Genomic DNA, 122,407 nt, shown 5'->3' with positions numbered 1-122,407 from the left:
GCAAGATAAGTAAAAAATTATCAACGTGATATTCGTTTTGGGCAGCTATTGGTTATGCTACATTTGAGAATCCACAGGTATGGGAACCTGGATATTAATCGTGGATCTCAGCAGTGGTGGCTTGGTGCTTCTGAGCCCCAAGTCACCAGGCCACCTCTCTGAGAAAACGAGTTTTTAGTCACTGTTAACAATTATCAATTTCATAGGAGGATACATTTCAACATTCTCCAACTACGCAGTCATCTTGGAATGTAATATTGTGCAAAGTGCGCTGTCAAAAATAACAGCACCAAATATCCTCAAACCTGCTATCGCAATAACCTTTTCAGCTGCACAAGCACATTTTTCAAAGCGAGGTGAAGAGTATTCAATATTGGATGTGTTTTGTCCTCCAAAGCATTGCTTTCAAGTTCACAATTGTATTCAATAAATACAGCTTACCCATAGCAAAGCCATCATCGGTGAAGGCAGCACCCACTTTATTTTTCTTGTTCAGCTTGTCCTTGCAGCTGATGGAATGCTCCACAAAGTTCAGTGTCTAAAAAAGACAATGGCATAACATCAAAAGATCAATAATACAGCAGTCTTGAACCAACAATGCAACGTTTACTATGGTCAGCACTGTTGATAGAAAAGGTACCAGCTCAAATCCCCGGTTGGTAGCCAAGGCAAGCCCATCATGTCTCCAAAGTGCTGAGAATGTGTACCACTTTGTGAGAAGTCAACAACGGTTGTCTTGCCAACAAACCGGTCCCCACTATTTCAGTGATGGAATTTTCCTTGCTGGCTCAGGATCTCCCACAGCCAACAAAAATATATGCGTGTTACATATGTTTTTAATTAAGAAGAGATACACCTTAATTTGACTTTTAATTATATTCATGGGGAGATGCACATGCTTAGGGCAATGTATAAAAGTTTGATGGTTATGAAAGATAGACATTCTTGATAATATCTCTTCGAAAGTTCAATTTTGCTCATTTTGGCAAAAAATGACTGAACTTCATGAAAATAACTACTTGATTCAAGTGATCTTTGTTATTGGCCCTTTGCCTAAAATGCTAATTCCACATTCCTATGGTGGAGACCAATATCTCTGTAGGATGATCATTGTTGACTTCCCACGAAGTTGTATTGATTTTAACAACATTTTGCTCAGTCACCATCCAACCAGGATTTGAATGCACAAGCTACAGATTACATTGTAAAGCAAGCAAGCACTTATAGGGGACTGTAAATCTGATATTTGAGCCAGCTATGAATGAAAGTTAGGCATCCACATACCGAATAGCGCCATTTAAAACTTTTCCAGATTACATCTTAATCTCTCACCACTTGTCCAAATAAACTGCCTACAATGCAAAATATATCAATCCCTGTACTTCAGACAAACGCATAAGAGGTAAGCCCAGCAAGTAATATGTGGGAGCCAACAATTTATATTCAGCGTAGTGTTTGGGGCAAATCCACAGAGGGCATAACACCGTACCATGAAACACGGTAATCACTGGAACAGAAAGAGCACCAATTATTTCAATTTTGGCAGAACTTAAACTCAAGAGCAACATACAAAATGTTCCGATGGAAGCAATTGCAACTTACGCCAAACCTTCTTGATAAAACCTCAGGAAGTTTCACGAATTAAAATGTCAAGTGAGACATTAAAACCTTAATGCGTGGTTGCAATTAGTGAAAAAAATGCCAGCTACTGCCTTACTCAAGTACTCTGGATGCAAGATGTGTGGGGATCCACACAATCATATTCTGCTAAACATTCCCAACCCAATGGCCTGCTGACGATGACACCTCACAGCACATGGGTTCATGAACCAGTTGATCGAAATTTCTCAGTGCTATTTCCTTACTTGTAAAAAAAATGGCCAAACATCTTAAGCAGGAATGTTCAGACAAAGAGTGTTATATTGAACTCATTTCTTTTGGAAAAAAATAAATGTTATTGTTAGATGTGCATTCTGAGAGCCGACATGTTTATTCCCTTTACCAGTGGAGGGACGATGATATAGAAATTTCGGAGATGCATATTCTTGGAGCTGCGGAACTCGGGAGCAAAGACATCCACCAACATCTTAAAGTACTCAGTTCCCTCTGCAAAGTTCCTTGTCAGGGTTCCAAGGACTGCATCTAGGTGCCTGCCCAGGAACATTTCAAAGGGACACACACAGAGACCATGTTGACAATGGGGTGAAAATGTATTTTAATTCAAGCTTCATATTTCACTTATTATCTCTCAAGCAAATAAGATGGAACATTTTTCGAACCTATAACCAGCCTGGCAAATTCCATTTCATTTTTACCGACCAGAGCTGAGCTGGGCTCCAAAAAACACTAGATTCAAATTATAGTTTGTTTAAACAGGTTGAGAACATCAACTCACTCCAATAAAAAATGTGATTTTAATACGAGTGACTGCCTGAATTCAAAACCTAGCATTTCATGTGCCAATTAAGTGGGAAGTTCCCGTCGGAGGCATTTGACCAGGACAAATGAATAGTTTTCCATTGTCAATTTGTCCTCTAAATCTCTTTCAGTCGTTATAATCTTCTTATGATTTATATTTTGCATAATTATATCTGAGCAATTAATTATTGAAGTGAAATCACAATGCTCTGCAGAGCTAAAACCTGAACAAAACGCTAAACTCACTGGCAGCTGCTATGGCCTCCGCTGAAAGGCCATCTTCTTTCACCAATTCCTCAAAGTTCACGATGTCCTCAAGGTCAGGAACAAATCTGTGGGAGTTTACAAACAGTGAGTGATCCACAGTGCCAATGGGAGTCAAACTGACATCCACCCCTAATGTGAGAAATAGATTATATCACTTGACTTAAAGCTTTCGTGACTGCAGGACTTCATATTCTTTGGGTCTTTCGGTAAAGCCACATAGATAAAAATATAATAACAATATCACGATGTAGATGACACGTTCGTTATCTGGCCACATGGCCTACCAGCTCTGGACTAATTCTTCAACCACATCAATTCTATACACCCAGCCATTAAATTCACTATGGAGGTGGAAAAGAATGGCATTACCATTCTTGGATGTTTTAATTGAAAAAACCTGATGGCTCAATGGGACACTGTCTACAGGAAAGCCACCCCATACGGATGCCTACCTAAAACCTGACTCCCACCACCATCCATGCCAGAAGAATTCCTTCATCAAAACTCTACACCATAGAGCTCATTGTATTTCCGACCATCACCATCTAGCCAGTGAACTGGAGCATGTACACAAAGCCCTCAAGATGAATTCAGACTACACAACCTGGAAAGCTATCACCCCAACCACTGGAAATAACCAGCAAAAACGAGCGCTCTGAACTCGCTAAATTGAAAAAGAGAGATGACAGTCATTCTTCAGCCGACAAGGGCAATGCTACTGTCATCATGGATAAAACCACATACAACAACAAAATCCAGGACCTTCTTATGATGGCAGTTACACAATATCAAGAAAGATCCTACCAACCGCCTCGCTACAAAAACCAACAATATCATCACAAATTCGACTTCTCTAATCCAACGAAACAAGCAGCTCTCCCTTAAACCTTCTGCTGCTAGACCACCCAGATTCTATGGTCTTCCAAAATCCATAAGAAGGTACTCCACTCCATCCCATCGTTTCCACCATCAACTCACCTACCTATAAACTAGCCCGATTTCTGTCTGAGACCTTGCTTCCATTCACGGGCAAGACTTTCTCAGCAGTACTTCATTCAGCTCACTTGGTCTCTCTAATCAAGGACATCTCACTGTCTCCAGACGATTTGCTTGTCAGCTTTGATGTAGTCACTCTGTTCACCAAGGTTCCTGTACTTGACACCTTAGCAATCATTGAAGACTTGGTCCAACATGGATTGATCCGGATGTACCAACTTTGGTGAGGCACTGCTTTACCAATACTTACTTCACCTGAAATGGCACTAATGTCCTGCACTTTGCGAGTGAAAGCCCACTTATATGCATTCCCTATTTTGCAGGAGACATGGTACTCCAGCATTTTTGTCGGGCAAGTTTACAGTGTTTACACTCAATATTGCAAATTAACCATGGTGTTGTAAAAAAAAAACCCAGCACACTTGTGTACCATTCTCATTGGACGATGTTGATGTCACAGGGTCTTTTAATTGCCATGTGAGAGAAGCAGCGTGCTTGGTAATTCAATGCGTAATTTTACTGGATGGCTGATTGAGAGGCTATTCACAAGCACAAAAAACCTCATCACGCTGTCATTACCACTACAGTATAAAAGAACAATCTATATTAGCCTCTTCTTCGGGCAGTTGATGTTCTTCAAAGGACAGAGATGACAGCCTGATTGAATGGTGCAAGAGTTGCGGACGATGCTTTACACTTGCTGCTCGAAAAAGTAGAGCGCAAAACCAGCAATGAATGAAAAGCCATTCCAATCAAAGGCATCATCCTGATAGGATGAAGGAGTATATTAATTCATTATATATCATATGGCAATTGAGCCAAATAGATTTTTTCGTGTAATTTTCACCGTCTCATTGCGATGCTTATAATGTTTTTCCCACCGTTTCGTTTGTATAATTCTGTTCATTGAATTAATCTAAATGCAATATAATCACATACTATCTTAACATGCATAATGGAACTGAAAAATGGGCAAACCTGATCGCATTGCTGCAGCAGTGGAGTCCTCCAGACCGGAATCATACGCACGTAGCCCATGGCATTCCCTGCATATCCGTGTAGAAAAGACATACATTTCATACGTGTTAATTTTATCAAGAAAAAAAACCTCATTGAGCCCCAAGCAGCTTCAGGAGGGTCTTGGCTTGGGAGGCTTTGCCAAAGAGGCAGTGGCATGGCCCAAGTGTTTGTGGTTCAAATCCAGCAGGCCGACCTGGTTATTACTGCGAGTGTATTACGTGTACAAAATACATGCCATTGGTTCAAAGCAAGTACTGTGGCCACCTGTATTTTGCATAATTTCAAGCAATAACGGCACATCCAGGCATATGGATGAGTAATTGAAAATGCCTAAATAAAGTGAATTAACTTGAATGTTGCTGGATCGTTTACATGTGTGTAATTAAACATATTTGCAATTCTTTTTTTTGCAACAAAAACATGCCAGCAGTGATTTCCTGTCCAAGAATATGTGATGGTGCCGATCTCCATTAAACAGTGACCAAGAGTAAGTGAATCCATATTCCTATGCGTCAGTGGAAGTCTCTTCCATAGGTCAACGCTGTTGACGTCCCATTAATTGGGTTACCCAGTGTGATTGAAACAGCAATCTGCTAATTACAAGCTTCCATATTTAACCAATGCGTCATAGTGGGATTTGTCCAACAATACATTACTCAATTAGAATGACACAAACTATAAATACTTTTTCAAGAATTGTTTTTTTTCTTTTCACAATAGTATCGAGTGTGCTATCGGCATCATGTCATGAGAAAATCCAACTGCATGTTGGCGAACGGTCTGTGGAAGTAGATAACACAAACCTACTTCTGAGATCCCTTCAAAAGACCTCTTATCCACACAAGGGGGCAGCAATTTCTCATCTGCTTTGCTGCAACAAGAACGTTCTTCACATGATAAACTGATATTTTAATTCTCGCTGCTGTAATTTAGCCAAATATGATTTAGAAATGTAATGGTGCTTTTTATGTCATTGATGACCAGGCTGAAACATCAACCTACTCCACTTGACACCTGGTGCAATGCGCTTTGCCAATTTTTTCCTACACGATGGAATAATACAGTGAAATAGTGTAATATTCTTTGGTTGTTTCGGTAAAGTCACGTATAAAGATCAAATAATAAATTAAATTAAATAATAGCATACGACGTTTCGATTGCAACACAAGCAATCATCATCAGGTATAATGAAATAGCGACATAGAATCTAACCATAAAACTATAGACAGACATATAAGCAGACAGATATCACCAAGATACATAGAGAGGATTTTTTTTTTTAAGATAGTGTAATATTTTACAGGGCATTATAACAATTGATTAAATCCATGATTCAGGGAATTAAATTTTCGGCTAGAAAAGTCACGAATTACACACGATGTTTCTCATACTCTGCTTCTCTCTCTCCCACGCCAACTACAACTCTGATGATTCATATCTCTCTATACAGGTTTCTCACTTCATTACCTCTCTCATGCCATCTGCTTATCTCTCAATATATTTCCACGTCATGTCTCTGCTCTTTGCACTCCATAACCTGTCATGTCTCTCTGTTTCTCTCTCATTGCATTCATCTCTTCGACTGTACCACACTCTGCCTCTCTTGCTCCATGCATCTCCAGTCTCTCATCCTGCACACCTCCTTCCTGCCTCTGCTTATAACCAAATTGCCCTGACTTTAGAAATGTGCCACTATTTCATCTGCCAATCTCCAGGCGGAGATAACAGTTGTTAAGCGGCAGGTCGACAGCGTCCATAGAGGTTCGCCTTTTGGCTATTTCTGACTTTCACGACCGTGTGCTCGAAGTCCCGGTGGGTTCTTCGTCAGTGCTGTCTCGGCTCCTGAGAGCCTCGGCTCTGGGGAGCCCTACTAGGCGGCCAGCGTCGGTGGCCCCTTGAGGTTTAAGTTGGATACTCTCTTGTGCCCCCCCCCCTCCCCCGTTTGAACCGATGGCTACGGTTTCAGAGTGATTAGTGACCTTAACCCTTTCCCATTCTGAGACGTCTGTAAGTTGCAGGGTGGGTCCCATTCACTGCTGAATCTCGGAATGTGTAAGTGGTTAGCGTTAATTTTAGAGAGGCATAGTGCCGCTGTTTTCAAAGACATTGTACTCACCGCAGAGAATTGTAGTGACATGACCGCACCCTATGATAGCTGGTGCCAAACTGTGCAACACGCCCTCCAACGTGGCCTTTTACTTCCGATTCCATTTCGAATGAAGTACGTCATCGGAATGGGAAAGGGTTAAAAAACATCTTTTTGGTGGCCATCGTGAATGGCCAGTAGGGCGGGAGAACTGCAGGCATTGTCGGCCCATACCGCTTCGTGCACTTCCAGTTGGACAAGGTTGCGTTGACGATTTCTCCTCAGTTTTTGCCTAAGGTAGCCTCGACCTTTCATTTGCAGCAGAAGCTGCATTTTACAATGTGTCCTGTGCCGTTCACTTTGGACAAAAGAGCGCTCCACACTTTAGATGCGGTGAGAGCATTCAAATTCTATCTCCAGAGGACAGCGGGCTGGCGGAAATCGCAATAGCTGTTCCTCCTGTAATTCCGTGTGGCCAAAGGAGTGCATTAGGAACTGCTCTACTCGCCAGCTGAGAAGGATCCCCCAGTGGGGTTGATAGCCCATTCCACTAGGCTAGTGGTGATTTCATGGGCCAGGGCATTCAACATGTCGTGTCAGTGGATGTCATTTGCAAGGCGGCTACTTGGAGGTCACCAAACACACGGTTGATATTCTTGGTTCTTTCGGTAAAGTCACGTAGAAGGGAAATAATAAAATAATAAATAGATATTTCCCTTCTACGTGACTTTACCGAAAGAACCAAGAATATGAATCCCTGCAGTCACGAAGATTTAAATCAAAATTTAAACACGCGGTTGTCCAGTATGACAGACTGGACACCTTGGCTTCGCAAGGCGCCTTCTTCGGAAGAGCAGGTTGACTGCTGCTATATAATGAGTAGCCTCTCCTCCTCCAGGTACCAGCTCTGCTATGGTTGCTGAATGTTACAATAACATTGGACCGGTGGCCGGCTGTATACGATAATGAGAAAAAGAGGCATGGTACCTTGGAAACACTCATTTCGCTCGTACATACAGCTGGCCACCAGTTCCCCACCCATGCGTCCCCACAAACGGCTACTTCTCGCGATCATTGGGTGAGTCTGCCAGGGTTCATCTTTCGATGAAGAGGTAAATGGCACATATTAGTTCTGCCTGTGTCCATAGCCTCCTTTCAATATACTTACACTTCCAATATGAGGAGTGACCACTCCTTGTGCTCTGTTCAATGTCAGACTTCTCACTTCTCCCCCTCTTCTCTACATGGCCTAAGTTGTGTCCATGGATGATGTTTGGAGCAGGGGCACACCCCCACAGCTACCCCTCCCCCCCAAACTTGCCACCATTATTAATCTATTTTCAGTAGTCCACAATTAAGATTAAAAGACATTAATTATATGCACTGGCGGTTCCTAATTTGAGAAAAAGTCCGTGGAAAGAGAGTGTTTAATTTATTTGTGTGTCCACCTACTGGGAGTGTGCTTTGCTACCAATAGTGAGGCTAATGGGTTAGGCCAGGGGTCGGCAACCAAAATAACAAGAAGAGCCATTTCTTTCCAATTCGGTACAAAATTCAGTATTTCAAGAGCCGCAATGCATCTGAGTACATACGTACTCATCGTCAAGAAGCAGCCCGTAAAGAGCCGCATGCGGCTCCGGAGCCGTAGGTTGCCGACCCCTGGGTTAGGCGATGGGAAGTGCGAATATGGTTGTAGAGGGCACTTAGTGCCTGCTTTTAAAAACCTCATCCGCAACGCGTTTCATGGTCTGAGAGAAATTTCTGAATGTTTTGATAACACTGGACCGGTGTGGCCAGCAGTATGGGACAAGAGAAACACGTTTTTACCAGGGTACAAAACCTAATTTTCAATGTATTATTTTAATTAAATATTCAACCTTTTCCTCCCTCCAGCAAGAGGTGAAAAGGTCAGACAAATACGTCATTGTGCCTATTCGAGGTAACACCACAGACGTACAAAGAACACAACCTTACCGATCTGACTGATGAGCTGACGGAACTGGTCCAGGTAGCTCTGTCCATCCGAGCTCACCCCCAGCTTGCGAATGCCGCGGTTGAACTTGTCTGCACGTTCAAACGGGTACTGCCAACACCAGCAAGCAGAATTATAAATAATAGAACCACGACCATCACACAAGCTGGAAGGGTGTGAACATTGATACTAATCTCTCCTAATCAATTCATTTTGTGATTTAAAATGTGTAATTGCACATTTTACTAAACTACCAATACGATATTCACTTTTACGCAATTTTCATACAACATAATGCAAATTTGATAGTATTTGCAAATTACATTAATCAACACCCTCATAGATAATTTGTATTATGACCACAAAACAATCATTTTTCCATAGCACTTGTCAGGCATTTTCTTAAAAGCCCTTATATGCTGTGAATGTTATGCAGGCGTGATTAAATTGTACAGTTTTATTTAATTATTTGCACGCAGATATGCGCGAATCAATATCCATGATGCATAGGCACTATATTTATGTTTTAGAAAGAGTTTATGCTAGACTATTTTCCACTATGTGAATAGTTAATCATACATTTGCTGAAATGAGCAATATTGAGGTTTTCAACTCGTGCGTAATGTTTGCAATGCCATTTGTAAATTGCAGTGAAACCTACGGTGGAAATTATACATTCCTATGTTGGGAGTTTCACAATAAAAATATTTTGTCACAGGAATTCTCACAAAAATCCTTAAAGTGCTCTTAACCCTTGACACAATAGGGGACACACCTTCCCAAAAACTATCCAAAAGGACTGTTTTGTCACATGGCAGTAAACTAGATATTTTTTGTTATTCTAAGAGGCAGAATTTAGCCAAACCAAGTGTAAAACCAAATGCAATGGCATATTTTGTGCAGTCATCTATGATTGGGCTGAGATTGTTACAAGCAGCGACAATTATGCTGAGGTCACCTTTGGGTTGCTCTGGTCCTTTGTCTCCTTAAAGAAGCGAATGTCCTTGATAAGCCGCGACTTGATGTGCTCGTCGTACATGAACTGGCTGAAGATGAAGAACTTCTTCCTCAAGAACTGGTACGTGAAGTTCACCTGCAGAGCGACACCGGAACACAGCTTCGGCGAATGAAGGCGATTGCAGAGCGAGATCAAACACTCCAAACATTAAATCATTGCATTTTCTGGAATCAAATTTTTTAACTAATTTGACATACGTGCGTTTTGAGAAAGGGTTTTTATTTCAGAGACAGAAATATTTTTTGCTAAGATCTGCATAGGGTTCTTCCATTCATTTTAAGATTACATCTCTGTTATATGTCTTTTAAGAGGATCTACCATCTGTGAACTCTCAATCATCAACCTTATTTTTACTGATATACACTCAATTCATTGGTATGACATCTTCAATCATTGTGAAGCAATTTACAGAGTTATATATATGTATTCAATATCTTATTATGCATCTCTATCTCTTTTGTAACTCTTCCTCTTCCTCCAAATTCCTTCTTTGTTGTTTCAGGCAATATGAAAAAATTGTTTCTCAGATGAAGAGCAGGAAGTGGAATAAATTATGCTTGATGTATACGCTGCCCTTCACAGTATGACTAAAGGTTGTTGGTGCAGATTGTGTAATTGTGAACATTATTAAATAAGTGGGATAAATCATCTAAACAAAATATGGAAAATATTTGTGTATGTGTGTATAAATTTATTTTTGGTAAGAATCCTTAAGTCACAATCAGAAGGTTGTGAGAGTTAAAATCACAGTTTGGGAGTCAACTCAGCCCATCATCTCTACAGGATCGATAAAGTTAGTACCAATTTGTAGAACGAGACCAATCATTGTCCTATTGAGGAAGAGGCCCACACCATAGAAAACACGGGATATATTTCCACCAACAGAGTGAAGTGATTTTCACAAAAGTGCAATTGACGTATCACAGGAGCATACCTAATTTCAAAGAAACCACAAAGTAGCATGCAGACATATAGCGAGAATCGCAGTGGTAAAGTAATCAGCATCGGGATAACCACAGCCGGAAAAGGCTAACAGTGGCACACAAGTAAAAACTGACTATACTTGGGTATTGGTGGAAAAAATTACGCGTGTGAAGAGAATGACTGGGAGAAGTGTTGCATTTTGGGGAAGTTGTCACGCCACACACCCAATGCAATTTTAAGAAAAAGCATTTTAAAGGCAGATGCTACCAAACACAGAGTGCGTGCCCTGTATACAGACCACATAGGTTGTGTGAACTGGCACATGGGTTATGTGACCAATCTGACATGCATTTTACGAATCAATAATGGCAAAAGAATTTCAAAGTTACATTACAGTGTGCCATAATGACACAGGGATACAGCACTTGTGGTCCTAACATCACTTCAAGTCTTTTTTACGCAATGCTAAAGATCAAACGTGTGTCATGTAGCCCATGCGTATCCATAAGAGCAATGTATTTTCTCTTCAGTTTTCCTTTAACAAAGAGGGAGAGTGTGAATGATTGCCCCACACCGTAGTATTCATGATGCCCGTGCCGTGGGTTCGGATGGAGTTGGCAATGTGCCGGATGTTGATTGTATTCAGATGCTTATTGTTGCTGGATCGCTCAATGAATATCTGCAAAAAAATACACAAAATGCACAAACAATGAGCCGTTTGCAAGCACCGATTAAGACAGGCAAAGCAACATTGTGGAATTATGTGGCTAGCACCACTTCTCTCTGTCTCCCAGGCGGTGATGTTCATACACTTCGCATGGTACTAACTTCACATTGTCCTCAATAGAGGTACAGAATAGGTCAGATATTGACCCTTTCCCCTTCCGAGACTGCAAGTTGCAGGGTGGGTCCTGTTCACCCCTGAATCTCGGAATGCGCAAGCGGTTTTATGTAAATTTTAAAAAGAGAGGCGTAGCGCTGCAGCATTTCAAGACACTGTACTCACCACAGAGAACTCTAGCGACACGACCGCATTCTATGATAAGCTTACGTCAAACTGTGCAACATGCCCTACCGCATGGCCTTGTGGAGCCTCGGTACCGATAAAGTTATTTTATTCTAGTATTTATTCCGGCTCTGTTCCGACGACGTACACGTACGTCGATGTATGTACACGTACGTATAAAATCATGCTGTATGCCCCAAATCTCATTGGACCATGCTAGCTAATGAAGCTAAGCCTGATTTGTGCTTGGTTGGTTGATTACAAGTGTATAGGTGTTGTAGGCATATCGCTGAGGGCTGCGAGGTGCCAGTACAAAAATGGCAGACATCACGATAGATTTGTTACACTCACTGATTTGATTCCGTGTGGACTGAATGTGTCTATGCGAAGCGTTTCAGTGTTTATATTCCATCACATACGTCGAGTTCCTGTTTCTACTCACATGCCAAACACTCCTTAAATGGAGGTTACCCTTTTAAAAAGTCTTCACACTCAAATATTATTACATGGCCAGGAATCAAACCCAGGTTGCTTGGATGTTAATGCAGAATGCTGGCAACTGCTCCTCATACATACATGCACACATGCACACACTCACATACAAAGATAGAGTCTATAAAAAAGCCACATCAGAAACAAAGACAACACACAATGAAAGCCCCGTTCTTTAAACAAGATAATAAAAAAACACAATGAATGCATGAAATGTCTCTGAAACTTGAAAGCTATCAGCAGTTGCAGTTATCTTCAGAGTATTCTTCTCTGTATGTTTGAGAATGCAAGCAGCCACGTGCATTCAAATAAACGGGGTTCAAAGTGACACCAAAAGCCAAATATTTCCATCTATGCTGACAGTAAGGACCTACTCACAGGGTCAAATATGCTTAACAAAACTAATGGCTCCGTACAATAGTGTACCATGCTTTTGTATCAGTGTCACATTTCATCATCACCTCATTTGGAGTACTGTACAGCCGGGCACAACGTTACAATACAATTTTTTTTTATGACAGAATACAAATCAAGAACAATATACGTGAAGCATCAATGGAATAAGCATAAGCCTCCTGCACTGCAATAAAAAAAACTCAACTGTTGTATGTGCGCCACTTGCATGGGCTCAGTTATGCTATTGGTATTTCTGGAAAAGGCTCTGCTCCACAAATCAAATTGATACAATCTGGTAGCGAACATCACCTGCTCAAGTCAAAGCCAAGCTCCTAGTTCCTAATCAATGGCATTCTATTGTCTGTGATGGAAAGGTACTCTATAACTACACAGATGTCAATCCGACACCATTATGATAATTTTCCTAAAGATATAGCATCAACCAAGCTGGCATGCCAGTTTTATATGGCAAAGCACACTTCAGCAATTACTGTGGTTGTCCCACCTGATGACGGACACTTGTGTTGCGCCCGAAACGTCGTGATTGAATTTATTTTAATTTATACCTACGTGACTTTACCGAAAGAACCAAAGAGTAAAGCGTAGTGACATTCTCATTAAGCCTCAGGAGGTGACTCAGAGATTCTTAGCCTGGATTATGAACAGTGAGTAATTGCAGCGACCTCTTGGTCACTCTGTAAAATTAATAACGAACCCTCAGAATTTCAGAATCCTTTTGAGACTCCCATTAGAACAGCCACTGGTAAACTCCGTGGAATGTTTTGTAGGACTCAACATATGCATAGGATTTTGATTTTTTTTCCCATTATATAAAAACTACACACGGTAAATTAAAAAGAATCCCCGCATTTAGCCTCATTGATAGGGAGAAACACAGTTGGTGAGCACCTATAGTGACATCGGGGATGTCACTGTATGGTGCCGGCCTGAGAGGGCCACGGCACGCGATGCATTGTCATCGCGTACAACCCGTAGGCGGGTGTAGTACCAGCCTTAGCGGGGCTTGGCGTGCGCTGGGATAGTGCGGGCACCACGCATGGCGTGTCATGCAGGCTCCCACAAGAGGGAGTGGGAGAGTGTCAGCCCAGGGGCAGGGTTGCCCCGGGCCATGGCACTCGGGTTGACCGGGGAGAGCTCTCGAGAGGGATCGAGGGGGAGCTAGAAGGCTCGAGAAGGCGGGTGGGGCCAAGGGCGGAGCAGCCCCGACCAAGGGGGATATAAGGCGGGTCCCTAAGAGGGACCGGGGTCGCTGCATTCTACAAGCTGGAAGCTCTACACCTACAAGCTGGACACTCAACAGGCATAAATACGTGGCAGGGACCCGAGTGAGGTCCGACCCTTCGTAGCTGTAACTCCTCCGTATAGGGTAGTTAGCTGGGTCACCACCACCCGAGGCTGTATCTGGTGAAGGGGCAGTTACCCCTTTGTGTTACGTGTTTATGTTACAAATAAATATGTTGCCTCTAAAGAACGTCTGCGACTCAGTTGGACTCACTACACACCTATTTTGGCTAAACAATGTGCAAATCTAACAGGCATCACTCATGCTTGGTCACCTTTGTTTCCTAGCACTGATGTTTACACATTGTAAACAGGCCATCATTAATATTGAGTCAACTGTGGCTAAGACCAAGGATATGTTCACATACAACAATTCAATATCAATCAGAAAAAAGGACACTGCAAAAGCCCTGCTCGAGTCACTGAGCTTGGTAAGCAGAAAGGTGGCAAAACAGCAGAGGCGCTTAACTTTACAAGAACGCGCCATGTACAGCAGTGACTCCAGATTACAAACGTTCAGCCCTGATGACATTGCTGGACAGCTAATCAGAAATTCACGAGCGCCAATCGACAAAAAACACAACACTTAAATATTACAAAAAAAAACCTCAACCGCACTCTCGACCGCTGACAACAAAAACCTGCATTCTCTGGTCCTTTCTCAATAGGGGGGGGGGAGAGTAGATTCTGGTATAGCTCAGATGAAACATGGCAAAGCCACAGGCCTCAATGGGATTTATCCTGAATCAGGGTAATAAGAACTTGGGACCACAAGCGAGAAAATGGCTGGCCACTTTCTTCAACGACATCCCCTGCTTAGTTGTAGTACCAAAGGGTTGAAAAGCTACGAAGATTGTAGCCATTTTTAAAACCTGGTAAGAACGCATCTGATGCAAAAATTTACCGCCCAATTTCCCTCCCCAGCGTCATTCTACGAGCTACGGGAGCGACTCCTGCTTCAAAGGTGGAAGCCTACGCTCAAGGATGTAGTCCCGAGGGAACTAGCTGGGTACAAAATGGGCCCAAACTTCTGTGATAAAGTGCTTTGATTTAACAAGTCACACTGAGGCAGGCTTCGAACGTCCGCTCAAAACCGCAACGGCGGTCATTGACCTCCCCTCGGGATACGATACCGTATGGCGGAAGGGTCGCCTGCTAAATATTCCGACAGCCGTGCCTTGCTGCCCGACAGACTCATCACAGCAATTCTGAGCTGCTGATGGTTCACCGTCCACCTTGGTGAAGCTGCCAGAAGCCCATTAAGGTTTGCCCCAGCGCTATTTAATCTCTACACCAGCAACAATCAGGCAACATCCTCCCGCAAGTTCACATACGGAGATGACATCTCGCTGAAAACCCAAGCCCAGACAAAACAGGACACGGGAAAGATCATCGAAAAAGATAAAAAGACCTTATAAGGAGACTTTAAGAATTGGAGGCTTAAGCCCAACGCTTCCAAGAGCATCTTATCCGTTTTTTACCTGAACAACGACCAATATATATACGAAAATATTCAATGTCAACTTCTGTGGAACACTGCTAACACACGACCACCACCCCCGCTACTTAGGAGTTACTCTCGACCAGATGCTCATCTATCGCCACCACATCGGACAAGACAGAAAGAAAACAAAACCACGAGTGATCATTATGCAGAAATTTGCGGGCATGTGCAAACAGTTGAACGAAATCGTGGGGTGTGACTTTGGATGTGGCAATCAAAAAGGTCATCGAGTACCCAACTGTGGAAGGACCAGGCTTCTCTGTCCTACGACAATCATGTATGATGAACTTCTTTCGGGACCGTACGTATCCAACCGTGTGAATCAGAGGTGTAGGCGAAAAACATAAAACTAAACGTAAAAAGTAGTTCTAAAAAAATTTTTCAATATAGATTTAAAATCAACCACACTTGAACGGAATGTAAAAAAATCGATAAACTGGGATTGTGGTGAATCACAACCATCAAACCACATCACCGGCTAATGCACTATCCATACACATCCTGGCAGTGTCACTTCAATTCATATAGTGTTGACTGCCTCCTTGGATTGGTTGAAATACCTTACCATTCAACTGTCAAATGTTTTAAAAATGTACCTTTTCCCCCTGCCATACAAAAGAGAGAAAGACAGATATTGTACTGTGTTGGAATACTCTCAAATCAACAGGCCTGCATCATGGTCAAGTGGAAAATAAAGCTCCTAGGGTTTGTGAGAGGTCTGTCTATTAATGTGCGTGAGTTTTTCGCATGTACTCTGGTTTCCTCCCACTTGTAAAACATTCTTTTAAAATGAAATGGCCAATGCAAGGCAATATAAGACTCCCCTGCTGCTGGAGTCTGTAAACTTCGGCTTTCTGGAATAAATTCTAAATTTAAAGTCAGGACACCACATACGTTGCCAGGCAGCAACCACTTAAGTGGAGTGATATCTCGGATGAGTCACTGAACCAAACCATGTTTTTTCATTTCCCATATTCTATGTCCAATATGGTGCAGCAGCAACGTCTTGTATTCTTAAAGTATAACATTTCTAACACATATGTTAAGTTAAAGAGAACCGGTGTTAAATAGTGGTACAATATGACAAACATTTAAAGTGCACACTTGATTTGGAGCTTTCGTGACTGCAGGAATGATTCTTTGGTTCTTACCAAAAGAACCAAAGAATAATTGAAAGTGCACATTGTGATAAATCCAAATGATATTTCTATTTGGAAAGGATGGGCAAAAATGGAAATATGATTTATGTGTTGCATATTTGTTCTGGTTGTGACCAAATACGTTTTTGACGCTCACATTTTGGTACTCTATACATCTAAATTGTATTGCATTGTGTGAACAGTTTTATCATCTATGTATATAAAAGGGAAATTTGTGAACGTGTGTCTGTTCAGAATGTTTAGCATACTTCCCGACATGCAACAAACTTGAAATTTGGCATGTGGGTAGCTTCCAGACTGTACACAACGCAAAAAGTATAAAAATATATATTTTACACGGCGAGCGATGACGTCACATCTGTGATGTCACCCTCATGCGGCAGCGTTATGCAGTGTGCCTGCTGACGTCACACATCCCCCCCCCCACCCTCCGCGTAGGCCGTGTATTAAACCAAGACAAGAATCCAAGTCTCAGGCGAAGCCGGGTAGTAAAGCTAGTCTATAATATATAGCATTCCCAGTTTCTACTAAGACACCGACTACAAAGCTTTTCAAATGTTATGAACCAATGAATGTGTCGTGTCATACATGATGGCACTATAGTGTAGCAACAGTACCGAGTGAGTGGTACTGTATGGGCGGAGCCTCTCTTCCTGGCACCTGAGTGAGTGTAATAAGAGCGACCATCTCCTGTATTATTGCCGGGCGTACATTGTTTATACAGTTACGGTTTATCTATAGTAGGGAATTTATCTGGGGTAAAGGTGATGGGACGGATCCACCAGGGAAACCTCCGGAACGTTCCCGAAGGTTCCAGGAGGGGCGCGGCCAGAGGCGGGGCTTAGTTGTCGGGGAGCGAATATCAGCCGGGGGTGCAGCAACGTGCGGGGTCGGTGTGTGAAGATCAAGTGGAGCTCCCCGTCGCTGCTGCCCTGCCATCTCCATCTGCCACGTGGCAGCTCGACCTCCAGCCGCTCCCTAGCGCGCCATCAGCCAGCGGCATGTTGGTGAGCGGGTGAGCGCCACGTGGCGTGGGGCAGCGCAGCCACCCGAGCGGTTCAACATCCGCAGAGAGAGAGGAAACCGAAGCTGTACCGAAAGATTTCTTAATAAATAACTTGAAGTTCTTACCGTGTCGGAGTCACTCATTAAACGAGTATAAAAGGGAACAGGTCGGGTGAGGTGATGACAGTCTGGGTGAACCCGAGAGGGCACGTGACCAGATGAGGTGGTAACGAGGACCAGGGAGGAGGTGAGAGGAACACGTTATGTGGGTCCTGAGTCGTCGAGAAAGATCTGGAAAAGGGGCGTGGCCAAGGGCAGGGCCTGGCCACGGCGCAGCGGATAAAAGCCGAGTCCCGGCGGGGATCGGGGTTGTTCATCCCTAAGAAGAAATCCTCCGTCTTCGTGGGTCTTTGGTTTCCGGTCTTCGCGTACGTGGACAAGGCAGCGTGTTGGCTGTCCTGGTCCGATTTAGTAGTTGTCCCATCCAATATGTAAATAGTCATCCCTCCAAGTGTATATAGTTAGTTAGGAGCGGTGATCACCACCTTATGTCGTTATCCTGTTGAAGTGTTGAGTTACCTATTGTGTTAGTTAATAAAAACGTGTTGCCTCCAAGTTTCACGTGTGCGCCTCAACTGTACCCATCACAAATGTAGCAAAACATTGGTTTAAGTGAAACATTTTTCATAATTGCGAAATGCTAAACTCCAAATATACGGGGCTACATATTTAATTGCTCTTGATAATTATAAACTGTTATTCCAAGTGGAACTTATTCAGAAACAAATTGATTTCCAATAAAAAAAAATACAGCTAAATTAGACTGCTATAAGCTGGAAATTGCATATTAGCTGATAGCTATAATCACAAATGCAAACATATTTTAACAAGCTGCCACACCAGACGTGATCCCATAAGTAAGCAGTGGATTGATAGTTTCTGCATACACCAACACCTTGACCATCGTGGGTTATCCCCATCACGGATTTCACTTCAAGCCAAATATAATTATGTATAGTTCAACGATCATGCCCCTGTGGCTCGACCATTCGCAGTTGACCGTGAGATCCCTGCATGCATCGTAAGTGTAATGCTTGCGATGATGCTGCCGCGAAAGAATACGCGCATCACCTTGTCTCCATCTTGTCTCCCCGTGTGACCCAGTGTGGGTACAAGTTCACATGTTCATAGCATCCAATGAGGCAGTGAGGTTCTACTGACAGTTAAAGACGCTGCCATGGGCCTCTAGTCAACAAGTTTAGACTCCAGTTCAAACAGCAAAATAATCTGACTTGTCCGGATTGAGTTTCAGTCAGTTGTTAGACAACCAACTGTCGATATCTGACAGACAAGCAGACAGGGAAGTAAAGTTCTGCTTATCCGAACAGTAGGGGTGATAATATCAACCCCTGCGGGACTCCACACGTGATTGGCTGGGCTGAAGGGGAATGAGAGCCCATTATTTATATTTTGGGAGTGCTTGATCAACAATGACCTTAACCAATTGCGTGCAGTCCCACAGATTCCCACATTCTGTTCTAGCCTTTGCAATAAAAGAGCATGGTCTAGTGTGGCAAACCCTGCTGAGAAGTCTAACAAGACGAACATAGTTGATCCCTCTATATCTAGCACATGGTGTAACTCATCGACAATACAAAGGGTAGCTGTCTCAGTGCTATAAAAGGATTGAAATCCAGACTGGTTGGTGTCAAAAAGTCTGCCAGATAACAAACGGTTCTGTAACTGCATAGCAGCATGTTTTTTTTATGAGTTTGCTTAAAAATTGAAGAATTCATATAGGCTGATGGTTATTACAATAATTATGGCCCAGGTTTGGTTTCTTTAGTAATGTTTCAACAGACGCAAGTTTCAAGTCATGAGGAAATACACCCTGACGGAATGATTGACGATGTTTAGCAAGATAGGACCCAAAATGTTATGGCTCTGTTTGCCCAGTAATGAGAGATGTGGATCACTGTCACAAAAAGTTGGCTTCATCTTTGTTAGGATTTCAGTGAGATCAGACATAGCGACTTGTCTGAACTCATGTAAACAGTGAGCCACAGAGTCTCTCACCTGAGGACTAGAGGGGGCTGAACCAACGGTGTTGAGAATGAATATTCTCAGATGATGAATTTTGTAAAAAAAAAATGATTGAAAGGCATGACAGGTTTCCACTGACAACTTTGAATAAATCCTGAGGTCGACTCTTGTTTCAATCCTGTATGCAGGATACGTTTACTTGACATTAACGATTTCCTGGTGATAGTTTCCTAATCAGTTTGAGTGAAAATGTGTCAGCCAGCAGGCTGCTTTTACACCAACAGCGTTCAGCTGAGCACAATTGCCTTCTCAGAATAATCAAGTTTTGTGTGAACGAGGGTTGAGGGGGCAAATACATAGGGCAAAACCATATTTTTGGAGCCATTGAGTCAAGAACGTTGGTGAGTGAAACATTACACAGGTTTATTAACTTGGCAAGCTGAACTGTGGAGTTAATAGTCCGCAGTTCCTCCTGCAAAAATGGTGTCAGGCTATCAGTGGTTAATAATTTATTAGGTCTAATTAGAATGTTTTATTTTTTTTATACGAGGATGAAAATGAGCTTTTATGTTAAGTTAAAATTTAATCAGAAAATGATCCGACCGGTGGACCTGAATAATTTCCAAAATAGAAATTGTGATCTGTGCAAAAAAATTACGTCCAGTGTATGTCCAGCTCAATGGCTTGGACTATTGACATCTTGCATATAGTCTAGGCCAGGGGTCAGCAAGCTGCACCTCTGGAGCCGCATGCAGCTCTTTAAGAACTATTTCAGAACTATTTCGTGACATTATGTAATAAAGCCCACCGTCTAGTATCCACTACGTGCATTGCGGCTCTTGAAAGAGTTTTTTTAATGAGTTCGAAAAATGGCTCTTCTTGTTATTTTACTTGCCAACCCCTGGTTTAGGCTAAGCATGTCTATGAACTTGCAGGCTAACTTGTCATGGGGAGTGTCGACCCAGGCACTGAAATTCCCCAGTATCAGGGAGAAAGGGGACTCCAGTGACAGGGTCATACTCAGCTCAAAATGTCATCCAACCAATCAGAATCTGAACCAGGGGAAATGATAAACAATGGACAGTTTAAAGGAGTAATTGTTCTCAAACCAGCAATGAACATATATATTCTAAGGACTTTAAATAATGGCAGGCCTACAGGTGCAGTGCTAATGATCCTGAAAGATGACAACTACACCACTACCACGTTTTGAGTGTCTATTCACCTGGCGCATTTTATAACCATGGAAAAGGAGGTTTACTATGTCTGGAGTGGATTATTTATGAAACCAGGTCTCTGTCAGGCAGGGAAATTGGGGTTTCAGCTCCTTGTTTTTTTTATGATAAAGAGATAGCAGGCCTAGCTGAAAATCTGTCATTAATGAGAAAAGCATTGATTCCCAGGATTAACCGAGAGTCATCAAGGATAGGAGTATGTTTTAAGGGAATAGTGATGAGATTTTCTGGCTGGGATTTGTTCTTGTAAAGTTAATTGGTAAAATGTGATTGAAGATGGTATTGTGAATGACAGGTGGTATGACAGTGACAGCATGAGGGTTAGGTACGTCAATGTGGGGAGTGGTAGTGAGGAACAGAGGACTTGGGCCAACAAGTTGGGACGTAACCTTACAGTGGCGACCCGACCCATGATGCATGAGGGGCGGGCAACGCAGTGCGTGCATTGATTTACACGTCCACAATAGGTCAACGTCTCTTGAGCGAAAAATGTATCGCAACCCTAATAAGGAGGCATGAGAAAAGCTGGCCATGAGACAAGAGTACCCAGAGAAAACCCACACACACACACATCAGCCATACATCTATTCGCTACACTGCTTCATTGTCTTGCAGGTAGGCAGCTCACATATGGTCAATTTGTGTGTGATATACCAAGCCAACTCTATGACATTAACGTATCAACGGTATGTCCATAAAGGGCGGTCAAAGCTTTGAATGTACAGCACAAAAAATATGTCGCACTGACAGGATAAGATTACGAGTCATAATGATGCATTATATTACGGAAAATATTTATTGATGTTCAGAAGTAACTACGCTGAGAAATTATTTTATATGTTTGCACGTATCCGTTTTAACATCTATTTGCTAACACAATTTTGATCACCGTGTGTAAAAAAAAAATCGAAATGTAAAACACTTCACCTGATTGTTGAGGTTGTAGAGATACTTGGACACAAAGATGTGAATGTTTCGCATGATCTCCAGAACATCGAGTCCCTGCAATTAAAACAAACAAATTCATGTAATAGCATGCACTTTCATAAATATTGCACCACACAATGAATACACTCTTCATTTCTTATCCCTGCTACCAGTACCTGCCACTGCTTAATACCAGGTAGTGGTCTGATACCCTAGTGGGTAGCATACCGGCCACTCAGGAAATCACCACTGGATCAATAATTTCAATTCTGCAGCTACCCAGTAATGCCATAAGGGCATTCTCAGTGACATTTTATGACAGATTGGACATATTGCACTTATGTTTACAGACATTTTAATCTAAAGAACACTGGGGCAAAGGGTTATATGCCACCGACAACGTGCGTGCATTGTGGCAGTACAATTGCAGCGGCAATTGAAAGTTCAGCTATGAGCTGGCACGAAATGCCTGCAATAGACACTTTGTAAGCTAAAACGGCGTGTGCCGACTGTGCACTCGAGAAATGTTGAACGATGAATAAAAAGGACTTCCCAATTAGTGCTTGATAGCAAACTCCTTGAGTGACACAATACCATAAAACAGGTTAGGTTTTTTTTTTAATCCGCTGAGCCCTATTAACGTGGCAGCTGCGGTTAAGTGATTGTGGAAATTTAGGCAAGGGGAAGGATGATGTATGAAAGACAGCCTGTGCCTACTGGCTCTCATGAAAACACAATCGCCTGATTGTCGTAAGAAATATAGCCCATCCGTCACCAGTCTAGTCCTTTTACTGCGTATTGAATTAGATGCTATATGCTTGAATGGCCAAGGTTTCAAATACGTGTGTGCCTCTTGAGAATTTATAATGAGGAGCTTTATTTATCCAAGTAGCTACTTCAGAGCCGGAGATGCGTGTGAGAGGGATACACTGAAAGTAGCAGTGAGCACGGTTGCTTATAACTTATACACTGATAAAAATGAACCAGCCATTCACAATTAACTGGAAGTAAAATACTTTATTCACAGGAGAAATCCACCATTCTATAAATGTGACTCAGATGCATCACTACTGCATTTTGCCATATGGAGACAATTGAGGCAACTGCCTCATTTACAGGGATGCCCTTGAATCAAAATCACAAGATTAGGATCAGTCCATTGCCTTTCTAATACAATGCACATTGGATTTATATTGCAAGCAAATGCGTCTGCTTCTCCAGACAATGTACAAAAACAGTAGGAATATTTAGTTTATAAATAGGCAGTCAATCATGGGCATGACTTAGAGAGAGACTGGCCCTTGCTTTTGTGTTATCCCGACTTGATTACTGCAAAGTGTTACTGTTCAGAGCGTTACTGTTCAGGATTCTGAGTAAGGTTCTGGGTACACTCCGGCTTGTTCATTTAGTTTGCTTCTCAATCCGCTGGTCTGCTAGACTGTTTACGCCCACACCGTTTTGCGAGCACATCACACCTCACTCTCTTGTCATTGCACTGGCTACCAGTCAAGTATAGAGTGGACGATAAGATCCTAATACTGACCTACAAGGCTCTCAATGGGTTAGCCCTACAATATTTGCAGGAACCGATCCGTATTTCTACTACCAACATGGTATCCAAGATATTTGGATCGCCTGCTTCTAAGTACTCCGAGGTCAAGGCTAATTTCCTGGAGTGATCAGCTTTTGAGAGTGCAGCTCCCAAACGATGAAACGCCTTACCTTTGGTAATTAATCAGCAAGAGTTGTTAGAGCAATTTACCCCCTAGTTATGACGATTTACCTTGGTTCTGTTTATTTCCTGCTTTGCATACACGGCGCATTGGGATCTACGAATGAAATGCTCCAAAAAAATGAAAATTATTATTATTGAGCCTGGACTTGGGCACAGCCACCAATAGACGACAAATTCTGCCTTTCCACCAAGACCAGTAATCTTTGATGTGGTGATAAGGCTGGCATAATTGTGAATGCGAACATTTCCACTGTCAGGAAGCTGGCTGCTATGGGTCAGTTGCTTTAAAAATGTCGCTGTCATGGAAACAGGCGACCGATGAAAATCGGCACCGTTCCATTGCTCATTTTAACATAAAGACACATTCAATTGAATGTCTTATGTAGAAAGTGAGCATAGCCGTAAAAATGTGGGATTTCCACTTTTGGCTCAACGTGCCCAATGGAGATAAGCACAGCTCCAGTCTTGTTCAAGTAGGGAGACACTGGGGCTTGACAAAGATAAGCAATACCTGTTCCAATGTCTGGCTGGGGAGGTGTGGTTCAGCCATATCCAGACCGTAGCGCTGCGTAGCCAGATTTCGCATCTTGCTATAGGTGGCCCAGTCATGCAGCGCCACTGTGTTGAGGTTGTAGAATGTCTTGTCCAGGTAGTGTGTCACGTACGCTATGGCGTGGAAAAACATGAGACATGGTGAAACTCGGTATCAGCTCCATATCTGTTAGGTGTAAGGTTTGATTTATTAGTGAGATGCACAGTGGTTAAAGTGTTTGATGCACAACTGCAAGATTCATTTATATGGTTTGTCCTTAGAGATCCAGCAGGGGACGAGGGAAACGTCACCGCTCCTTGGGTACGATAGTGGCGGGATGTTAACTACCTTGCCGCCTTATATACAGGAGGTCGTGGGTTCAATCCCGACCCTGACGCCTGTATTTCTGGAGTTTGCATGTTGTCCCCGTCGTCGCATGGATTAGGCGCATACTTTTTATTTTCTCTGCAAAGAGTATATAACTCCCAAATGTGCCTTTGGTAATACTGCGTGTTGTTTGGCATTTCTCCGGGTCCTCCAGTTTTTCCCTCTACATTTTGAAACATGCGTTTAGAGTATTTGGCTGCTATAAGCCACTTCGTTGAGCAATCTTTTGTGGCCAGGTTTTACCTGGAAAAATAAAATTTTGTTATTTTAACAGTTTTAGTTCGATTTTATTTTGACTTAAAAAAATATTTTAATTACTTTTATAGCCATATTTTAATTTCCATCAAAGTTTTAAAGGTAATCTCAATAAATATTGTGATCGTTTTTTAATTGCTTTTTTTATTGCTTTAAAGACTATCAAAAACTCTATTTCTCATGGCCGGTCATCACACGTAAATACCAGGACTGCATACACAAAGACAGATACATGCTTATATTTATTTTCACAATTTCACACCTTCACACAGACACACACACATATTTGCACATGCTTTCTACACACACGTACATAAATACACACCAAGAAACTGCGTATAACCTTAACAGACTGTTGGGGCAAGTGCTTTTAGCGAGCACCTATGAAGATCGGCACGGCACACGAGGGGGTGGGTGGCCAGCACCACGCTCGACCGCCTTTGTCTCCCTAGCGGTGATGTTTACACATCACAGCCGGTACTGATGTGAGGCCGAGTTAACCTAGTGGAGGCCCAAGACTGGTTCAGGTTATTGTCATTCTTATTGGTTGTGAGCAGAAATCAAACTCTGTTCGCAAAGTTCGTCGCACAGCACTACCGCTGCCCACAGACAGACAATCACACACATACATTAGATGCATTACAATACTGTAATATATTTACCATACACAAACACACAATGACACATAAACAAACACAGTTGCACATACTGTACTATATCGACACATGCATACGGACATCTCGGCTTAAAGTGTCATTGTCTTTGCAGATAACAACTAAATTTCCGTGCACACCGAGTCTAAGCTCCCTTAATCTGCCCAATGCTCACTTCGTTGCTGGCTTCCATGAAAAGTTGGATGCAATAAAACTTCCTCCAATTAAATGGTGTCAAGATGGGAGGTGATGCTCTTCAGGTCCCACGCACCAATTTAAAAAAGCAGCAGCCTTCAACATGATTGATGGCCAGGTAATCGGTTTGGCACAGGAAGTCAAAAATCTAGGGGTTATCTGTGATTCCATGCTTGTCCTTCAAAGGCTCATATTAAAAACATAAAAAAATATTTATTTTTCCATCCGAGGAATATCTCCCAAATCTGATGCCTTCTATCTGCTTTGGATGCAGAGAAGCTGGTCCATGCCTTAATTTAATCTCGCATTGACTATTGCAATGTCTTGCTCCCTGGTGTGGCTTAGAATGTGCTTAACAATCTGCAGCGTGTTCAGAATGCGGCTGCTCGGGTGTTAACCAGAACACCTTCAGATCACATTACGCCCGTGTTGGCCTCTCTGCACTGGCTTCCAAATCCATATAAGATTCAGTTTAAAATCGTATTGCTAACCTACAAAGCTCTGAACCACCGTGCCCCAGTCGACCTGAGAGACCTGCCATAAGTCCCCTCAAGGTCTCCAAGATCTTGGAATGAAAATCTTATCTGCTTCAGTGGATAGGCGTGGAGCCCTCAGACTCTAGAACTCTCTTCCATGATATATCAAAATCTCTGAGCCATATTTACACACTTCTGTTTATTCAACCATTAGTTACTTCAGTAAATGACTTTAAACATTGATTTTATTATTGGTGCATTTGCGTTTTTTTTCACGAGTTGTTTTATACTGAGCGTTTGCTGGTGTTTCTATTAGAGCGCTTTGAGATGTTCGGTGAAAGGTGCAATTTCTTTAATCACATTTTAATTATGACCGGGTGCTTAATCAGTCTCTCATCACCCCGGGGTCGTTGAAACGAGTATCACTCTGTGGAACTTCCACAGTGGTTGTCCTCTGGAGAGACTCGCCCCTCTGCAATAGAAATCTTGAATATTCACAACTTGTCGATATTGGCTCTTGGGGGGGGGGAGTTGCCTTGTGTTACAAAAGACAAAGCGGCAGCCAAGGGGAGGGAACATGCCTCTAGAGCAGCGGTTCCCAACCTTTTTGGCACCAGGGACCGGTTTCGTGGAAGACAATTTTTTCACGGACCGGCGGGACATCATTGGGTCTTTCCCCCGTTTCAAAAAAGCTCTCCAGTGACGTTTGGTTTTTACTCATTTTGGTCAGGGGTTAGCAGCTTGTGGGCTTACCAAAACTGTGACTGAGACAAGTGTGCAGTGCGGGAAAGAGGCGCGGACGGAAGTGGTCAATAATAAACTAATGGGGGCAGGCCACGCGCAGACTCACCGCTCACCTGCTGCTGTGCGGCCCGGTTCCTAATAGGCCACGGACCGGTACAAGTCCGCGGCCCGGGGGTTGGGGACCCCTGCCTTAGAGGATAACTACCAAGGAGATGGAGTGATCATATTAGCTTATGTGCAGGAACTAGATGGATTTATTGGATCCCAAGACTGAGGTTGAGTGATACATTTGGAAGGCCTTAATTCAGCAGTTGATAGATATTGGCCCATTACAAGTCATCTAGCAATACATAACATAAAATTCAGAATGAAATAATTATAATTATTGCATCGTGTATTGTATGTTTTGCTCATTGTACTAAATGAGTAAAACATCCAATATTTAACGTACAATGTATATACTACACAACCCCGAACATGCTCAATACACATGAAGAAAAACAGAAGATAATAAATGCAAGACCTAATCGTTACAATGACACACAATACATAATAAATCCAGTAATAAATGTACATACAATACACGACATATACAATACGATAAATGATTAAAATAATATGTAAAGACCAGTACAGAATGTATAATAAAGACAAAATATGAACACGAATTCCAATTCTATGAAGCATAAATTATAATGAACAAAAATCTTTTTTTATAACACGTAAAAAAACCACAATGGAATTTAACATCAGTAAAAAACAGTAACAGTAAGAGTCATCTAATCAGTCTATTAGGGGATGATGTGGTTGCATTTGGAATGGACTTGCATGACCAACTCACTATAGCACGTGACCATTAACGTTGTGCTACAAGGACAGAGGAGAAAACAATACAAGGGAGAAAGAGGATACATATGCAAGGATTATATAAATATTTCCAACATATGTCCTAGGAAGTATTTCACCGCACAATGATAATTGTTTCATTTGCACCAAGCACTCGCAGTACATCTGTAGGCCACAATGAAACAAATGGATTGGATAGTGCAGGGGTCGGCAACCAAAATAACAAGAAGAGCCATTTCTTTCCAATTCGGTACAAAATTCAGTTTTTCAAGAGCCGCAATGCATCTGAGTACATACTGTACATACGTACATATCGTCAAGAAGCAGCCCGTAAAGAGCCGCATGCGGCTCCGGAGCCGTAGGTTGCCGACCCCTGGGATAGTGGCTTCACTGGCGAGAGCAAATCTCTTCTAGCAGGGCCATGTTGGCAAAGAGTATGGCAGGTGGCACTGACTCATGCACAGGAGCGAGACAAATTGTGGCATTGCTTGACTGTTATGGATGGTGAAGACGGAGAGGCCTTGATCCAGCATTGGGTAGATCATTGTTGAGGTTGTTGATGTTATAAATGCTGTATTAATAGCAGGTGGGTTTTCATTTACGTCGATAGACAACACAATCCAGATCAAATCACACGTAATGATCTAATTGAGAGGGGAGGGGGCAAGGCATGCAAAATATGCAGAGGCAATGTGTTGTATATGTTGGGTATGAAAATTTGTTATGTTGTATGCGTGCGTGGGTGAAATTATTATGTTGTATATGTGGGTTATGAATATTCAGTGGAAATAATAATAATTAAATGAAATTTGGCCAAATGTGTAATTATCCGGAAATATGTTGATTTATGTAATTACGCACATTTTAATTATGCCAATTCGAGAGGTAATCGTATTAATTATGCGAGTGGGTGTAATTATGATAATGCAAGTCGTTATGATAACCAGACCCCGCCTCGGTGACGAGGGTGGGTTATCGATCGGAATAAGGCAATTAATCGTATGCAGTTATGCAGGTGTGGTGTAAGTATGCAAGATTAACTTAGATTAACTCGGCATCGTTGTCTAGGTTGTCTCATTCTCGCTTTAACATTCCCAGGGTGTTTATTCGTGGTTATATTTTTAGGTCCCCGGTTCACCCCGTTATCGTTTTAACATTTACTGAGTATGTATTAGTGTGTTTATTAAGGTCACCAAGTTCAAATCTCAACGCAGAAGCAGATCTTATGCATAGATTTCAGGAAAGAATCACACAACCACTTCTGTATTAATCAATTTATTACTAATTCAACCTTAACTATGATATAATATGCGAACTCTCAATCCCGGAACGTCAACACGGCATCAATACAGTATCATCAACGATTGTCTGATTTCACTTTGACAACTGCACATGGATCCCGCATAACGCGATGGTTGTTAGTGAGAGAGAGAGTCGTTAAAACACGCAAATACTATGCTAAGAAAACCTTAATGTTAATGAATGATTATACTCAATCTTGTTCATAACGCGATGGTTGTTAGTGAGAGAGAGAGTCGTTGAAATATGCAAATACTATGCTAAGAAAACCTTAATGTTAATGAATGATTATACTCAATATTGTTCATAACGCGATGGTTGTTAGTGAGGGAGAGAGTCGTTGAAATATGCAAATACTATGCTAAGAAAACCTTAACGCTAATGAATGATTATACTCAATATTGTTCATGCAGTACCACACTCCTTATTGACCATACGCAACCCTTATCACGTTGTTAACACCTTGGGTCACGGGACAGTTGAATATTCTGTAGAGGATGCGAGTACGTGCGGCGATTATGACTGAAAGATACTTGAAAGATTATACGGCGATAAAACACAATCAAAAACAGTTATTATTCTTAAAGGCACCAATCTCAACAGATACATCGGCAGGTTATCTGACAACAGAACGGCCCGGAGTAAGGGCCTGCGACGGTGCTCCTTTTCCGAAGCTCGTTATCTTATACCAAGTTTACTAATTGGGGACCAGATCACCTGATAAGGATCCGGTGGGCCACCACTCCCCACGTGAGCGTGGCTCGGCGGAAGGAGGTGCCAAGAATCAGTTCGTATTGATGGATCTGTTGGGAATTTATGCGATTAAGAGTACAGCCCACTAAATATTAAAGGTAAAAATTAAGAATACTCTTATAAGAGACGGAGGGCCATCACTCGGTCTCGTTGTGATGCTTTCCAGCCACGGATGGCTTATGGGTTCGAGTGTTTTTGAGTGGTAAGAGTTGTCTTGAATAGTCAGTGTTCGGAGTCGATTCTTTAGGTCAAACAGACGCCTGGTGGTCGTGTGGTGAGGGGGCGGTGCGCGTCATACGTATCAGTCGATCCCGTGGCGAATTGGTTCGGATGGCTGTTGATACGCTGTCGCAGTTCGGAACCCGGTCGGTAGGTGGCGCCCACAACTCGCTCGTAGCGTGCAGCTCTGGGTTGTCGCCGATCCGCGATGCTCACCACTCCGGTGGCAGCAGAGACCCCCGATTCGGCAGAGGTTGACGAGCTGAAGATGAGTCGAGCCGACCCGCTGGTCGCAGCTCGCTCCGGAGTCGACCCTCCCGGTCGAGCTCGCTCCTGGGTCGACCCGCTGGTCGCCCTCGCTCCTGAGTCGACTCTCTGGTCGCACTCCTGAGTGGACCCACTGGTCGCACTCCTGAGTGGACCCACTCTGGTCGCACTCGTTCCTGAGTCGACCCTCCCGTCGCACTGGTTTCCAATGCTCAGGATCCTTTACTTTATGCCGAAAAATCCCCCTGGATCCCGCCCACAAGGCGGGACTTCTTTCGAATTTTTTTTGTGTCAGGATCTGTCCGTAGGCAGGTGTGTCCATGTGTGTGTCCGTACGTCCGTGTGTCCTTGTGTGCATCACTGATGGTATATTCGTTGTCACACTCCCTCCATAAAACCCACGAGCAAACAATCAGATGTTACAATTGCCTCGAGGTCGTCTCTCTGTCTGGGCGCAACATTATCTCCTGTCTGGCCTTCCCCATGAACCCAAAACACAGACGTCACAAATGTCTCATAGGCGTCTTTGTTCGCACCACCTGGAGGGAGGGGCAACGCTCTCTCCGACCCGGCGCACAAAGAAATGGCCAAAAGTTTTAAGTTAACATTTGTCCCTTACTATTTCACAGCCATGATTCCGCATGTAACCCAAGGTCTGTCGTTTCCCATCGTGGTGCCCGACCCAAGTGGAGGCGTCTCCCCGAGCGTACACACACTCCCCTCCCGCGCTGCGGAGATACAAAGACGGCCGGGATCTCCCTTTCTCTCCGACCCTGGGTTTAACATCGTTTTTTTACTATGTATTTATATTCGACCTGGTGGTGATTCATCCCGTTATCCTGGCTTTTCATAAGTTTTACTTTTGTCTTTTCATGCATATGCTTCGGGTCGAGTTGTATAGAAAGCATTAAAGTATGGAAATAACATTTCATATTGACTTAATGATGGTGATGGTTCAGTAGGCGTAACTTGTGGCCTGGTTTAATTGGAGTGGGTGTGAATATCAATAACTTTAGCCTACCCTGTTGTTAAATTCCGACTTTAACGTTACTTTAATAGCAATACAGAATAATTGAGCTTTTTGTCTTAACTAGGCGAATGCGAACTTCTGGTGACCCCCGCAGCCGTGTTGTTCAGCTGGGTCTGCCCGCCTTGAGAGATATACAACATTTTTTTAAATCAGCTCTCCCCTGTCCCTCCAACCTTCTGCTCTGGGAATGTTATTCTTAATGTCAGGTCCAAGGCCTCTTTGGGTTTATCTTTGTTTCCTCAGCTGCAGGAGAACAAGGCGTGCTTCTACCTCCCTTCCTGTGTGCACGTGTTCTAATTAGCTCGGAATCCCTAACACACAATCAGTGATGATTCCTGGCTTTCTGTGGTTATGACTTAGACAAAGGCCCTCTGCTTCCTTTCACTGCCTTTGCCTTGAAGCAAGGTTGCAATTCTGTCATCCTAGCCCTCCTCTCGTTCATTACTTAACAACACCTGGTGTTTTGCAGTTTGGTGCGCTTTGGTGTGTTTCACTCATTAAAAAAAACAAGTAAAAAGATAATATATAAAAATCATCAAATATTATTAATCTCAATTATGGAAGAAGGGTTAGGATACAACATTCCGCCCTTTTAAAAATGACCAGTGGTCAAATGGCCACGGGTTATTTTTAAAAAAAATGTATACCCTTCTTCCATCATGAACCATCGATTGTCCTCAAGTTTTGCTGCTATTCCTTACAACGCGCGCGTACGTGTCACAACTTAACAGGTTATATGTGACAAGAGAGAGGAAAAAAAAAATTCTAAAGGAAGGTAAGACGATAAGGGAGGGAAAAATTATTCTATTGACTACGTGTTATAGGAGATATCGTTAAAAAGATAGTTTCTACGGTTATTCTTGGGTGGCATCATCAGGCCTTGGCTCTATCCCTGTTCCTGGGCTCGAATGGTAGGTGGCTTGTGCCTGCGATTAGTCTTTTAAGTTCGGCATTCATTTTGGCCACACGGTATGTTAAGGTTAGAATAGCCAGGACTAGTATGATCATCCCTGTTGCCCCTGTGATTCCCATCCCCATCTGTTGATTTCGCTGATATCCAGCCACTTCGGTCGCCCAAGTAAGATCTGTTATGTTAATCTCTGATTCGCTGAGGGATAATTTCACCATATGGAATTCTTTACTGTTCAACAAGTTGGACAGAGTGCTGCTTATCTCAAACTTGTGGCCTCGGAATGTGTCTACTATTTCTACCTCCGCTTGGTGTAGGCTTTTGTCTAGGTTATATAATACCTTGTCCCCTATGCGTACGAATGTTCCTCTTGGTATCGTGACCAGTGCGACGTGGCTTGGAATCGGAACTTCCATGGTTATGGAGTGTTGATCGGTGGAAACAATTGCCGTGTCTAGAGGAGTGCTAATCAACCACTGGGCATTAGCTATCATGGCCACTGTTCCGGTTCTTTCTTTGGGTTTACTTAGCTTAAACTTGCAAGTTTCCTTGGAGCTTAGGTTTGACAGACCACACATTAGTTCTGCTGTATTGGTCAGAAATGGTTCCCCTGGGCAGAGCCAGTGAACCTCTTTCATTATTTGACACAGGTTTAGGTCAGGCACCAGGTACTTAAGGGGGCCTTCTTCCTGGTAGGCCACCACTAAGGGAGTTTCCATCTTGGAGTAAATGTCGTTATTCCATGTACCCACGTTCAATACTGTCCGCAATCGAAATACATTTCCGGGTTTGACCAGGGGTAAATTTAGCAAAAATGCCAGCTGTCTAGTTTGGGGGTCCACATGTATGGGTGTGGCTGTACCCATGTTGAAGGCAATTTGTACTTGAGTTGGACTGATTGTTTCCGGGGATGCTGCTTGTAGCACATCTTTTATCAGTGTTGGAGTTACCAGATATGACGGAATTTGTCCTTGTATAAGATCACTGACGCTGCCGCTGATGCTACGCAACAAGTCTTGGATCACCCACTGAATTGGCTCTCGAATACTCTCTTCTTCGTATAGACCTCGGATTGCAGAACTCAATTCTTGGAATGTTAAGTTAATCATGATAGAATGTAGGTTTACGAGAACCACGGTGTCTCGGAGGGTGGATCCCATTTCGACCAGATTCTTTTGTTGGTGTTGTATTTGCTGATGGATCTGATGCATATCGAGCTGTAAATTCTCGATACCTTGCGTGAGGTGTCCAATCTTTACGGCGTTGGATATGGATACTCCTAGTGTGATTAAGGAGCTAAAACCGGATAGTATTCCAAAGACCCCTCCCAGGCCGATAGACCTCTTGGAACGTTTTAGGTTGACAGTGGTGGGGGGAAGTATCATGGTTCTTTGTAATTGCTTCAGGATCGTTCCGATATTCTGTTCACTATATCCTAGGAAGTCATAATACCATATTCGGGTTGCTTGGGTGGCTTGGGGTGGTAACTTCCCGAAGTGCTTCTTTACCACCAAGGCAGGTTCCAAGGAACATAGACTTGTTGGGTTACTATTTTCGTTTCGGTTACTAGGAAGCTGGAGGAGTCTCTCAGCATCACCCCGGATTCTGGTCCTGGCTTGATCAGCTCTTGGCTCCCTTCTAGCTTGACAAGGTACGTTAGCAGGAGCGTGAGCAGGAGGGCTGCCATTCCCTGGAAAACATGTTACATATTATTGTAGTGTGATAAGCCCATTAGTTTAGTCCCCCCCCCTTTTCCACCTTTATTCCTCATCTCGCTCCACCAGCACAGGGTACGGTTTGATTTGGTTGATGTGCACCCACTTGTATTGCTGCTCTCTTCCTGTCTTTGTGATTTTTAGCTGATATACGACTGGGGACATTTTGTCAACAACCTCGTGTGGTCCTGTCCAGGAAGGCAGGAATTTCCTGCACTTCTGTTTCCTTTTCTCGTAATTGAGGTACCACACCTGGTCTCCTAGCTGGTATTCTGCGTGGCTGGCTTTTTGGTCATAGTATGCTTTGCTCCCCTGAGCCTCTACTTGCAACTGGTCCCTGACCATAGCGAATGTGCTCTGTAGGTGACTATTGAGTCCCGTCAGGTATTCAGTTGGCGTCATTGCCGTCGGGGTCTCGTCCTCCGCTGGGACATATAACAGGTGTACTGGGAGGGTCATTAGCCTCCCTGTCATGATCTCGAAGGGTGTCCTGCCTGTAGCCCGGTTGGGTGTGGCTCGCATGGCCATCAAGACTAGGGGTAGTTTCGTATCCCAGTCGCGGCCTGTGGTAGACACATATTTCTTTAGGAGGCTCACGATGGTCCTGTTGGCTCTTTCCACCTGTCCTGAGGATTGTGGATGGTATGCGACATGTAATTGTCTTTTTACTCCCAACATCTTCCACACTTCTGTGATGACCTCGGCTGTGAAGTGGCTTCCTTTGTCTGAATCGATCGTTGACGGTAGGCCCCATCTACTGAATATTTGGTTAATCAGTAGTATAGCGGTTGTTTCCGCGGTGTTGTTGGGTGCTGGTAAACACTCTGTCCATTTAGAGAATGCACAGGTCACAGTTAGCATGTACTTGTTCCCTTTGGTTGATCGGTTGACAGGTCCTATCCAGTCGATTTGTAGGTTGGACCAAGGATAATCTGCTCCCCTCCTCTGTAGGGGTGCCCTATGCTGTGAGGTCGTTGGCTGGTACTTACAACACACGAGACAGTTGGACACATGTTTGTGTATGTCTACCCCCATTTTTGGCCAGTAGGCCACCTGTCGCAGCATCTGTCCCGTATTCACCTCGCATCGGTGGCCGCTGCACGGTTCATTGTGGGCGTGTTGTAACATTATTTCTCGATATTGAGAGGGGACTACCCATCTAGGTCGACCGTCTTTTTCGTTTGTGTATACCAGTAGCCCTTTTCGCATTGAGAACCTTTTGATTTGGCTATGCATGATCTCGAGCTCTTTGTTGTCATTCAAGTTGTCAGTAGTGATTGGTTTTCCTGCTGGATCTTGGATATGATCGGCGAGTGTCTTTAGTGTTTCGTCCTCTTGTTGCATTCTGATCAGGTCTTCGGAAGGCTGGGCACTGTTCAATTGGGCTCTGGTTCCAGCTTCTGCCGGGTTCTTCCCACTTCTTGTGACCAGTCTTATCACGGCGATGTCTTGGTTCGTCGACTCTTGTTGTCCGTCTCTGTCGGTTTGGTCTTCTAGCTTCCACGGGGTGCCTTCCAGGCTTCCCATTTTTGCTATAGCATCTGCTTGGTCGTTCCCAGTTTTCTCTTGACCAGGTACCTTGGAGTGTCCTTTGACTTTCTTCCAAAATATCTTCATATCCTTGTTCTGAACCATCTTATCTATGGCCTCGAATAGTTCTCGATGGCGAATTGGTTTATTCCTATGGTTCTTCATCTCGTTTTTTTTCCATATGGGTAGGTGGTGCAGGAAGCTGTGCTGTACGTAGTTGGAATCAGTGCACACCACCATGGTCCGTATTTGGTTATCGGATGCCATTCGGACAGCGATGTGTACCCCGACCAACTCTGCATACTGGTTTGACTTTGGTCCCAGCTGAAATCCCTCTTGAATCCCTGCGAGTGGGCCAGTTTCCCAAATGACTCCTGACCCAGCGTGAAGCTTGTTCTCCTTCATCTTGGAGCATCCATCGATGTATACCACTGGTAGGTCGGCACATGTCTCCTTCCTGAAGGGCAGGTACCTGTTGTCCTCCGGAGGTATCTTTCCGTCCTCTGCTTCCATGCTGTCAAAGGTACAATCATGTAAATCGGCAAGACCTTGGGCCATTGGACTTTTCTTGTTCTTTGCGTATTTCACTGTGATTGGTAGGCCTTGGAGTGTCAGTGCCCAGCTGGCTATTCGGCTGCTGGTTACGCGGCCCTCTCGAATCTTCTTACTGTTGAGGTATGCCAAGGATTCATGATTCGTTTCCAGGATGATCCTCTCTCCGTTCAACAAGTTCCGAAAATGTTGTATGGCCCAGATGTTTCCAAATATCGCCTTCTCACACTCGGAGAACTTCATCTCCACTCCCCGGAGGGCTTTGCTGGCATAGGCAATAACTCGTTTCTCTGCTTCCTGTCTCTGGTACAGTACCGAGCTGATACTATGATCTGAGTATGCGGTCTCCAGGTAGTATCCTTTCCCTTTCTCTGGGTATGCTAGGCAGGATGCCTCTGTGATCTGTCGTTTTAATTCTTTTTCTGCGGCTTCCTGTTCCTGTCCCCAATCCCATGGTTCGTCTTTTTGCAGTAGTTTAACTAAGGGTCGAACGATTCCTGCGTAGTCGTCCACGAACTGTCGAAGGTAGTTGCAAATCCCTAAGAAGCTCCGAAGGGTCGTGACTGTGGTGGGCGATTTGAGTGCGAGGAGGGCTTCAAGTCTTTTGGTTTGGGGTAACATTCCCTCAGTGCCGACCTGGAGCCCGAGGTAGTCCACCCTTTTGCGTGCCCACTGTCCTTTTTGTATTGAAATCTTTGCGCCTGCTTCCTTTAACTGCTCGAGGGTGTGCTGGAGGCTCTCGAGGTGTTCTTCCCATGAGGAGTCCTTGACTAGTATGTCGTCGACGTAGACGATGGTGCCTCGCTCTTTTGCGTCGCCCATCGCCTTGTGGAGGAATATGTTGAAGTCTGCGGGTGAGTTCGAGTATCCGAACGGGCAGCGATTCCAAGTATACTGTATTCCGTCGAAGGTGAAGGCCAACTTGTATTGATCGGTTTCTTTTACTGGCATGGTCCAGAAGCCATTTGCTAGGTCCATTGTGGTGAGTACCTTTGCGCCTTTTATTTGGTTGAGACCGTGGTCGATTTCTGCCATTGGCCATCGAGATAGGGGAACTGTTTTGTTGAGTTGCCTATAGTCGATGGTGAGTCGCCACTTGCCTGTGGGTTTCAATACAGGCCAAATCGGTGAGTTGTAGGTTGAGTTGCATTCCCGGATTATGTTCTTCTTGAGTAGGTTCTCTAGGGTTTCTTGGATCGATTCATAGGCGGCCAGTGGAATCTTGTATTGTTTCACGTATACCGCTGGTGCTCCCTCCAGTGTGGGAATGGATACCACATGTAGGTCGGTTTTGCCGCAATCATAGGGGTCTTCTGAGAACAGGAAGTGGTATTTGTGGAGCAGTTGACGAAGCTCATTTCGTTGAGTGTCGTTCTCGAGGGCGTCTGCTGCTTCAATTTGTTGTTCGATTTGTTCTTCTATTATGGAGACTCCTTGTCCTGGGTCTGGGTCCAAGGCCTTCGTGGTTTCGGGCGGCTTGGTTGAAAGTTCCTTTTGCGTTACTATCGGTTGAGTTGCCTTGGCTTCATCCGAGGGTAATACGCTCTTGCCCTTGTGTTCCTCTTCATCAGTTCGCAGTTCGTCGGTTTGGCCTCCAGGGGGCGGTATATACTCCATGAGGGGACGGTCATTCGGTGATACTGACTCTAAGTCGGCTTCCTTTCGGTCTTCTCTCAGTCTGTTAGTCATTAGCTGAGTGATTCGAATTCCTGCTGGGAGCTCGTCTTCGTTCCTGATTGTCGTTGATAGGTCGTCGAGCTCTTGTGTTATCACTTGGATTCCCGTGGAGTCTCTCATAACGTCTTCATCTTCTGAGTCCCTTTGTTGCTCCGGCATTGACTGTGCCCAAATTTGTCGGGATTCAAGGTTCATAATGGGTTTCAGGCGATTCAGCAGTTCGATCCCAATAATCAGTTCTTTTCCTGGGTATTGTACGACATATAGGGGATGGTTCATGTTGATTTTGTTGAACGTCAACTTCGTCATAACTTTGCCCAATGGTCGCATGTGGGTCCCTTCACATCCTGAGTAGGTAAGTTTACTTGGCATCACTTGTAGTGTTTCATTCTTCCTCTGGAGGGCAGTCTGGAGTTCGTCAAATAATTCTCTGGATATCATGGATATTTCTGCTCCAGTATCACAAAGGCCTTGGCTGGTCAGGGTGTCTTGCAGTATTACTTCCACGTGGACTCGTCCGACTGGTCCTACGGGAATCAATTCCCCCAGATGGTACCCTTTTCCCTCTGGTACCACTTCGGTGATTGCTTCGAGGCTTCTTGTCTTCTCTACGTTCACTTGGGCTACCTTTGCTCTGGGTGTGTCCTCCTCCTGTGTGGGTATAGTTGGTATTCTTCCCTTTGCTACTTGCATGGAAGTCTTCATACTCCCTAGGAGCTCTTTTTCCATCCTAATGTGGTGAGCATATCGATTCCTGTTAGCTAACGGTGGTCTATGCTCTATTGCTGGTGGAGGCGGCAGTAGGGGACGATATGGTGACTGGTTTGGTGGGCGTCGGCCTCCGCGGGGTAGGTGTGGCCCGTCACTCTCTCTTCCTCCTCCATAATTCCAGCCTCCGCCCTCTTCTGAATTCCATGGTGGTGGCGGCTGTGGGTGCCAAGTTCCTCTGGCCTCGTTCCTCCCCCCACGTGGAACGTTATTCAGCGTGTTGTGGACGGGTGTCGATTCTATTGGGTTAGGCGCCCTCTCCTGGGGGAATTCATGTCCACCCCGTGTGGCGCTAATATTATTCCTTGGAGATTCGCTTCCCTCCAGATCGAGGCATTCTTTATCTCTGGTGACGATGTGGGTTTTGGCTATGCCAGTGGTTTTCCGTCCGTTCACCCAGGCCGTGTGGGCCTTGCTTTCAATCTGGCGTAGGGAGGCAGTCTCGGGGTCCAACATCATTCCTACTATTCTCACTATTTCAGGTCTCAATGATTGGAAGAACATCACTTTTAAGACTGTCTTATCTCCCTGGGCATTGTCCACGTCCCCTGCGTAATATGCTTTCTTAAGGCGTAGGAGATAATCTCGTGGGTCTTCGTCTACACACTGGGTCATCACCTTTGCCGCGTTCAATCCTTCGGATAGTGTGGAGTATTCCCCAAATCTCTTAACTACTGCTCGGCTCAATTGTTTAAAGTCACTCTTCACCCTATTTGGCAGGGAGGCTACCCATGGTCTGGCGGGTTCATGTAGGCTCCTTGATAATAAACATGCCTTTTCTGCTGATTTACCCAGACCCCGGATCTTAGCCTCCTGTTCCACTGTAGCTATGTGAGTGTGTATATCCCTGTTCTTGTTATGTGGATCGAAATAGGGAATTCTCATGAGTGCTTTGTCCATTAGTTTTAGTGTCTTACTGTTAAAAGTGTGTTGTTCGTCATCAGTGGTGTCGGTTCCTGAGGAGTGCTCCCTTGAGCTACCCTTGTCTCCACTATCACTGTTGTCATGTGTCCCGTGTCTGTGTCGTGATCTCCCTCTGTCCGAGGATTCGTATCTGTCCCGTTGCTTGTGTCTCTTGTTTTCCTTATGTGGGTCTTGTGATTCGTGCTTGTGGGTTGGTGTGCGTGATCTCCTTGAGCGGTGTCTATGTGGTGAGTGTTTTTGTCCTCGACCTTCATGCTGCCTACTACGTGAGTGGTGCCTGCTAGGTGAGGTGTTGAATTTATGTTTGTCTCGTGCTTCATGGTTATCGGGATTCCTGTCTCTGTGATTTTTGGTGCGGGTGGTTTTGCGTGGGTGATTTTTACATGTCATGCGTCCCTCTGGTGAGCTCTCTCTGGTACCCATGTCGTGTTGGTCATTGTCAGAGGAGTCAGTGTCAGATGAGCCGTCACCATCACGGTGGCTCTGCTTAACATAACTTTTGTAGTGCCTTTTGCACCTGTTACGTGGGTCAACTTGGCTCGGTGATTTCTGCTTATCCCATGGCTCATGCTTGTGTGATGTGCGTCTCTCTGGTGAGCTCCTGTTATCCGTGTCGGGTTGGTCATTGTCAGAGGAGTCAGTGTCAGATGAGCCGTCACCATCACGATGGCTCTGCTTAACATCACTTTTGTAGTGCCTTTTGCACCTGTTACGTGGGTCAATTTGGCTCGGTGATTTCTGCTTATCCCATGGCTCATGCTTGTGTGATGTGCGTCTCTCTGGTGAGCTCTTGTTACGTGTGTCGTGTTGGTCGTGTTTGTGCGAGGTGCGTTTCTCTGGTGAGCTGTCTCTGTCATCTGCATCATGTCGGTCATACTTGCGTAGCGTGCGTCTGCCTGGTGTTCTGTTTATGTCATGTTTCCCGTCTTGCACCAGCTCCGCCCTTTCCCGCTCTATCATTACAGTGTATCCTGATGACTTAGGGTTAATTATTTGTCTCTCTCTAACGTTGGGGTGGTCGGCCTCATGTTTTCCCGTTTGTATTATTATTTCCTCTTCTCTCTCCTCGATTTGCGAGGGTGTTACTTTATCAAAATTGCTTTGCATAGTAGCCATACTCATTGTGGGATCTGGCCCTGGGCTACGTCCCCGTGGCTCGGAGTGTGGTAAATTGTTACTCCCGTATGTGCTCTGTGTATCAACGTCTGGGTGTTTCACTGGTGCATTTAGTGCGGATTCTTTCTCTCTCACGAGGGCGTGCAGACGCTCTACCTGCACCATTAAGGACAGTTTCTCTTGTCTCTCCCTTTCAAATTTTTCCTCATTCCATAATCTTTCTCTGTCTGTCTGTGCGAGGAGATACGAGTCTACCCTCGCTATTTCTGCAATTTTTACGTCACGTTTGGCTTTGCCACATTTCATCACGTCCTTAAGTAGTTTCCTTCTATGGGCCTTAACATCTTCTGTATGGCTCCCCTCCCATATATCTCTCTGCTCCGTCTGCTGGCTAGCAGTCCGTCCAGTACGTTTTAACACAAATTCCCGATATTGTTTTTCCATAGATTCCATCTCCTCCTCAGAGGTCCACTCTGTATCAGTGTTATGCGTTGGTGTGTCAAACTCAGAATGTTGTGGATCCTGTGCCATCTCTATTATGTAGTGTGGTTAATAGACTTAAGAGTGTATCTTAATTCTAACATCTCATGTGCGTCGTGAGTTACTCTAGAATTCCCCTTCAGAGCACATATAAACAATTGTATCACAGGATGCGTCAGTTCAACTCGAGCAAATAATCTCAGCCCAGCTGTCTTTGTTATACTCTGCTACTCTGGTACTTCCCTTCAGAGCGCGTTTTGTTTGTATACCCCCGTTTACAATCACAAGGCAACGTTAGTTCACAACACTTTGATTAACACATCAGTGATTCGTTCCTGAATTCATGCATAACTGTCTGCGAGAGATCCCGGAAGACGAGCCCCCATTATGTTGTATATGTTGGGTATGAAAATTTGTTATGTTGTATGCGTGCGTGGGTGAAATTATTATGTTGTATATGTGGGTTATGAATATTCAGTGGAAATAATAATAATTAAATGAAATTTGGCCAAATGTGTAATTATCCGGAAATATGTTGATTTATGTAATTACGCACATTTTAATTATGCCAATTCGAGAGGTAATCGTATTAATTATGCGAGTGGGTGTAATTATGATAATGCAAGTCGTTATGATAACCAGACCCCGCCTCGGTGACGAGGGTGGGTTATCGATCGGAATAAGGCAATTAATCGTATGCAGTTATGCAGGTGTGGTGTAAGTATGCAAGATTAACTTAGATTAACTCGGCATCGTTGTCTAGGTTGTCTCATTCTCGCTTTAACATTCCCAGGGTGTTTATTCGTGGTTATATTTTTAGGTCCCCGGTTCACCCCGTTATCGTTTTAACATTTACTGAGTATGTATTAGTGTGTTTATTAAGGTCACCAAGTTCAAATCTCAACGCAGAAGCAGATCTTATGCATAGATTTCAGGAAAGAATCACACAACCACTTCTGTATTAATCAATTTATTACTAATTCAACCTTAACTATGATATAATATGCGAACTCTCAATCCCGGAACGTCAACACGGCATCAATACAGTATCATCAACGATTGTCTGATTTCACTTTGACAACTGCACATGGATCCCGCATAACGCGATGGTTGTTAGTGAGAGAGAGAGTCGTTAAAACACGCAAATACTATGCTAAGAAAACCTTAATGTTAATGAATGATTATACTCAATCTTGTTCATAACGCGATGGTTGTTAGTGAGAGAGAGAGTCGTTGAAATATGCAAATACTATGCTAAGAAAACCTTAATGTTAATGAATGATTATACTCAATATTGTTCATAACGCGATGGTTGTTAGTGAGGGAGAGAGTCGTTGAAATATGCAAATACTATGCTAAGAAAACCTTAACGCTAATGAATGATTATACTCAATATTGTTCATGCAGTACCACACTCCTTATTGACCATACGCAACCCTTATCACGTTGTTAACACCTTGGGTCACGGGACAGTTGAATATTCTGTAGAGGATGCGAGTACGTGCGGCGATTATGACTGAAAGATACTTGAAAGATTATACGGCGATAAAACACAATCAAAAACAGTTATTATTCTTAAAGGCACCAATCTCAACAGATACATCGGCAGGTTATCTGACAACAGAACGGCCCGGAGTAAGGGCCTGCGACGGTGCTCCTTTTCCGAAGCTCGTTATCTTATACCAAGTTTACTAATTGGGGACCAGATCACCTGATAAGGATCCGGTGGGCCACCACTCCCCACGTGAGCGTGGCTCGGCGGAAGGAGGTGCCAAGAATCAGTTCGTATTGATGGATCTGTTGGGAATTTATGCGATTAAGAGTACAGCCCACTAAATATTAAAGGTAAAAATTAAGAATACTCTTATAAGAGACGGAGGGCCATCACTCGGTCTCGTTGTGATGCTTTCCAGCCACGGATGGCTTATGGGTTCGAGTGTTTTTGAGTGGTAAGAGTTGTCTTGAATAGTCAGTGTTCGGAGTCGATTCTTTAGGTCAAACAGACGCCTGGTGGTCGTGTGGTGAGGGGGCGGTGCGCGTCATACGTATCAGTCGATCCCGTGGCGAATTGGTTCGGATGGCTGTTGATACGCTGTCGCAGTTCGGAACCCGGTCGGTAGGTGGCGCCCACAACTCGCTCGTAGCGTGCAGCTCTGGGTTGTCGCCGATCCGCGATGCTCACCACTCCGGTGGCAGCAGAGACCCCCGATTCGGCAGAGGTTGACGAGCTGAAGATGAGTCGAGCCGACCCGCTGGTCGCAGCTCGCTCCGGAGTCGACCCTCCCGGTCGAGCTCGCTCCTGGGTCGACCCGCTGGTCGCCCTCGCTCCTGAGTCGACTCTCTGGTCGCACTCCTGAGTGGACCCACTGGTCGCACTCCTGAGTGGACCCACTCTGGTCGCACTCGTTCCTGAGTCGACCCTCCCGTCGCACTGGTTTCCAATGCTCAGGATCCTTTACTTTATGCCGAAAAATCCCCCTGGATCCCGCCCACAAGGCGGGACTTCTTTCGAATTTTTTTTGTGTCAGGATCTGTCCGTAGGCAGGTGTGTCCATGTGTGTGTCCGTACGTCCGTGTGTCCTTGTGTGCATCACTGATGGTATATTCGTTGTCACACTCCCTCCATAAAACCCACGAGCAAACAATCAGATGTTACAATTGCCTCGAGGTCGTCTCTCTGTCTGGGCGCAACATTATCTCCTGTCTGGCCTTCCCCATGAACCCAAAACACAGACGTCACAAATGTCTCATAGGCGTCTTTGTTCGCACCACCTGGAGGGAGGGGCAACGCTCTCTCCGACCCGGCGCACAAAGAAATGGCCAAAAGTTTTAAGTTAACATTTGTCCCTTACTATTTCACAGCCATGATTCCGCATGTAACCCAAGGTCTGTCGTTTCCCATCGTGGTGCCCGACCCAAGTGGAGGCGTCTCCCCGAGCGTACACACACTCCCCTCCCGCGCTGCGGAGATACAAAGACGGCCGGGATCTCCCTTTCTCTCCGACCCTGGGTTTAACATCGTTTTTTTACTATGTATTTATATTCGACCTGGTGGTGATTCATCCCGTTATCCTGGCTTTTCATAAGTTTTACTTTTGTCTTTTCATGCATATGCTTCGGGTCGAGTTGTATAGAAAGCATTAAAGTATGGAAATAACATTTCATATTGACTTAATGATGGTGATGGTTCAGTAGGCGTAACTTGTGGCCTGGTTTAATTGGAGTGGGTGTGAATATCAATAACTTTAGCCTACCCTGTTGTTAAATTCCGACTTTAACGTTACTTTAATAGCAATACAGAATAATTGAGCTTTTTGTCTTAACTAGGCGAACGCGAACTTCTGGTGACCCCCGCAGCCGTGTTATTTAGCTGGGTCTGCCCGCCTTGAGAGATATACAACATTTTTTTTAAATCAGCTCTCCCCTGTCCCTCCAACCTTCTGCTCTGGGAATGTTATTCTTAATTTCAGGTCCAAGGCCTCTTTGGGTTTATCTTTGTTTCCTCAGCTGCAGGAGAACAAGGCGTGCTTCTACCTCCCTTCCTGTGTGCACGTGTTCTAATTAGCTCGGAATCCCTAACACACAATCAGTGATGATTCCTGGCTTTCTGTGGTTATGACTTAGACAAAGGCCCTCTGCTACCTTTCACTGCCTTTGCCTTGAAGCAAGGTTGCAATTCTGTCATCCTAGCCCTCCTCTCGTTCATTACTTAACAACACCTGGTGTTTTGCAGTTTGGTGCGCTTTGGTGTGTTTCACTCATTAAAAAAAACAAGTAAAAAGATAATATATAAAAATCATCAAATATTATTAATCTCAATTATGGAAGAAGGGTTAGGATACAACAAATGTTAGCGTTGGTTGTTTCCAGGTTTTGAGCAACTTATCAATGGCGGCTGGTTTACCGTAGCGTAAGCCCCTATAAGATGTTTACAAGAGTTATCTTTTCACCCAACCCCCACCCATTTTAAATAGGCACTAAGACGGACCGACAGCCAATATGCGCGAAAACAATAATCTATGTTGGAAAGTATAAAATAAATTATTTCCTGAGGCAGCTTATACTTTTAGCCATCTAGCTGCAAGGTGAACGAGTTCACAGAAGCTTAACAAGAGGCAGGCAACGGTGAGTGCAGATTGCCCCATTGTTTGTGGCCAAGATATGAACTGACAGATGTACTTTCTTTCTAGCGAAAATAAGAACATTATGTATACTTTGAGTCATTATCCTGTTATTGTTTTCCTCGAGTTTTTTTTATCTTAGGGATGTATTATCTCTTGAGTTAAATGTCAATATCTCCATGGCTTGAAAAGGCATGGAGCAACAATCATCTTTTATTTGCAGCCCTTTGTCTGAAATGGAAAAATATACTTTCCGATTTTGGGAGCCAGTCTATCCAAATAAGATTAAATACCATCCTACAAAGTGATATTAATTAGGGGTGCCCCAAACAGCACTATTTACTTTTCCGATACATACTAAATACCGTGTTTACATTTCCCGTGAATATGAATTTTAGAACCAAAATATATTTATTTTTTATCCTTTTTTGTATCCTTTAAAAAAAGTAACTGATGAGACCGTCTCCCTCCAGACTGTATTCTGAGTATGGGCTAGGCTCAAATGCGGAGGCTCAGCTTGGCCGTGAAGCTGCTCACTCAGTTTCTTTCAAACAACGCTTGAGCGGCATAGCCTTGGCATAGCCATAAAATTGCCAACACCCCCATACAATTATACACATCTGGGCTGCTCTTTACAAATACCCTTGCATCCTACGCATAGCCATCGTAAGATGGGAGGAATAATTTGATAGAAACAGAAAGAAACACACAGACACAGAAGCACATGGAGTGGTAGATACATGGGGAGAGACACAAACTATACAATAGAAATGACGAGGCATAGTTACCAAGAAATTACAGACAGACACCCACAAATAATTGTCACACATGGTGCAAACATCTCATCATAGCCACCTAACTACCTCCTACCAAAAACCCACCAACTGCCATCAGACCCAACTTTCACTTCGATGACATTGTTTATAACCACAGCACCATGAATCTAAATTTGAAGTTTTCGTGACTGCAGGGATCCATATTCTTTGGTTCTTTCGGTAAAGTTGCGTAGGTATAACATGAAATAAATTTAATCACGACGTTTTGGGCGCAACACAAGCATCCATCATCAGGTGGGACAACCACAGCAAGAAACAATTGTTGAAGTGGACAAAAGGGCTGCTTGTAACAAGAGGCTATGTCGGTAAGAGAGGGGGGAGGAGCCAGGGAGGAGAGATAGAGAGGGTGGGGGTGTGGGGTAGGGAGAGTGGGGAGCTACAATCACGACAAAATGCCGGGGCTGGGAAGTGAGCGGGGCTGGGGGTAGGAGGCTGAAGAAACTGGAGATGCGGATATGAAGGCAAACTATAAAGCAGTTAAGGTTTTACCTGGTTAATAACATCCTTCCAATGATTGCTCAATTTGTATCCATCTTCTCGGTTGAAGTTATGTCTATGTTTATATATCTGGATGGTTTCATGAACAAACCTTTGATAGTAGCCTGAAGGTTTGCAGAGCACCTTGGTCTCGGAAAAAACAATATCATGAGAGCCCACAGCGTTATAGCAATGGTCAGCCACGGCGGAGGTATTAGTCCTAGCGTGTTTCAGATCTGACTTGTGCTCGCGAACACGGTCCGCCGATCAAAACAATCACGTTACCGTACATAGCAAGCGTTACCAAAAAGATTTCCAAAATCTTAAACAAACACAAGATCCAGGTCCGATTCAGTACAGTACACAAAATCCGTGATCTAATCCCATCTGTGAAGGATGTCATTCCTGACATGCAATATCCTGCAGTCTACAAACTTAGTTGCACCTATGGTGATTGTTACATTGGGGAAACGAAACGACATGTCTCGGACCGTGTTCGCGAGCACAAGTCAGATCTGAAACACGGCAGGACTAATACCTCCGCCGTGGCTGACCATTGCTATAACGCTGTGGGCTCTCATGATGTTGTTTTTTCTGAGACCAAGGTGCTTTGCAAACCTTCAGGCTACTATCAAAGGTTTGTTCATGAAGCCATCCAGATATATAAACATAGAAATAGCTTCAACCGAGAAGATGGATACAAATTGAGCAATCATTGGAAGGATGTTATTAACCAGGTAAAACCTTAACTGCTTTATAGTTTGCCTTCATATCCGCATCTCTAGTTTCTTCAGCCCTCCTACTCCCCCAGCCCCGCTCACTTCCCAGCCCCGGCATTTTGTCGTGCTTGCAGCGCCCCACTCTCCCTACCCCACACCCCCACCCTCTCTATCTCTCCTCCCTGGCTCCTCCACCCTCTCTTACCTATATAGCCTCCTTGTTACAAGCAGCCCTTTTGCCCACTTCAGCAATTGTTTCTGGCTGTGGTTGTCCCACCTGATGACGGACGCTTATGTTGCGCCCGAAACGTCGTAATTGAATTTATTTTATTTTATACCTACGTGACTTTACCGAAAGAACCACAGCACCATGCACTGGGTGTGGATGCGGTGCTATGAATGCAGTAGGCGATGAGTCCTACCTTTGATGTTGATGAAGTGGTTAAAGAAGCGCACGGGCCTGATGTCCAGGAAGGGCACCAGGTCCTTCATTCCCACCTTGAAGGGGTTGCGGTCGTCCAGTTTGAGGTGGGTATGCACGGACAGTCGGAGGTCCTTCTCTATTTCCTTGCACAGCTTGTCCAGCAAGTGCTGTGGGCAGGTGGATTAGGAAGCACATGCATTATAACGTAACACGAAATTCCCCACCTGTTTCAATGAAAATCTTGGCAGAGTAAGAACACCAAGCCAAATAAATTCTTAACATTGTGTTGTAAGGAAAGAAAACAACAGATGGCTAAATTCGTGACGTTTTTTTTTTAGGTTAGATTGAGTAAATATAAATGTGTCGTTAATCCACCACTACCCGACCCCATAAGTTAATAAGATTCGTCACGTAAATAAGACGTGCCAATTATTGTACATGTTATGGGTTTACTCTCCAATACACCAGTGTCCTGAAGTAGAAAATAAGTGGCACGTTTTGTTAACGTGACAAACCTTGCTAATTGGCTGTGTTGGGTGGTGCTGGGTTAACAACACATTTATATTTAGGTGATATAACCCTACAAAAAAACCCTTTAATACGAATGATATTGGTCGCAAAAGTCTTCGTGTGAAGACGGCTAAATGTTATTCGAATGGCCCTTGCCGTAGCTTTTTTAGACTCCCACTAAGGCTGCCTGCCAATACCATCACATGCTCTTTGGGGAAGGGGACACACTGACATATTGATTATTGTCAAAAACGTTAATGTGGGACGGTGTTCAATAATGAGCCAGTCACGATGACCTGATGTGTGAAGACATGTATGTGGATCGAGAGGAGTGGGGATACAGCACAGAGATGACTGCGTGACACACAATGCATCAGTATGCGACACATAATGCATCAGTATGCGACACAATGTATCCGTATGCCACACACAATGCATCTGTAGCGACACATAATGCATCGGGTATGCGTCAAGTAACCGCCACTCAAGCACGAACAACTACAGCAGCCTATGATTATACTGGTTTCTAAAACATAGCAAATTGATGGTTTCAGCCCGGTCACCAATGATTGCACAAAAATTCAATCATATTAAATGTGGTTCTGCACTTAATTTAGTGAAATTCCAGCACTGAGACTGACAGACATCAGTTTGAATGCCTTATACTCACAATACATGCATCAATGTACATGAAAGGTATTATAATTTATGAAAATTGTATGCGAATGATATATTTAAGCAAACAAAAACAAGACACAAACATGGGTTAATAAGACAAACAAGGCAGTGAAATCAAGACAAAAATGTAAACAAATTATTGCATTGAATTGTTACTTCTCATTAGAATTGAATCAATGGTGTGGAGGGGGGGCTTTAGGGGTGGAGTGATAATCATCAGTCTTTCACTCAACATTCAACAGAGTTCTGGGTGGTGGTCATCTTCATTGGTGGCCCATGAGTCAATGGCGGAAACTCTACGTCCCCAGGAGCGAAGCACTCGGATGTATCTTACAATAAGGGTGATGTTCACACCAAAACTGAAAAAGGAAACTGGGATTCTGGTAAATAACTAGGGAGAGACTTAGGGTTCGGGTCAGCGGAAAGGCTTAATACTGGTTAAGGGTTGAGTCATTATTGGGTTAGTTGTTGTGCTGTGCACCAAATTGCTTGTCCCCCCCACCCCTTCTCAATTGCAAAAATTGACCTTTTCAGTTTGTGGTTGCTCTTTGTATATGGTGTTTATAGCAGCTTACAGTGGGTTTTTCTTATGAAAGCCAAAGCAGAAATATCAACTATTATTACGAACAAGTTTCCTGTGGGACACACTTAAGTGATTTCCATCAAACCTCGATTTTTAAATATAAACACCTCACTTTTACTCTTGAGATGCATGCCACACTTTCTGTACAGCATCCTACGATGTATTTGCATTTAGATATTCTATGAATAAAATGTTTTAATGTTATGCACAGAGCAACCACTGTTGACTTTTCCACAAGATCTTCCAAACACATTTTTACTGCCATGGGGGAATGACGGACTGAGCAAAATTCTGACTTGAACTCACACCCTTCCAATTAAGAGTACAGTGCTTGAGACATGGTACCACCTTCCCAATTAAGGATGACGAAGGTCACGGCACTGTAATGCAATCAGAATGTAAATCATTGGTGTTGTAAGAAAATTATCCGGTGATGCTTCACTGGCAGCAGTGCACTAGCACAATTAACAACAAAAAAATCCGTCAATTCGTCAATAACACTGGTAGCTTTGCAAGAAAAAATATATGTGCTCCTATCATGCCTATACTTAGGTATTTACTACTATAGTGGCATTTATTATGTAACACTGCCTTAAAAAAAAAAAAATCTATGTGACGTTTCCGGAAATGATGTGCGATGAAGAAAGGCCAGTGAACGAAGCATCCCCATACACTATATATTTAAACCTTAAATAATGTGTGGTGTAGAAAAGAATGTTTGGAAAAAGTAGAGATAAAGAGATAGACTTGGACCCAGTGGCTAATTGATATCCTAAATTAACTGGACAGAATCATATCAATATTCTGCAGACACTCCTACATTTAGACTCGACTGAGACTGTAAAAGTAAAAGGAAATAAGTGCACTAGCGGGAAGTACCCGGCGTTGCCCGGGGGAAAAATATATATCTAAAAACTTCTCATAAAAACATACTGGCAGACCGGAAGTGACGTCATGGATTCAGCCAGTCTAACCAAAGGGGGGTTCTAAACAGTTGGAATATTCCAAGTCAAGTATGCCCAATCTGTCAACAAATGTATAACAGATGTTCATTAAATGTATACACAGAAATAATACATTCCCTTTCTGTCTTATGGCTCTTACAGTTTCTAATGACAGTAGTAGTATCTACTTACTATACAATAGTATCTACTGACCGTAGTAGTATCTACTGACTGTATAGTAGTAACTACTGACTGTAGCAGTATTTACTGACTCTATAGTAGTATCTGTCGACTCCATAGTAGTATGAACCAACCCTATAGTAGTAAATACTGACTCTACAGTAGTATCCACTGACTATAGTAGCAACTAACTCGATAGTAGTATCTGCTGACTCTATAGTCGTAACTACAGACTCTGCAGCAGTATATACTGACTATAGTGGAATCTACTGACTGAAGTATTATATACCGATTCTAGAGTAGTATCTACTTACTCTACAGTAGTATCTACTGAATCTATAGTAGTATCTATTTACTCTATAGTAGTATCTACTGACTCTACAATAGCATCTACCGACCACATAGTCATATCTACCGCCTCTATAATAGTATATATCGACTCTATAGTTCTACTGACCTGGTATCGACAATCAAGGGAATTTCCATCCCCAGACGACCTGCTTGTCAGTTTTGATGTGGTTTCCTTATTCACCAAAGTTCCTGTACCTGACACCATCGCAATAATTGAAAACTTGGTTCATCAAGGACTGAATACTGAGGTACCCCCCTGGTGAGACACTGCTTAACCAATACATTCATGGAGAAATTTGAGACTGACGCCATCCAGACTGCCACTCTACACCCGACCTTATGGAAGAGGTACGTAGATGACACTTTTGTCATCTGGCCACATGGCCGGCCTGCTCTAGACCAATTCCTCGACCACATCAATTCCATACACCCAGCCATCAGATTCACCATGGAAGTCTAAAAGGATGGCAAGCTACCCTTTTTGGATGTCCTAATTAAAAGGAGACCTGATGGTTCAATGAGCCACTCTGTCTACAGGAAAGCCACCCATACGGCTGCTTACCTAAAACCGGATTCCCACCACCATCCATCCCAGAAAAATTCCCTCATCAAGACTCTACACCATAGAGCCCAATGCATCTCCGACCAGGAACACATTGCCAGTGAACTCAAACACGTACGCCAAGCTCTTAAGGCTAATGGTTACTCCGACTACACAATCCGCAAAGCCATCACTCCAACCATCAAGAAGGATCCTGTTGAGGAGCCTTTCAAAACCATCACCTTACCCTACATTGTTGGGGTCACAAAAAAGATCTCCAAAATCCTGATTAAACACAAGATCCAGGTCCGATTCAACACAGTACATAAAATCCGTGATCTGGTCCCGTCAGTAAAAGATGTGGTTCCAGACATACAGTACCCTGGCGTCTACAAACTAAGTTGCCGCTGCGGTAGCAGTTACATTGGAGAAACCAAACGACATGTCTCGGACCGCATCCGTGAACATAAAGCAGACCTGAAACACGGTAGGACAAACACCTCAGCCGTGGCAGATCACTGTTACAATTCAGTGGGCTCTTATTACATTGACTTCTCCAAGACAGAGGTTCTCTGCAAGCCATCTGGCTACCATGAGAGATTCGTTCATGAGGCGATCCACATATACAAACACAGAGACAATTTCAACCGAGAAGATGGATTCTGGCTCAGCAATCATTGGAAGGACGTAATAAACCATTTTGGATCTTAACTGATTGTGTTCACGTTTACGGTGACTTTCAGACCGCAGTCCACTCACTGACATTGACTATATATCTTTTATTCTCCGCAGGGAATGGATTCTTTGCTCCGCTGCAAGTCTCCTACCACCACTCTCCCATTGACATATGTCGTTGCTTCCTCTTAGTACCTTTCACGCGACGGTCAATGGTATAGTGTATAGCAGATAGTATAATAATAAATAGTATAAAAGTGTAATGTTTAATATAATGTAGAGGTAATATATAGTATCGGAATTTTATAGTGAATATACAGCAGTGTGGTATACAGTAGCGTAGGTAGAATAATACATAGTGTAATATTACAATGTATAGTCTAAGGTATAGGGTGGTGTATAGTAATGCAGTGTATAATTTAATGTTGGGTTTGTCTATGGCAGTATATCGTACGGGGTAGACCCGTGTGATGTGAGAGAAAAGTTTAGCTGGAGGCACATTATATTTTTTGCGACATAGAATTGTAATGTATGACTTACTGTAAGTAGCTCAGCTTATTGGAGAGTATATTTAGTATATTGATGATACTAATGTAGTTCATATTTTAGTTTTTTACGTGGTGGTTTAGCTACTGCAGCTCCTTACTATTAAAATTCCTTCCCTCTATTACTGCTAACCCTACTCCCTCTCTTTGATGCTGCTAATCATGCATACCGCAAAATGCACGGGCATAATGACTTTGACCCCCCCCCTCCCCACCTCCTACGCATTCCACAAGTAGTGAATAATCCCATATCTGCATTTCCCATAAATATGCTAAACTCCTCTTGATATGCAAATTCCTTTGTCAAGGCGCCCTCCCCCCTCCAACCCAGCTTAAATATATGCTGCCAAGCCTGGTGGTGCCCATTCAGACGCTGTCTTTCCGACAGACCTGTTCTTCACCTGAGGACGGCTGTTGCGTTGTGGCCGTAACGTCGTGAGAATTATTTAATTATGTTTTATTTTTATTATTTTATTATTTCCCTTCTACGTGACTTTACCGAAAGAACCAAGAAGATCTATAGTTCTAACTACTAACTTCAGTGCCGTGGTGAGGCCTAGTCCCATGCACAGTACCCGGCCTCGCCTAGATTGCCCAGCCAGCCAAGGTGGCACCTTTGCAGGCTGGGGCTGGGCTGCTACACAGCCCCCCACCATCCCCCTGCGAATTATTTTTTCCCACCCCCACCGAAATGAAATAAATGTAATCAAAGCAAGCCCAGTTATTTTATTACACAGCTACATTATAATACAAAGATCTCTACGGTGCGAATTTAGCAAACGTGATAGACAGGCCATCAAATATATAGGATACATCATATACTCGGCGAGATTGCAACGTCTTTGAGGTCACTTCATTGGGTATGCATTCATGATAGACCAGTAGATTATAAGCTTGTTGTTTAAATCAAGGAAGTTAGATTACACAATTCGCTAATTAACCTGTGCGGTATAATTAATGCTTCTGATGGACAGAAAACGTCAGTTTCCGGTTGTCTAATTTAACTGTAACAAGTAATTACGATACTTATGACCCCACAGATTTGCACTGATGCAGCAGACACATAAATTTGTTCATAAAATAGCAGGAAATAGGCCTACAATTTGAACAAACACTACAAGTGTAGTGTTGTACTTATACAGACACTTAACTTTTCTCCTGTGTCACTTTATTTACCTTGCGTCCAGTGTGGATGCTCCTCACTTACACTAACACACACACCACCCTTGTTCTGAACTCTCCAACTTCCCCCTACTCACCTCCGCACAACCCGTGCGCGGTAACCACTCTGTATCCCCCGCTCTCTCTCTCTCACTCTATACTCCGCTACCCTGTCCTGCATTCCCTCACACCTCCGACGTATCCCTGCCCCCAGCAGGGGATCAGCCAACACTGCTGGGGAGGACGAGGTGAGGAGGGCGAGGTCCCAGGAGTCTTCTCCCCGACTCGTGTTCTTCACCCCTTGAGCACCAACCAACCAACTTCCCATGCTGCTCCGCACACTCCCTTATATATCCCTCCTCATGTTGGGTCCCCACTTACACCCCCATTAAGCTGGCGTCTCCACGGCACCTCCGGCACGTGCTATTTCATTTATTGCCTTCCATCTCCCGCCTCTCCGGCGTCTACCCCGTGCCCCAACGCGCACACCTGTTCGTCCCCAATTGCACCGACCCAATCAATGCTTCTCCCCCTATTGCTACCGCCGCTCCGACGCCAAATCCATGTCTCCACGCTTGCACCTGCGCGACCTCAGTTGCACTCTCTCCATCCATGCTTTACCCCCTAATTGCTGCCACGCCACTCCAGTGTCACCTCACCCTTTTGCTAACCCCGCACGTTACGCCACTACACAAGCATAAAACATTAAATATAGAAACAATAACTGATATTCACAATTTGGTTTAACTCGCCCAATATAGAATTACATTTTATCCAATTATGTAATAATGACTGGCGAAAGTCCTATATTGAGTGTCTGTATCTCTACAATTGTGCCGTCAGCATAATAGCAAGAGACAAAGACATTTCCGTTTGTAACTATTCCAGTGAGCAGTGTATTAGCCCCTGGAATATGACAACACAGCACTACTTTTGAAATTATATAAATAGAACCCTGAAATTAATAATTTGCAGCACTATGTCAATTCTCTGTTGGATGAAGGCCTCCCCACGCCACGTCGATCATAGGGGTAGCTTGACTTTACTTCACCACAATAGTCAGTGTGGGCTATTGAAGGGAGGGCACCAGGACTGATTCAGATATAATTTGCCACTATGTGTCAGCCGTGGCTATCAAACAGCAAGTCCTCAATTTAGATTGCTGCTCTTTATCTTGTTTCACTATAACGTCACCAACGAATTATGGAACATCATCTCATTTAATATGCATTGATTCACTTCAACGTTGTTTTGAAAATTTTAAAGAAAAGAACGCAACGGCACCGGCTTTAACTTGTGGATATGCTCTATTACAAGTTTTTCTCTTCTAGTTTCTCAGTTTTAATTCCAAGCATGTACCTCTCCACCCTTATTTGTATAATTTTCCTAATTTTCTTTGTATTCATCCATGATTCTGATTCATATATATGAACGTATTGGTGGTACACCGGTATGAAAACACATTTTTGCACAATATAAAAGCACAATATAAAAACACAGTTTTGTGCAACAATTATTTATTTTCACACAATTCGCAACCCCGGTCAGTAAATCTTGTAGGTACGTTAAAATCAGTTTGCGTGATGTCGAAGCAGTCGGAAGACGAATGTCAGTTCACATTTTTATTTTACGACTGTTTTATGAGAACCAGTGTGTTATGCTGCACCGGTGTACTGCCAATACATCCATATCCTAACAGGCAATATACAATGGCTTGAAATATCTTCAATAGTTTGATAGGAATTGCTTAATGAGCTTAGTTTCTATACCACTTCCATTTCAAGAAGGATTCACTATGTTTTGAGTTACGTTTTAAAATGTTTGCTCAAAGCTAGCCCAAGGGTTTATTTTAATGATAGAGTGCATCCTACAGATCAAAGTACTTTGTGCCACAGAAATGAATGAATTGTGTGTAATATGTAAGGTGTCCATTTGTAAGGAGTGGAAATCATTGCAGGTGTTCCACATAACTATAATCTTCACATTTTAAATAAGCTACATGTGCTTGTGCTATAATGTAAGCATATTACAAAAAAAACGTCTAGCCTGTATATATGTAAAGCAAATTTGAGCTCTAATTTTCAGAATACACAAGAGGTGAACAACCAATAAGAGGGTTTCGGAAATTCAAATTAAATCACTCATTTGGCAGTAAATGCTCGAGTAGGATTAAACCACTTTATATTGGAATGTTTTTTTTTTATAAATTAACTGTGCATCGGCTCAGAAAGGTATCTTTATTCAAGATGTTTTGTGACATAAAAGGTCAAGATCCAGTGTCTCCATACAGAGATAACCATAATATCAGCATGAGAATCTTTACTTATCCTGGAGAAATCCGATGAGCTATGAAGCTATTTTTTTCACAGATGTCCAGTAGGAGCGGGTCAATACAAAACAAAACAGGAGTGCAGAGTTTAGGAAATGTAAGCAAATCACTGAATAAAAATAAATAGCAATAAAGTAATATACTAAAACTAAGCCAAGTGGTGGTGGTGCACGTCTGTAATAATCTGGTACAATGGAGGCACAAGGGTTGTTAAATCACACAACTGTTGTTAAACTTCCTTCCAGTGGACGTCAAGGTGCCGTATCCTGGCTTTTTAGGAGGCAACTGCACAAATGGGGACTCCACCTATCTGTCTGTATGGGATAGTACTTCCCTCTCACATGCGTGGGTTTTCTCTGGGTCTTCCTGCTTCCTCCCACATGTAAATACCCATTATTTGGCCAATAACACCTTATAATAGGAGGAACGCAGAGCTCGGACAATTATTGTGCGCCGGCTCATCGCGTGACTACCTTCCTCCTAATCTGTGAATCCTCATGTTCCTTAAGTCGTTCTCTCTCCACGAGCGAGAGCGAATACTTTGCGCGTTAAATTCTGCCATCGCTGTACACCCAGCAGTATAAGTGGGTACACCGGATCATTGATTAGGGGTACTCCTATCTCTTCCAAGACATCTGGCAAGTGGAGAAGAGTAGGCCAAAATATCTTCTCGAGGGACTCTTTAGAGCTCCCTCTAGTGGAGGCCCTTCTGCCTGCAGTGGAGTGAGTAAGCAATTGCAGGGATGCATCTTTAACTAAAGTTACCATTGACCTCGTATAAAGTGGTATTCAGTTTGTTCACAAAGGAAGGCTAAGACAATCCCTGACCAGGATATTAATTTTCAACTCTGTAAGCATCACAGGCACTGTAACCACAGCACCACCTGGCCAGATAATTTAAAAGAAATTGGTTGTAATATGATGACAATATTACACTCCACACATACAGCCAAGTTACTGATTGCTTCAGCCAAACCCAAACATGTAACCAAATAATATGATTCCAAAAATACCACAACGTTAGTTAAGTGCTCAAATACCACTCACCACAGTCAAATTATATACTTAGAGACCAACAATAATAAGCGCAATCGCTGGAGATCAGAGCTGTTGCTAACACCTTTTAATGAAACATTAAAAAAATGTCAAATCTTATACTTGCTTTTCAACATGACAGGTTTTCTGAAAAACACATTCAATTGGCACATTTGCCCATACGACAACTCTATTTGCGTGGCTTTGTTGGGTAGTGATAGTTGCATATCTCTAAGTGACATAATACCTACACGATCTAAACCAAAAGAAACCAATTAAGGATCTATGACATTCTACAAATGCTGATTTTAACACAGCAACCATTATTTATATGTGTATTTATTTGATTAGCATTGCATTAAGATGTGGATTCCACTTTTCAAGGCACCATGCAAGCAAAGCTACCTCCTTGAAGACTTGGGTGATCTCCTTGTTGAAGGCATCCAGCAGCGGCTGGGGGGAGTCCAGGTGACGGATGTACGTCATGGGCGGCACGCAGTCTCTCAGAGCTGCAAACATGTACTGCAACAACAAAAAGGATATCCACCAGGGAGATCGAGTGATGAGATCAGTTCATGTATGGGTGATGGATTATTGTAATGCAGGACAGTGAAAAGTGGTAGGGGCTATGGGAGGGCTTCATCCAGCAGTGAATTGATCATGGCTGATGATGGGAAGCCGGGGTGGCAAGGTGTTAAACCCCTCGCCTGGTATGGAGGAGATTGTGGGCTCAATCCCAACCCGGACACCTGTATATTTGGAGTTTGCATGTCTCTCTCCCCGTGGTGGCGTGGAATTTTCTCGGTGTCCTCCAGTTTTTCCCTCCCCATTCAGCAACATGCATTTTAAAGTATTTGGCTGCTGAGATATGATTCTTGAGATATCATTTGTGGCCAGGTCACTTCTGAAAAAGAGCTATATCGCTCAGTGGGCCTTGCCGTGTAAAATTAAAAGTTTATAGTTGATATTCTTGGGTCCTTCAGTAAAGTCACGTAGATAGGTTCAAAGAAAATAACAAAAAATAACAAAAAACTACGACATTTCGATCGCAACACAAGCGGTCGTCTTCAAGAAAAGGGGGGTTATCTTCCAAGGCAAACTGTTTATAAGGGTTTATAATGGGCGTCACCCAAATATCAGCAGCCAATGATAATGTAAGCGGTGGGCAGCCAACCCGACGGTGGTTGGTTTTCCACCAATGAAAGGGCTGCTAGGTGAAAATTAGCATGTTAAAGAGAGATTAGCATACTCTTTGGTTATTTCGGTAAAGTCACGTAGGTATGTGACTTTACCGAAAGAAACAAACAGTATGGATTCCTGCAGTCACGAAAGCTTCAAATCAAGAGATTAGCATGTTAATGGGAGATTAGCATGTTAATGAGGGATTGCAGAGCCACAACCAAGGGGTGACTGTGAAATGGGTGTTAAGCACAACCAACATCGGAAGGTGGTAGGATGGGAACATTACAGCCAATTATGACTTAAACTAGTTGATAACGTCCTTCCAATGATTGCTCAGTTTGTACCCATCTTCTCGGTTGAAATTGTGTCTGTGTCCATATATATGGATGGCTTCATGAACGAATCTTTGTTGATAGCCAGTGGAATTGCAAAGTACCTACGTCTTAGAGAAATAAATTTCGTGTGAGCCCACGGCATTGATCAGCCACGGCCGAGGTATTGGTCCGACCGTGTTTCAGATCTGCCTTATGTTCACGAACACGGTCCGAGACATGTCACTTAATTTCCCCAATGTCACTACTGCCGCAGACACAGCTTAGTTTGTAGACGCCGGGTTATTACATGTCAGGGATCACATCCGTCACAGATGGGATCAGATCACGAATTTTACGTACTGTGTTAAATCGAACCTGGATCTTGTGTTTGCTCATGATTTTGGGAAAAAAAATTAAGTGACCCCTGCTATGTATGGCAAGGTGATGGTTTTGATTGGGTCCTCAGATGGTTCTTTCCTAACGGTTGGGGTGATAGCTTTACGGATTGTGTAGTCTGAATATCCATTCATCTTGAGAGCTTGTGTACACGTGTTCCAGTTCACAGGCTAGGTGATGACGGTCGGAAATACATCCGAGCTCTATGGTGTAAGGTTTTGATGAGGAAATTCTTCTAGGATGGATGGTGGTGGGAGTCAGGTTTTGGGTAGGCATCCGTATGGGTGGCTTTCCTGTAGACAGTGTCCAATTGAGCCATCCGGTCTCTTTTCGATTAAAACATCCAAAAATGGTAACTTGTCATCCTTTTCCACCTCCATACACCCAGCCACAGTACAAGCTGAAGACACATCCCAGAGTAGGCCTCGGCTAGGTAAGGTAAAAGTTAAAAGGTAAAAACAACGAGCCTACCTTTACCCTACCTTTTACCTTACCACAATACAATCACTCTACCCTACCTTTTACCCTTTAGCAGGTAAGGTAAAAGGTAAAAAGCAACGAGTCTACCTTTTACCCTACCTTTTACCCTTACCCCATACAAATTACCCGACTACAGGGTAATTAATAGGGAACTACACATGAACAAGGTTTATAACGGTAAATGCTATAGGTAGAGCGCTTTATTCATATAGAATACTCTCGATGATTTCAATTTTACACGCTTGTTGTTGGCGTCGTTGTCGTATCCTCAAATCTTGCAACTCAATTTTGACCCACTTCCTGTGGTATCGACTGCAAACTTGGTATACTTATGTCATACTGATGACAATATATTCTATCATAAAATAAGTAAGTTTTTAAACATTATTTTTTAAATGTTATGTTTCGGCTTGGGTCTAATTGTCCACGGTCAACTGACGTTGGCTGTAAATCACCAAGGCCCCCTTACGTTATGGCAAGCTTTGGGACCACTTCCTGGAGTCGTGGAGTTCTGCCATTACTAGTACATTTCATAAAAGCGTGTTTTTTTAAATATTACTAATTAAATGGAGGCCACGGACTGCGCCACGGAGCTTTTAGCGGTAAACAAGGCACCGTATTTACCGGGTAATACTTCACGCTACCTTTACCCTACCGGGTAATTCTTCCGAGCTACCTTTACCCTGTACCCTTTACCTTACCCCTTGGCATGTCGACACCTTTCTCTTTACCCTTTTAACCGGAAAAAAGGGTAAATTACCTTACCTTGCCGAGGCCTATCCCAGATCTATGGAGCACAGCCGTGTTCTGCAAAAACTGTTTTCTGCATATACTGTTTTTGTCACATATCAATGAAATCAAAATATCAAATATCAGAGCTGAAATAATAAGATGGGAAAAAATTAAGACTTTTTTTGTACAGCCATTGATGACCAGGATGAGACCATCAACTAATCAGACCTGAGAACGTTGTATAATCACATTACTGCTAAAATTGCAACCCAGGATCCTAAGCGGTGTTTATTCAGTGTTCTGACAAGTGCATGAGCCCATTGAGTCATCCAGCCACTGGAAAATTATTACTATAACGTACGTGCATACGCGATGAATCACTCGCGCCATCAAACACGTCGTCCAGATAGATGGGAATCACACTTCTGTGCCAGTACAGGAAGCTGCAGTCGCAGAGTGAATGCAGCCTGAAGGGAGAGAGAGCAGCATGCGTTAATATATTCCAAGCACTGTGAACTTCAAACAGGGAAATCTCAAGGGCATGAGTATTGAAATTATCTGAATTGTGAACCAATTAAGCCAAATACACACATTTTATCTAAAATCTTTGTAAATGAATTTTCAAATGATCAAGCCTGAGATTAGACACATAATGAAAGAGTACATACTTAAAACGATGGTTTGTATTCAACTGCTGCCTTCAGTGAAGAGGTGCTGCCATAATGACTCTGGGCCTCTTGAAACGAGTACCACATTGTGTAAGTCCACAATGGTTGTGCCCATGAATAGACTGGTCCAGATAAAAAAAAAAAAATGTGGAATTTTTACCATGGGCTGAGGATCATCATGCTTGCTTGACCAAGCAGGTGGTTGAACAACCCATAGAGTAGTTGTAACATGGTACATTTTGAAATACTTTTATTAATCATAATTAATCATTCACAACCTTTGTCAATCAACTGCTGCTTGAATTACTTTTCTATCCATGTGAGTTGTGTGATCACGCTCCACGCCCCTGGCAGTGCAGACTGTTGAAGCAGTGGGAGGGCACACCAGCTCAGATATCATTTGCCACTGATTTTAGCCGTTGTCGGGAATTCAAACTTGGGTGGCCACGTTCATAGTCCACTACACCGCCGCCCACCCGCCGCCCCCGCCTGCCTAATGTCTATTAATATACGTATTCACATTTACTGGATTTTAAGTGCCACTTTAGGTGGATTTGGTGAAACAACCCCAAGATGGACCTTCCTCAGCAGTAGCCTATTTGGAGTTAAAGGTGATTCATGTTATTATTTTAACTAAACGGAAGCTGCAACCCAAAAAAATGAAACCAACTGTTACCTTCTTATCATATACCTAGGTTTTTATGTCTCGGCCTTTCTGGTTAATGAGAAAACATGTCTCTAAGTGACTTGCAAGTGTGCCGGTGTTGGTACTCTGTTAATTCCGTATTTCTGAAAATATCCCTGCAGTGATGCACAATAACATCTCTGAAGCATTTTAAAACGTTTCTAGTCAACAAAAGTTTTCAACCATGAATAGAACAGAGGCGAAAAATGGAGCTAAAAACTTGTTATAATAATAATAATAGGGTTTTTCCCCTTTTTTCTGGCAGCAAAACTGAAACCTTTTTACAAGGATTCATGTCTGCATTAACCACAACATTTGCAGTCGAAATGCAAACAAAAACACACTATGATAATATATGCATTGTCCTTGAAACTGATTGGTCCACACCAAGGGAAAAACCCTATTATTATATTTTGGTACTGGAAAAGGAGCTCTAATGATGAAAAACTTCTTTTGTCATTGTTCCAAGTGAAAACTAAAAACTGAACCCACAATATATTTTTTTTCCGGAATACAAAACCCCAAGGATGCGGTTAATGGTGAGAAACCAGTTTAAAAATAACTTTCAATTTGCAGCTTGAATGTCAAAAAAAAGTTTAAAAAGCTGCAATCCCTAGGGGCACATTGACTGTGAATTACAAGGGATTCACCGAGTGACTGCACAGGAGACACTAGACCTCCAAAACCCCTCTTCTTGGTTCTTTCGGTAAAGTCACGTAGAAGGGAAGTAATAAAATAATAAAAATAAAACATAAAACAATTCTCACGACGTTTCGTGAGAATTGACGTTTCGTGAGAATTTTTTATTATGTTTTATTTTTATTATTTTATTACTTCCCTTCTACGTGACTTTACCGAAAGAACCAAGAAGATGAATCCCTGCAGTCACGAAAGCTTTAAATCGAAAAACTCCAAAACCTGCTCAACAATACGACTCAGCGACAAACACGTAAAAGCAACAACCGCCGTTTGGTAGAGTAATGTCACAAAGGCGCATGTGCAAGGCTAGGTGACCAGTGGCGGGTGGGCAGAGAGACTCTTGAAGCATGGTTTACTACAGAAGGTATGTGTTAATGCAACTCCACAGCACTAACGATTGCAAGAGTTCCCCCATGACCGATGAGTGGGGTGTGTCCTTACCTCTCCCGCAGATCACTGATCAAATCCAGTTTTTTCATCACAAGCTGCAGGGACAGCAGCTCATCTTCCCGGAAAATTTTCTACAAGATAAATTGGAAACTCGTTAACACAAATGCCTGAATAATCATATCACATGCATACGTTGACTATATCCTACTGATTATATTCTCGGTAGGCTTTATTCTAAGAGCTGGGTTTTCATATTGAAGATGTGCAAGCTTGAAATACGTTTTCAGTGGGAATCACTGATGAGAATTTGTCACTGATACCACCACACACTTTGCCATCCTTTCAATTGTTGCACAGGAGACACCAGACCTCCCAAACCTGCTCTAAAGATCTACCACCATGTGATTTTAGGTATTTCCCTTGCTCGATGCCACTCAGTGTCTGTGTTGGGAACCTGCTTTCCTCGATCCTGCACCACTGCAACCCTGCTCTTAATGGTACTTTCCTGCCATAGTGTATTCTGAACTTTGCAGTTGCTTATCCCATACAATACTTTCAGCATTTTTCAGCAAATTCACAGTACTACATTTTGGTATCCTCCACGGTGAGCTACGTTCAAAGCTTTTTCTACCCGACTCAAATGCATATTTTCTGCATAGGATCGAGCTGATAGACACTTTGGCAGGGTTCCATTCTAATAATCAATGTCCACCATTCAAATGCTGGTTAAAGGGTTGACTGAACCCATCATCTCTCAAGGGGCAAGAACATATGTGCCACGAATATCGATTGATATTAATGTCGTGACCTAGGCATCAACCAGATTTCCTGTTAAGGCCAGTTTTAAATTTTTGTTTTTGATTTTTTTTCTCTATAATGGTTTTGGACTCACAGTGCATGTTTGCTGAACTTATTTTGCACTGTACGTAGCTAACCGTGCTAATCAGAGGTGCGGGGGAAGGAAAACAAAATAAACACAATATATGTATGTTGAACTTCTTTCACACTAATCGGGAGATACAGATTGCATGGAGACACGTTTGACTTTTTACATTTTACAACAAATTTTCTTAACCAATGCCCATCACGCCCACATTCTGACACTCTTGCCACTACTCTTCCAACTGTGTTAATGCAACGGCTGATCAGCCCTGCCAAGCATTACGTGCACTAAGAAGTGGGCACGTACCATCTGTGTGCCAATGCTGAGAGCCAGCGCAGTGATGAGGCGTCGCTCCTTGGTGCCCGGGCCATTGAGGGCATTTTCTGCAAGGACGAGCGCCGACAGGACGTCTAGACGGCGCTCGCTGTACTTCTTGTCCGAGACAACGCGTTTCTACAGACGAGGGGGTGTCAATGCAGAGAGGTGCTTGCTGATCGTCTAATTTATCACTAATCCCGAGAGAGAGCAGTTAATGATAACGATAACGATGTTAAATTGAAAAGTGCATTACCGCAGTGAGCAGAGTGCATTGGTGCTTTTTTCACAAATTACTTATTTGGTAAATAGTCAAATCGAACATAACATGCACAATCCACGAATAATCATATTGCAAGGTTTTACTTCAGTGGTTAAATTGATTTCGATTTTAAGTATGTTCCTCAGTTTTGATTAACACTAAGGAACTTTCTGAACAGCTATGAGAATATGCTGCCATACATTCATAATGAGCACATTTTAAACATTAAAAAAACATTCAGTACATCAAGCTAACATGTCGGGGCCAACAGCCTTTCTCTGGAGCTGAGAAAAAGGCAACAAGTTACATTGTATTCACATCACTGCTAATTTAATGCCTGAATATTTCTATGCAGTCGCGCATTACGACGTACATGCGGTCTTTTGTAGTTGTCGTTAAGATGTACCTTAGCAGACGCAATGGCAGTGAGGGCTTGGTACTGCAAGTGTTGGGTTATATGCGACACGCACTCAGCCACCATCATTGTCCGCCGGTGAAAGGTGAATTCTATGGCCTGTAGAGGAACGATCAAACATTTATTTAAGAACAACTATGATTGCCCAGGGTAATAAAATAAGACATAAACAAGGGGTATGTTTCTCACCTAAAATATAAAATATAAACTATCGACCATACATTTAAAGGAGCATTTGCTCAATCAGGAAAACTCGACTGCTTCAGCATTCTGAATCTCTGTTCAATGTTACTGAGTAGCCCTGTTTCAATATTACCGATAAACCACAATCAATCAAGAAAGCACATGTTACCATTTGAATGCAGGATAAGCGATTGTTCAACATACATTATGTTAGGAGATTATCCAACGTAATTTATCATCCATAACAGTTTTTTTTCTTCGGTTAGATCACGTAAATATAAATGTGTCGTTAAACCCGCCACCACCCGACACAGCCAATTAGTAAGGTTTGTCACGTAAACAGAACGTGCCAATTCTTTACTCGTATGGCACACCGGTGTGTTGGAGAGTAAACCCACAACATTTACCATCTGAGTACGATGTTTTGCCAGTAATTACAACCGGCATCATCAGGTGGCAGCCAGATTTGTGGAGAAATACTCCTGCTTCGTTCCTTAAATCGAGGGATAGATGTGATGACGTAACTTGTGAGCCCTTCTAGTGTGAAGTGGTGGGGGGGGGGGGGGGGTAATGAAAACATTATATAGTTAGGGGTATGGGTTTTGACGTCTAAAGTATGATTTTGAAATATGGATTTAATGATATTCTTGCACATGGCAACATGTTCAGGAGATAAATGCCAACGTCGAGGTCTGTTAGCCACGAGAGGGCTTCGGGAGAGTTTGTGTAGTTTTGCCATGTGTAGAAGATGGTAGCCTTCTTGTGGTCCACTTGCTACACCTTTTCACGTTACCTTAAACACAACTAATATCGTCATCTAAGCAAAATGGACGTCATCAATTCGATTCTGGATATAATCAGTGAAGCATTAAATGCGAACAAAGCTTCAAGAATCAATAGACTCTGAAGTGTGAAGTCGGAAGGAAAAACGGGTTTGCGGTCTATGCTTTTCAAAATATTGATAACATTGAACAATCCGAGACTTTTCTTAATCTATAGGAAAGCAAGACCACTCTGCGGTTTGAAACTCAAGTGGCATAAGACCTTGGGTCAGGTCATTAAGTGAGCACACAAGTGGACATATGCATCACTAGTAAGTGACGTATTTGCAAAAATGCTGAATTTGTCTAGACCATTCTCCACCCACTTTCAGACACAAGTAAAAATGACCCCCATTTACTTCCAATGATAAGTATTTAAAACTATACTAAAACTTTTGAATTCTTAATTTTTTACCAGGTAAGTCCCACTCAGTTATGTAGCTCTTTTTCAGAAGCGACCTGGCCACAAATGATAGCTCAACGAAGTGGCTTACCGTACAGAAATTAATAGCAGCCACGTTTATAAATGGAGGGAAAAACCGGAGGACTCCGAGAAAAATCCACATGAACCAGGGAAGAGAAAACATGCAAACTCCAAATATACAGGCGTCAGGGTCGGAATCGAACCCATGACCTCCTATACACCAGGCGAAGTAGTTAACATCCTGCCACCATGGCACAACACACTTTCCCATAAATAGCCAGGAAGAAAATATTGTGACGGAAGAGGCATTTGCGCAGCATGGAAGAGGGCAGGTTACTAACGCAGCCACTGGAATGCCACCCGGTGTTTGGTCCCCACAGCAACGGCCTCCATGATGATGATAATGGGAGACTGGGACCAGATCTTGAAAGTCGACTATTGACTGTGCAATAGCTGGATGATCTTTCATTGGCAAGTGATAGTGAATTGAGGTGAGCATCAGTGGCATTGGCTGTGATGACATTTTAATTGATGCTGTCTCTAACCACTAGGGTTAATGAACAATACATTTTAGAATTATGTGAAGGTCTCTTAATTGCAATAAAATATGCAGGTGAATAAGATCGGGGTGATTTCAATTAAACACATGTTATGGAGGAAATGCATGAAAAGCAGAAAACAAAAACAGAACCAGGGCAACCGACGAAACTAAAGAGGGAAGGCCAGTTTAAAGAGATGGGTTTTCAAATCAGACTTATATATTTATTTACCGACTCTTGATTGCCTGATTTAAGTGGCAAGGCGTTCCATCATTTTGTGCGCCACAATCAATGTTTACAAGTACAACTTGATGCGTGTTTCACAAGCGTAGGAACCAATTATAATTGATCAAATCGCAGCAGCTTTTGGCCAACCATCGAACAAAGACGGTCATTGCATTGTGCGCTCTTACATGCGCTTCTGCGACCATGCGGAACGCTCTTCCCCCTGCAAGTCCGATTAGCACGGTTGGCTACGTATGATGTGAAAGACGTGTCAACATACATATATGATAGGTTTAGAATTTAAAAAAATCTCTTATGGAACTCTATCATCATAAATTTCGATTTAAAAACCCCCCCGCCCACCTCCTACGTATTTCCCAAGAATATGCTAAATTCCTCTTGATATGCACATTCTTTTTGTTAAGGCGCTCTTCCACCTCCAACCCAGCTTATATATAAGCTCCTAGCTTGGCAGTGTCTCATTCTTCACCTGAAGACGGCTGCTTGCGTTGTAGCCGAAATGTCGTGAGAATTATTTTATTTTATTATGTTTTATTTTTATTATTTTATTACTTCCCTTCTACGTGACTTTACCGAAAGAACCAAGAAGATATATCATCATAATAAACCATAATCTGTCCACTGCTAGATAATAGCCTGCATAAGTCAGACATTCCTCATTGTGCATCATCGCTCCATCTCCATGGGGCTTGTGCTCTCGGACACGTACTCTCGTGTGACTGCCACTCTCAAGGCTTCTTTAACCATCGGCCATTATCCCTTCCAGTGATGTGTCCTACCCAAGTACGCTCACTTAAACAATCAATGTTTCTAATTTGAATTTGATCTCTGATCCACTTGTTCCCCTTTCTATCTCTCAGCTATAATTGTAATCATACATCACTCCATACCTCGTTGTGCACTATTCAATTTATTTTAACGAACACATTTGTTGGAGGAAACAACTGGGAAAGACTAACGAGCATTTATACCTATGGCAATTATTGAAGTAAGACCAGAATCAACACGATAAAAATAAAGACATGAGTGACAGCGGGTCGAAGCGCTGTTATAAAACTGAAATTGGTATTGAAAAGTAACATATCAATGTACATACGAAATAATGTTTTTAAAGGTGCACATCATCTTCTCCAACATACGGATTAACAACATTTACACAGACAAAGAAAATGGAACAAAAAGCTACGTGTTTCATGACAGGGTCACACCTGCTGGCCTGAAGGTGTAATTACGGTTATAGCTGCATTACATAGTGCCTTATTAAGGGGCATATCTGGGGTAAAGGTGAAGGGCGGAATCAGTCGAGAAGCTCCGGGAACCATCCAGAAGGGTCTAGAAGGTTCTAGAAATGGGGCGTGGCCAGAGGTAGAGCTTGGCTCGCCAAGCAGATACAAGGCGCACCGAACCAAAGCTTCGGGGCTGTTAGCGTGGGGTCTGGATCCTGGTTGCATCGCTGCCGTCGTCATCTCTTCGTCTTCGACCACGTGGCTGTTCTTCTACAAGACCAGCTCCGTCGCCGCCGCTACGCTCATCAAACAGCCAGCGTAGCGCAGGACGGAAATGGGCTGCGTGTTTGGACAGCCTCGGTGTAGTTGCGTTACGAAGTGAATTGCCCTGTGTGCTCTTAATAAATAAGAAGCCTTCTACTAGACGTGTGTCGGAAGTCGCTCACTACGCATGTATGGATTGAACATAATCAATTCTTATACACAAGCATGATTCAATGCACTGAAATGCATGTTGAACTTCTTTCACACCGCACGTAGCAAACTGCACTAATCGGAGGTGCGAATAAACATTCTAAATTATGTTAATCTTTGAAGTGAAGTATGAATGTTTAAATCCCTGTCGGAGATTTTACAACATGTCAAATGCAGTCGGACATTGCTGAGACTGATGCTTCAATGGAAGCGACCTGAGCAGCGCAGGAGTCTCTCCCGTTAAGAGATCAGTGTCCACGTCACCTTCAGGAGCTCCACAAGCCGACACAGAGCCTTCACAGTGGTCTTCGTCATGGGCTTCTGCAGCGTGGCATGGAGATTCATGGTGGTTCGCACGATGTTGCTCAAGTTGAACGCATAGAGAATCCCCTGAGGAAGCACAAAACAACAGTTTTTCCCTCCACATTTATAAACACGCGTTTAGAGTATCTGGCTGCTATAAATTGCCGTACGATAAGCCACTTCGTTGAGCTATGATTTGTGGCTAGGTCGCTTGTGATAAAGAGCTATATAGCTCAGTGGATCTTACCTTGTAAAATAAAAAAAGTTTATTATAGTTTATAGACTCACTGTCAAGGCTGCTTAAGACATTGCAATGTGCGTAGACAATGTGCTTGCATCCTTATGAATTGTAGCTGAAGCAAAGACGCGAACACAAACTGTATCAGCATTTTCCACAAAGCTCTTCCACAATCATGAAATCATGATAGTTTGTGCAATCCATGGAGGCAATTTTATTCCGTAATCTGCCATTTCCAAGCCTTTGGGTAGATAAAAGTAATCCACAAAAAGTGGCAAATTCATCCCGTTATCTGTGCATCCGCACTTATTAATTCGTGCATAAATGTAGCCACCTAAACGTGTATGACCCGCAATCAGATGATTTAGTGAACACTGCAAAGTCACAGTATCGACTCAGCTCATCAGCCTTCCAGTGAGAATAAAATAAGCAACACTTATCCAATGAAGTGGCTTACCACAACAAGTGGAATTTCTACCACTATCTCAGAACTGTAAATTAAATTGAGCACTTCCCCACAGGCAGACACTTTCGAGACTATGACTTGATCCCATATGTTGTTGCTCCTGTTATACTGAATGGTTTGTTTTCACCTGGATGAAGAGAGAACAGCGGTTCGTCAGATCACTGGAGACTTGTCCTTTGCTCATGACCGATTCCATCTTTGTCATCCAGGCACTCACGATCAAGTAGTAGGACTGCACGTCTCTGTGAGACAGTGGACAACAGCAACAGAAATACACGTAAAAACATGCATGCTCACGAATATTATTCTTTAAATGAACCTAAAAAAATAAGCACTCATGCATATTAAGCCTGACAGTGTCAATTAGGATATGCTTGTATGTAGTATTTTAAGGAAGGAACTCGGCTACTTGTTGCTAAACCCAGGAATTATGTTTATATATCGATGTTGTCAGTTTTATTGTTTTTCAATTTATTTACACTCTCTCTGGCTGTACAGCACGGTGGTTAAAGCACGCAACCCATGACATTGCAATTTCCAAAAAAATATAATGGATTTTTTTTACACAGATGGAACAGATTCATTGCACTATATAATGAAAGAAACAAAATAAAAACCTGAAGAAGAGTAAGGCAACTAGATAGGCTCTTGCCTTAGTTGGTCACTGCGAAATTATGTTTCCAAATAAACATAAATTCAGAAAATTATAACCACCTCAGATTTGCGGATGACAGTCATTATAACAATGGAACGCGATTAATTAAAGAAAATTATTGAAGAACTTAGTAAAGGCTGCAAAATGTCTTCAATACTGTATATCATTTGTACAAGGATTATTATTCACTGCACAATACATTTGCAGTGACATCGCGAAATGTCACTGTGTAGTGCCGGCCCTGGAGAGGCACGGCGTGCGGTGTAGCGACATCACGGACACCACGATGGTGTGGGTGTAGTACCGGCCCGAGAGGGGCTCGGTCAGCACTGATTAATAGCGCTGGATGGCATCACGCTTGGCATGCAGTGCCAGCCCTACAGGATAGGGTGTGGGAGTGCCGGGGTTACTAAAGGCCATGGCACTCTGGTTGACCCGAGAGGATATGTGACCAGTGAAGTCTACAAAGGGGCCCCGAGTGGGGGGGCTAGGGGTGGTCACATGGTTGGGGTCCAGATCCTGCTCGAGGATTCTGGAAGGTGGGCGTGACCAAGGGCGGAGCCAGCCACGCCGCAGATAATATAAGCCAGGTCCCCCAAAGGGGCCGGAGTTGTTGTTGTTGATCCTGAAGAAACATCCGTCTACGTTCTACGAGTCTCCAACACGTGGACCTGGACCCGAGCTGTCGTCCGGTCTGTAGTAGCTCGTTACGTTGTAATTAGTGTAGTGAGCCTGGTGTTCACCACCATAGGTTGTTATTTTGTTAAGGGGCAGTTAACCCGTGTGTTAGTGTTAAATAAATGTGTTGCCTCCAAGAGTACGTCTGCGACTCAGTTGAACTCACTAGACATTTACCTTTTTTTTTTACTCATGTTACTAATATCTTTGCACAAACTATGGTAAGATATTAATCACATGTGATCCTCCTTAAAATTTGTTGTTACAATTTCAGCCACATAAAAACATTACATATACATTATTCCAATAATGCGTATACAGTCCAAGCACTCGTTTTACCAGGACTAAAAGACAAAACCCATTAAAAGCCCGCTTGCCCTAAAAAGCACCTGTACAAAATGTACAAAAGGTTAAATGGTGCAAAGTCAGACAAACCCGATCAATTCTAGCACTCACGAGGAATTCTGTACGACTGCAATGTCCTCGCTATTTTCACACTGGCATTGTTAATTTGATGTACGTAGGCAACAGATGCACCTCAAATGGAAGACTACAAGTGTTTTTCTTAAATTAGGCAATTGTAAGTCAATGCACATTCTGTGGACAAAGTGATAGCTGTGGTATATAACCCCTCCAACAAACTGACATTTTTACTCTATTTAAAATTTCATGCACCAACTCACACTGCTCCTGCAAATCGTCCAAGCGAAAAAGCGCTTTTGAAATGGTGGTAAATATAAAGGAAAGTGTATGGGGATCTTTTCAAAGTTTCCTTATGTTACTTTGGTATTTTTCTTTGTTGTACACACAAAGTGAATGTGTTCTCTGCATCAAATCAAGAGACGAGGAAATTTCCATTTGGAATATTCCTCACAAGCAGAACACTGCATTGTGTCAGGGAACCGCCACAGCAGGGGAAATCATCACAGAACAGCTGCAAAAGTAATTTCATGTTGTTTTTATATGCACTAGGGGAGAAATGTTTGCATTACCCTGCAAAAAAGCGTAGTTTGACATATACTTATAAAACATCCTTGGTATGTGGCGTTATCATATTGAATAAACCATGACAAAGGCCAGGCGATATTGAAAAGGGCAAAAAATAATGATTGAGAGGATAGACAGCAGTGATAAGTTTTTCAGCCAGGGCCAATAATCATGAGGAGTTAAAAAGATGCTCACTATCTGATACTGTTGAATATATGGATATATGCAAACAATTGTAAAGAGTTCATAATGAACGTTTTTGGGTTAGATCGCGTTATTTATAAATGTGTCGCATCATCGGGCAATTCTGGCGAATGGCAAATTGCCCGATGATGCTGGATGTAATTACCAGCGAAACGTGGTACTCAAAAATTGTAAATGTTGTGGATTTACTCTTCAACACACCGGTGGGCTAAAGTAGTGAACTATTTGTCTTTTGTGAACGTGACACTTTTTTGCTGATTGGCCGTGTCGGGTGGTGGAGGGTTACGACACATTTATAAATAACACGATTTAACCCAAAAACTTTATTATGAATAATATTGGTCGCGAAAGCCTACACGTGTTAAACTGAATTGTCAAGGGTATTTGAGGAGTTTGAGTTCGTGCCATAGGGTAAAGTCAATCAGGTTCATCATCGATGTTTGGGGTCACATCGTGTACATTTTTAAGAAATGTATTGTATACTGTCCTCCACTCGACAAAGCCAATTAATAACTTTGTCACGTGAACAATCGTGCCAATTTATTACCGCTTCAACACACTGACAAACAAACCTATTGCTGGTACAAAATAATAATTTCTGTCGTTGTGCAGAATATAAGTAACAAAATAAATAATCAGACAATATTCCTCCTCATATCTATGTTTGAGAGTAATCTCGCAACATTAAAATAGGTATGACGTTTCCATTCTATAGCATTACACAAACAATGCATTCTTAGACACTTTAAAGGCTAGATTTATGTACTTTTAGAGTGACGCACAAAAAGTAGGTTTATGTAATTCTGCGTGTTAACTTAGACATTTGTTCACAAGCCACACTCTGAAAACATGTACTAGCCGACTTAATTTAATCCTCTTACAGATGTAACTTAACAGAGCTCTCTACCCAGATGAAAGTTTTTCTGCCTCAACTACAAATGCATTACATTAATGATTTACAAGTGATTAAATACATCTTCTTGGTTCTTTCGGTAAAGTCACGTAGAAGGGACTGTCTTTCCGACAGACCTGTCGGAAAGACAGCATCTGACGCTGTCTTTCCGACAGACCTGTTCTTTACCTGAGTACGGCTGCTTGCATTGTGGCTGAAACGTCGTGAGAATTGTATTTTATTATGTTTTATTTTTATTATTTATTACTTCCCTTCTACGTGACTTTACCGAAAGAACCAAGAAGATGAATCCCTGCAGTCACGAAAGCTTTAAATCGAATTTTGATTAAATACAATCCAGTATTAATACAGCAACTTCAATGCTGCATTTCCTCAACTGTCAAAACAGCAGAGTATTAAGTAAGTAGATGCACAGAAATAACACATGTAAGTGTAATGAAAAAGGGAACAATTATAAATAAGTGTACAATAAATCAAACAGAAAAGCATATCTACATACATCTAAAGATACAAAGACAATTGCATACAGACAGTAACAGTTATGTATGTCATTCAAGATGACCATGACTTGTTATACGGATGATCCCGTTCAGCCAGTTGCCCGACTATTTTACGAGGGAGATCCGTGGCGCGTGAGCACAGCAGCAACAACACAAAAACGTGAACGTTGCAGAGAACGAGCGCAGGTTCTCCCTAAGGAATATTCAACAATGAACAACCAAGGTAATTGACGGTCAGAATCAAAAACAGTGCAAGTGTAGTATGAAAAAATTAGGTAAGCTCTATAGTTCAGTCTAACAAAACATGTCAAAAGGCAATGCAAGCATGTGGGAGCAAGAGGTGCCAGAACAGGTTAGGTACAGGTATGCTGTGCTTTGGTTTAATAGGGAAGCAAAGAGGGGGAGTTTAGGGAGGGCACCAAGCTGTAGTTGAGTAGAAACGTGGAGCAGCAATGCGAAATGACTTTTTATCAAACAAGTTTAAGCAAACAGGAATTTTAGTAGAAATACGGAAGCACTTCTGATGCTATGGGAAAGAGTTAGAAGAAACTAAGTAGACCGTTAGGTAATTGACCTATAAAGACGGCCAAGTGATGGTCTCTCCGGATGTGTAGCAGGGACAGATTTGAGTCAATGTACAGGTTGCAAAGATGAGCTCTACAGGGGGTGCCAAGGAAAAAATGGTGATCAGAGTGGTATAATGGAATGAGATGTTTTTCGGTAGATTTGTAATGCGGTTGTAAACGGCCCTTCTGAGGCGCCGTCAGGGGGGGAGGAGTTAGGTCACGTGGGGGGCAGAGGGGTTGAGTATAGAAGGAGGGGAACCGGAAGAGCAAGGGGAGTGACGGGGAACCAGGAACAGAGGAAGGCCACGAAGGGCGAAGCGGGGTGTGGCGAGATCGCCACGAACACGGGGGGAGCGAGGATCGGCACCGTTGGCCAGCGGTGACCGACCCGAAGCAGCGAGGAGGCTGCAGTCAGCAGCGGGGCTGCACAGAGAGGGTGGGCAGCGGGTCTGCATACAGTGACAGCCAGAGGGTCTGCACATAGGGGTAGCAGCGGGAGTCTGCATAGGGGTAGCAGCGAGTCTGCAGGGAGGAGGTTACAGTAGATGAAGCAGAGAGTCAGAGGGGAGAGGAAGCTATAATAGCAGTGAATAGCCGGGGGCTACAAATACAGGAGTTATAACAGAGTGCCGTGTGGGTAAAGACGTGAACCTGAATAAAGACACGAAGACAGAGCTTCGTGTCTTTTTGCGTGTTGGCCCTTTACACCCGCATTGCTTTTCAGGTTGCAATTCAGCCGAGGTCGGCTGGATTTTCTTTAGGGGGGAGGGTGATGTAATGCGGTTGTAAACGGCCCTTCTGAGGCGCCGTCAGGGGGGGAGGAGTTAGGTCACGTGGGGGGCAGAGGGGTTGAGTATAGAAGGAGGGGAACCGGAAGAGCAAGGGGAGTGACGGGGAACCAGGAACAGAGGAAGGCCACGAAGGGCGAAGCGGGGTGTGGCGAGATCGCCACGAACACGGGGGGAGCGAGGATCGGCACCGTTGGCCAGCGGTGACCGACCCGAAGCAGCGAGGAGGCTGCAGTCAGCAGCGGGGCTGCACAGAGAGGGTGGGCAGCGGGTCTGCATACAGTGACAGCCAGAGGGTCTGCACATAGGGGTAGCAGCGGGAGTCTGCATAGGGGTAGCAGCGAGTCTGCAGGGAGGAGGTTACAGTAGATGAAGCAGAGAGTCAGAGGGGAGAGGAAGCTATAATAGCAGTGAATAGCCGGGGGCTACAAATACAGGAGTTATAACAGAGTGCCGTGTGGGTAAAGACGTGAACCTGAATAAAGACACGAAGACAGAGAGAAGTGTTCGAGTCCTTTTATTACAGATTCATAAGCTTGGCGGTAGATGGTGTCACAATAATAAAATATGGGCAGAATGGTGGCTTTAACAATATTCAGACGAAGTTGAGATGGAATACAGAATTTATTTCTGTATAGGAATCCAATTTAGTTGTTTTAGCCATATGGTAAATGTGAGTCTGGAAATAGTTTTGATTCCAAAGTAATGCCTATGCATTGAAAGTTGTTAGCCTGCTCAAAACGATGCGAGTCCAGAGCCATACTATGCTTTTCAGGACAGGTTTTAGTTTATCCCACAGGCAAATTGTGGTGTTTTTGGTTACATATTTAAAGAGATACAGAACACATACTAAACTACAAAGAATCCTGCTATGTGGTATCAGAAGTCAAGATGAACCAGCTATAATAGCACCAACTTAATTGTGATTTTACAGTGTCAATAAGGGGGCACATAAGAAAACAGGTGGACAAATGTGTAGTTTAAACATGTGAAAACGCATTTCTTTAGAATTGCTTTTTTCACCTCTGATTAGCACAGTTGGAAACGTATGGTGTGAAAGAGGTTCAACATACATCGATACGTTTTGTACTCAATATAAGACATGCGCTCCATACACAACAGAGAATGCGAGGTGTTTAAGAGCCAATGGGTCCCAACAAGTTGCCAATGTCTGACTAAGATAGATGTATTATTCGTATGATTAAGTTTCATCACCCAGGACTCAAAGAGAATGATCAAGTGTTACATAGCCCGAGATTACTTGTGAACAAGCCTTCACATTTCACTGTCAATGTCAAGGTCATCACAGCATCATGTAAGACGGTCAAAACAAATAACATGGAACAAAAATAGGACAGTTCACAAAAAACACATGGAAAGATAGATAGTCTTAATTGCACTGAGAAAGTAGAACGTATGTATCAGATAACCATTGCAAATTAGACATCATAATGGCTGTTAGAAAAAAAGAGTTTGGGCAGGACACACTGCTAGAAAGGACATCAGATGGATGAAACTGCCTACAGAATGGTAGCCAAAGATGGCAACAAGGCCAAGAGGAAAACTACCGCAGAGATGGGGTGATGAGATTAGGTCATGTGAAGGGTGAGATAGACTTTTCCATCATAGAGGGATGGCATCATCACTGGGAGGCTTTCATCCAGCAGCATATGACTGGTGTGATGATTAATGCAAGTGTTTACTGAGTTTCCATAAAGTAGAAGAAATAACTCAACTTATCTATCTTTTTTATATATAAAAGTAAAAAATTGTCTGTTTGTGGGTTTGTGTCTGTTCGCGCGCTTGCGAACGATTTGCCTCTCCAACGGTGAGGTTTATGTTACAAAAAAAAGCCAGGTACCAAGTCATAAGCCCCGCGGCGAGTAAGCACTATTCCTTTTTCACATCTGTCAACTTTCAATTTGTTTAATTAGCGATTTAGTGCGATTTTTGTGCGCTATATATTTATTTATGACGCGTGCATGACCATACCAACTCACTCGCCTTTGGTGGGGGGGACGGCCCATGCCAAGTCGCACGCTTTCGGTGGGAGTGAAGGGGACATTTTCCTTCGCGTTAAAAATGCTATAAAAATACACTAAACGCTCAGGTAAATTATTCACTGTGTGATGCCCCCCCCACCCCGATGCGTGCAGTTATTACTACTACACAGTCGCTAGATGCTACCACTATAGGCCGTAGATATTACTGCAGAGCGGCAAGGGAGATCGTGGCTGGGGGGGGGATGGTCAGGGGTAGCAGCCCAGCCCCAGCCTGCCAAGGTGCCACCTCGGTCAGGGGGACAATCTAGGCGGGGCCGGAGGCTCTGCACGGGACTAGGCCTCACCACGCCACTCTGTCAGGTGAGTACTTTGTGCTATAGAGTCGATAAATACTGCTATAGAGTCAGCATGTACTACTGTAGTGATAGCAGGTACCACCAGTCGGTATGCACTGCTGTAATCATAACAGGTACCACCACAGTCAGTATGCACTCTGTAATCATAGCAGGTACCACCACAGTCGGTATGCACTGCTGTAATCATAGCAGCTACCACCAAAGTATGCACTGCTGCAGTGAAAGCAGGTACCACCACAGTATGCACTACTGTTCTCATAGCAGGTACCACCACAGTATGCACTGCTGTTAGATTTTTAAGAGTACTTTTAAATCTTTTTAAGACCCGGGCAACGCCGGGTACCTCCCGCTAGTTAAAATAAAAAATGTCCGATTTGTAAAGTTAACTTTTCATTTTTCAATACAGAATTTCTTCTCGTTAAGAACCAACCCTAAACTTAATTGGTGTGTGCTGATTAAGGTATGGTTTTTGCAATACCTTCCTTGATTTGAGCTAACTTTTCACTGGATAAAATTTGTCAAGTGCAGCTTGTTCCACATTTATTCTCATTCTCCGCATTCCAAATGTATTTACTACAAAATATTCAAAGGAAAAATTGTGATGTTCTTATCGTGTAGGATTCGTGTTCTGGAAGGTCATATACCAGCTTTGTAGTCATCCTATTGATATAAGCAAACATCTGTCAATGAAATATACATCACGAAATAATGTTTTACAAATTAATGCATTAAATACAAGGTGGCAGAAATCAGCAGTCGAGACGGCAGTGGGTTGCGTACTTGGGCAGAGTCTGAGCCTTCTGCTGCAGGTGTGCATCTCTCTGCACTGGCACCGCCTGCAGAGTCTTTTTCTCCACCAACTGCTTGTCAGCCGGTTGTACGCGCAGAAGCAGAAATTTGTCCGCAAACCACACCACGTTTGCCACCAACGTCACTGCTGGCATCTGCAGGAGACAAGGATTGTTTAAAAATCCCGCTGTTTAGCCAAATAGACCAGAAGGACAAGTGCTGTTTGCTAATATTTACTACTTAGGCCCATAAGGTTTAATAACCAGCAGCATACATTGACCCCTATTTCTCATGAGCATTGATGTTTATACACCACACCAGGTATTTATTTAAGGCTGAGTCAATCTAGATGTTGGAGTGAGATCACTAAATTGCTACTTAAAAACAGTGTCATCATCAGGAATGCTTGTTCAGTGTGCTCACATGGCTTTTAGCCTGCTTGGTCACCAGGCCATCTCCATCAATTTAGCACACTTAAAATCCTGTTTTGTGCTCAGGAAGCTGTCAGGCTCATTGCTCTTACATCCCCTTACATGTATCTATTGTTAAACACGGTCTAAGCAGATGGTAGGGGGTGGAGGGAGAGCAGGTCAAATACAAGCGCCAGACTACTCAGCCAGTCTTATGTTTACGTTGTGTTATCAGAATGGGTAATGCAATACATTGGGCCCACTTGTGCAACAGTCACTAAATATAGAATAAAGATATACAATTAATATACAGATGAACATCGCACATGTGTAAAGGAGTTCCAGTCAGGTTAGTCTCGTAACACTCGTTCTTTATTACTCTTCAACGCGTATAACCCGCAGTACGTACCAACCTCCATGGATTTACTGTTGAGGTGCCACAAACTCCCCTTACCAGCTCCTTTGATCCTCTGCTCCTCCATTATCAACTTTGTCTGTCTTTCCACTAAACCCCTTAATTTCCCCAAACAGTCCTCCAATCAACCCCATGTTCACACTTCACTTTTCCTGGGCTTTTCCAAATGAATCTCTGCGCCAATCCGATCTGAGTGTTTCACTACCGTCCAATCAAATTGTGTGCTCAATTCGTCAGCTCTCCATGTGACAGGTCGCCAATAGGAATTAAGCAACTTATTTCAACTCAAGTCATTAGACCCAGGTGTGCATCAATTGTTTATATATTTGCTTAACAGGATGAAACAAGAACAGGCCCTTTCCGTAAATATATTGCCAGTAAGAGTAAAGTCTATACTTCCGGAAAGGTTAAACTCTTTTATTTTTTCATAATTTTGATACCGGCAAAAAGGGTCCCATCGTTACTTAATAAGGTATGCCTCTCAGCATCCCTTACACATGTATGAACAAAATGCACCATTGGTGTACTGTTTATGCTACCTTCTTGTACACATCCAGCAGGGACCGGAAGAACTTCTTGTCCACAGTCCTGAAGATCTGGAAGTTGAGGACAAACAGGCAGCAGGTGCCGACGTACCTCTCCCTCGGATCGATCTCATTGGGCTCACCTGCACCGCATGACAACACAACAACACGTAGTCTATTTGTAACTATAGATGCATTGCATACTCAGAAGCCAATGCACTGAGACAACAAATTTGGCAGAATGAAGTCCAAGCCCTGGGTCACCAGCAGAGTTGAAGTGTGTGTTATAGAGGTGGCCAGGAAGCATAGGCCCCTCATGCTGGAACACTAAGCTACAAATAAGATCCTGGCTTTGAATCTCACCAGCCATCCAGTACTCAATAACTTGCCATCCTGAAAAATGTGTTATGGTCTCGGCAGTCATTGATGTCTAACAAAACAATGCTTTCCATTTGGACTTAAAGGAAGATGTCACCCCCAACATAGCTGCTCGTGATGATACATACCTAGCCTGCATTTCTGGACTACCTGACACGAGTTGACAACTCTGTCAATGCGAACGAAGACTATCAAGTGAAGCTCAAGCATTTCATTATAATACGACAGCGATGCTCACCATGGTGACAACAGTACAGTGTTTAAGTCAATGACGACGTTAGAGTGTGCTTTTATGGCAAACTTGGCTGTAAATTGAAAGTCTTCTGCAGTGTTTGAAACAGACAACCTTGAACTCACTATGTAGAAATCTACAAAATAAGAGCTATTTGTTTCTTGCTTTGCAGCTTCTTTTAATTTGGCTGAGCTCAAATTTTTTAAGTTATTTGACATAAGAGTCACACAGTGAACTGCTCACAGATATGCACAGCCAAACAGTACAAAGCAAGCTGGTTGGAACAAGCCCTTTTAGAACATTGAGCAATGTTCTAGGACACATCCACAGGCCACTGCTTGCAAAAGTAAGTAAAGTAATTATCAGAAGATGCCCTTTTATGTATAGTCACTATAGCCACAATATGGGTGTGATCTGTGAAACAGAATATGGTTTACCAAGCTTCGACTCCAATGCGGCGAACATGTTCCGAATGTTCTGGGTGAATTCCTCAGCGAAGGCACTGTTTTTTGAGACAAGAACTGTCCCGTTGTCAAACGGCTGCTCGATGCAGTTCTGAAAAGAAAATACCACCACTTGTTACGTCATTTCATTTAAAAACAATACCTTCTGCACATTGTCAGTGTATCATGTCTAAAGTCAGCATGCCTATCTTTAAGCAGGACTCGCATAATAATGCACTATTACTGGTTCCTTAGTACACAGTCCTGAGGTTTTGGACCTGCTGTTAAGGAATCCCTAGACTGTTAATATGCATTATTAAAGAGTTCACAAAAGGAAACAGGATTCACATGGATAAGTGCCTCTGGGACCATACCAGTACCCATCCACTACCCATCATCCTGCCTTGCTGCTATTAAAGGGATTGGAAAAATATTTTGTAGCAACTGTAAATGATCCTCAGATCAAAGTTTTTGGGAACGACTGATTTAAATCAAACATGAGAGATGTAAAGAGTATGCATTTTATTATGTTTGAGATGCGATTATGATAAAGAAAACTATTGAAAAGGTCTCCTTAAAACAGACATTTTTAATCTCAATGGGAACATCACCTGGTGCTAATTAAAATCGGAAAATGTATAATCACAAGCAACTTCATGATCCTTAATTGTAAGCACACAATGAAAACACAAGTTCCATTTAAACGCACCGAATAAACTTGGTGGACAATCAAATGCTTCATCTGCTGTTATGGCCCTTGTTAAATGTATGCTTCAGGGTCTTCAATTTCTACTTTAAAGTGTTTCCAAAAGCACTGTTGTCATGGGCAGCTATGATACTGTCACACCCATGCAGACTAACACAGTAGCATGTGTACAGACCAACAGACTATCAATTATCACTGTATAAAGCTGCTCAGATGGCCTGTATTCTGGTTACACACATGCCGTAATGGTTGAAGGCATGCCCAGCAGATGCAGAAGAATTATTGACGTCAATTGAACCATGAAGGGGGATTTAGCCAGGCAATAGATCTGAATGACCTTCAGTAGGATTTCAGCAAATAGACTCAAAACAGCTATTTTAATCAGCAGCATAGTTGGCAAGGGCACATTTTTAAATGTCATTATTTTAACAAATCAGGACAGGGGAATTATGGCAAAGTGCTTGCCTCACAATGGGTTGTGAGTTCAAAGTCATGTCAGGGATTGATTCAGTTGACCATCCCACCGTGGTTGATAAAATGGGTACCACTCTGTAAAAAGTGAACTGTGGTGAGAGAGCCCTCCCCATAGGAAAGTTGAATTGTCACCACTTCGTTATGGTAATTTGAGCATGATGCACTTTCACACCGAACTACGAACAACTCAACCTTAAAATAGAAGTGCACCTCTGCACAGCAATTATGAATTGCATTCCTGAGGCAATGATGACCCCTACTGAGCTTTATACATCACTACCGATAGCCATTCAGTGCCAAGCAATTCTTTACGATATAAAAAAACTAATGATGGGTGTCCCTCCACAGCATGAAATACATGATGATCAGAGGTAATATGAAACGTCAGTCTCTGTCTGCCGGCTCGAATTAGTAAAGAGGTGTGATCATCGCTGTGGACAGCCCTGAGCCTAGAATGAAAAATGAGAAATTATCATGGGTACATAAATTATAAGTGAGTCTCTACATAGCACGACCATCGATGACTTGCTACGAAAGGCTACTTAATTTAATCGACCATAGACAAAGTAAAGCACTGGCTCGGATGTGAATGAGCAACCTTCAACTGTAAGTCAATTTCTCCAACCACAGTACCCACTGGTCGGATATATAATATAATGCATTTAGTATATTCTTTACAACGACTTGGGGCAAACCAGCCTTTTATTTAATAAGTGATATCTTCTGACGACAGCCAAGTAATCAAGGTCATCATCAGTTACCAATTTCCCCACCGTTGTGATATGACAAAGAGGGGATATTACAGATGAATGATGACAGAGCTCCTGACGGTTGTTAAAACATGTCACGTGTTAATAACTAGGTGTGCCCCAGGTTAATGCCATGATTATCCATATTTGCAGCTGCACAATTTGTATTCCTATACAATGTGGTTATGTATGTGTTCCTTATAGTAACGATGGCTTCAGTCCATCAAAATGTCCCTAAACTCATGCTGCCACTCAACAGTGTTTGTTGTTAGACATCCTACACTTGAGCACCACATCAATGGTCCTAAGAATGACTCTGTATCCTCAAAGTTTCACCCAGGTGTTCCACCCTGCTACCATTTAGCTTAAATCTCATGACCTGGAAGAGTGCACGTTTGCTGGTCGCGGATAGTGCAGCAGAGAGGGGCACATGGGCACCTGCAGGATCAGGCCGTCCAGGAGCTGTGCCTCCAACTTCATGAGCAGCTTCTCCAGCGGCCGCAGTTTGTCCACCTGCACCTCAAAGCGGCTGGAGTTGTGATGCACGGACTTGAGCAGCCTGCACAACGCAGCCCACAAGAGGCCGGAGTGATAGACATGAAACACTTTATGTAATACATTTGTTATTCGCGCCATCTTAGGACACAAGGCTATCACAAAGGCAGTACGTTTCATGGATGGATATAGAATTCTAGTAGAAGGCGTTGTTGCTGTGCGGTTTTACCTAAATAAATCATTTGAAGATTTATTTTATATTTGCAAAGCATGGTCCATAATGCCGGCACACATGGTCTACCCACTTCGACAAATGTCAAGGCACTGTGAAGTAGTCGGCACATAGGTTTATGGTTTTTAGACCAATAGTATTAACTAGGGTGGCCACTGGGCTTAAACCATGAGCCTCTGAAACAAGTGGTGAGCGTTCTACCGCTTGGCTATGGCACTGAGCAGAATGTAAAAAAGCTCCCTTGCAGGCCTAGCACACATCATCACTGTCATCAACATTGGCTGCTTTATAACCGATAGCTATGCAGTTTTCAATTTTTCAAGGATTGAGTACGTTTTTTTAAAAGCTCCACTTTTGGAGCTTTGAACACAGGTTGCGCAAAAGGAAGTGTAAAAGCTTCAGGATCTGTGTTGGCAGTGCTATAGAAGCAAATGCTAAACATATTTTAACACTTAGTTATTCTCAAACAACACTGGAGATAAAATATATACGAAAGCTAAAATTTTACCTAATGGCCCTTCTTTAGTGTAATAATCTTTGAAAGCTCTGAAGAAGTACCGTTGCTCAAACGTTTCTAAATACACGTGTAGTGACTAACTTGGAGACGATAAGACTTGGAGGCACTTCTTTATGAACAAGTACCATCGGGGTTAACACTCTTAATAATTAATGAGTCCATCTATTGTCGACGACGCTACTCATCCAGGACAGTTGGTAGGCTGCCTGACTGGTGGCGCCCCGAGATTGTGAAGACGAAGACGATGACATGAAGGATGGTGAAGACGACGAGAAGAACGGTAACAAAGACTTCAGCAGCACGACGGAAATCCCACTCCAACAACAGCCCCGAGGTCCCCTACAGGAGCCCTTCTTATACTGTCAGCGAGACCTCGCTCCGCTCCCGATCACACCTCTTTCTGAAACCTACGAGTGGGTTCTTGGTGTGCCCCTTCTGTGACCTTTCCCCTAAATCCCCCTCTGGTGTATATCCTGGCCTGCTGACGTCAGGGCTGCCGTACGCCGCAGATCCCCTTCCCTGCCAGCAGCCAGCGCTATGCTACTACACTATGCCACTACACATGTGTAGTGATGTTAAATAGATTACTACGGCGCGTAGCGCTAAGTGCTGTAGAACAAGGAAATATGGGTGCAGAGGCTAGCACACTGTGCAGTACCATACAGTGGGTCACTGGGGGCATGGTACCAGGTGCTAGCAGAGAGAGGCAAATGGGTCCTATCGACAGAGTAGGGGATTGCAGCCAATCCACCAGCGCAGCAAGTAATTGCCATATAAGTGTTCACTGGGGAGCGTGGTGCGGGCTGCTGGCAGAAGGGGGCATATGAGGACGAGTCACCCCGGCATTGGGTGAAGCACGTGATGGGCCGGGGTGAGGAATGTGGGGGAAAGTGACTGAGGGGACACGGGGAGTGTAGCCAGGAATCGTCTAGAGTTCCCGAAGGGGGCGTGGATAAGAGCGAAGCCAGGCAGGTGGGAGGTGCAAGGTCGTCTGGAATCTTCGGGGATGTTCCAGAGGTAAGCGTGGCCGAGGGTGGAGCCAGGCCGCGCCGAGAGGGATAAAAGGGAAGCCCCGATCGCATATCGGGGCTGTCTGCAGGTGAAGTGGAACCCAAGTGCTACACCTTCGTCTCCGGCGTCGTGGGTCAGACAGCACGTTGGCGGTTCTGACCCGGTTATAGTTACCCCGTGTGCGCAAGAGATAGGCGTGTTATAGTTCCGTGTGTAACGAGTGTAAGAGTTAGGTGAATGGTAGTCCCGTGTGTAACGGTGTTATGTAGTGTAGAATAAACGTTGTTGCCTCCTAAATAGTGTCTCCGAAGTGACTCACTACAATCTAGATTTGAAGTTTTCGTGACTGCAGGGATCCATACTCTTTGGTTCTTTCGGTAAAGTCACGTAGGTATAAAATAAAATAAATTAAATCACGAGGTTTCAGGCGCAACACAAGCGTCTGTCATCAGGTGGGACAACCACAGCAAGAAACAATTGCTGAAGTGGGCCACTACACATGTGTAAAGTTAAAGGAAGTACTGATAATAATGTTGATAAGTCAACAAAAATATATCCATACCATTAAAATATAAAACAATACACACTATATAAGCCTCACCAAAATAATAAAATACGTATTAGTGCTACCACGAGTGCAGTTTACAGCAGGGACAAAAGCATTCAAAACCCACTAGTCACGCTGCACCCAACAATCGCCACTCAACGAATAAACAATCTTTTTTATAATTCAGAGTGCATTTCCTCCATAGTGGTTAATTCTGATACAATTCTAAATGAACAGTAACAAAGGTAAACAGACAATTGCTACCCTGTAATGATTTCCTCATGTCACAGCTGACGAAAGGGCATCCACTAGAAGGAGCTCTAGAGAGCCCCTCGAGATGGTATTTTGGCCAACTCTTCCACAAAACCCAAATTCCCATCACTGCCAAACTTACAACAAAAAATACCAAAACCGATGGGTAGGTTTGTTTAGATTGTGGGCAAGTGTGGCCAAGAAATACCTCCAAATGGATTATTTTTTCTAAGACAATTTAGACTGTGCTGTGTACCCGCACAGTTTTCCCACATGCATTGGAACACCTTGCGTGTTTTTAAGCTTGTGTGGGATTGCATGTTGCAGTGTGGTCCAATCAAATTTCAGTCAAATCCCCTAAAAAATGATCGGCTCCCTTAACGGACTGACCTGGCAGCTGGTTTCTATTTGATTTACACTTAAATAAGTGCACCAAAGTGAAAATGCCATCTGTGCAAATGACAGCATTCATTACCTTTTGTACATCGTCCAGTGATCCTTCAAGGTTGACTGATTTTCAATTATTTCATCCAATGTGACCAGCACCATCAGGAGATCCCCAAGGTGTTCATACACAGTCTGCAGCAAACGACAGGCGCCTCGGTTGAAGCAGTGATTTAAATCTATTGTAATAATAACACTACGACACTATGTGTTATGCATTGCCTATACGTTGCAACTGGGTGCAAGTTCATTCAAGCCATATAAATCATATTCCTGCTCTGTCCGGTTCATTAACTCTAGCCTCAATATGCACTGAAAAAATAAGTTGCTTGCATTATTTGTGCTATCTTCGAGTTTAAGCTAATTTGTATAGCCTCATAACCTCACACATAGTTTTGCTCTGGAAATAACATTCCTAACACATATTTTAAAAACATTTCACATCTCCACCAACAAGTTCAATTCCACTATTACTCGTAAAAAGTTCATGAAAGCAAATCGATATGAACACTGCCCAAAGCTGCTCCAAGCTCATTTGATATTGAGGCAGTTTACGTGACTTGATATCGAGTGCTAATTCCATACCAGGTTTTATTTACACATTATAAAACTATTTTTTTTCTGCTGATTTGATTAATGCTGTTAAATTACTAATCGTGCATTTTAACCCAAAAAAAACTCTTATGAATACTTATCATGCCTCAAAGTTTTGCTTAGATTTAAAGCTTTTATACATGTATACAAAACATGGTCGTCGATGGAAAATATAGAACAAAAACTGAAAAGTGTACAAATAAGAATGTGGAGATGCATGTTTGCAATAACACGAGACAGAAGAAGAACACATGGGAAAAAGGGAACAAAACACAGGTTAATGACATCGTTCCTCAAGCATGGCGAGTTTAGGGTCTTAAACCCAGTCACCAATGACTGACCCCTAAAAAATAAAAAATTTGGTTTGTGATTGCAATTCTGTTAAGAAAACATTATTTGACATATACCATATGGAATTACATTGAGAGACAGTAAGAGAATACGTGGCTTAGAAAACATATGCAGGGTAAAATTCAAATGGTTAAGAAAAGTAGGCTTATAAAGGGCAGGTTTGCGAAAAGGGATGATGGCTGATGGTTAAGAATTATTATGTAGCAGCCAAAGAATGGAGCACATGCTATAAGACATCCAGAGGTGGTGGAACGATGAAATTGGAAATGAAGAAGCTATATGGATTGTTATATCCCAGAAACATGACAGGTGACAGCTGCTTGGGAAGACCTTCATCCTGACCATGGCTGATGATGATGAAGCATGTATAAACTCTCAGATGCATTTCTATTTTAAATTATAACCCAGGCCATTTGCCATGATTATGTACATTTAAACAGTTTGTTGACTGCATCTCACAATAATGAGTATTCTCTGATGCATGTCAGGAACAATACTAAATGAACTCGTCACCTGCTACATTGCAAACATGAAAATATAATTTAGCACTTTGAATAATATTTTGTACTGTTGACCTGACCAAATTTGCCATGCACTAAATTTAGCCAAGATAAAGACCTGAATGTCTAAACACAAATCAAAAGCTGTGTTCAAAAATACAATTTTAATAAAGAGAAAACTAATACCTGGAAGTGTACTGATGATACGTTGATTATTTTCGGTGCGGTTCTGAAAAGCATACAAAGCAACATTAAAAACTTCACCATTTAGTGCTCATCACTGACATTCGTGTTGTTCTGTGTTTTTACGCTGTTAAATACTCAGATCAACTTAACTGAAATAGTTTTTGTTGCAATCATTCCAGGAACATCATTTACAGGCAGACACAAATGGCCAGGTGGCACTTTGTCAGTATTCTCAACTTGTAAAGTTGCTCATTCAAATTCCAGTGAGGAATTGATTCAGCCCATCATCCCACTGGGGTTGATCAAATGTACACCACAATGACCATTTCATGAGCAGTTATCGGGAATTGCCCTTCGGTGAGGGAGAGACTGGTCACTTCCACTGGAATATGGAATATAAACCAAGGGCTCAGGACTGCCAAAATAGATGTGGCATGTCACATTCTTGTTTGAGCATTGAGGTATGTATTTTAGCACATGATGCACATGAATACACTATCAAGACTATTTTTCTTCAAATCAAATACAATTTAATATCAAGCACAGATGCCAAGAGTTGTCCAGTAAAGCATGTCCAATTGGTTAGGACAGCCTGAGTGATGTGGAAAATGGTGCATAATTGGCTTGGTGCCTCCTCTGATAACAGCGTGTCAAATATAGGGCTACACTGAAAAAAACACCCTCTTACTTGCTGTAGGAGTACAACGATGCCATCTGGTGCACGACGTTCATAACCACCTCGTAGCAGCGATTCACAAAGCAGGACAGCTCCTGTGAATAAATGCATGTGAGTGTAGCAATGCTATGTATGTAAGTTGAATTTCTTTTGCACAGTACGTAGCCAACCGTGCTAATCGGAGGTGCACAATTGGCTGGGTCTCTCCTTACAGTGTGTCAAATATAGGGCTACAATAAAAGATACATCCATAAATGTGTTCACATTTCATGCCGTTAACAGATTTCATAACGCACAGCTGAAAATAATATCTTGTATATTAGACAGTGGCTTTAAATATAATATCAACTTATCATGTGCAAAGTATTCGCTCTCAAAAATCAAGAGGCACGAGGAACCATAGACAAACGGGAAAGCAGCCACACAGTGAGCCGGTGCCAAATATTCCCCAATCTCTGTGGCTCTCTATATATCAAGGTGTTATCAGCCATTAAAGAGTGTTTACATGTGGGAGGAAACCGTAGCACCCAGCGAAAACTCATGCACACTTGGAGAAACACTATCCCATTCAAATGGCAAAGGTGGAGTCCACATTATCGCTGTACTGCATTCTCCTGGCAAGCCACGGTACAGCACCATGACACCCACAGGAAAGAAGTTGTACAACATTTTTGTGATTCACCAACTCTCGCTGGATTACAGGAGCGCCACCGCAGCCCGGCTTAAAGATACATAAACATGGAAACAAAACAGATGGTAAAATCAAAAGACCTTAAGTGGAATGTCTGCATACACTCACAATGAATGTAAATTAGCTGTCTGAGCAGCAGCATTCCTCATCTTGAGGACAAATATTAAAGTCTGGCTCGTGTATACATTGTAATAAACTTTCCGCACGTAGGTAAAAAGAAAACCTACTGGTTTTAGGGAAAAAATTGGCAGGTTTTGAATTATTTACATATTGCTCTCACCACGGGAACATGGAATGTACAACACTGGCTTATAAATGCCAATTGAGGCGAGTGACTGCCTTTTTTGCACCGATAAGTTAAAGTCAAACATAAAAGCGATTTCCTTCTGAAATGAGCATTGGGGCGGTGCTCATCTATTGTTGACAGCCCCGAGCCAGTGGTGAAAATTCCGCATTCATATGACAGAAGCGAGGATTACCCGCAGGATAACCGGTGTTCACTTTTCGCGTAGTTATACTCATGTTATCGACTGCAGAGAAATGATAGGCTGAGTCAACCCCTGATTTAAACTTGCAAACTTTCGATTGCGAGCTGCTCGCTCTGCCCCTGTGCTCCTGAGAAGTAATGATTGATCAAGTTCCCTTCAAATGGCTGGTATGTCAGCAAGCTCCACCTAAGAGCCAACAACTCCAATTTCACCTTCCACGAACAGTAAACATAAAGAGAATGTACAGTAAGGAAGGTTAGCATTCTTTGATGAAAAATAGCTGCTTGTGATGACATATATGAAATAGATATTTATAGTTTTTAAACGAGAAAATGTACAAAAGTACTGGATTTAGATGCACACAGGTCTATATTACATTGATTTACTAGATTGTGTGGTCAATTCAGTTTATACAGGTAGTCCTCTACTTACGATGGAGATGCGTTACGACGACCCCATCGTAAGTCAAAAATATCTTAAGTCGAAGATGGCCTAGCCTACCCAGGAGTCTTAAAGAATGGTGATAATTTAGCAAAACAGAGCAATTTACAGTACCGTACTGTATAAACTATATACTGTATGTATTTATTAATTACAATGTAAAGTAAAAAAACAAGGTAAATTCTCAGCCTGCCACTGCGTTTGCCTGCCGCGCGAAATTTAAAATATTTTACAATTTTGTCGTATCGCTATCGCCATCGTAAGATTGAAATATCGTAAGTCGGACCATCATAACTCGGGGACTATCTGTACCTGTAGAGTTGTAGGAAATCGACAATGGTTGTCTGTGCTGAGAATTTTCAGCACAGACTTGGGGCTGCTAACAGAGAAGAGATTAGCTTTTCTCATTAGAGCACAGACACTGATATTTCATTTGTTAAGTATAAGACAAGAAGGTACACATATCATTTGTTGGAAATTCTGGCAGGATAATTAAATACTGAACTTCCCCAAGTACGTACTCTGACTGCACTGTTCTGCATAGACTATCTCAGAGCTGAATTTTAAATTAGATTTTGAAAGAGCTGCATGGAAGTAGCTACGATGAATCGTTCTGTGCGCCGTACTCGTCACACTTAATACAAGTGGACGTATCTCGCCAGTCAAAGTGAAGTTTCATTAATGGAAAAATATGTATGCAAATGAGCTTCACCTGCAGGAAAGCTATCATTCGTCCCATTTGGATTTGTGCCTCTCCTTCTTCCATGCCACCCTCGGGGCCTTGATAAAAACACAACCGCACACTGTTTGTAAGACATTGCATTCTTGTGCACATTTGTATGCAACTGTCATTATGATCATGATAATGTCCACCTTCCCATGTATTAACGACGAAGATCTCAGTGGGAATAACTGGTATGGTGTGGACATTAGCCCATAAAGTGTAGTTTTGGAGTAAAAAAACGACATACAGCACAAATTAACTTTAATTTATTTTGACTTCTATACATCACAGCTATAAACATTATGGGACGTCAAATGAACGTGTGAGATTTATACAGTTTTATTTAAAGTATGCTACATAGAATTTAAAAAAACACTTACAACCCTCTCCATAGAACAGAAGTCCATTGTAGAATGTTGTTTCTGCCTATGGACAAGGATATAGGACAATGAGGTTATGAAATATGAAATGTTTTGCAACCCATTTAATAAAGATCAACCACACACTGTAGAATTCAAAAGCAGCAATTATGTCTCAAAGAAAAGTATAAACTGTATTTAAATGCTCAAACCCAGTATTACATAATTTTTCAGTTACAAATAATTGTTACTTTCATTTTATAATTAGCAGTGTTTTTTTCCCTTAAAAAACATTACATTCTGATGATCCAATAAACATAATAATAAAAACACTAAACCAACCTTTACGGCAATCAACACTAATTATACCACAAAGCCTGGATAATTTAGGTATACTGCTTTTGACAAGCAACTTTATTATCAAAATAATTAGTCATGTTCTTAACACTGCTGGATGAAGGTCCCACACCATGATCTCGTCGTTCCCCACTAGCCTGCGATACCACAATCTCACTGCTAAACATGAACTCTACTCATCGATCCATCTCTTCAGTATGAAACAAATTATTTCAGAATCAGAATATTTATTTCTACTGGAGGAATCCGATGAGCTGTAAAGCTCTTTTTCACAGATGTCCAGAATTGCATAATTTTTAAGTTACAAATAATTGTTACTTTTCATTTTATAATTATAATTAACGTTACAACAAACAACAATACAAAAACACGAGAGGAGTGGAACGTATAGGAAAGGTAAAGAAATCAATTAAAACATATACATACAAATACAACTAAACTATATATTTTTTTATCTTAGCAGGTAACTTATTTTATTTGGTGGTGCGCTGGCAGTGGTGCACAAACAATAATAACAAAAAAACTCGCATTTCTCAATAACACTGCCTTAAAAGGAAAGCTATATATGTGATGTTTGAGGCAATGGACCTTCTTTGATGTACTTTGAAGAAGGGAAATATCCCACGTCATCTATGCATTGATTATCCTCTTAGGCATGTTCTCAAATTACGCTGCCATTCCATGACCAGTCTCGTCCATCTGATATCGGCCTTTCTAACAATGTGGCCTGTCAAAATTCACTTACATTTTTTTCTTAATAGCCAATATTATGGCTTTCATTTGCACTTGTTCTATAATCCATCTGTATCTCATTATGTCTCTCAATTGAACTCACAGTATGCAGTTCCCAATTATACTTGTATATTTTTCAGCTTTTATTCCATGTTATTTGAGATGTACACACCCATTCGCCTCTAATTACATGTAGATTGCAAAATATTATTTTAAATTTATCATCAGAGAACTGAAGAATTATGAATTTAGAGTTCAAAGTTCATAGTTCATTTATTAGGTATAGCCCTGTGAGCCATTCGGCTCTTGAATCGGGTGCAACCGCAACAAACAAAAAACAAAAACATAAACAAGAAAACATCTTAAAATGACTATGTGCAAACAGATCCAAAGAAAAGTCAGCAAAATATTGCAAAAAAAATCACCATACACCAACCCTGTGCAAATATCCCAGTGGGGTACAAGTCAAACAACAACCACCACAAGAAAACTTAGATTAAGGCCATCAGTCTAACTCTGTACTACAACAAACATGGCCAAACCAAAAAACTTTTCGAAAATCACCAAAATAAAGCCATAAAAGCAATGAAACAGTGGTCATAGGAACTGTGACCGAATTTTCACAATCAACGACGTAAACAACATGTACTACCAAACTCTGCAGCCATAGCTGGCTGCATGAGTCACTCCACAACAGTAGGAGCATCAGTCGGAGTATAAACATGTATCAATGCACCTTTACGATCAGCACACTAAATCAAAACACAGATCATACTTTGCATACTTTGCATACTTTGAGGCCAATCAACCACAACGTTTTTTTAGATATGTATTTTTTTCTACCATTGACCACATACACAATCAATCAGATTCTAGAAAAGACAAATTCATCATCAAATACCATTATGCCTAGTGTTTCAATATTACCAAGTTTAATGTCATAAAATGGCAAACATGCAGGTATCCAGGCTATCAAACAAACCAAAAACCAAAGACATGCATGTAAATGCTAAATTGTCTTACCTCATGCCTCAACTTGTTAATCTCACAGCAAATGGCTGCAAATACTGTGATAACTTTATTCAAAACCTGAATAAGACAAGCAGAAAGGAACAGTTTGTTAAGTTGTAAGTCGTCACTTATTTGCACTCTTAATTATTCTTGTCAATTGCTACACGTTGGTGATATGAAAATACATACCTTGTTGTCAGTCTTTATAAGTTCCAACAGTGATGCTTGTTCATATGGAAGAAGCTGCAAACAAAGCACATGTTATTTAAATACAGTTATACCATGACCAACGCTGTTATATCGAACATATTAAGTTTTCAGTTTCAGTTTCATTTATTTGGTATAGCCTTGTGATGCCATTCGGCTCTTGAATCGGGTGCAACCGCATCAAACAAAAACAAAAACATGAACAAGAAAACATCTTAAAGTGACTATGTGCAAACAGAAAATCCAAGAAAAGACAGCAAAATATAGCAGAAATAGCACCGTACACCAACGCTGTGTGCAAAAATGCCAGTGGGATGCAAGTCAAACAACAACAACCACAAGACAACTTAGATTAAGGCCATCAGTCTAACTCCGTACTACAACAAACAAACGAACATATGTGTTGGCTATACACGTTTTACTTATTGAGGTACGTTTTCCAGAACACGGGGGTGAAGTTTAGGCTCTAAACGGTTTGGCGCTGCTAAGATTGTAATCTCCGCGTTGATGCTGTGGATGAATATATATAGTATGTATGATTGAATTTTAATTACCATGTAAGTTTTTTTCGTGTGACGAGGGAAATCGTGTAGAATTATAAGTTAGGCCAAGAGGCAGGGAGTGCTAATTTCAGACCCAGGAACAAAACGCTATTTTTCCCATGAGGTCTTATTTGTTAAATCCGGTGTTGGCCAAAACTGCATTTTCCAACAATGTAACCCACGCATTTGGTGAGATATTACTGTATATGAAATTAGAACTTGACTTAAAGCTTTCGTGACTGCAGGAATTCATACTCTAATAAAATAATTAAAAATTACGACGTTTCGATCGCAACACAAGCAATCGTCTATATTTCTTCCTGCCTCAGCAGTCCGCCTGCTGTATTTTTTCACCTGAAGACGATTGTTCGTGTTGCGATCGAAACGTCGTGATTTTTTATTATTTTTCTATCTACGTGACTTTACCGAAAGACCCAAAGAGTATGCAATTATAACATTAACATTCATTGAAATACTCATAAAATTCTTGTAATAATGTAATAAAAATGTATGCATTGGATGATTCAAGATAACTTTCAGGGGTATTCCATGAGATGGTGTGAATCACTGGAGAAAAGACTAATAGCATATTTGGAAAACATCAGTATCTGATGAAGCTCAAATTTTTTATATTAAAGATTAATATTTACTTTTATAGATAACACCTAGAAAAAATTGCCCTATATCGCCTTTGGTGACCTGTGTATACAGGTAATTTCGTTTTTATTTGAAGTCAAATATATTGTTCTTCTTCATGTGCTTCATGTGTGTGTGGCTGGTACAGAAACGTAGCATTCATCCCTGCCAGGCTGTCTAATCCTTATCCCAGCAAAGTATTGTTGAATTTTCCAACAACTAACTTTTGTCTACCTTTACAGCCAAACTGGACCTGACCTGGATAACATTGTGTGCTTTCATTCTTTGGATCAGATTCAAAACCGTGAAAAATGCATCTGCCAATAACATGGCTCCTCTAGTGACAACCTTGCCCACATAGCCACACCACACCTGCAAGGCGACTGGGTCGAGTGTGAAGTCCCAGGAGTCACCGATGGAGTCATCCAGGGCATCCTCTATCCCCTTCAGCTGCGACACATAGTCCTCGAGGAAGCGACCAAACTTTTTGACTTGTACCTCCCCGAGCACCTCTGTGTATTCAAAACAGGTAGTCCGTGTCCATAAACTCACACGACCGGAATTCACATTAAAACCCCACACCAGTTTTATGAATGACAATGCCTATGAGCTAGTAAACACGATAGTCTGTTTTGTGCTAATTTAATCATTTAGGTCAATTCGCCAAAGGCTTTTGAAAACAAAGTTTTTCAGCAGTTTGAGTTTTGAATTAATTTGATTTGTTGCACAGATGATTCCGTTTAGTTACTTTCCCAGGTATTTTACAAGGGAGATCGATACTGCTTGAGCACAGGGACAACAAAAACAAAAGAAAACATCAATATTGTAGAGAATTAGTACAGGTTCCTGAAGGAATATTGCACAATTAACAAACGAGGCCTTTACGGCCATAAATACACACGAATAGAAAGAGTGCAACACTAATTCTGATTCTAAGTTTGTTGAATATTTAGGACAAGGGAGCCATGATTTGGAGAATTGCAGTTTTACAAATTCACTATATTTCAGGAAATCAGAGTGATAATGCTTTCAAATAAACGAAATGTAATTTTCTCGAGAAATTTTAATATAACGAGCAAAGTGTCGCCTGCATCTGGACTCTGCACTTCGCCAATGACAATTAAAATGTTCAAGTCTTTAATACAGCTGCAGCACAAAAAGTGAATTCAGTTATAAAGTACAGCTGAAATGTGAGGCATGGGAAGGTGGGCTGCTCAACTTTGAAGTTGAAATGACATTACAAAAGTCTTACAGTAAGCAGTCTCTAAATATTAAGAGCAGCAAGTTCTTAGTCTTTGCGGTCACAGATCACTACTTGGTAAACGTCTGCACACAGATAGTCAAGCAGTTCACCTCTTGAACATGAAGACTGCCTGCATATTACTATCTCCACCCAGAGATGTCAACAGAAACCGATTCATACTATGAGGACTAATTTATATGTACTGCTTTAGTGATAGGTATCATGATTAAAAAACAATGAGGACCACACTGCATACATGGGGTGACAGAGGTGGCCGTGCCCATATATCTGACCACAAGCCAAAAAATAAGTAATATTTTTAAAAAAATGTAAAAACACGCTTTTATGAAATGTACTAGTCATAGCAGAACTCCACGACTCCAGGAAGTGGCCCCGAAGCTTGCCATCACGTAAGGGAGCGTGGTGATTTACAGCCAACGTCAGTTGAGCGTGGACAATTAGACCCAAGCCGAAACATAACATAAAAAAAAATTAATCCGTAAAAACAAAGTTTTTCACTATAAAATCCTTTATATGCGTGGCGGCTAGAGTCCTCTCGTCCTCTGGCTTGAGATGGCTGCCACCTATGGGTCAGATGATTGCCTGGCAGCATTAAGCAATTGGTAATTAAATATAAAAAAAAATTCCTAAACAGTGTAAAATTTTGAAAAAAAAATTCACGAAAATTAATTGTCATGCACAACGAGTCTGTGTGGAAAATGTCAGCTCGATTGGATTACGGGAAGTGGGTTAAAAAACGACCGAAAGATGTGCATGGTCATAAGCAAGCAAGCAAACACGCAAGCATGCAAGCACGCAAGCAACCAAGTGAACTTAATATAAAGGATTTAAAAAGAATGTTAACAAATTTATTTTTTTAGAATATAGTATTGTCATCAGTATGACATAAGTACGTACCAAGTTTGCAGTCCATACCACATTGGGAAGTTGGTTAAAATTGAGTTACAAGATGTGAGGATACGACAACAACAAAGCGTGTCAAAAATGTATTCCTGCTGAAGCAAGCGTTAGGTGGTACAGTACTTATGTCTTTCCTACAAATTGGTACTAATTGTATCGACCCTTAAAGGATGACAAAGTTGACACTTGAAATAGCTACATCCTTAGAACATTAATTCCAACTTGTGTCCATTGCTGCGTTCACCCACCACGTATTTAAACTACCGCATGCAACCTGTATTTAATGTTGGACTGCGGGCGTCGTAGTAAGGAGCTTACACATGCAGCAAAGTATATTTGTGTCCAGTACTGTACTATGCTCCCTATCTTCACCAACCTGTAACAAGCCAACGATTGGCCACGTTACACATAATACAGGATGTTTCAAAAAGATGGACCCGATTTGAAATCGATATATCTCTGAAATTGGCTTAAGAGGAGGTCCCCATTCAGTAGTAGATTGACATTAGGGTTACATGCATGTGAGCAGACAAACACAATTCGAATTTATAATCATTGCCTTGCCTGAAAAAGGCAAATCTATCTATACTCTTAGGTTTTTTCGGTAAAGTCACGTAAGTAAAAAATATTTAAAAACTGATAATAAATGAAAAAAATTAATTAAATCACCACGTTTCGGATGCAACACAAGTCTCCGTCTTCAGGTGGTGTTGCCTCCGAAACGTCGTGATTTAATTGATTTATTTTCATTTCGATTTAACGCTTTCGTGACTGCGGGGATTCATCTTCTTGGTTCTTTCGGTAACGTCACGTAGAAGGGAAATAATAAAATATAAAACATAATAAAACACAAGTCTACTCATTCAGACGCTGTCTTTCCGACAGCCCTGTTCTTCACCCGAGGACGGCTGCTTGCATTGTGGCCGAAACGTCGTGAGAATTGTATTTTGTTTTATTTGTATTATTTTATTATTTCCCTTATTTTCATTTACTATTATTTTATTTTTTATATTTTTTTCCTATGTGACTTTACCGAAAAAAATTAAGAGTATGAATCATTGCAGTCACAAAAGCTTCAAATCTAAACCTACCTAATGTTGTATGAGCAAAGTTTAGGGAAATGGCCCCCCATCCCTAAACATCACATGACAGGGTATGACAGGGTTACGTGACCCCCCCAAAAAAAAGTGCCCACGACTAACAAAGCAGGCAATCTGCTCTCGCCACACACACACACACAACCTTGAGCGGCGTGACACACAAAGCAACAACGTGAAGCAGCAATACGAGAAAACGAGACCACCGACTTTGCTTCCACATCCCACATCTCAGCACCGCGGCAATCTTACAACGCGCGGACTAGGGCCGAGGCAAAGGTTCGTCTTCGTCGTCGTCATCCCCCGTGTAGCCATCGCAGACTGTAGGGGCAAGTGCTGTTAGCGAGCAGCTATGAAGGCCGGCACGCCCGCCCGGCCGTCTTTGTCTCCCCCAAGTGGCGCCGTTTCACTCCACACACCGCACCGGCTACTCGTGAGGCCGAGCCGAAACCTCCCTCCCTCCCTCTCTCTCTCTCGCACGCTGTAGTTTTGCTGCACGTCTCTACAAGTGGCTGGTCGCGAGCGAGCGAGAGAGTGCGAGGCGTTTGAGTGAAGGCGGGCGGAGAAGGGGACGAGGAAGGCACTCACTGACGGAGCCGTCATCGAAGCGGTCAAACTCCCACCCCTCAGCCGCCATCGCTGCCGCAGCAGCAACAACAGCACGTGACACCCCCTACCCACGTGACACCCCCCCTACCCACGTGACACCCCCCTCGCCACGTGACACCCCCCCACCCCCCTACCCACGTGACACCCCCCACCCCCCTAGCCACGTGACACCCCCCACCCCCTACCCACGTGACACCCCCCTACCCACGTGACACCCCCCTAGCCACGTGATTCGCGTCGTACGTGACCACAGACAAAGATAATCCGACAGCCCTATTTACAACATGCTGCAAATTCATTAGCACCATTAACAGATTGTTGGGGCAAGTGCTATTATGCAGCACCTATGAAGGCTGCCACTGTGGCATTCGAGGGGGTGGGTGGCCAACACCACGCTCGACTGCCCTTGTATCCCTAGTGGATATGTTTATACACCACCGCACCAGGTACTCGTTTGAGGCTGAGTCGACCTAGGGGAGGCCCACGAGCGGTTCAAATAATCGTCACTGGTGCATACTTGTCAACCCCTTATCAGTGCATACCTTATTACAGACCAATTCAGGCCGTTTTGGTCATCCCGTGCTCCTATTAAATCTCAACGTTCATCCAAAAAAGTCCAATCACAAGGGAGAAACACAAAAAATAGACCTAAAGTTTTTTTTTTACGTATTGAAACTGCTGTACGCCGTATGGACCTGAAAACTAATTTCCCTGTACAAGAATACGGGGTAAGGGGCCGTCCATAAATGACGTCACGCACCGAGGGGGGGGAGGTGTGACGAGGGGGGGGTTGAGAAATGTGACTTCACATCAAAATGCGCAACTTTAAATACATATGAATTAACTATAATTGTTATAACAACGCTAATTTGGATCATTTTCATTATTAACTATTTGATTATTCAAATTTACTAAGGTCACCTTTTATTTATTCCATGAAGGAGCATTTTTCTTCTCCATTGCAGAATGGAGAAGCGTACATTTTGTAAAAAAAAATTAATGATTATTATTAAACATTTTGATTCTAATTATTTTACCAGGGCTTTTTCATTATGTTATAATTGTACTCTCCATTTTGCTTCGTTCTACTACAAAGTTTCAAGTATTTTTGTTAGTTATAATTACTTTTATATTTAATAATTATAAGAGAATTTCAATATAATATTCTGAACATCTGCAGTTTTAGTTAGACGTTGAATATTTTCAACTGAATTTTATGCTAAATTTCAGCTTTTCAACGCCTCCTTTAGTTTAAAGTGATTTGAAGCATGTTTAATTTTCTAAATGCAAATGTTTTTTGGAGGGGGGCAGAGCTTTGTGACGTCATATTTGAGGGGGGTCTGACTTTTTGTGACGCCGTGTGACGAGGGGCGGAGGGGGGGTAAAAAATCGGCCAAAATCGCGTGACGCCATTTATGAACGGCCCCTAAACCGTATGGGTTGACAAAGTGTGCTGGTGTTGTCCGTGAGCAGGAATCGAACCCGGGTGGTCAGGTTCGTAGCGCTAACCGCTCCGCCAACGCTCTAGCACAGGTGTCGGGAACCTTTTTGACTGGGAGAGCCATAAAAGCCAAATATTTCTAGATATATTTCATTGACAGCCATATAGTATTTTTAACGTATAATAAGTTAAATGTCTTACTTTTAATGCGACTTCTGGTCACGGGAACCGTGACCCGTGAAATTTTATCTTCAAAACTAATTTCTGTTTACTTTAAAATGACACCGTATTATTAAGCAATATCACAAGTATTTTAAAATCAGTTCCAAACTGATTTTATTTATTATTATTATTTTTTTCAACTCAAAATTGTCTGGGAGCCATATGCCGTCACCGGAAGAGCCATATATGGCTCGCGAGCCATAGGTTCTCGATGAATGCGAATAGTGCTAATTGTGAAATGCGTGGGAGGTGGGCGGGGGGTTTTCACAATTAGCACTATTCGCATTCCTGCATTTCCCATAAATATGCTAAATTCCTCTTCAAATGCAAATTCTTTTGTCAAGGCTCTCTTCCTCCTCCCTCACAGCTTAAATAGACACTCCAAGCCTAAGACGTGTCATTTAGACTCTGTCTTATCGACAGACATGTTCTTCACCTGAGGACAGCTGCTTGCGTTGTGGCCGAAACGTCGTGAGAATTATTTTATTATGTTTTATTTTTATTATTTTATTACTTCCCTTCTACGTGACTTTACCGAAAGAACCATGAAGATGAATTCCTGCAGTCACGAAAGCTTTAAATCGAGATCTAATATTACTTCACATTCACTGATACTAAGAATGATCACTTAGTTTTAGGTCAATAGAACCAACCTCCAATTCACCAATGCCTAGAATCACCACTTTGCTTTATATCAATAGACACCACATCTGATGCAGCACTCTGTTTTGCGCCAAAACTATCCAGCCACCGCATGCCTCGCTTTCTGTCTCCCTCGCTCTCTGCTCAGGCTGTTTCGCCAAGGTGGCGAGATGTTAACTACCTTGCCTTGTATACAGGAGGTCGTGGGTTCGACCCTGACCCGTGTAATTTTCTCTTGGGCCTCCAATTTTCCCTCTAAATTTAGAAACATGCGTTTACAATATTTGGCTGCTATAGATTTCCGCGTGCTAAGCCACTTCATTGAGCTATCATTTGGTTACCAGGTCGCTTTTGAAAAAGATAAATATAGCTCAGTGGGCCTCTCAGGCCTTCATCCTTCCCTTTTTCCCTCCACCTAACCTCAGTATGCCGCCGCTGATCTTCACATCACCTACCTTGAGACCAAGCCATATTCGGCTTTGCCAATCCATGCTCCCCTAATAACTACCCTGAAACATAACGTCCCATCGAATTCAACCCTCCTAATGCCATACCGCGGAAAAAAATGAGAATACAAATAACAATCAATAAAAGGAAAGCTGTACAATAAAAAATAATAGATATTCCAATGATAGCGTGTATTGCATAATAATAACTGGAAAAGGCGAAGAGGGGAAGAAGTAATGAGGGATGAAGAGAGAGACGAAAAAAAGTCCTCTTCAACATTGTAATGGGTCTTGATATCTTAACCAAATATTTTATGGGGAGCCCCTCAGCTTCAGGGGGGGCGGGTTTCCCAAGGATGCTCAGCAGAGTCCGTCGCACCACGCGGTCGATCTTCCTGACTGATGCGGGGATGGTCGCCGGATGTCGCTCACAGTTGGCCCTGTGGATCGAGCGGATGAAGCTAAACTCAATGCGCCAGCAGATGGATGTGCGACGGGTGCAAGCCCAGAACTTTTCAAGGTTACTGATGCCCTAAAGGGCAGGTGACGATGAGTTCAGAGACATATGAATCATGAACGTATGGGTTTTCAAGCGAGAAGGCTGAACATTCAAATGGTGATTTCCCAATGTAACATATACACATTGCGGTGGCAGAACCTGGATGACCTTGACAGGTCCCTCCCTATGGTCTATGCCACTTTGGAGACGTTCAAAATGGCACTTGTGAACAGTGCAGCCTTGCCAAATGCTCTACTTTCCACTGGGTACACATAGCGGTCTTTGCCCGAGCCCGTTCATTTGTGGCCTGGGCGGCAGCAGAGGTTACTCTAGTGGCCTCTATCACTTCCTGCAGGGAAGTTAACTTGTGGCTGAAAGATGTCGACCATGAGCTCGCGCGGGTAGGTGTTTTGGCCAGCTGATGCTCAGTCGGGGGTGTGGGTTCCCGCCCGTAAATCAAGTAGAATGGGGAGAATCTCGTAGCAGTTTGTTTTTCATTGACTACTTGGCAGAGCATGGTCTAAATAGTGTGATTCAGCCTTATCAACCATCCTCTTTGTCTGCGGGTGGTAAGATGAGGTGCGCAGCTTGTTAGTGTCCAAAATAGCACATACCTCCTTCAGCAACTGGAATGAAAAAAATGACCTTGGTTGGGCAACAAGAGTTCGGGGAGGGGGGGGCTTATCCATAACATACCCATTTATAAAGGCCTCGGTGATGGATTGTGCCGTCTGGTCTGGGAGAGTCCACACCATAGGCCAACGGGGCAAGTATTTTGCCGTGACCTGCAGATAACAATTCCCTTGCGGAGTCGTGGGGAAGTGACCCAGGATGTATAGGGCAACTAACTAATTTACTCTAGAGACAGCAATGGATTACAAGGGAACTTTGAGAGTACAAGGTCTGCGTCTTGGACAATCCTCACACACTGCTACCCAGCGATGAACGTTTGTAAACATACCCAACACTGCGCTAGACTTTATGTCTCCCAAATGCATGATCTGCCACATGTCCTCTTCAACCCTCCTGCGCCATGGACTGGGAACGACAATTAACGCATAAAAACTGCGAGATTGCGTCCCAATGCATCAGAAGACCCCCCCCCCACCCAACGACAAAAGTGCAACACGACCGACGATCGAGATGCAGGCCTCTTTGTATTGATGGAGTCCCCAATGGGGTTTGAAGAAGCATTGTCCTCCTGACCTTCAATCCAGTTGGCCTTAGTGTATCCCAACCTTTAGTCCCCAAGGGCCGACTGGTCTTCTTCTGGCCCCCGCTGATACTGGAGCAATAACCCAGCTCCCTGCTGGGTCAGTCTCCTCACAGCATGAAGATCCTGTCATACACGCACACCCTACCGGGGAGCTTAATCGAGAGTGCATCTGCGTTGGAATGGCAGGCACCCTTGCGAAGAGCAACATCGTAATTAAATTCCTCCAGTTGCTCAATACATTGCTTCATCTAGCATGATGGCTGTTCAATTGGAAGAGAGTATTATTGTATATCCACGTGGTCAGTGCATACTATGCATTTCTGGCTGTAAAGGCGCAGCCGGTTTAGGTGCTCCTCGAATGAGCGACCAAACACAATAAAATTTGTCCAGATATGAGCCATGTATCCCACTGGAGACCCGCTAATCCTAATTCCATCAACCTTTGAAAAGTAGTGGAATCCGTCATTAGCCCCATGGGCAAACAGTTACATTGCAGCAGTCTCTGGGGTGTCCTAAATGTTGTCTTTTGTCGGGACTCTGCATCGACAGGAAGCTGCCAAAATTCAGACAAGAGGTCGCAAGGGACTGAAAAATGTTTCCCCTGCCAGTACATCTAACGAGTCGTCAATATACGACAAGGGATAGGTGTCAGCCAACGCCACCTTACTCAGCCGTCGGAAGTCCACACAAAACCGTTGCAAGTCGGAAGATTTCTCTGCGAGGACCACTGGCATCTTGAGATCGCAGTTGCATTTTGAGGCTATATACATTTAAATTAGTGTTGATGCTCATTTTATTATCCTATGAATAACAAATGAGCGCAATATCCTGCTTGTTAGTATTATTTGCTCTGAAAAATGTAATTGCCTTGTCATTAGTTAGTATATCAGTTAAATGGCAGTGCCAATGTGCATGCACACTATAAGCACAGTCATACATATATTTCATTTAGCTATTCTGTAAGCTAACCTTTTTTATAAGTACTGTACAGCAGTTATTATTTAAATTATACTTGAGTCCACATCAATTTACTCAGATTGTAGTGTCAATTCATCGTTTTTTTATATATCGTATCATATTTTCATGTTAATTGGTTGACATAAATATGAGTTAATTGTTTGTATAGTGGTCCTGTATTACATAAAAATGCCTAAACGGACACTCACCAGCATCTAAATAAAGAGTATGATTCATGTTATAAATTCATCACAATACCTATCACCCACCCACCATCATCTGCAATCCAGGCCAATTGTAATAAGGAATGTGGGAAGCTGTGTCTTCTGGACGTGGTGGGAAGGCATTATATCCATAGACTTCTCACTTACATCCACTCAACTGCATCCAACCGTCCAGGTTTTTAATGGATTCTCATTGTTATGAGCTCTGTAAATTAACCTTGCGTCTGTCAGGCATTAGATTAGCAGAGGCGATAACATACTGTATAGAGTATAGACAGACCACAACTGTATACAGATAAGATTCCTCTCAGGAAACAAGAATACTTAACAATAGCAATATGTGTGTGGAGACTGAGACAAAATAACATGTTCTAATGCATGTCAACATATTAGAATTTGATGCTGAAAGGTTTCTAGGAAGAAACGCACTTGTTCATTATTAGTATGTACATCCCGATAAAGTGTCTATATAAAGCAAACAGAGCACTATACCCCCTCTCCCCTACAGAAATATGACAAATTATGATTCACTGAATCGTTTATTTTTTTGGACAAATTTTTGCCATCTTGTTTGATTTTCAAACGTTTTGGCCTCTTTTATATCATTGGTGTATACCGCAATCGGCATAAATTGTTCATAAACCCTGCATGATAGATTTCATGAACTGTATACATCGTCACTATGGGAACCTCATTTGCCAGTAAAAATATGATAATTGGTTGTTTACCCTTCTATCTGGCAACAAAACTGACACCTTTTTACAAGGAGTCATGTTTGCATAGAAGTTGATTGGTCCACACCCGAGACAGCTTTCCTTAGAGCCTAGTCTCACATGGGTTGGACCAGATGACGCCAAAAGGCGCACAACTTCAAGGACAGTGCACATTATCAGAGTTATGTTCTTTTGTTTGTATTATGACTGCAGGTATTGCGGTCAATGCAAACATGACTCCTTGTAAAAAGGTGTCAGTTTTGTTGCCAGATAGAAGGATAAACAACCAATTATTGTATACATCGTATGAGAATGTATTTAAGTCTACGAATAAATGCATGACAATATGCCCATTGCAAATGTTGCCTTTTTAAATGTTATTGAATGGCCATAGTTTCCTGGCAATAGAGCAGCAGGGTTATACTAGTAGGAACCTCCTAGTTACACCAGCCCATAGGGGATTATTGTGTCCGTCGTGCAGGGAGGGGTGGGTGGGGAGGGAGGGGCTGGGTGAGGAGGGGAGGGTGGGGAGGGGCTGGGTGGGGAGGGTGGGAAGGGGCTGGGTGGGGAGGATGGGGAGGGTGGGGCTGGGTGGGGAGGGTGGGGAGGGTGGGGCTGGGTGGGAGGTGGGAGGGGTGGGTGGGGAGGGGCTGGTCACCCCGTGGTGCCCTTATAAAACTCAACGTTTAACCTACTCACGCCGGCTTGTGCCCGCCCTCACAGTCGGGCATATTTGCGGAATACACCACGCCGCCGTTGACCCTGGCCATTTACCGAGCAACCCAATGTTCCTACCAGCTCCCTCCGCAGGAATGTGTTACTGTCCCAAAGTCATTGAAACAGTTATACAGATGTCATTTTTCGATTTAAAGCTTTCCTGACTGCAGGGATTCATCTTCTTGGTTCTTTCGGTAAAGTCACGTAGAAGGAAAATAATAAAATAATAAAAATAAAACATAATAAAATAATTCTCACGACGTTTCGGCCACAACGCAAGCAGCCGTCTTCAGGTGGAGAACAGGTCTGTCGAGAAGGCAGAGTCTGAATGGCACGCCCCAGGCTTGAAGACGGCTGCTTGCGTTGTGGCCGAAACGTCGTGAGAATTATTTTACTATGTTTTATTTTTATTATTTTATTATTTTCCTTCTACGTGACTTTACCGAAAGAACCAAGAAGAGTTGTCATTTTGCTTAACTGCCACAGAACAATTCTGCCATTGTCCTTCTTCTTACTCTGTGCGTATATTATACTGTGTATGTAAAGTGCGATTCTATCTGAGATGTTAAACCTACTAGGGAATTGACAGCTTAGTTATGCTGTGGATGCAGCACATGTCCATTGCTAAGATAAAGTCTCCCAATTCAAACAGCACTGGGTTGTGGCTCATCTCTATTGGTAGTAGATCAGAGCACGTGGTGGAAATGGCACATTACTAAGATGGGCGCCATTTTAGTGGGACAATATATTGAGCTGGCGCTTGACTGGCATTTGAGCATTGGTTATACCATCATATTGCTGCGTTGTAGAGCCAAACAACATGCATGGTGTTTGTGTTGGGATGAATAGAATAGCCCTGGGATTCTGTCGCCTGCAGTGCCATCACTTGAGATGGATGTCCAGTGTGGCAGTTATGCACTGACTACTGAGTAGTAACTTAATAAGCCATGATCTATCTACTATTGGACCAATGCCTCGTTGAGTCATCACAATCCCTCACAGTCTCAATTAATCTCACTTCCGGAACGTGTGCTGATCTCATCGCTCCATCTCTGCAGTGGTTTTCTTCTGGAGCATGCTTTTTCCCCTTTGGATGCCATTCTATCAGTGGTCTCCTCCATCTGATATCATGCCTTTCTAGCAATGTGTCCTGCCCAAACCCACTTTTCTAACAGTCATCATGAAGTTTCTATTCCATCTCTTAGGTGTCTTCCTGCCTTTAGTTGTCTGTTGTGACTGTCGCAATTGGTTCTGATCAGTGGCGGCCCCTGCAAAATCTCTCAGGGGGGGCAAATGTCTGGATGATTGATAAGGATAAGGTCCACCCATGCAATGGATAAATTAACAGCTTAAGCATGTAAAGGCAACTTCACCTCTTCAATATTAATGAAAAATAAAGTGACTCTTACAATGCATCTTGTTTGTTTATATACTCACTATTAAAACAAACCACTCAAGTTTATTTTATTAAAGATTCCACTAGGTGGCGATAAATTATATTGTTGGATGAAACGTGCTTACGTATGATGACGTTAGCACGTATGATGACGTAAGCACGTTAGTGCATGCCCTCCCGGAAGCCATAGAGAATGCATTGGAGCGCCCGCCGTTCGAAAAAAAACATCTTTGAATGTAAGTCTATGGGGCCACTCGGGGCGATTCTCAGCCGGAGTGAAATCGCCCAAAAAGAGGCGGTAGTCCACAGAACGTGACATGACGCTGATTGGACTATATCCAGAGGCACAGTGACGGCTAGCGTGACTCTGTGGTTGAATGACATTGGTGGTGCGTCGCCCAATCGCCTTAATGAAGAAACCGCCCCTGGTTCTGATATTATAATGGAATACATGATGCGGCATATCTATTCCGTACTTATTTTATTGCGGTAGTTCGGCCAAGGATACATATACCACTTTAACAAGAAGGCTTAATTCCCCTGCCAGAAATCCCGAATGTAAGCATGTACTGTACAAATTTTCTCAACTTCGATTACCATGATTGGCTACGTAGGGTGCAAAAGAAGTTCCGCATGGATACTGTAGTACTATTTTTTTGAACATCATAGAAGTGAGGCCAATACGGCCAATTGCCACTGTGGATAAAAGAAGTGGACTCATAATTAAAAAGTTGCACGTTCCTATTCCGAGCATTAATCCCCAACTGGGACTTCTGTGTGTTGCATATGTTACCCACAGTGCCACCAGGCCAGAATAACATTGTACATATACGTACTGCACTACATTCATATCAAAGTGAGTCTCTGAGCATGTCCACACTTGTGAATGCCAGTGTGTGCGTATGTGTGTGTGGACATTACAACGTTTAGCTGTGTAATCATGATGAGACAATAACGGTCACAACAAATGGATGGCAGTAGATAACCGGACAAGTAACTGACCTCTTGTATTTGCAGAGTCTAGTTGCATAAACACTGCTGCTGTAGGGTATATTTGCCCCCCCCCCCCCATCTTCTGTAATTATACTGGCACATTTTCTCTGTGAGTGTCAGAGCAGACGTCTGTGGAAGATTCACACACACACATTACAATGTGCACAGTTTAAAGTCTCGCATATTAATAAAAAATAGTTTCATAAGGCAGAGGTGGCCTACTATAAATACTCATCCAGCGTGTACATTTAATTTAACCCTTTTGAGGTTTTGCAACGCAAACCGGGGGTTGAGTGGTGCTGCGGTTAGAGATTCACAATCAGTTGGTTGACTTTAAATGCCCACAGATGGCTAACTCAGTCTATCGTCCCTCTGGGGCCATACATTAAGATGATCCCCACCTTACACAGGGATACACTTTACTACTTTAATGTAAATGAGACGATATATAAAAAACAAGCTACATTTTCAACAATACAAGTATGTTAATGTTACAGTGTGTTATTGAATCAATCTACCCAGTAACAATGAATGCTCTATACTGGTCCTGCCTTATATACGTGGAATTTCCACCATTGACTTAATGCCACCAATGAGGATGAGCACATCCAATGCTCATTTGAACATGGGTGCACTTCACGTAAGGTACGAGTACTGTCCACGCATTTACGCAGGTTATAAGCGAAATGCAAGTGATGTGGATTTTGTCAACTAAGGTTCAAATCGGGCTGTTGCCGACGTTCTGAGCATTACTATTTTTGCGAGAAGTAAAACTTGGTGTGAATGTATTGTGTTCACATAACGTAGCTGAAGACGATTTTAAGCAGCGGTGAAGTACTTAAGTCAACCAATTAATCATATCTCCTTGATATTTGTTTATTATTGTGAAAATTATTACACAGAACGCTACACGTCATAGCATCTGAATCTGAAAATACTATACACAAAAAAATAAATGTACATTGATAACCTTTAACACGTTCTATTTTCCCACCCAATACATTGCACAACAGCATATTAAATCTGACCCCCCCCCCCCCACGTTTGTTACGTTACTGCCCTTGCTGATGGTGGCCCAGCAGCAGCGGTGGATGTGAGTCACTGCTGAGTGCTGACCGGGGCAGAGAAAGAGAGAACCACACGGGAGAGGAGAGGGAGGGAGGAAGGGAGGGGAGGGAGCCCACGGTTTGTCTCGCATCAGCCCGGCTCGCGTTGCGTCAGCCCTCCAGCCTCCACCACCTCCTCCCCTCCATCCACACACCACCACCTCCTCCTCCTCCTCCCCTCCCACTAAAGCCTTTGCTAACACTGCCGCACACACACACACGCTCACACACATATATATAAGGCGACGGTGCCGTTTAGCTCTTGCGCACACGCCGGAGACGGGAGAGAAGAGGCGAAGGGAGCTTTGTCATTTCTCCGGACGAGGGACATTTGAGGGTTTTCGAGTGCAGGAGGGCTGACTGACAATGTTGGCCGCTCACACCTTCGTGCGGAGATTGTCAGCCGGCAGAGTGAGTTGACGCGCGTTTCTTCTGTATGGACGCGGCTCATGTGGTCACTGACGCACCTGCGTATGTGCGGTGTGTGTGTGTGTGTGTGACATGCGCGTCTCGTTCGTGTGTGTCTGTGTGCGTGCGTGTGTCCTTATGCTCCGTTGTACACAGTTCGCAAATGTACCTTCAGTCCTATGTGTGTGGTGTTGGGTAATTCGAATCGAGCGCACTGTATCTGTGTGTATAATACAACACGTGTACGTCGCATGCGGTTTTTTGGGGGGGCATGTGCATGCTAGAGTGACAGCGCATGCAGCAGTTGTACGCGGTATATATGTAACCATGAAATCTGACGTTACGGTGACATTGTTATCGTCCGCTGGATAGACTGGCCCCGCCATGGGAATGTGGAATTTCCGTCACTGGCGCCGTGCAATCATCGTAGACGGGCGTCGTCCGTGCCTGTCGTTCGGTTGGCCATATCGGTGGGTGGGTGGGTTGGTGAGATGTAGGGGACACTTTGTGACTTGCCTTGAACTTGTTGTACTGCACTGTGAACATGTGCACTGAAATGTACGTGGCATTCCTGATTGCATAATAGTTGTGACTCTCGAGAGAAACTCCGTACTAAGTTTGTAGTCGTGAGCCACTGGCAATTCTCCCCCTTTTGGCTTAATTTAACTCCCCCCCCCCCCCCCCCCATGTGTAAAACGGATGCATGTCGCTGCCGCAGCTGCGGTATACCATTACATAATACACTGACCGGATGCATTTAATACATTGTTAAATGTACTGCTGTGTTTGGGTAGGCTCGCTCACTGTTTGGTTTGTTGCTGTTACAATACTTGTAGAAGTGTACGGTATTTGATTTTAATCGTGTGGGATCGCAGTTGATATATTTAAAAAAATTGTTGGCAAGTTCTGATTGTGTAAATAAGTGGCATTAAAATGTGATGTACTGAAACCCCGCATACATAGAATACAACTAATAGGAATGCAGCTTGTTAACAGTATGTATTCATGGTCAAGACGTCACAAACAGTCTACAATACTGTTACAATTGTAGGCAATTATAAACACTTGTGTATTCATGTATGCTGTCGATATACACATATAAACAATTTAATAGCACGTATTTGGTGGTGTATATGTCCCGTATTATACGATGCATACATATGCCGTGTAGACGTAGTGTACAATTCCAACAATATATAAACTGTGCGGTTTAATAGACCCGTGTCCTCACCTGGAACACCTGGTGTTTGTCATCGCATGTGCTGAGGACTTAATACAAATGAGGGTCCTCCTGAGAAAATGTCTCTTGGAGAAGCACCGAGGCTTTCCTGCTGTGTAAATTAATCGCATTGTTATTTCCCTACAGCGTAACGAGCTACAACCCAATCATGTTTCGGTGAATGATAATATTAAACGGGGACACGTATCACAAGCAAACATCTGAGACTACATACGTATTGACATGTGGAAGTGTGACATTTACCACAATACCTCTGCTAGTCACGCAAAACAGGACCCTGCGGGGTGGGCTGGTAGGAATAATACTTAGTACCGGTACAGAGATATCGACTGGGTATAGAGGAGTTAAAGAAAAAAATACTGTATTCTAGTGTAACGTTAATTAAAAGTGTTTGTTTTGACAAGAAACGCTGTGAGATTTAAAGACTCGTAGTCTTTCATTTCCAACACCACCCTCAACACCACCCCTCCCACGGACGAACGGACGGACGGACGGACACATTAATCTATTGGTGGTCTGGTCCACTTCGTTCCTACCAGTATAATTCCACCCCTCCCTCTCCCCGTGAAATTGTGGAAGTGATTATTTAAAAGATGCGCATCGCTTCGGGTATGTACGGTAGGGGTGGACTGCGTGGGTCTTGTGGGCTAATGCCCCGCGTGTGGCTCTCTGCGTGCATTCGTCACCGCCACCGCCAGGCAGTGTCACCACGGACAGCACAATCGCCACCCACACGGACACACCGAGCCTGTGAACACAGCCACGCGTAGCTAGGCTGCTACGCAAGATGCAAGCCGATGCGAGGGTTTCCTACACTCGCCACACAACTAACTGTAACCTCCAGCGCACTTAGCATTTGTAAAATGATGTGATTCTAATAAGGATGTAATTTCCAATCTTATGAGCTCTGCTTTTTTGTGTCATCTAAAGCCCTCTTTGGTAAATGTCAAATGCAGTGTCAAGGATTTTTGTACTTCACTGCCCATCATGAGTCCTTTGAAATACAAGTGAATCCCCATTAAGAAAATTCTGGAGCCAAAGTATGTTCATTTTCAGTTGTCAAATGCATCTTCATTGGCAGTCATCTAAGCCAGTGGTGGAAACTCCATATTCCTATGACAGCTGCGGAGGCGAGGAGGGTTGGTGGAACGCACGAATGTTGTGAAACTCCCATCCCGTGTGTGTCGTGGTGCCGGTCCCTGGCTCGCCAGCATAATGCACTGTAAAGTGTGGATTAATCATTCCTAACTTTGGAGCTTTCTTGACTGCAGGAATTATTCTTTGGTTCTTTCGGTAAAGTCACGTATAAAGAAAAAATAATAAATTAAATAATAGCATACGACGTTTCGATTGCAACACAAGCAATCATCATCAGGTATAATGAAATAGCGACATAAAATATAACCAGAAATAATTATAGACAGACATATAAGCAGACAGATATCACCAAGATACACAGAGCGGGCAACACACGATCACCCCTCTCTGTACCTGTGTTGCCCGCTCTGTGTATCTTGGTGATATCTGTCTGCTTATATGTCTGTCTATAATTTTTTTCTGGTTATATTTTATGTCGCTATTTCATTATACCTGATGATGATTGCTTGTGTTGCAATCGAAACGTCGTATGCTATTATTTAATTTATTATTTTTTCTTTATACGTGACTTTACCGAAAGAACCAAAGAAGAATTAATCATTCCTCCCTTCTGTATGAGCTAGACCAGCGGTCGGGAACCTATGGCTCGCGAGCCATATATGGCTCTTCCGGTGACGGCATATGGGCTCCCAGAAAATTTTGAGTTGAAAAAAAAATAAAATCAGTTTGGAATGATTTTAAAATACTTGTGATATTGCTTAATAATACTGTGTCATTTTAAAGTAAACAGAAATTAGTTTTGAAGATAAAATTTCACGGGTCACGGGTCCCGTGACCAGAAGTCACATTTAAAGTAAGACATATTTAATTTATTATACGTTAAAATACTATATGGCTGTCAATGAAATATATTTAGAAATATTTGGCTTTTATGGCTCTCCCAGTCAAAAAGGTTCCCGACCCCTGAGATAGAGTATTGGCTCCACTCAGGCATATGTTTTCTACGGTTGCTCCAGTTTCCATAGTCATTAATTTGCTGGAAACATCTTACTCTATTGAGGACTGCAGAGCTTGGACACTTGTTGGCACCGGCTCACTGCCTGGCTGCATTCCCACTCATCTGTGATTCCTCAATGATTGTGAGATGAAATTTTCCTGAACGATTATATTAATAATAATACAAACTAAACAAACAAGCACCGCTGACAAAACTATGTGATTGTTCGCAAACTAATGCTTATTTTACCCATCCTGGAGGGCAGGTTTGAACCTGATCGGGATTTTAACTCACACTCTTCAGAACACCGAGTATACTCTACTAAATGAGCCATGACACAGTCACGTGGCATATACACTACTGTACTGTACTGTTATTATTATTTGTCGTGACAGCTCGGCCTGCCGCATACCCCCCCCCCCGACCCCTTGGCTCCTCCCCCCCCCCCCCTTAGTACCCTATATAAACACGTGTCTCTAAATAGCTCTCTTCATACGCTAAAGTAATTTTGCTGGAGCAGTCACACCTGATGACGGATGCTTGTGTTGCTTCCGAAACGTCGTGATTGAATTTAGTTGTTTTATTTTATTTTGTTTTCACCTACGTGACTTTACCGAAAAAACCAAAGAGCATGACAGCACTGTTTTATTCATGATACTTACGTCATATGGGTTCATGTCATTCTGAGAGTGATTACACTGCAGTATTGTGAGAGAATGTGGTGGCATCCTACAGTGCGTTGGCCAAGAGTGATTGCGATGATCCGTTGTTTAGGGTGGCTTATTCTGCCATCACAAGGTATTTAATTGGAAAAAAATCCGCGGTATATGAAAAAATCCTGTATAAAATCACCAAAACCAAATTATATCGTTACAAATATATCTGTAAATATATTAAATGTTACTGATTTCTTTACAAACGGTACAAACTGTAGGTTAAAACTAGTGATCTGGCAACACAGATAGAATAGCTTTAAAACGCCAAATTTATATTCATGCAGCAGGTCTTTATTGGTGTGTTTGTGCGCGACTGCTTGTGTGTGTGTGAGACTATTCAACCGCAAATATACCGCAGTCTAATATATCACTGTCACCAAAACGGCGCACAGAATTCTAAAAACGAACCCTTGCGATGCAGCGGACCGACCGCGTGGCACATGCCTCGTAAGCTGGCAATGACATGCGAAATACGCTGCACTGTGTTGTGGCGATTCATTCAACACTCATCAGCATTCATTGATGACGACCATGATGGTAATTCACCAACTGTCCAATAATTAAATCCGGGCTAAATTATATATCAGCTGTCTATACGCATTGATTATAATGTGGTCAGTTTATAGAGCTTCATATCCCGTATAATTAAGATTCTTCCGTCCGGCTAAATATAACAAAGTGCTTGGTCAATTATTGACCTCCATTGATCCAATTATATGCTAATGTTCTGACTTTGCAAAAAAACTTTTGTATGAAAGTAACTACTATGTACTTATTATTTTGTACGTAGACATTGAGCACAATAAGAGAGAGAGCAGTGATTATTTGACCAGGTGAACAACGTTACGATAAATGATCTATATGAATTTTTTCAGGAGAGCCATTGCAAGGGGTAATGCACTGCATATTTATGTTTACCTTTTACGTACGATATTATGCAGACGTTAGATGTTGTATAATATACATTTGCAATAAATATGGTATAATATAGAGGAATACAGGCGTTAGAGAGCTTTAAAGGGGTTAGGTTGCTCATGTGAAATTGGTGAATATTTGATCATTATAAACTACCATAACCCCTCTGTTAATCAATATGAAGCGATATATTTTTGCCAAGTCAGGTTTTAAAAAGTGCAAATGATTTCCTGCTCAATTGAGTGTGGATCTGTGCTCTCATCTTTTTATAAATCCTGAGCTGGTGGTGGAATTGCTAAATTCCTAAGTAAACTACTGTTAATATTCTCACAAAACGGTTCTCATTTTTATTAACCCCAGAGAAATTGAACCTTCAGCCTTACAATTGCAAGACAAACATCACAGATTCTATTACTGCAGCACCCGGCTATTTTTTGTTTGTTATCAAGATGCACATTTATTTGTTTCCACGTTTGAGATGGAGAGCAAAACTACTACTTCATCTTAATAACGAATCATTTTTTTGATTGGACAGATCTTACTTTGATTGCGCAAAATTTAAATCTAAAAAGAATATGGACATTACAAGAGGTTTTGGGATAATCTTCTAGACAGACAAATAACCTTGTACCAATACATTTTTATATTATTCCTGATTCAAAATAAATTCACCGGCACACATTTATGTACGCACCTTTCAATATTTAAAAGACTCGGTGAAAATCATCAGTAAAACCGGACTGACCACAAGGTTCGTCAGTACTGAGATTTCAACTTAGAATATTCCGAATGAGAGTGCTGCAACCACAATCTCACCAGCTGGGAGGTAAGACTTTGTGAGACTCAAATTATGGAAAAATGTATAGATCATAAAAGACCATGTATTGTGCAGTATTTCGCATGTACTGTATGTTGAACTTCTTTCGCACCGTACGCCGTCAACCGTGCTAATTGGAGGTGCAGATTGGAAAAATGTAGACCCTGCATAAAATCTTTGGCCATAGCAGCTTGTTTGTTAAGAATTCAGTGTTATGTTAATGACGAAATAACCTTAATTTCACTTGTTACAACTACAAAAAAACATTTTTGTGGATATATGGGAATTTTAATGTGTTACTTTTCGAGCTATGGAATGACTTACCTCTGGCATGATGACTGGTTACATCATTCAACTCACAACCAGAAGGATAAAATAGAAATCGCAGTCGAGTGTTCAACAAAGCCTACGTTCATGCATTGAGCAATAAAATGGTTACCGTGTCTTGGGAATTCAATGGTGATTATTTTATGGAGAGACTGGCCCCCATCATAGTAATGTGGAATTTCCAATATTTACAGTGCTCACGACTGTAAACCCAATCCCGTTGAAGCCGGGAGACACTTTGACTTAACAATTAACACGTGCTGTATCGTATTGATATGGAATACTAATTACATGCAAGGTGGCTGGCAGGGGCGGTTTCTTCATTAGGGCGATTGGGCGACGCACCACCAATGTCATTGAACCACAGAGTCACGCTAGCCGTCACTGCAGCCTCTGGATATAGTCCAATCAGCGTCATGTCACGTTCTGTGGAGTACCGCCTCTTTTTGGGCGATTTCACTCCGGCTGAGAATCGCCCCGAGTGGCCCCATAGACTTACATTCAAAGATGTTTTTTTTCGACCGGGAGGCGCTCCAATGCATTCTCTATGGCTTCCGGGAGGGCTCGCCCTAACGTGCTTATGTCATCATACGTGCTAACGTCATCATACGTATGCACGTTTCATCCAACAATATAATTTATCGCCACCGAGTGGAATCTTTAATAAAATAAACTTGAGTGGTTTGTTTTAATAGTGAGTATAGAAACAAACAAGATGTATTGTAAGAGTCACTTTATTTTTCATTAATATTAAAGAAGTGAAGTTGCCTTTACATGCTTAAGCTGTTAATTTATCCATTGCATGGGTGGACCTTATCCTTATCAATCATCCAGACATTTGCCCCCCCTGAGAGATTTTGCAGGGGCCGCCACTGGTGGCTGGGTGGCTCAGAGATACGAGTGCTGAGCTGGCATTGGTGAGATCCTGGGTTTGAATCCAAGTCACTGCCTGTAAATTCAGCCGGGTTCTCAAGTGTCATGGGTTGATGGTTACCAATAACTGCACACAAAAAAACCCCATAACATTAACTTTGGTTCTGCATTTGATGTGGCTAAATTCCAGCATTGAGATTTAAAACATCGGTCTGACTGTCATGCAATGAACATGACCGTCATATGCAGTGGGTGAAAAAGTGCTGCCCTCTGCTGCGTGGATCAGAGGTCACTTGAAAATGTAGCTCTGTGATGTCCACTTCCATTGGTTGTTCTCTAACATAAAGGGCTGTACTGGTATGCGAGAAAAGCAAATGGGAAATTGAATCAAATAACATGATGCTGACAACACAATTGGGATGCAATTGGGGGTGGGGAGGGAAATCATAATCAGAACCAAAAAAATCACATTACGTAATAATGACAATTTCTAGTGGTCTAACATGGCAAAGCATTATGAGGCTGCTGGCTTGCACCCAATTATAAGTGTGGTGGTAAAGCTAAATTAGATCAGCGCAGTTCCATTGACGTTAGAGTCAGGACCCACTTTAAATTTCACCTTGAGTTTCATTATACCATATGCCTGTATTCCCATTCAATGATTCCATTATTTTGCCCTGCATCCTTTGTTGCTGTCTTTTCAGGTTTATTATGCCAACAAGCTGAAGGTGGCTGTGATTGGACAGAGCCTGTTCGGACAGGAGGTGTACAAGTCCCTGCGGAAGGAGGGCCATGCTATCGTGGGGGTATTCACCATCCCTGATGTCAATGGAAAGCCCGACCCCTTGGGTAAGTTTCTTACTTGGCTTAGCACAATTGCATCAGTGATTATTCTATTTATATGATTGTTTATATTGCATTGTTTGCGCCAACTTTCACTTAGAATACTTTATCATGGGGATATGTAGTATTGCTTAATGTTATAAAATGTTCATGTTGTGGGGTGGTGATCGTGGAGGGCCGCGATGGGGTGTCACGGTGGCGAGATATTGTTTCCATTTCCTGATATGTAGGAGGTTGTGGGTTGGATCCAGACTCTGACGCTTGTATATTTCTGGCGCTTGTATATTTCGAGTTTGCATGTTCTTCCCATGGTCGCGTGGATTTTTTCTCCTGGTCCTCCGGTTTTCCCTCCACATTTAGAAGCGTGCGTTTTAGAATATTTGGTTGCAACACAAGTCCACGTGATAAGCCACTTTGTTGAGCTATCATTTGCGGCTCGGTCGCTTCTGAAAAAGAGCTATCTAGCTCAGTGTGCCTTACCTGGTAAATTAAAAAAAAAGTTAAAATAGTTTTTTGTTGATGACCTTGAGTCAGTGGGTGATATTACATGTTCCTATAGCAAGGTATAGTTGGCCCATTCAACAAAAAGTGCATTTGAGTTCCCTCAAAGTGGTGGTGATTTTATCGTGCAAAATTTGAACTCGTGACCTGAGTATGAGTCAAGCGCTGTAACCAGTGTCACTAATCAGATCTCTTATTTATTATCAGATATTGGGTCTTTGGAAATGTTACTGTTTGGTGAACTGGAACAGTAAAGCAGACTCACACTTCAAGCCTTAAGAATACAGTTCCAAAAGACAAATGAATATCATTGTATAAACTACTTATTATTTGAATCATTAAATAGAGAAAGCAATCATTGGGAGAATCACACTATGTAACACAATTTTTGTTCCTGGGTAGTAAGTGTTATTTCGTAATTGCTTATGCCTAAAAAGTATATAAAATGGCTATTATTCCCCACAAACTTTTCTTTTGTGACCAGGACAGTGATATTTTTAATGTACCTATTTTCAATGAAGTCAGAAAAAAACAACATATCAATCTAAATTATTACACAGTGTAATCAATATGTTTGGTAAGCACTCGAAATCAAACTTTTCTGTGGTGTGATCCTGGGTGAATTTCCACTTTGTTAAATATCCTTACACAATTGAAATGGAAATTTCACCTAAATAAAACTATTTATTTATTAACTTTTCCTTCAAAAGGAAAACTATATAATAGGCAATGTTTTAGGCACTAGCCCTTCTTAATAGGCCTCATTGTGTAAAGTGAAGTCGCCACTATATGTGCTTAGACGAAAGGCCATGGTCTATTGCGTACTTTTCCTTATAAGGCCAACTTAATGAAGTAATTCAATAATTAATAGTATAGAGGTTATAAGTGACAAATGAATAAAACCCATTCAATCAAAAGTGTTCGTGCCTAAATGTGTTCGTGCCTTTATGTATTAAGTGAAGCTATTTTCATCCTTTACTCTTCCTACACAGTTTTCAACGTGATAAATGTACTATTAGTTTAGCTTTTGTTTCGTCGTGTGCACAACTGCACCTCCGATTGGCACAGTTGGGTATGTACGTTGCGAAAGAAGTTCAACATACAGACATACAACTGCATTGTCAGCTAACGGGTAAAAAAAAACGTTTTATTGCCTTTGTGCAACTGTGTTCCTACATTTTCTGAATTTCAAACAGCACTCTTAGAATTTTTGCAATTGTCATTTGGGCATTGCACACACTTCCAGGCAGTGCTCCAAGTGACAAATTAAATGGACATTTTAAGAGTCGTCATCAAAACGAGGTTTATATTTGCCAGCGATGACGCATTTATTGGTTCACTGGGAATGTAATTATAGTCAGCTCACTGAGCCAGACCTGCAACGTCTGCCATTCTGTCATCCGTCGTCAATTAAGTGTCCTTTAATTTCTCAGGAGAATTCTGAACAATAAAGCATTGTAGTGCTCGGTCATATACTGCTATGATTAGCTACTGACATCTAAATACTGTACCATAAAAAAAATAGTGGGTATATGTATGTATGTACATTGAACTTATTTTCACCGTACATATACATTTTCACATCGAGGCTCTATGTTAGTCCAGCGCTTCTGGTTGTCGAACGAATACGTTAACACATTCTTGCGGAGGGAGCTGGTAGGAACGTTGGGTTGCTCGGTCAATGGCCAGGGTCAACGGCGGCGTGGTGTATTCGGCAAATATGCCCGACTGTGAGGGCGGGCACAAGCCGGCGTGAGTAGGTTAAACATTGAGTTTTATAAGGGCACCACGGGGTGACCAGCCCCTCCCCACCCAGCCCCACCCCTCCCACCCCCCACCCAGCTCCTCCCCACCCAGCCCCTCCCCACCCTCCCCACCCTCCCCACCCAGCCCTTCCCCACCCTCCCCTCCCCACCCAGCCCCACCCTCCCCACCCAGCCCCCCCCTCCCCACCCAGCCCCACCCCTCCCACCCCCCACCCAGCCCTTCCCCACCCTCCCCTCCCCACCCAGCCCCACCCTCCCCACCCAGCCCCTCCCCACCCTCCCCTCCCCACCCAGTCCCACCCAGCCCCACCCCTCCCACCCCTCACCCAGCCCCTTCCCACCCTCCCCACCCAGCCCCTCCCCACCCTCCCCACCCAGCCCCTCCCCACCCTCCCCACCCAGCCCCTCCCCACCCTCCCCTTCCCACCCAGCCCCTCCCCAACCAGCCCCTCCCCACCCTCCCCTCCCCACCCAGCCCCTCCCTCCCCACCCAGCCCCTCCCTGCACGACGGACGGACACAATAATCCCCTGTAGAATGGTGTAACCAGGAGGTTCCTACCAGTATAAGGTCGCAGTTATTAGACACAAAGTGCTGGCCACAAATAAACCACAATACCTTGCTGGTTTCAAGGAGCATACATCATCACGCGAAGTCCGGTCCTCCTCGCAGCAGCATTTGGATGGCCATGGAACAAAGACGGTCACTTCATTGTGCGCTTTCAGATGCGCTTCTGCGGCCGTCTGGAACGCTCTTCCTTCCGATATTAGAAAGCCACTGGAGCTGTACACTTTTAAATCTAGATTGAAAACGAATTTCTTTAGAACTGCTTTTTGTGTTTAGTTTGTTGTCCTTCCCCCGCACCTCCGATTAGCATGGTAGACTGTGTACTGTGTGAAAGAAGTTCTACATAATACATACATGGTTCTGAAGCAGTGCTCAAAATTCCACGTTCCTATGGAATGGACCATACAATCCATATGACAACCACTGCAGGTGCATTAACCATAAATACGTGCCGTCTTCTTCATAGCGGAGATTGAAAGTCCCCTAATCTTAAATACAAATTAGCAGGCCTTGTGTGTTGATGTCATCATCTACTTTTTCCAAATTTGATAAATTACTTGCAAAATACATAATTGGGAAAACCCACAGAGCAACATCCTCCCCTCCTGGCAGACTAATGCAGACTAATTCCCATTTTCAGGCCAGTGCTGCGTACACGTTCCGCATAAGGCTGGCTGCCACTGGGGATCCCCTTTACTAAACTCTATAGCAAGGCATTGGAATAGATGAGATGAGATGCGCTCTGAGGCACCTCGAGTTACCAAGACATTTAAGCACGTGCCCTCTTCATGCAAATCCTTTCTGTTGATTTTCCCACAACATGGTACTTATTTTAATGACCCCAGAGACAACAAGGCCGACGTCAACCCAAAGCTTTTTATTTCGATTTAAAGCTTTCGTGACTGCAGGGATTCATCTTCTTGGTTCTTTCGGTAAAGTCACGTAGAAGGGAAATGATAAAATAATAAAAATAAAACATAATAAAATAATTCTCATGACGTTTCGGCCACAACGCAAGCAGCCAGGAGGGGAGGCTGCTTGCGTTGTGGCCGAAACGTCGTGAGAATTATTTTATTATGTTTTATTTTTATTATTTTATTATTTCCCTTCTACGTGACTTTACCGAAAGAACCAAGAAGATCAACCCAAAGCTGTGATGTGAACTCTTGTCGCACAGGGGTCCTCGTGTATTAACTTCTCAGCTGCTCTGCACTCCGATAGCTTTGGTGGCCGACAAGGAGGGGACGCCCGTGTTCAAGTTCCCTCGTTGGAGGACGAAGGGAAAGCCCATTCCGGAGGTGCTGGAGGCGTACAAGTCCCTCGGAGCCCAGCTCAACGTGCTGCCCTTCTGCTCGCAGTTCATCCCCATGGACGTCATAGATCACCCAAGCCACGGCTCCATCATCTACCACCCATCCCTGCTGCCTCGCCACCGCGGTGCCTCCGCCATCAATTGGTAGGTTCCGCTTCTCGCTCAGGCTCGCGTGCGATACCGGACGCCGCCACGGTTGTTTTTGGGCACGTAGCGAATAGCCGATTGGAATTGCCGCAGACCCTGCCCAACGATGCGTGCATCGAAGTGCAAATTACGTGCAAATTTTTTCGCAATGACGACCTTTGGATTTGTGGGACGAACAAGACTGAACAACGTGAGACAGGTACAGATTAGAGAGACGATACGAAACAGAGGGTACAAATAAGGAGGACATTCCTTGATTGAAACGATACTAAATTCGTGAATTAATTTAATTGTGAGGAAAGGAGGTAAATTGTTATATATACTCATTAGATTTATTCTGAGTGGAATAGTGACACAGGGCAGCTGAAAGTGTCGTATCCAATACATACAGTACTTGAATTGGTTATATCTGCAATTATTGTGATTCCAGCTTTGTTATCCTGGACGTGTGATTAATATAACAGCGATACTAACACATTAATATTGCTTGTCAATTTATGAATTTTTATTCCTTGGGGAATAGTGAAGGCTCACCGACAGCTAGTTACTCCTTATTTTTTTTACGAGTGAGTAGTGAAGGTTTTCTGAGAGGTCACATGCACCCAGGCCCAGGCGTTACTGATAGAATAACAAGTACTTACTGGGCAGGTGTCAGTGAACAATCGCAGTAGCAGCTATCGATGGAGTCACGAAAGTCCCCTGACAGGCGGGGCATTTAACAGACCCGTGCGTTATTGATCACGTGGTAAAGGCTGGCTTATGTGTCACAACAAGTACAGGCCTAAGTGCTTTGGATGTATTGGAAGAGACTGACAGACAGCCCAGCCCCTCAACGGGGGTGTGCATTGCACTCATACACTGCGCACGCAATCCAGCGTGAGACGCTTTGATTTGTGGAACTCCCACACGTGCCGGGCAGTAAGGCGGTAAACCAATTGGTCCTATGAGCACGTCTGTGTCGACCTCTCAGTATTGTCCCCACGTGTGTGTTGATTTTGTCCTTGGGCACGGGTCCTCTCCAACAGGCAAAACGCTCCTTGAAAATTGAATTGGCCAAAACTTCCCAAGTTTTCCTTTAAAAAAATGCATCCTTATCATTACTGTATTCTCAGTCTATATCAGAGAGCTGAGCAAATCAACGGGAAGAACTGACAATACCAGCAGCAGCAGGCAATGCTTTATAACCGATAGAAAAATTTAGCTGCTCAATTCAGCTCCCGAAGAAGCTTCCACCAGATGCAGAAAAACGTCGGACATCTTGCCGAACAACACACGGTACAGCCCGAACACACATCGGCAGGTCACTGGGTATGGCGCTGTACAGCACGAAAACCAACGCAGTGGTAAAGCATCATTGTGTGTTTGTGTGGGTGGCTCGCAGGTGGAGGGGTG

The 122,407-nt window shown here is 42.8% G+C and overlaps 2 protein-coding genes across 2 annotated transcripts in view; one reads left to right on the top strand and one right to left on the bottom strand.

The window, feature by feature from the left end:
- Window positions 1-4,372: 4,372 nt before the first annotated feature.
- Window positions 4,373-98,031, bottom strand: LOC133349601 (WASH complex subunit 4-like). Its single transcript, XM_061563167.1, has 28 exons — window positions 97,897-98,031; window positions 94,420-94,559; window positions 92,852-92,905; window positions 92,675-92,740; window positions 90,584-90,629; window positions 90,192-90,259; window positions 87,872-87,954; window positions 87,184-87,226; window positions 85,584-85,687; window positions 82,493-82,613; window positions 80,120-80,237; window positions 79,088-79,215; window positions 77,715-77,878; window positions 69,412-69,526; window positions 68,542-68,667; window positions 64,356-64,463; window positions 63,679-63,825; window positions 62,541-62,620; window positions 60,409-60,514; window positions 57,349-57,465; window positions 47,410-47,578; window positions 24,018-24,172; window positions 21,772-21,846; window positions 11,276-11,380; window positions 9,718-9,852; window positions 8,762-8,870; window positions 4,660-4,727; window positions 4,373-4,447 (listed from the first exon to the last, which is right to left on the bottom strand). Exons 1-28 carry the CDS (start codon window positions 97,943-97,945, stop codon window positions 4,373-4,375), a joined length of 2,874 nt encoding a protein of 957 aa, XP_061419151.1. The 5' UTR covers window positions 97,946-98,031.
- Window positions 98,032-108,673: 10,642 nt separating this feature from the next.
- Window positions 108,674-122,407, top strand: part of LOC133349574 (mitochondrial 10-formyltetrahydrofolate dehydrogenase-like) — a 50,622-nt gene continuing 36,888 nt past the window's right edge. The window contains exons 1-3 of the mRNA XM_061563144.1: window positions 108,674-108,900; window positions 116,585-116,729; window positions 120,778-121,012. Coding sequence (XP_061419128.1) covers window positions 108,856-108,900; window positions 116,585-116,729; window positions 120,778-121,012 — 425 coding nt within the window. The 5' untranslated portion in view covers window positions 108,674-108,855. The remainder of the gene's footprint in view (window positions 108,901-116,584; window positions 116,730-120,777; window positions 121,013-122,407) is intronic.

The sequence above is a fragment of the Lethenteron reissneri genome, chromosome 30 (genome assembly GCF_015708825.2).
Source record: "Lethenteron reissneri isolate LAM-NWPU_2019-01 chromosome 30, ASM1570882v1, whole genome shotgun sequence".
NCBI lineage: Eukaryota > Metazoa > Chordata > Hyperoartia > Petromyzontiformes > Petromyzontidae > Lethenteron > Lethenteron reissneri.
The sequence above is the reverse complement of the archived record's forward strand: the minus strand, read 5'-3'. Positions and strand labels throughout refer to the sequence as shown.

Excerpts from the sequence above, each read along its gene's own strand:
- LOC133349601 (XM_061563167.1), bottom strand. The coding sequence starts at position 97,945 with ATGGCGGCTGAGGGGTGGGAGTTTGACCGCTTCGATGACGGCTCCGTC. Across the intron at positions 85,688-87,183 it reads TATCATCAGTACACTTCCAG|ACTGTGTATGAACACCTTGG; the intron begins GTATTAGTTTTC and ends CGTTTGCTGCAG. Across the intron at positions 9,853-11,275 it reads CGGGCATCATGAATACTACG|GTGAACTTCACGTACCAGTT; the intron begins GTGTGGGGCAAT and ends GTCGCTCTGCAG.